Source organism: Oncorhynchus keta, unplaced genomic scaffold, assembly GCF_023373465.1.
Source record: "Oncorhynchus keta strain PuntledgeMale-10-30-2019 unplaced genomic scaffold, Oket_V2 Un_scaffold_14044_pilon_pilon, whole genome shotgun sequence".
Lineage (NCBI taxonomy): Eukaryota > Metazoa > Chordata > Actinopteri > Salmoniformes > Salmonidae > Oncorhynchus > Oncorhynchus keta.
The window spans coordinates 568,086-712,264 of NW_026290781.1; the positions used below are offsets into that span (position 1 = coordinate 568,086).

General features: G+C 44.6%; 3 protein-coding genes and 1 long non-coding RNA gene across 27 annotated transcripts; 2 read left to right on the plus strand and 2 right to left on the minus strand.

Moving 5' to 3' along the window:
* Positions 1–19,662: 19,662 nt before the first annotated feature.
* On the minus strand, positions 19,663–37,692 carry LOC118381587 (high mobility group protein B2-like). 7 transcript variants are annotated; one of them, XM_052513795.1, is made up of 6 exons: positions 37,568–37,692; positions 36,754–36,917; positions 34,023–34,174; positions 32,934–32,992; positions 30,769–30,884; positions 19,663–20,509 (listed from the first exon to the last, which is right to left on the minus strand). In XM_052513795.1, exons 2-6 carry the CDS (start codon positions 36,901–36,903, stop codon positions 20,345–20,347), a joined length of 642 nt encoding a protein of 213 aa, XP_052369755.1. In that variant the 5' UTR covers positions 36,904–36,917; positions 37,568–37,692; the 3' UTR covers positions 19,663–20,344. The 7 variants fall into 7 exon arrangements, with proteins under 7 accessions (XP_052369755.1, XP_052369760.1, XP_052369759.1 ...); XM_052513800.1 differs by lacking the exon at positions 19,663–20,509 and adding an exon at positions 21,132–21,197; XM_052513799.1 differs by lacking the exon at positions 19,663–20,509 and adding an exon at positions 22,524–22,589.
* On the plus strand, positions 21,935–29,316 carry LOC127927423 (uncharacterized). Of its 3 annotated transcripts, none has more exons than XR_008127326.1 (2): positions 21,935–22,013; positions 22,295–22,508. XR_008127326.1 is itself a non-coding variant. In XM_052513793.1 (2 exons), exon 2 carries the CDS (start codon positions 28,332–28,334, stop codon positions 29,247–29,249), a length of 918 nt encoding a protein of 305 aa, XP_052369753.1. In that variant the 5' UTR covers positions 21,947–22,013; positions 27,429–28,331; the 3' UTR covers positions 29,250–29,316. The 3 variants fall into 3 exon arrangements, 1 of the variants encoding a protein (XP_052369753.1); XM_052513793.1 differs by lacking the exon at positions 22,295–22,508 and adding an exon at positions 27,429–29,316 and having other exon boundaries at positions 21,947–22,013; XR_008127327.1 differs by lacking the exon at positions 22,295–22,508 and adding an exon at positions 26,154–26,288 and having other exon boundaries at positions 21,958–22,013.
* A 3,960-nt stretch (positions 37,693–41,652) lies between the features above and the next one.
* On the plus strand, positions 41,653–44,068 carry LOC127927425 (uncharacterized). Of its 15 annotated transcripts, XR_008127332.1 has the most exons (11): positions 41,653–42,369; positions 42,448–42,499; positions 42,552–42,629; positions 42,682–42,785; positions 42,838–42,993; positions 43,086–43,163; positions 43,216–43,267; positions 43,360–43,385; positions 43,438–43,515; positions 43,698–43,801; positions 43,880–44,068. It is a non-coding gene; the product is annotated as an uncharacterized LOC127927425 (long non-coding RNA). The 15 variants fall into 15 exon arrangements; XR_008127336.1 differs by lacking the exons at positions 42,682–42,785; positions 43,216–43,267; positions 43,438–43,515 and adding an exon at positions 43,542–43,567 and having other exon boundaries at positions 42,552–42,681; positions 42,864–42,993; positions 43,360–43,411; XR_008127329.1 differs by lacking the exons at positions 42,682–42,785; positions 43,216–43,267 and having other exon boundaries at positions 42,552–42,681; positions 42,864–42,993.
* On the minus strand, positions 43,981–99,019 carry LOC127927422 (uncharacterized). 2 transcript variants are annotated; one of them, XM_052513792.1, is made up of 5 exons: positions 98,716–99,019; positions 77,128–77,370; positions 66,629–66,871; positions 64,285–64,359; positions 43,981–44,273 (listed from the first exon to the last, which is right to left on the minus strand). In XM_052513792.1, exons 1-5 carry the CDS (start codon positions 98,888–98,890, stop codon positions 44,035–44,037), a joined length of 975 nt encoding a protein of 324 aa, XP_052369752.1. In that variant the 5' UTR covers positions 98,891–99,019; the 3' UTR covers positions 43,981–44,034. The 2 variants fall into 2 exon arrangements, with proteins under 2 accessions (XP_052369752.1, XP_052369751.1); XM_052513791.1 differs by lacking the exon at positions 77,128–77,370 and adding an exon at positions 85,290–85,532.
* Between the last annotated feature and the right edge of the window lie 45,160 nt (positions 99,020–144,179).

The window sequence follows — 144,179 nt, forward strand, 5'->3', positions numbered from 1 at the left end:
CTACATGATCTGTCATCTCTATACATGATCTATCATCTCTATACATCATCTACCATCTCTATACATCATCTACCATCTCTACCACATCTACCATCTCTATACATGATCTACCATCTCTATACATGATCTACCATCTCTATACATCATCTACCATCTCTATACATGATCTATCATCTCTATACATGATCTACCATCTCTATACATGATCTATCATCTCTACATTATCTGTCATCTCTATACATGATCTGCCATCTCTATACATGATCTATCATCTCTATACATGATCTACCATCTCTATACATGATCTATCATCTCTACATTATCTGTCATCTCTATACATGATCTATCATCTCTCTACATCATCTACCATCTCTATACATCATCTATCATCTCTACATTATCTGTCATCTCTATACATGATCTACCATCTCTATACATGATCTACCATCTCTACATCATCTACCATCTCTATACATGATCTACCATCTCTATACATCATCTACCATCTCTATACATGATCTATCATCTCTATACATGATCTACCATCTCTATACATGATCTATCATCTCTACATTATCTGTCATCTCTACATGATCTACCATCTCTATACATGATCTATCATCTCTATACATGATCTACCATCTCAATACATGATCTACCATCTCTATACATGATCTATCATCTCTACATTATCTGTCATCTCTATACATGATCTATCATCTCTATACATCATCTACCATCTCTATACATCATCTACCATCTCTACCACATCTACCATCTCTATACATGATCTACCATCTCTATACATGATCTACCATCTCTATACATCATCTACCATCTCTATACATGATCTACCATCTCTATACATCATCTACCATCTCTATACATGATCTATCATCTCTACATTATCTACCATCTCTATACATCATCTACCATCTCTATACATGATCTACCATCTCTACACATCATCTACCATCTCTATACATGATCTACCATCTCTCTACATGATCTACCATCTCTATACATGATCTATCATCTCTCTACATCATCTACCATCTCTATACATCATCTATCATCTCTACATTATCTGTCATCTCTATACATGATCTACCATCTCTATACATGATCTACCATCTCTACATCATCTACCATCTCTATACATGATCTACCATCTCTACATCATCTACCATCTCTATACATGATCTACCATCTCTATACATCATCTACCATCTCTATACATGATCTACCATCTCTATACATGATCTACCATCTCTATACATGATCTATCATCTCTATACATGATCTACCATCTCTATACATGATCTACCATCTCTATACATGCTCTACCATCTCTATACATGATCTATCATCTCTATACATGATCTACCATCTCTATACATGATCTACCATCTCTATACATGATCTACCATCTCTACATCATCTACCATCTCTATACATGATCTACCATCTCTATACATCATCTACCATCTCTATACATGATCTATCATCTCTCTACGTTATCTATCATCTCTACATGATATATCATCTCTCTACATGATATATAATCTCTCTACATCATCTATCATCTCTCTACATCATCTATCATCTCTACATTATCTGTCATCTCTATACATGATCTACCATCTCTACATGATCTACCATCTCTACATGATCTATCATCTCTCTACATCATCTACCATCTCTATACATCATCTATCATCTCTACATTATCTGTCATCTCTATACATGATCTACCATCTCTACATGATCTACCATCTCTACATGATCTGTCATCTCTATACATGATCTACCATCTCTATACATGATCTACCATCTCTACATGATCTACCATCTCTACATGATCTATCATCATCTCTACATCATCTACCATCTCTATACATCATCTACCATCTCTATACATGATCTGTCATCTCTATACATGATCTACCATCTCTATACATCATCTACCATCTCTATACATTATCTACCATCTCTACATGATCTAACATCTCTCTACATGATCTACCATGTCTCTACATGATCTATCATCTCTATACATGATCTACCATCTCTACATTATCTGTCATCTCTATACATGATCTACCATCTCTCTACATCATCTACCATCTCTATACATCATCTATCATCTCTACATTATCTGTCATCTCTATACATGATCTACCATCTCTACATGATCTACCATCTCTACATGATCTATCATCTCTCTACATCATCTATCATCTCTCTACATGATCTACCATCTCTACATGATCTGTCATCTCTATACATGATCTCATCTCATATACATGATCTACCATCATCTATCATCTCTCTACATGATCTACCATCTCTACATGATCTGTCATCTCTATACATGATCTATCATCTCTACATCATCTACCATCTCTATACATGATCTATCATCTCTACATGATCTGTCATCTCTATACATGATCTACCATCTCTACATGATCTACCATCTCTATACATGATCTATCATCATACTATCTGTCATCTCTATACATGATCTATCATCTCTATACATCATCTACCATCTCTATACATCATCTACCATCTCTACCACATCTACCATCTCTATACATGATCTACCATCTCTATACATGATCTACCATCTCTATACATCATCTACCATCTCTATACATGATCTACCATCTCTACATCATCTACCATCTCTATACATGATCTATCATCTCTACATTATCTACCATCTCTATACATCATCTACCATCTCTATACATGATCTACCATCTCTATACATGATCTATCATCTCTATACATGATCTATCATCTCTCTACATCATCTACCATCTCTATACATGATCTATCATCTCTCATTATCTGTCATCTCTATACATGATCTACCATCTCTATACATGATCTACCATCTCTATACATGATCTACCATCATGATCTACCATCTCTACATGATCTACCATCTATCATCTACCATCTCTATACATCATCTACCATCTCTATACATCATCTACCATCTCTATACATGATCTATCATCTCTATACATGATCTACCATCTCTATACATGATCTACCATCTCAATACATGATCTACCATCTCTATACATGATCTATCATCTCTACATTATCTGTCATCTCTATACATGATCTACCATCTCTATACATGATCTATCATCTCTATACATGATCTACCATCTCAATACATGATCTACCATCTCTATACATGATCTATCATCTCTACATTATCTGTCATCTCTATACATGATCTATCATCTCTATACATCATCTACCATCTCTATACATCATCTACCATCTCTACCACATCTACCATCTCTATACATGATCTACCATCTCTATACATGATCTACCATCTCTATACATCATCTACCATCTCTATACATGATCTACCATCTCTATACATCATCTACCATCTCTATACATGATCTATCATCTCTACATTATCTACCATCTCTATACATCATCTACCATCTCTATACATGATCTACCATCTCTACATCATCTACCATCTCTATACATGATCTACCATCTCTCTACATGATCTACCATCTCTATACATGATCTATCATCTCTCTACATCATCTACCATCTCTATACATCATCTATCATCTCTACATTATCTGTCATCTCTATACATGATCTACCATCTCTATACATGATCTACCATCTCTACATCATCTACCATCTCTATACATGATCTACCATCTCTACATCATCTACCATCTCTATACATGATCTACCATCTCTATACATAATCTACCATCTCTATACATGATCTACCATCTCTATACATGATCTACCATCTCTATACATGATCTATCATCTCTATACATGATCTACCATCTCTATACATGATCTACCATCTCTATACATGCTCTACCATCTCTATACATGATCTATCATCTCTATACATGATCTACCATCTCTATACATGATCTACCATCTCTATACATGATCTACCATCTCTACATCATCTACCATCTCTATACATGATCTACCATCTCTATACATCATCTACCATCTCTATACATGATCTATCATCTCTCTACGTTATCTATCATCTCTACATGATATATCATCTCTCTACATGATATATAATCTCTCTACATCATCTATCATCTCTCTACATCATCTATCATCTCTACATTATCTGTCATCTCTATACATGATCTACCATCTCTACATGATCTACCATCTCTACATGATCTATCATCTCTCTACATCATCTACCATCTCTATACATCATCTATCATCTCTACATTATCTGTCATCTCTATACATGATCTACCATCTCTACATGATCTACCATCTCTACATGATCTGTCATCTCTATACATGATCTACCATCTCTATACATGATCTACCATCTCTACATGATCTACCATCTCTACATGATCTATCATCTCTCTACATCATCTACCATCTCTATACATCATCTACCATCTCTACATGATCTGTCATCTCTATACATGATCTACCATCTCTATACATCATCTACCATCTCTATACATTATCTACCATCTCTACATGATCTAACATCTCTCTACATGATCTACCATGTCTCTACATGATCTATCATCTCTATACATGATCTACCATCTCTACATTATCTGTCATCTCTATACATGATCTACCATCTCTCTACATCATCTACCATCTCTATACATCATCTATCATCTCTACATTATCTGTCATCTCTATACATGATCTACCATCTCTACATGATCTACCATCTCTACATGATCTATCATCTCTCTACATCATCTATCATCTCTCTACATGATCTACCATCTCTACATGATCTGTCATCTCTATACATGATCTACCATCTCTACATGATCTACCATCTCTACATGATCTATCATCTCTCTACATCATCTATCATCTCTCTACATCATCTATCATCTCTCTACATGATCTACCATCTCTACATCATCTATCATCTCTACATGATCTATCATCTCTCTACATGATCTATCATCTCTCTACATGATCTACCATCTCTCTACATGATCTACCATCTCTACATCATCTACCATATCTACATGATCTATCATCTCTCTACATGATCTACATGATCTACCATCTCTACATGATCTACCATCTCTATACATGATCTACAATCTCTATACATGATCTACCATCTCTATACATGATCTACCATCTCTATACATCATCTATCATCTCTACATTATCTGTCATCTCTATACATGATCAATCATCTCTACATGATCTATCATCTCTATACATGATCTACCATCTCTACATCATCTACCATCTCTATACATGATCTACCATCTCTATACATGATCTACCATCTCTATACATCATCTACCATCTCTATACATCATCTACCATCTCTATACATGATCTACCATCTCTATACATCATCTACCATCTCTATACATCATCTACCATCTCTATACATTATCTACCATCTCTATACATGATCTACCATCTCTATACATGATCTATCATCTCTATACATGATCTACCATCTCTATACATCATCTATCATCTCTACATTATCTGTCATCTCTATACATGATCTACCATCTCTACATGATCTACCATCTCTACATGATCTATCATCTCTCTACATCATCTACCATCTCTATACATCATCTACCATCTCTACATGATCTGTCATCTCTATACATGATCTACCATCTCTACATGATCTGTCATCTCTATACATGATCTATCATCTCTATACATCATCTACCATCTCTATACATCATCTACCATCTCTATACATCATCTACCATCTCTACATGATCTACCATCTCTACATGATCTGTCATCTCTATACATGATCTATCATCTCTATACATCATCTACCATCTCTATACATCATCTACCATCTCTACCACATCTACCATCTCTATACATGATCTATCATCTCTCTACATGATCTATCATCTCTCTACATGATCTACCATCTCTACATGATCTACCATCTCTACATGATCTATCATCTCTCTACATGATCTACCATCTCTACATGATCTACCATCTCTACATGATCTACCATCTCTACATGATCTACCATCTCTATACATGATCTACCATCTCTATACATGATCTACCATCTCTATACATCATCTATCATCTCTACATTATCTGTCATCTCTATACATGATCAATCATCTCTACATGATCTATCATCTCTATACATGATCTACCATCTCTACATAATCTACCATCTCTATACATGATCTACAATCTCTATACATGATCTACCATCTCTATACATGATCTACCATCTCTATACATCATCTATCATCTCTACATTATCTGTCATCTCTATACATGATCAATCATCTCTACATGATCTATCATCTCTATACATGATCTACCATCTCTACATCATCTACCATCTCTACATGATCTACCATCTCTCTACATGATCTACCATCTCTACATCATCTACCATCTCTATACATGATCTACCATCTCTATACATGATCTACCATCTCTATACATGATCTACCATCTCTATACATCATCTACCATCTCTATACATGATCTACCATCTCTATACATCATCTACCATCTCTATACATCATCTACCATCTCTATACATTATCTACCATCTCTATACATGATCTACCATCTCTATACATCATCTACCATCTCTATACATGATCTACCATCTCTATACATCATCTACCATCTCTATACATCATCTACCATCTCTATACATCATCTACCATCTCTACATGATCTACCATCTCTACATGATCTGTCATCTCTATACATGATCTATCATCTCTATACATCATCTACCATCTCTATACATGATCTATCATCTCTATACATGATCTACCATCTCTATACATGATCTATCATCTCTATACATGATCTATCATCTCTACATAATCTATCATCTCGATACATGATCTATCATCTCTATACATGATCTACCATCTCTATACATGATCTATCATCTCTCTACATGATCTACCATCTCTACATGATCTATCATCTCTACATCATCTACCATCTCTATACATTTTTTATTTTATTTTAATTTTATTTCACCTTTATTTAACCAGGTAGGCTACTTGAGAACAAGTTCTCATTTGCAACTGCGACCTGGCCAAGATAAAGCAAAGCAGTGTGAACAGACAACACAGAGTTACACATGGAGTAAACAATTAACAAGTCAATAACACAGTAGAAAAAAGGGGAGTCTATATACAATGTGTGCAAAAGGTATGAGGAGGTAGGCGAATAATTACAATTTTGCAGATTAACACTGGAGTGATAAATGATCAGATGGTCATGTACAGGTAGAGATATTGGTGTGCAAAAGAGCAGAAAAGTAAAGAAATAAAAACAGTATGGGAATGAGGTAGGTAAATGGGTGGGCTATTTACCAATAGACTATGTACAGCTGCAGCGATCGGTTAGCTGCTCAGATAGCAGATGTTTGAAGTTGGTGAGGGAGATAAAAGTCTCCAACTTCAGCGATTTTTGCAGTTCGTTCCAGTCACAGGCAGCAGAGAACTGGAACAAAAGGCGGCTAAATGAGGTGTTGGCTTTAGGGATGATCAGTGAGATACACCTGCTGGAGCGCGTGCTACGGATGGGTGTTGCCATCGTGACCAGTGAACTGAGATAAGGCGGAGCTTTACCTAGCATGGACTTGTAGATGACCTGGAGCCAGTGGGTCTGGCGACGAATATGTAGCGAGGGCCAGCTGACTAGAGCATACAGGTCGCAGTGGTGGGTGGTGTAAGGTGCTTTAGTGACAAAACGGATGGCACTGTGATAGACTGCATCCAGTTTGCTGAGTAGAGTGTTGGAAGCCATTTTGTAGATAACATCGCCGAAGTCGAAGATCGGTAGGATAGTCAGTTTTACTAGGGTAAGCTTGGCGGCGTGAGTGAAGGAGGCTTTGTTGCGGAATAGAAAGCCGACTCTTGATTTGATTTTCGATTGGAGATGTTTGATATGAGTCTGGAAGGAGAGTTTGCAGTCAATTAACTTGCAGTTGTGTTCTGTCAATAAAGGTTTATGGAATAGAGAAGAGATCTACCATCTCTACATGATCTGTCATCTCTACATGATCTACCATCTCTATACAGTCATATCTGTCTAGATCACATCTCTCCTAAAGTCAACACTGACTAAAGTCTGTCTGTCTGTCTGTCTGTCTGTCTGTCTGTCTGTCTGTCTGTCTGTCTGTCTGTCTGTCTGTCTGTCCGTCCGTCCGTCCGTCCGTCCGTCCGTCCGTCCGTCCGTCCGTCGTCCGTCCGTCCGTCCGTCCGTCCGTCCGTCCGTCCGTCCGTCCGCCCGTCCGCCCGCACGCACGCACGCACACACACTCTCTCTCTGTGTCTGTCTGCACACACACACACGCCTCTCTGCACACACACACACTCTCTCTGCATGTCTACACACACACACGCACACTCTCTCGCTCTCTGTGTGTCTGCACACACACACACACACACACACACACACACACACACACACACACACACACACACACACACACACACACACACACACACACACACTCTCTCTTTCTCTCTGTCTGTCTGTACACACACACATGAACACACTCTATATATCCACTCTTTCTGTCTCTTCTCTATTCCATAAACCTTTATTGACAGAACAAAACTGCAAGTTAATTTACAAGTATATAGGATCTCTCTCTCTCTCTCTCTCTCTCTCTCTCTCTGCCGCTGTCTCTCTCTTCATCCCTCTATTTCTAGGTTAGAGGTGAGAGGTCGTCTCATGCCTCCCCTGACCCCTAGATGGGAGGAGTCTCTTCCTGTTGGCTTTGGTCTCACGTCCTCTTCCTGTTCCCTACTTCCTGTCTCCTTTGGGAGCTCTGACCCTCTCCTTCCTCTACTCCTCTATTTCATTCTCTCTCTCACTATCTACCTCTCTCTCTCTCCCTCTACCTCTCTTTCTCTCTACCTCTCACTTCACCCCTATCAGTCTATATCCTCCTCCTCTTCACCCCTATCAGTCTATATCCTCCTCCTCTTCACCCCTATCAGTCTATATCCTCCTCTTCACCCCTATCAGTCTATATCCTCCTCCTCTTCACCCCTATCAGTCTATATCCTCCTCCTCTTCACCCCTATCAGTCTATATCCTCCTCCTCTTCACCCCTATCAGTCTATATCCTCCTCCTCTTCACCCCTATCAGTCTATATCCTCCTCCTCTTCACCCCTATCAGTCTTTATCCTCCTCCTCTTCACCCCTATCAGTCTATATCCTCCTCTTCACCCCTATCAGTCTATATCCTCCTCCTCTTCACCCCTATCAGTCTATATCCTCCTCTTCACCCCTATCAGTCTATATCCTCCTCCTCTTCACCCCTATCAGTCTATATCCTCCTCCTCTTCACCCCTATCAGTCTATATCCTCCTCCTCTTCACCCCTATCAGTCTATATCCTCCTCCTCTTCACCCCTATCAGTCTATATCCTCCTCCTCTTCACCCCTATCAGTCTATATCCTCCTCCTCTTCACCCCTATCAGTCTATATCCTCCTCCTCTTCACCCCTATCAGTCTATATCCTCCTCCTCTTCACCCCTATCAGTCTATATCCTCCTCCTCTTCACCCCTATCAGTCTTTATCCTCCTCTTCACCCCTATCAGTCTTTATCCTCCTCTTCACCCCTATCAGTCTATATCCTCCTCCTCTTCACCCCTATCAGTCTTTATCCTCCTCCTCTTCACCCCTATCAGTCTATATCCTCCTCCTCACCCCTATCAGTCTATATCCTCCTCCTCCTCACCCCTATCAGTGTATATCCTCCTCCTCTTCACCCCTATCAGTCTATATCCTCCTCCTCTTCACCCCTATCAGTCTATATCCTCCTCCTCTTCACCCCTATCAGTCTTTATCCTCCTCTTCACCCCTATCAGTCTATATCCTCCTCCTCTTCACCCCTATCAGTCTATATCCTCCTCCTCTTCACCCCTATCAGTCTATATCCTCCTCTTCACCCCTATCAGTCTATATCCTCCTCCTCTTCACCCCTATCAGTCTATATCCTCCTCCTCTTCACCCCTATCAGTCTATATCCTCCTCCTCTTCACCCCTATCAGTCTATATCCTCCTCTTCACCCCTATCAGTCTATATCCTCCTCTTCACCCCTATCAGTCTATATCCTCCTCCTCTTCACCCCTATCAGTCTATATCCTCCTCTTCACCCCTATCAGTCTATATCCTCCTCTCTCTTACATGCTCTCCCTCTGTTTTATCAGCTGTTCCCTTCCAGGCTGTTAACTTAGAGAGACATAAGTTTGAGGGAGACAGACAGCGAGAGAGACCGAGAGAGAGAGGGAGAGGGAGATGAAGAGTTTGGACTATTTGAGCTTTAGAACTATTTGAGCTTTAGAACAAACCAGTTTGGGTTTGCTTGCTCTGAAAACAGATTATAGCTCAACGTAGGCGCCCAGGGTGTGTGTTTGTGTCTGAGCGTGCGTCTCAAGAGATTGAGAATGTGAAGGAGGAGATGAAAGAACCACGACCCTGCTGTGTGTTTCAGGGAAGCTTGGTGTGTTGCTGGTTACAGATTTATGCTCTCTGATTTCCACTGGAGCTCAAAACAACAGCCTCATTACTCGCTCTCTCCCGGTCTCTCTCCCCCTCTCTCTCCCTCTCTCTTTACCCCCCCCTCTCTCTCTCTTTACCCTCCTCTCTTTACCCTCCTCTCTCTTTCCCTCTCTCTCTCTCTCTCTCTCTCTCTCTCTCTCTCTCTCTCTCTCTCTCTCTCCCCTCTCTCTCCATGTCTCTCTCCCGGTCTCTCTCCCCCTCTCTCTCTCTCTCTCTTTACCCTCCCTCTCTCTCTCTCTCTCTCTCTCTCTCTCTCTCTCTCTCCCTCCCCCTCCCTCCCTCTCTCTCTCTCTCTCTCTCTCTCTCTCTCTCTCTCTCTCTCTCTCTCTCTCTCTCTCTCTCTCTCTCTCTCTCTCTCTCTCTCTCTCTTTCTCTACCTCCCCCTCCCTCCCTCCCTCCCTCCCTCCCTCCCTCCCTCCCTCCCTCCCTCCCTCCCCCTCCCTCCCTCCTCCTCTCTCTCTCTCTCTCTTTACCCTCCACTCTCTCTCTCTCTCTCTCTCTTTACCCTCCTCTCCCTCTCTCTCTCTCTCTCTCACTCTCTTTCTCCCTCTCTCTCTCTCTATTTATCTCTAAGTTGTTTTGTTCCCTCATTCTCTCGCCTCTTTGTCCCCTTTTCACTTCACACACTCACCTTAATAACACACACACACTCACCTTAATAACACACACACACTCACCTTAATAACACACACACACTCATCGTAATAACACACACACACTCACCTTAATAACACACACACACTCACCTTAATAACACACACACACTCACCTTAATAACACACACACACTCACCTTAATAACACACACACACTCACCGTAATAACACACACACACTCACCTTAATAACACACACACACTCACCTTAATAACACACACACACTCACCTTAATAACACACACACACTCATCTTAATAACACACACACACTCACCTTAATAACAGTATCTAAGGGAGAGAGCTGAGGTTGGATCGCCACCTAGTGTTCACTGGAGGGATTTCATCTATAGAGAGGGAGGAGGAAAGGGCTCTAGTGTTAGAGAGGGAGGAGGAAGGGCTCTAGTGTTATAGAGAGGGAGGAGATAAGGGCTCTAGTGTTAGAGAGAGGGAGGAGGTAAGGGCTGTAGTGTTATAGAGAGGGAGGAGGTAAGGGCTCTAGTGTTAGAGAGAGGGAGGAGATAAGGGCTCTAGTGTTAGAGAGAGAGGAGGTAAGGACTCTAGTGTTAGAGAGGGAGGAGGTAAGGGCTCTAGTGTTAGAGGGGGAGGGGGTAAGGACTCTAGTGTTAGAGAGGGAGGAGGTAAGGGCTCTAGTGTTAGAGAGGGAGGAGGTAAGGGCTCTAGTGTTAGAGATGGAGGAGGTAAGGGCTCTAGTGTTAGAGAGGGAGGAGGTAAGGGCAATAGTGTTATAGAAAGGGAGGAGGTAAGGGCTCTAGAGTTAGAGAGAGGGAGGAGGAAGGGCTCTAGTGTTAGAGAGAGGGAGGAGGAAGGGCTCTAGAGTTATAGAGAGGGAGGAGGTAAGGACTCTAGTGTTAGAGAGGGAGGAGGTAAGGGCAATAGTGTTATAGAAAGGGAGGAGGTAAGGGCTCTAGAGTTAGAGAGAGGGAGGAGGAAGGGCTCTAGTGTTAGAGAGAGGGAGGAGGAAGGGCTCTAGTGTTATAGAGAGGGAGGAGATAAGGGCTCTAGAGTTATAGAGAAGGAGGAGGTAAGGACTCTAGTGTTAGAGAGGGAGGAGGTAAGGGCTCTAGTGTTAGAGGGGAGGGGGTAAGGACTCTAGTGTTAGAGATGGAGGAGATAAGGGCTCTAGTGTTAGAGAGAGAGGAGGTAAGGACTCTAGTGTTAGAGAGGGAGGAGGTAAGGGCTCTAGTGTTAGAGGGGGAGGGGGTAAGGACTCTAGTGTTAGAGAGGGAGGAGGTAAGGGCTCTAGTGTTAGAGAGAGGGAGGAGGAAGGGCTCTAGTGTTAGAGAGAGGGAGGAGGAAGGGCTCTAGTGTTATAGAGAGGGAGGAGATAAGGGCTCTAGAGTTATAGAGAGGGAGGAGGTAAGGACTCTAGTGTTAGAGAGGGAGGAGGTAAGGGCTATAGTGTTATAGAGAGCGAGGAGGTAAGGGCTCTAGAGTTATAGAGAGGGAGGAGGTAAGGGCTCTAGTGTTAGAGAGGGAGGAGGTAAGGGCTCTAGTGTTAGAGAGAGGGAGGAGGTAAGGGCTCTAGTGTTAGAGAGGGAGGAGGTAAGGGCTCTAGTGTTATGGAGAGGGAGGAGGTAAGGGCTATAGTGTTAGATAGGGAGGAGGTAAGGGCTCTAGTGTTAGAGATGGAGGAGGTAAGGGCTCTAGTGTTAGAGAGAGGGAGGAGGAAGGGCTCTAGTGTTAGAGAGAGGGAGGAAGAAGGGCTCTAGTGTTATAGAGAGGGAGGAGATAAGGGCTCTAGATTTATAGAGAGGGAGGAGGTAAGGACTCTAGTGTTAGAGAGCGAGGAGGTAAGGGCTATAGTGTTATAGAGAGGGAGGAGGTAAGGGCTCTAGAGTTATAGAGAGGGAGGAGGTAAGGGCTCTAGTGTTAGAGAGGGAGGAGGTAAGGGCTCTAGAGTTATAGAGAGGGAGGAGGTAAGGGCTCTAGTGTTAGAGAGGGAGGAGGTAAGGGCTCTAGTGTTAGAGAGGGAGGAGGTAAGGGCTATAGTGTTAGATAGGGAGGAGGTAAGGGCTCTAGTGTTAGAGATGGAGGAGGTAAGGGCTCTAGTGTTAGAGAGAGGGAGGAGGAAGGGCTCTAGTGTTAGAGAGAGGGAGGAGTAAGGGCTCTAGTGTTATAGAGATGGAGGAGATAAGGGCTCTAGAGTTATAGAGAGGGAGGAGGTAAGGGCTCTAGTGTTAGAGAGGGAGGAGGTAAGGGCTCTAGAGTTATAGAGAGGGAGGAGGTAAGGGCTCTAGTGTTAGAGAGGGAGGAGGTAAGGGCTATAGTGTTAGATAGGGAGGAGGTAAGGACTCTAGTGTTAGAGAGGGAGGAGGTAAGGGCTCTGGTGTTATAGAGGGAGGAGGTAAGGACTCTAGTGTTAGAGAGGGGAGGAGGTAAGGGCTCTAGTGTTAGAGAGGGAGGAGGTAAGGACTCTAGTGTTAGAGAGGGAGGAGGTAAGGGCTCTAGTGTTAGAGAGGGAGGAGGTAAGGACTCTAGTGTTAGAGAGGGAGGAGGTAAGGGCTCTGGTGTTATAGAGGGAGGAGGTAAGGACTCTAGTGTTAGAGAGGGAGGAGGTAAGGACTCTAGTGTTAGATAGGGGAGGTAAGGACTCTAGTGTTAGAGAGGGAGGAGGTAAGGGCTCTGGTGTTATAGAGGGAGGAGGTAAGGACTCTAGTGTTAGTGAGAGAGAGGGAGGAGGTAAGGGCTCTAGTGTTAGAGAGAGGGAGGAGGTAAGGACTCTAGTGTTAGAGAGGGAGGAGGTAAGGGCTCTAGTGTTAGAGAGGGAGGAGGTAAGGACTCTAGTGTTAGAGAGGGGGAGGAGGTAAGGGCTCTGGTGTTATAGAGGGAGGAGGTAAGGACTCTAGTGTTAGAGAGGGAGGAGGTAAGGACTCTAGTGTTAGAGAGGGAGGAGGTAAGGGCTCTAGTGTTAGAGAGGGAGGAGGTAAGGACTCTAGTGTTAGAGAGGGAGGAGGTAAGGGCTCTAGTGTTAGAGAGGGAGGAGGTAAGGACTCTAGTGTTAGTGTTAGAGAGGGAGGAGGTAAGGGCTCTAGTGTTATAGAGAGGGAGGAGGTAAGGGCTCTAGTGTTAGAGAGAGGAGGTAAGGGCTCTAGTGTTACAGAGGGAAGGACTCTCGTGTTAGAGAGGGAGGAGGTAAGGGCTCTAGTGTTAGAGAGGGAGGAGGTAAGGGCTCTAGTGTTAGAGTGAGGGAGGAGGTAAGGGCTCTAGTGTTATAGAGAGGGAGGAGGTAAGGGCTCTAGTGTTAGAGGGAAAAGGAGGAGGTAAGGGCTCTAGTGTTAGAGAGGGAGGAGGTAAGGGCTCTAGTGTTATGGAGAGGGAGGAGATAAGGGCTCTAGTGTTAGAGAGGGAGGAGGTAAGGGCTCTAGTGTTACAGAGGGAGGAGGTAAGGGCTCTAGTGTTAGAGAGGGAGGTAAGGGCTCTAGTGTTAGAGAGGGAGGAGGTAAGGGCTCTAGTGTTAGAGAGGGAGGAGGTAAGGGCTCTAGTGTTAGAGAGGGAGGAGGTAAGGGCTCTAGTGTTAGAGAGGGAGGAGGTAAGGGCTCTAGTGTTAGAGAGGGAGGAGGTAAGGGCTCTAGTGTTAGAGAGGGAGGAGGTAAGGGCTCTAGTGTTAGAGAGGGAGGAGGTAAGGGCTCTAGTGTTAGAGAGGGAGGAGGTAAGGGCTCTAGTGTTAGAGAGGGAGGAGGTAAGGGCTCTAGTGTTAGAGATTGAGTCGACAGCTGCAGTGTAATTAACTGTGGGGGATTTAATCTACAGAGAGGGAGGAGCTATCAGATTGACAGTAATGAAGTAGTGAGATGTTTGTGGGCGGAGTTAACAGGATAATCCCCCCGATTCATCATGACGACCATAAACAATAACTAATAACTGCTAAAGGTTCACATCTCACCTTCCTGGTAAAATAAATGAATAGCTGATGTGAAAATATGATGGAAATATTATTCATATTCATTCATTTATTTATATTATTCAAATATTAAAATATGAAATAGTTGATATGAAGTATTTCCTGTTCAACTGAACTGTATGATATAAGGCTTGAAAGTTCTTATTTTTTTGTAAATATAAATATATAATCAAATTATAAAAAGATTAACTATAAGATTTCACCTTCCTTATAACTGTAAAATACATATTTTCTTTATATATTTAGAGTTAGAGAAAATGTGTCTATTTTCTGAAGGTCTCGTGACCAAAACGTCTGCCCCCGCCTCCTGTGTCCGTCTCAGAGCTCGAGCTTGGCTTCCTGGACTCGCCTTTCATCTCATATTCATCTTGTATCAGTCTACGACAAACAGAAAGTGATTTTTGTTTAAAATCAATGCTATATTTAAGATTACTGGCTATAAATCGATCTCTGAATGTGCTTCGGTGATGAAACCACCACTTTTCTGCTGAGCAACGACGTAAGGATTCCTGTGACGCAGGGTTCAGCAAAGAGATGATGGACAGTCAGGAGAGCGAATGAAATGGTAAGAGGGACATTCCAAGCTTCAAGTGGTGTCAGATTTCACATCCTGCTTTATACGGGCAGAAGAGACATCGTCCTATGTCCGTGAGGGGCTGCCGCTCAGTGCAAAACACGTATAAGAGAAAATGTCAGACCGAAACAGTACCAGAACCACGCAGGTTCCCAAATACGGGACTTTGGTTCTATCTAGATCTATACTGGTTCTATCTACACTAACATGAGGTGCTTTCTCTCTAGGTGGTCTAGATCTATACTGGTTCTATCTACACTAACATGAGGTGCTTTCTCTCTAGGTGGTCTAGATCTATTCCGGTTCTATCTACACTAACATGGGGTGGTTTCTCTCTAGGTGGTCTAGATCTATACTGGTTCTATCTACACTAACATGGGGTGGTTTCTCTCTAGGTGGTCTAGATCTATACTGGTTCTATCTACACTAACATGGGGTGGTTTCTCTCTAGGTGGTCTAGATCTATACTGGTTCTATCTACACTAACATGAGGTGGTTTCTCTCTAGGTGGTCTAGATCTATACTGGTTCTATCTACACTAACATGAGGTGGTTTCTCTCTAGGTGGTCTAGATCTATACTGGTTCTATCTACACTAACATGGGGTGGTTTCTCTCTAGGTGGTCTAGATCTATACTGGTTCTATCTACACTAACATGAGGTGGTTTCTCTCTATGTGGTCTAGATCTGACTCTGTTCTATCTACACTAACATAGGTGCCTCCAGGTGGTTGACTCTGGTTCTATCTACCCTAACATATAGCTTTCTCCACATCTGACTCTGTACCGGTACCCCCTATATAGCCTACACTAACATTGACTCTCTACCAGTACCCCCTGATCTATATGGTTCTCCTAACATTGACTCTGTACCAGTACCCCTGTATATAGCCTCCACATTGACTTCCAGTACCCCCTACCTAACATTGACTCTGTATTGGTACCCCTGTATATAGCCTCCACATTGACTCTGTACCGTAATACCCTGTATATAGCCTCCACATTGACTCTGTATTGGTACCCCCTGTTCTATCTACCTAACATTGACTCTGTGGTCTAGATCTATACCCTGGTTCTATATAGCCTCCACATTGACTCTGTGGTCTAGATCTACCCTGTTCTATATAGCCAAACATGAGGTGACTCTGTACCTAATACCCTGTATATAGCCTCCACATTGACTCTGTACCGTAATACCCTGTATATAGCCTAACATTGACTCTTTCCGTAATACCCTGATCTATAGAGCCTCCACATTGACTCTGTACCGTAATACCCTGTATATAGCCTCCACATTGACTCTGTACCGTAATACCCTGTATATAGCCTCCACATTGACTCTGTACTATACCCTGTATATAGCCTCCACATTGACTCTGTACCGTAATACCGTGTATATAGCCTCCACATTGACTCTGTACCGTAATACCCTGTATATAGCCTCCACATTGACTCTGTACCGTAATACCCTGTATATAGCCTCCACATTGACTCTGTACCGTAATACTATACTGTATATAGCCTCCACATTGACTCTGTACCGTAATACCCTGTATATAGGCTCCACATTGACTCTGTACCGTAATACCCTGTATATAGCCCTCCACATTGACTCTGTACCGTAATACCCTGTATATAGCCTCCACATTGACTCTGTACTAGATAATACCCTGTATATAGCCTCCACATTGACTCTGTACCGTAATACCCTGTATATAGCCTCCACATTGACTCTGTACCGTATCTACCCTGTATATAGCCTCCTACATTGACTCTGTACCGTAATACCCTGTATATAGCCTCCACATTGACTCTGTACCTCAGCCACACTCAAGGTACTAAACTGGATATCTACACTAACGCCATCGATAAAAGACAGTACTGTTCTATCCGTCTTCATCGGTTTCTCGCCAAGGCTTCTAGACTCTGTCAATCACCATATTCTTATCGGCAGACTCAACAGCCTCGGTTTTGGATGACTGCCTTGCCTGGTTCCAATCTTACTTTGCAGACAGAGTTCAGTGTGTCAAATCGGAGGGCATGCTGTCCGGTCCTCTGGCAGTCTCTATGGGGGTGCCACAGGGTTCAATTCTCGGGCCGACTCTTTTCTCTCTATATATCAATGATGTTGCTCTTGCTGCGGTCTAGATTCCCTGATCATCTACGCAGACGGTTTCACCATTCTATATACTGGTTTCGGCCCGTCATTGGACACTGTGCTATCAAATCTCCAAACGAGCTTCAATGCCATACAGCACTCCTTCCGTGGCCTCCAACTGCTCTTAAACTGGTAAAACCAAATGCATGCTTTTCAACTAGGTGGTCGCTGCCTGCACCCGCATGCCCGACTAGCATCACCACCCTGGATGGTTCCGACCTTGAATATGTGGACATCTATAAGTACCTAGGTGTCTGGCTAGACTGCAAACTCTCCTTCCAGACTCACATCAAACATCTCCAATCAAAAATCAAATCAAGAGTCGGCTTTCTATTCTACACAACAAAGCCTCCTTCACTCACGCTGCCAAGCTTACCCTAGTAAAACTGACTATCCTACCGATCCTGGTTTCTCTCGATGTCATCTACAAAATGGCTTCCAACACTCTACTCAGCAAACTGGATGCAGTCTATCACAGTGCCATCCGTTTTGTCACTAAAGCACCTTATACCACCCACCACTGCGACTTGTATGCTCTAGTCGGCTGGCCCTCACTACATATCCGTCGCCAGACCCACTGGCTCCAGGTCATCTACAAGTCCATGCTAGGTAAAGCTCCGCCTTATCTCAGTTCACTGGTCACGATGGCAACACCCATCCGTAGCACGCGCTCCAGCAGGTGTATCTCACTGATCATCCCTAAAGCCAACACCTCATTTGGCCGCCTTTCGTTCCAGTACTCTGCTGCCTGTGACTGGAACGGTTGCAAAAACGCTGAAGTTGGAGACTTTTATCTCTCCTCACCAACTTCAAACATCAGCTATCCGAGCAGCTAACCGATCGCTGCAGCTGTACATAGTCTATAGGTAAATAGCTCACCCTTTTTCACCTACCTCGTTCCCATACTGTTTTTATACTGTTTTTATTTATTTACTTTCCTGCTCTTTTGCACACCAATATCTCTACCTGTACATGACCATCTGATCATTTATCACTCCAGTGTTAATCTGCAAAATTGTATTATTCGCCTACCTCCTCATGCCTTTTGCACACATTGTATATAGACTGCCCATTTTTTCTACTGTGTTATTGACTTGCTAATTGTTTACTCCATGTGTAACTCTGTGTTGTCTGTTCACACTGCTTTGCTTTATCTTGGCCAGGTCGCAGTTGCAAATGAGAACTTGTTCTCAACTAGCCTACCTGGTTAAATAAAGGTGAAATAAAAAAAATAAAAAATACCCTGTATATAGCCTCCACATTGACTCTGTACCGTAATACCCTGTATATAGCCTCCACATTGACTCTGTACCGTAATACCCTGTATATAGCCTCCACATTGACTCTGTACCGTAATACCCTGTATATAGCCTCCACATTGACTCTGTACCGTAATACCCTGTATATAGGCTCCACATTGACTCTGTACCGTAATACCCTGTATATAGCCTCCACATTGACTCTGTACCGTAATACCCTGTATATAGGCTCCACATTGACTCTGTACCGTAATACCCTGTATATAGCCTCCACATTGACTCTGTACCGTAATACCCTGTATATAGGCTCCACATTGACTCTGTACCGTAATACCCTGTATATAGCCTCCACATTGACTCTGTACCGTAATACCCTGTATATAGGCTCCACATTGACTCTGTACCGTAATACCCTGTATATAGGCTCTTACTGCCGCCCTTTAATTATTTGCATCAGTGTTGGAACAGGATTAGATAAAACACACAAAAACATTTTCAGAATCATATTTTTTTTTATTATAAAAGTCAATTTCTACATATTGTTTCAGGACACATTTTTCCATTAAAAAAGAAAATTAAAAACCAAAAAATAAAGTGTATATTTTAAAAGAGTCTGTAGCGTCACACAGCTCTGTTACGACACGTGATAATATTGTAGAGCCTGAACACCACTAGGACCACACACAACCCTGGGAACAACAACAACCTTCTACAAACAGCAACACCGAATGAAGACACCCACAACATTCAGCTCCCAACAGAGGTCTGCTATTGGACGTGTTGGCCCACAGCAACTGTTTCCAGGGTTACAGATGTTTGCGATGACGACTATTCAGTTACACGGTGATATTATGAGTCCCCTTTAGGTCGTGTCTGGTCCAGTCCAGCTCTAACTAACCCTTGACCTAACTAACCTTTGACCTCTGGTCAGCCCTCAACCCTGCAGGGTCACTGACAGGCACACATAACTTTCAGCCAATCAGATTCCTCCTCTGGCCCGTTAGGATTCCGGTGGAACTGGGTTTGTTCGTTTTACCTCGCCGCGACCCTGGGAGGGCGGAGTTTCCACTTTAGGACCAATGGAATGGTCTCAAAATGCGCAAACTCCGCCCACTAGGCGAGCGCTAAATCGAACGCACCAATCCAACAGGCACGAACACTACGCTAACACTTTACTCATCATCGTCGTCATCCTCGTCTTCGTCGTCCTCCAGGTCGTCGTCATCATCATCGTCGCCACCGGCCATGGCGTGGGGCATCATATTGGACGAGCCACCGGGACCGGGTCGCATCGGCACCCGCTTAACGTTCGCACCAGAGCGGTATGCAGCCATATCCTACAGACAGAGAGATGGTGTTATACAGCCATATCCTACAGACAGAGAGATGGTGTTATACAGCCATATCCTACAGACAGAGAGATGGTGTTATACAGCCGTATCCTACAGACAGAGAGATGGTGTTATACAGCTGGAGCGGTATGCAGCCATATCCTACAGACAGAGAGCCTCCACATTGTGGTGTTATACAGCCATATCCTACAGACAGAGAGATGGGTTATACAGCTGGAGGGGTATGACTCTGCCGTATCCTACAGACAGAGAGGTGGTGTTATACAGCCATATCCTACAGACAGAGAGGTGGTGTTATGCAGCCATATCCTACAGACAGAGAGGTGGTGTTATGCAGCCATATCCTACAGACATTGAGAGAGATGGTGTTATGCAGCCATATCCACAGACTCTGGTGTTATACAGCCATATCCTACAGACAGAGAGATGGTGTTATACAGCCATATCCTACAGACAGAGAGATGACTCTGTTATACAGCTGGAGGTATATGCAGCCGTATCCTACAGACAGAGAGATGGTGTTATACAGCCATATCCTACAGACAGAGAGATGGTGTTATACAGCCATATCCTACAGACAGAGAGATGGTGTTATACAGCTGGAGGGGTATGCAGCCGTATCCTACAGACAGAGAGATGGTGTTATACAGCTGGAGGGGTATGCAGCCATATCCTACAGACAGAGAGATGGTATTATACAGCTGGAGGGTATGCAGCCGTATCCTACAGACAGAGAGATGGTGTTATACAGCTGGAGGGGTATGCAGCCGTATCCTACAGACAGAGAGATGGTGTTATACAGCCGTATCCTACAGACAGAGAGATGGGGTTATACAGCTGGAGGGGTATATAGCCGTATCCACAGACAGAGAGATGGTGTTATACAGCTGGAGGGGTATGCAGCCGTATCCTACAGACAGAGAGATGGTGTTATACAGCTGGAGGGGTATGCAGCCGTATCCTACAGACAGAGAGATGGTGTTATACAGCTGGAGGGGTATGCAGCCGTATCCTACAGACAGAGAGATGGTGTTATACAGCTGGAGGGGTATGCAGCCGTATCCTACAGACAGAGAGATGGTGTTATACAGCTGGAGGGTATGCAGCCGTATCCTACAGACAGAGAGATGGTGTTATACAGCTGGAGGGGTATGCAGCCATATCCTACAGACAGAGAGATGGTGTTATACAGCTGGAGGGTATCCTACAGACAGAGAGATGGTGTTATACAGCTGGAGGGGTATGCAGCCGTATCCTACAGACAGAGAGATGGTGTTATACAGCTGGAGGGGTATGCAGCCGTATCCTACAGACAGAGATGGGGTTATACAGCTGGAGGGTATGCAGCCGTATCCTACAGACAGAGAGATGGTGTTATACAGCCATATCCTACAGAAAGAGAGATGGTGTTATACAGCCATATCCTACAGAAAGAGAGATGGTGTTATACAGCTGGAGGGGTATGCAGCCATATCCTACAGACAGAGAGGTGGTGTTATACAGCCATATCCTACAGAAAGAGAGATGGTGTTATACAGCCATATCCTACAGAAAGAGAGATGGTGTTATACAGCTGGATACCGTATCCTACAGACAGGAGATGGTGTTATACAGCTGGAGGGGTATGCAGCCGTATCCTACAGAAAGAGAGATGGTGTTATACAGCTGGAGGGGTATGCAGCCATATCCTACAGACAGAGATGGTGTTATACAGCCGTATCCTACAGACAGAGAGGTGGTGTTATACAGCCGTATCCTACAGACAGAGAGATGGTGTTATACAGCTGGAGGGGTATGCAGCCATATCCTACAGACAGAGAGATGGTGTTATACAGCTGGAGGGGTATGCAGCCATATCCTACAGACAGAGAGATGGTGTTATACAGCCATATCCTACAGACAGAGAGATGGTGTTATACAGCCATATCCTACAGACAGAGAGATGGTGTTATACAGCCATATCCTACAGACAGAGAGATGGTGTTATACAGCTGGAGGGGTATGCAGCCGTATCCTACAGACAGAGAGATGGTGTTATACAGCTGGAGGGGTATGCAGCCATATCCTACAGACAGAGAGATGGTATTATACAGCTGGAGGGGTATGCAGCCGTATCCTACAGACAGAGAGATGGTGTTATACAGCTGGAGGGTATGCAGCCGTATCCTACAGACAGAGAGATGGTGTTATACAGCTGGAGGGGTATGCAGCCGTATCCTACAGACAGAGAGATGGTGTTATACAGCTGGAGGGGTATGCAGCCGTATCCTACAGACAGAGAGATGATGTTATACAGCTGGAGGGTTATACAGCCGTATCCTACAGACAGGGAGATGGTGTTATACAGCTGGAGGGGTATACAGCCTTATCCTACAGACAGAGAGATGGTGTTATACAGCTGGAGGGTATGCAGCCATATCCTACAGACAGAGAGATGATGTTATACAGCTGGAGGGGTATGCAGCCATATCCTACAGACAGAGAGATGGTGTTATACAGCTGGAGGGGTATGCAGCCGTATCCTACAGACAGAGAGATGATGTTATACAGCTGGAGGGGTATACTGCCGTATCCTACAGACAGGGAGATGGTGTTATACAGCTGGAGGGGTATACAGCCTTATCCTACAGACAGAGAGATGGTGTTATACAGCTGGAGGGGTATGCAGCCATATCCTACAGACAGAGAGATGGTGTTATACAGCTGGAGGGGTATGCAGCCGTATCCTACAGACAGAGAGATGGTGTTATACAGCTGGAGGTAATATACAGGTGTAAAAAAATAAAAATACAGCCGTATCCTACAGACAGAGAGATGGTGTTATACAGCTGGAGGGTAGCAGCCTTATCCTACAGACAGAGACTCTGTGTTATACAGCTGGAGGGGTATGCAGCCATATCCTACAGACAGGGAGATGGTGTTATACAGCTGGAGGGGTATGCAGCCGTATCCTACAGACAGAGAGATCTGTTATACAGCTGGAGGGGTATGCAGCCATATCCTACAGACAGAGAGATGGTGTTATACAGCTGGAGGGGTATGCAGCCATATCCTACAGACAGAGAGATGGTGTTATACAGCTGGAGGGTATGCAGCCGTATCCTACAGACAGAGAGATGGGGTTATACAGCTGGAGGGGTATAGCCGTATCCTACAGACAGAGAGATGGTGTTATACAGCTGGAGGGGTATGCAGCCGTATCCTCTGACCGGAGACACATTGACTCTGTATCCGTACAGACAGGAGATGGTGTATATACAGCTGGAGGGGTATGCAGCCGTATCCTACAGACAGAGAGATGGTGTTATACAGCTGGAGGGGTATGCAGCCGTATCCTACAGACAGAGAGATGGTGTTATACAGCTGGAGGGGTATGCAGCCGTATCCTACAGACAGAGAGATGGTGTTATACAGCTGGAGGGGTATTTGCAGCCGTATCCTACAGACAGAGAGATGGTGTTATACAGCTGGAGGGGTTTGCAGCCATATTTTTTTTACAGACAGAGAGATGGTGTTATACAGCTGGAGGGGTTGCAGCCATTTATCCATTAAACAGACAGAGAGATGGTAAATACAAAAGCTGGAGGGTATATTTTACAGACAGAGAGATGGTGTTATACAGCTGGAGGGGTATGCAGCTCTGTCCTACAGACAGAGAGATGGTGTTATACAGCTGGAGGGTATGCAGCCGTATCCTACAGACACACAATGGTGTTATACAGCAATGCAGCCTATCCTACAGACAGCAGAGATGGTGTTATACAGCTGGAAGTATGCAGCCATATCCTTCAGACAGAGAGATGGTCTGTGTTATACAGCTGGAGGGGTATGCAGCCGTATCCTACAGACAGAGAGATGGTGTTATACAGCTGGAGGGTATGCAGCCGTATCCTACAGACAGAGAGATATTTATACAGCTGGTGATATGCAGAGTCCCCAGACAGAGAGATGGTGTTATACAGCTGGAGGGGTATGCAGCCGTGATCCTACAGACAGAGAGATTGACAGCTGGTCAGCCGTAACCCTACAGACACTGAGAGATGGTGTTATACAGCCAGGGGTATGCATTCCTCCTACAGACAGAGAGATGGTGGACAGCTGGGGTATGCAGCCGTTTATCCTACAGACAGAGAGATGGTGTTATACAGCTGGAGGGGTATGCAGCCGTATCCTACAGACAGAGAGATGGTGTTATACAGCTGGAGGGGTAACAGCCGTATCCTACAGACAGGAGATGGTGTTATACAGCTGGAGGGGTATGCAGCCGTATCCTACAGACAGAGAGATGGTGTTATACAGCTGGAGGGTATGCAGCCGTATCCTACGACAGTCGTCCTCCAGGTACAGCTCATCATGCAGCCGTATCCTACAGACAGAGAGATGGTGTTATACAGCTGAGGGGTATGCAGCCACTACAGACAGGAGATATAACGCCGTATCCTACAGACAGAGATGGGTATGCAGCCATATCCTACAGACAGAGAGATGGTGTTATACAGCTGGAGGGGTATGCAGCCATATCCTACAGACAGAGAGATGGTGTTATACAGCCATATCCTACAGACAGAGAGATGGTGTTATACAGCCATATCCTACAGACAGAGAGATGGTGTTATACAGCTGGAGGGGTATACAGCCGTATCCTACAGACAGAGAGGTGGTGTTATACAGCTGGAGGGGTATGCAGCCGTATCCTACAGACAGAGAGATGGTGTTATACAGCCATATCCTACAGACAGAGAGATGGTGTTATACAGCCATATCCTACAGACAGAGAGATGGTGTTATACAGCCATATCCTACAGACAGAGAGATGGTGTTATACAGCTGGAGGGGTATACAGCCTTATCCTACAGACAGAGAGATGGTGTTATACAGCTGGAGGGGTATGCAGCCATATCCTACAGACAGAGAGATGATGTTATACAGCTGGAGGGGTATGCAGCCATATCCTACAGACAGAGAGATGGTGTTATACAGCTGGAGGGGTATGCAGCCATATCCTACAGACAGAGAGATGGTGTTATACAGCTGGAGGGGTATACAGCCTTATCCTACAGACAGAGAGATGGTGTTATACAGCTGGAGGGGTATGCAGCCATATCCTACAGACAGAGAGATGGTGTTATACAGCTGGAGGGGTATGCAGCCGTATCCTACAGACAGAGAGATGGTGTTATACAGCTGGAGGGGTATACAGCCGTATCCTACAGACAGAGAGATGGTGTTATACAGCTGGAGGGGTAAGCAGCCTTATCCTACAGACAGAGAGGTGGTGTTATACAGCTGGAGGGGTATGCAGCCATATCCTACAGACAGGGAGATGGTGTTATACAGCTGGAGGGGTATGCAGCCGTATCCTACAGACAGAGAGATGGGGTTATACAGCTGGAGGGGTATGCAGCCATATCCTACAGACAGAGAGATGGTGTTATACAGCTGGAGGGGTATGCAGCCATATCCTACAGACAGAGAGATGGTGTTATACAGCTGGAGGGGTATGCAGCCGTATCCTACAGACAGAGAGATGGGGTTATACAGCTGGAGGGGTATGCAGCCGTATCCTACAGACAGAGAGATGGTGTTATACAGCTGGAGGGGTATGCAGCCGTATCCTACAGACAGGGAGATGGTGTTATACAGCTGGAGGGGTATGCAGCCATATCCTACAGACAGAGAGATGGTGTTATACAGCTGGAGGGGTATGCAGCCGTATCCTACAGACAGAGAGATGGGGTTATACAGCTGGAGGGGTATGCAGCCGTATCCTACAGACAGAGAGATGGTGTTATACAGCTGGAGGGGTATGCAGCCGTATCCTACAGACAGGGAGATGGTGTTATACAGCTGGAGGGGTATGCAGCCGTATCCTACAGACAGAGAGATGGTGTTATACAGCTGGAGGGGTATGCAGCCGTATCCTACAGACAGAGAGATGGTGTTATACAGCTGGAGGGGTATGCAGCCGTATCCTACAGACAGAGAGATGGTGTTATACAGCTGGAGGGGTATGCAGCCGTATCCTACAGACAGAGAGATGGTGTTATACATCTGGAGGGGTATGCAGCCGTATCCTACAGACAGAGAGATGGGGTTATACAGCTGGAGGGGTATGCAGCCGTATCCTACAGACAGAGAGATGGTGTTATACAGCTGGAGGGGTATGCAGCCGTATCCTACAGACAGAGAGATGGTGTTATACAGCTGGAGGGGTATGCAGCCGTATCCTACAGACAGAGAGATGGTGTTATACAGCTGGAGGGGTATGCAGCCGTATCCTACAGACAGAGAGATGGTGTTATACAGCTGGAGGGGTATGCAGCCGTATCCTACAGACACAGAGATGGTGTTATACAGCTGGAGGGGTATGCAGCCATATCCTACAGACAGAGAGATGGTGTTATACAGCTGGAGGGGTATGCAGCCGTATCCTACAGACAGAGAGATGGTGTTATACAGCTGGAGGGGTATGCAGCCGTATCCTACAGACAGAGAGATGGTGTTATACAGCTGGAGGGGTATGCAGCCGTATCCTACAGACAGAGAGATGGTGTTATACAGCTGGAGGGGTATGCAGCCGTATCCTACAGACAGAGAGATGATGTTATACAGCTGGAGGGGTATGCAGCCGTATCCTACAGACAGAGAGATGGTGTTATACAGCTGGAGGGGTATGCAGCCGTATCCTACAGACAGAGAGATGGTATTATACAGCTGGAGGGGTATGCAGCCGTATCCTACAGACAGAGAGATGGTGTTATACAGCTGGAGGGGTATGCAGCCGTATCCTACAGACAGAGAGATGGGGTTATACAGCTGGAGGGGTATGCAGCCGTATCCTACAGACAGAGAGATGGTGTTATACAGCTGGAGGGGTATGCAGCCGTATCCTACAGACAGAGAGATGGTGTTATACAGCTGGAGGGGTATGCAGCCGTATCCTACAGACAGAGAGATGGTATTATACAGCTGGAGGGGTATGCAGCCATATCATCCTCCAGGAGAGCCTTAAAGGAGCAGCCGTATATTTTGAGACAGGCTTGATCAGAAAGTATTCAGACCTTTTGAACTTTTCCACATTTTGATACATTACAGCCTTATTCTAAAATGGATCAAAAAAATAAAAATGTCATCATCAATCTACACACAATACCCCATAATGATGTCATCATCAATCTACCCACAACACCCCATAATGATGTCATCATCAATCTACACACAATACCCCATAATGATGTCATCATCAATCTACACACAATACCCCATAATGATGTCATCATCAATCTACACACAATACCCCATAAGGATGTCATCATCAATCTACTCACAACACCCCATAATGATGTCATCATCAATCTACACACAATACCCCATAATGATGTCATCATCAATCTACACACAATACCCCATAATGATGTCATCATCAATCTACACACAATACCCCATAATGATGTCATCATCAATCTACACACAATACCCCATAATGATGTCAGCATCAATCTACACACAATACCCCATAATGATGTCATCATCAATCTACCCACAACACCCCATAATGATGTCATCATCAATCTACACACAATACCCCATAATGATGTCATCATCAATCTACACACAATACCCCATAATGATGTCATCATCAATCTACACACAATACCCCATAATGATGTCATCATCAATCTACACACAATACCCCATAATGATGTCATCATCAATCTACCCACAATACCCCATAATGATGTCATCATCAATCTACCCACAATACCCCATAATGATGTCATCATGAATCTACCCACAATACCCCCTAATGATGTCATCATCAATCTACACACAATACCCCATAATGATGTCATCATCAATCTACCCACAATACCCCATAATAATGTCATCATCAATCTACACACAATACCCCATAATGATGTCATCATCAATCTACCCACAATACCCCATAATGATGTCATCATCAATCTACACACAATACCCCATAATGATGTCATCATCAATCTACACACAACACCCCCTAATGATGTCATCATCAATCTACCCACAATACCCCATAATGATGTCATCATCAATCTACACACAACACCCCCTAATGATGTCATCATCAATCTCCCCACAATACCCCATAATGATGTCATCATCAATCTACCCACAATACCCCATAATGATGTCATCATCAATCTACACACAATACCCCATAATGATGTCATCATCAATCTACACACAATACCCCCTAATGATGTCATCATCAATCTACACACAATACCCCATAATGATGTCATCATCAATCTACACACAATACCCCATAATGATGTCATCATCAATCTACACACAATACCCCCTAATGATGTCATCATCAATCTACACACAATACCCCCTAATGATGTCATCAATCTACACACAATACCCCCTAATGATGTCATCATCAATCTACACACAATACCCCATAATGATGTCATCATCAATCTACACACAATACCCCCTAATGATGTCATCAATCTACACACAATACCCCATAATGATGTCATCATCAATCTACACACAATACCCCATAATGATGTCATCATCAATCTACACACAATACCCCCTAATGATGTCATCAATCTACACACAATACCCCATAATGACAAAAAGAAAACTGTTTTTTAGAAATGTTTTCAAATTCATGAAAAATAAAAAACACATACCTTATTTACATAAGTATTCAGACTCTTTGCTATGAGACTCAAAATGTAGCTCAGGTGCATCCTGTTTCCATTGATCATCCTTGTGATGTTTCTACAACTGGATTGGAGTCCACCTGTGGTAAATTAAATTGATTGGACATGATTTGGAAAGGCACACACCTGTCCATATAAGGTCCCACAGTTGACAGTGCATTTCAGAACAAAAACCAAGACATGAGGTCGAAGGAATTGTCTTTAGAGGTCCGAGACAGGATTGTGTTGAGGCACAGATCTGGAGACGGGTACCAAACAATGTCTGCAGCATTGAAAGAACAGTGGCCTCCATCATTCCTTAAATGGAAGATGTTTGGAACCACCAAGATTCTTCCTAGAGCTGGCCGCCCGGCCAAACTGAGCAATCAGGGGAGAAGGGCCTTGGTCAGGGAGGAGACCAGGAACCCGATGGTCACTCTGGCAGAGCTCCAGAGTTCCTCTGTGGAGATGGGAGAACCTTCCAGAAAGACAACCATCTCTGCACCATTCAGACCTTTATGAGTGTCCAGACGGAAGCCACTCCTCAGTAAAAGGCACATGACAGCCCGCTTAGAGTTTGCCAAAAGGCACCTAAAGACTCTCAGACCACGAGAAACAAGATTCTCTGGTCTGATGAAACCAGGATTGAACTCTTTGGCCTGAATGCCAAGCATCACGTCTGGAGGAAACCTGGCACCATCCCTACGGTGAAGCATGGTGGTGGCAGCATCATGCTGTGGGGATGATTTTAAGTGGCAGGGACTGGGAGACTAGTCAGGATCGATGGAAAGATGAACGGGGCAAAGTACAGAGAGATCCTTGATGAAAACCTGCTCCGGAGCGCTCAGGACCTCAGACTGGGGCAAAGGTTCACCTTCCAACAGGACAACGACCCTAAGCACACAGACAAGAAAACACAGGAGTGGCTTCTGAATGTCTCAAGTCTCTGAATGTCCTTGAGTGGTCCAGCCAGAGCCTGGACTTGAACCTGATCGAACATCTCTGGAGAGACCTGAAAATAGCTGTGCAGCGACGCTCCCCATCCAGGTGTGCCAAGCTGGTAGCATCAAACCCAAGAAGACTCGAGGCTGTAATCGCTGCCGAAGGTGCTTCAAAAAAGTACTGAGTAAAAGGTCTGAATACTTATGTAAATGTGACGTTTTCTCCAATAATAATAATAATAATAATAATTCTTTAAAAAACATTTTTTTTTTGCTTTGTCATTATTGTGTGTAGATTGATGAGGGGGAAAAACTATTTAATCCATTTTAGAATAAGGTTGTAACGTTACAAAATGTGGAATAAGTCAAGGGGTCTGAATACTTCCTGAATTCACCGTATATACTGATTTTCTAAGATACTAATGCAATTTTTTAAAAAGTGGTTCCTGTCATCGTGTAAAAATGGTGTTACGGACATTTTTGAACAAGCAAAATATATGTCCTACTACTCCAGAGGACAAGTGGCTAATGAAGCTAATGTGAAGCCGTGTTAAAGTCCAGTATCTGTGAGCGTGTTTGTTACCGTAGTAACGTAGAGTACCTTGTCGTATTTCTCCCTCAGTCGGAGAGCCTTCTCTTCAAACGGCTGTTTCTGGGTTGGAGTCTGTTGACCCCACATGATCCCCAGCTTCTTAGCTGTCTCTCCTATAGAACAGCCTGGAGACGATAATATATACATTATATATACTACCTCATATACATACATTATATATATATACTACCTCATATAGAACAGCCTGGAGAGGATAATATATACATTATATATATATACTACTACTACATCCTATAGAACAGCCTGGAGAGGATAATATATACATTATATATATATACACTACTACTACATCCTATAGAACAGCCTGGACAGGTAGCCTTCACAAGCTTTCCACAATAAGTTGGGTGAATTTTGGCCCATTCCTCCTGACAGAGCTGGTGTCACTGAGTCAGGTTTGTAGGCCTCCTTGCTCACACACGCTTTTTTCAGTTCTGCCAACAATTTTTCTATAAGATTGAGGTCAGGGCTTTGTGATGGCCACTCACAATACATTGATTTTGTTGTCCTTAAGCCATTTTTCCACAACTGGAAGTATGCTTGGGGTCATTGTCCATTTGGAAGACCCATTTGCGACCAAGTTTTAACTTCCTGACTGATGTCTTGAGATGTTGCTTCAATATAGTGACCCTGGGACCCTAGTGACCCTGGGAACTCCTGGTAGTAATACTGTCATCATTAGTGACCCTGGGAACTCCTGGTAGTAATACTGTCATCATTAGTGACCCTGGTAGTAATACTGTCATCATTAGTGACCCTGGGAACTCCTGGTAGTAATACTGTCATCATTAGTGACCCTGGTAGTAATACTGTCATCAGTAGTGACCCTGGGAACTCCTGGTAGTAATACTGTCATCATTAGTGACCCTGGTAGTAATACTGTCATCAGTAGTGACCCTGGGAACTCCTGGTAGTAATACTGTCATCATTAGTGACCCTGGTAGTAATACTGTCATCATTAGTGACCCTGGTAGTAATACTGTCATCATTAGTGACCCTGGTAGTAATACTGTCATCATTAGTGACCCTGGGAACTCCTGGTAGTAATACTGTCATCATTAGTGACCCTGGTAGTAATACTGTCATCATTAGTGACCCTGGGAACTCCTGGTAGTAATACTGTCATCATTAGTGACCCTGGGAACTCCTGGTAGTAATACTGTCATCATTAGTGACCCTGGGAACTCCTGGTAGTAATACTGTCATCATTAGTGACCCTGGGAACTCCTGGTAGTAATACTGTCATCATTAGTGACCCTGGGAACTCCTGGTAGTAATACTGTCATCATTAGTGACCCTGGGAACTCCTGGTAGTAATACTGTCATCATTAGTGACCCTGGGAACTCCTGGTAGTAATACTGTCATCATTAGTGACCCTGGTAGTAATACTGTCATCATTAGTGACCCTGGGAACTCCTGTTAGTAATACTGTCATCATTAGTGACCCTGGGAACTCCTGGTAGTAATACTGTCATCATTAGTGACCCTGGTAGTAATACTGTCATCATTAGTGACCCTGGGAACTCCTGGTAGTAATACTGTCATCATTAGTGACCCTGGGAACTCCTGGTAGTAATACTGTCATCATTAGTGACCCTGGGAACTCCTGGTAGTAATACTGTCATCATTAGTGACCCTGGGAACTCCTGGTAGTAATACTGTCATCATTAGTGACCCTGGGTACTCCTGGTAGTAATACTGTCATCATTAGTGACCCTGGGAACTCCTGGTAGTAATACTGTCATCATTAGTGACCCTGGGAACTCCTGGTAGTAATACTGTCATCATTAGTGACCCTGGGTACTCCTGGTAGTAATACTGTCATCATTAGTGACCCTGGGAACTCCTGGTAGTAATACTGTCATCATTAGTGACCCTGGGAACTCCTGGTAGTAATACTGTCATCATTAGTGACCCTGGGTACTCCTGGTAGTAATACTGTCATCAGTAGTGACCCTGGTAGTAATACTGTCATCATTAGTGACCCTGGGAACTCCTGGTAGTAATACTGTCATCATTAGTGACCCTGGGAACTCCTGGTAGTAATACTGTCATCAGTAGTGACCCTGGGAACTCCTGTTAGTAATACTGTCATCATTAGTGACCCTGGGAACTCCTGGTAGTAATACTGTCATCATCATCATCATTAGTGTACCTGGGAACTCCTGTTTGACCGTCGGACGGAACTCTGCTGAGAACACAAAAAAGGCAGACCTGGGGGAGGAAGAGGAAGGAGGGTTAGAGGGAAGCAGGTCATATGTGATGGAGGAGGGAAGCAGGTCATATGTGATGGAGGGTTAGAGGGAAGCAGGACATATGTGATGGAGGGAGGAGGGAAGCAGGTCATATGTGATGGACGGAGGAGGGTTAGATGGAAGCAGGTCATATGTGATGGAGGGTTAGGGAGGGAAGCAGGACATATGTGATGGAGGGAGGAAGGAAGCAGGTCATATGTGATGGAGGGAGGAAGGAAGCAGGTCATATGTGATGGAGGGTTAGAGGGAAGCAGGTCATATGTGATGGAGGGTTAGAGGAAGAAGGCACATATGTGATGGAGGGAGGAGGGAAGCAGGTCATATGTGATGGAGGGTTAGAGGGAAGCAGGTCATATGTGATGGAGGAAGGAAGCAGGTCATATGTGATGGAGGGTTAGAGGGAAGCAGGACATATGTGATGGAGGGAGGAGGGAAGCAGGTCATATGTGATGGACGGAGGAGGGTTAGATGGAAGCAGGTCATATGTGATGGACGGAGGAGGGTTAGATGGAAGCAGGTCATATGTGATGGACGGAGGAGGGTTAGATGGAAGCAGGTCATATGTGATGGACGGAGGAGGGTTAGATGGAAGCAGGTCATATGTGATGGAGGAGGGAAGCAGGTCATATGTGATGGAGGGAGGAGGGAAGCAGGTCATATGTGATGGAGGAGGGAAGCAGGTCATATGTGATGGAGGGTTAGAGGGAAGCAGGTCATATGTGATGGAGGGAGGAGGGAAGCAGGTCATATGTGATGGAGGGAGGAGGAAGCAGGTCATATGTGATGGAGGGAGGAGGGAAGCAGGTCATATGTGATGGAGGGAGGAGGGAAGCAGGTCATATGTGATGGACGGAGGAGGGTTAGATGGAAGCAGGTCATATGTGATGGACGGAGGAGGGTTAGATGGAAGCAGGTCATATGTGATGGACGGAGGAGGGTTAGAGGGAAGCAGGTCATATGTGATGGATATACAGTAGTGTGTGACTCACGGGGGTCGTTTGGGAGCGTTGGGGTCCTTCTTCCTCCTACCACTCTTGGCCATCCCCTTGGGGGGGACGTACCCCCTCATGTCCCTCTCATATCGCACCTTGTCGTTCTTCGCCATGTCCTCAAAACGACGCTTGTCAATCACAGTGGAAGCCTACAGTTATAAAACACACTACATTAATACATTTAACATTACATATTAATACTAATACAACATATATATAACTTCTCTATTACAGTTATAAAACACACTACATTATATATATATACTATTACACACAGTTATAAAACACACTACATTATATATATATACTATTACACACAAACACAGGTATAAAACACACTACATTATATATATATACTATTACACACAGTTATAAAACACACTACATTATATATATATACTATTACACACAGTTATAAAACACACTACATTATATATATATACTATTACACACAAACACAGGTATAACTATTATAACAGACACAGTGATATAACACCATTATAACAGACACAGTGATACAACACCATTATAACAGACACAGTGGTATAACACCATTATAACAGACACAGTGATATAACACCATTATAACAGACACAGTGATATAACACCATTATAACAGACACAGTGATATAACACCATTATAACAGACACGGTGATATAACAGACACAGTGATATAACACCATTATAACAGACACAGTGATATAACACCATTATAACAGACACAGTGATATAACACCGTTATAACAGACACAGTGATATAACACCATTATAACAGACACAGTGATATAACACCATTATAACAGACACAGCGGTATAACACCATTATAACAGACAGTGATATAACACCATTATAACAGACACAGTGATATAACACCATTATAACAGACACAGTGATATAACACCATTATAACAGACACAGTGATATAACACCATTATAACAGACACAGTGATATAACACCATTATAACAGACACAGTGGTATAACACCTTTATAACAGACACAGTGATATAACACCATTATAACAGACACAGTGATATAACACCATTATAACAGACACAGTGATATAACACCATTATAACAGACACAGTGATATAACAGACACAGTGATATAACACCATTATAACAGACACAGTGCTATAACACCATTATAACAGACAAAGTGGTATAACACCATTATAACAGACACAGTGCTATAACACCATTATAACAGACACAGCGGTATAACACCATTATAACAGACACAGTGATATAACACCATTATAACAGACACAGTGATATAACACCATTATAACAGACACAGTGATATAACACCATTATAACAGACACAGTGGTATAACACCATTATAACAGACACAGTGATATAACACCGTTATACCAGGCACTGTGGTATAACAGACACAGTGATATAACACCATTATAACAGACACAGTGGTATAACACCATTATAACAGACACAGTGATATAACACCATTATAACAGACACAGTGATATAACACCATTATAACAGACACAGTGATATAACACCATTATAACAGACACAGTGATATAACACCATTATAACAGACACAGTGATATAACACCATTATAACAGACACAGTGATATAACACCATTATAACAGACACAGTGATATAACAGACACAGTGATATAACACCATTATAACAGACACAGTGATATAACACCATTATAACAGACACAGTGATATAACACCGTTATAACAGACACAGTGATATAACACCATTATAACAGACACAGTGATATAACACCATTATAACAGACACAGCGGTATAACACCATTATAACAGACAGTGATATAACACCATTATAACAGACACAGTGATATAACACCATTATAACAGACACAGTGATATAACACCATTATAACAGACACAGTGATATAACACCATTATAACAGACACAGTGATATAACACCATTATAACAGACACAGTGGTATAACACCATTATAACAGACACAGTGATATAACACCATTATAACAGACACAGTGATATAACACCATTATAACAGACACAGTGATATAACACCATTATAACAGACACAGTGATATAACAGACACAGTGATATAACACCATTATAACAGACACAGTGCTATAACACCATTATAACAGACAAAGTGGTATAACACCATTATAACAGACACAGTGCTATAACACCATTATAACAGACACAGCGGTATAACACCATTATAACAGACACAGTGATATAACACCATTATAACAGACACAGTGATATAACACCATTATAACAGACACAGTGATATAACACCATTATAACAGACACAGTGGTATAACACCATTATAACAGACACAGTGATATAACACCGTTATACCAGGCACTGTGGTATAACAGACACAGTGATATAACACCATTATAACAGACACAGTGGTATAACACCATTATAACAGACACAGTGATATAACACCATTATAACAGACACAGTGATATAACACCATTATAACAGACACAGTGATATAACACCATTATAACAGACACAGTGATATAACACCATTATAACAGACACAGTGATATAACACCATTATAACAGACACAGTGGTATAACACCATTATAACAGACACAGTGATATAACACCATTATAACAGTCACCGTGGGGGTATAACACCCTGCGATGTGTGTATTAATATGTACCCTCCATCTCTCTGAACACCGTGGTGGTATAACACCCTGTGATGTGTGTATTAATATGTACCCTCCATCTCTCTGAACACTGCTTGGAGAACTCGGCGAAGTTGACCGACTGGTCGGGTTGTTTAATCTTCTGTTCCTCCCGGCAGGTCTGGACGAAGAAGGCGTAGGCTGACGTCTTGCCCTTGGGTTTATTAACGTCCCCTTTCACCATGGCGACACGAATGACTGATGAACCACGGGAGAAAAATAGACACGTTTATTAACTACTTTTATGCAAGAGCATCTAGCTAAAGTGGTTAACTAGCTCGGATCCACGTCAGATAACAGTGTAGACCCGTGTGCAGTAGACTGTATAGGGTTTGCAGTGAGGGTTAGCCCGGTTAGCTGCCACCTAGCATGCTAGCTCGTTGAGAACAATGGGCCCACCATTTGCTTCCCGCCTAACGCGCTGCTAACTCATCCCCATCCCCCAGCGCTAGCATTTATGCTAAAGAAGCTAACGCTGCTAGCTTTCGGCTAGTTAACGTTAGCTAGTGTGAAGAAGAAAAATAATAACGAGTAATCAAATTAGTCATCCTTAATAAAGCAAGTTTATTTTTTTTTACTTTAACTACATGTGAAATGTAGACGTAGCTACGTAACGTTTCGGTGGCTCGCTTTGTAGTTAGCTAACGTTAATATACAGTAACGTTACCGTACAGTAACGTTAACAGTTAACGGTACAGTAACTTAGCAGAAAAAAATACGAGTTAAACATGCAAGGGGAAACTAACGTTTTCTACAATTATTCAGGTACATTTTTCATTAAATGGCTTCATGTAGGGAAAACAAATAATTTGACTACTACTAAACGTGTAATATTTTCCGTGACTTACTTTAACCGGTCAGATAGAAATAATTCGTTTCACGTTGTTGTTGTTGTTGTCGACGCTGTGTGCTTTGCTACGGAGGCCAGTTGATAGAGGTTCAAACTGGATGGAGCTCAGACCCCGCCCCCAGCCCGCCCCCAGCCCGCCCCCGTTGGCTGATTACCGTCAGTAGAACGCTGGGGGCGGGGACCCGAGTGTTGAGATGTGCGGAAACTCGTCCCTGATTGGCCAGGGTGCGTTCGATTCAGCCTTGATTTGGTAGCAAAAGAGCCAACTCCGACTACTGCATGCCGTGCGGCAGATTTTCGCCCTAGTTGAACGCGGTGGGTACGCGGTAAATGGAATAATATTGCGATTCTGATGGTTTTTTTGCGCGGGTATGTGATAGTTTATTACTAGCTGATTGACAACGGTACTAACCATGTCTGTCCGATCAGATCTGAACATTGTCCACTACTTATCTTGTTGGTAATATGATGAAGCGATTCACAACAATGACAAGGACAAGAGCCTAGATATTGGAATCCTTTCTGGCTCACTTTAGCGAGAGGGGTGAAGCTGGTTTTAATGTCTATGGGGTGAAGTGGCAACTTACGTTGCCTCTGCTTTGGTTTTCTATACTGAACAAAGATATAAATGCAACATTTCATTTAACTAGGCAAGTCAGTTAAGAACTAATTCTTATTTACAATGACAGCCCAGGTGACACTGGGCCAATTGTGCACCGCCCTATGGGCCTGGATTCGAACCAGGGTGACTGTAGTGACTCCTCTACCACTGAGATGCAGTGCCTTAGACCACTGCGCCACTCGGGGCTGAAATCATTAAAGATCCCAGAAATTTTCATTCACACAAAAAACTTATTTCTCTCAGAATTTGTGCACCATTTGTCCTTTGACAAGATAATCCATCCACCTGACAGGTGTGGCGTATCAAGAAGCTGATTGGCGCAGTGGTCTAAGATACTGCATCTTAGTGGTCTAAGATACTGCATCTTAGTGGTCTAAGATACTGCATCTTAGTGGTCTAAGATACTGCATCTTAGTGGTCTAAGATACTGCATCTTAGTGGTCTAAGATACTGCATCTCAGTGGTCTAAGATACTGCATCTTAGTGGTCTAAGATACTGCATCTTAGTGGTCTAAGATACTGCATCTCAGTGGTCTAAGATACTGCATCTCAGTGGTCTAAGATACTGCATCTCAGTGGTCTAAGATACTGCATCTCAGTGGTCTAAGATACTGCATCTCAGTGCAAGAGGTGTCACTGCAGTATTTGGTCAAAATAGAATAAAATCATTACACAGGTGCACCTTGTGCCTGACGGTGGTGCTGTTACTAATGACTACATGTATTTACCTGGAGGGCCTGAGGGTGATGCTGTTACTAATGACTATCTGGAGGGCCTGAGGGTGGTGCTGTTACTAATGACTACCTGGAGGGCCTGAGGGTGGTGCTGTTACTAATGACTACCTGGAGGGCCTGAGGGTGGTGCTGTTACTAATGACTACATGTATTTACCTGGAGGGCCTGAGGGTGGTGCTGTTACTAATGACTACCTGGAGGGCCTGAGGGTGGTGCTGTTACTAATGACTACATGTATTTACCTGGAGGGCCTGAGGGTGGTGCTGTTACTAATGACTACCTGGAGGGCCTGAGGGTGGTTCTGTTACTAATGACTACATGTATTTACCTGGAGGGCCTGAGGGTGGTGCTGTTACTAATGACTACCTGGAGGGCCTGAGGGTGGTGCTGTTACTAATGACTACCTGGAGGGCCTGAGGGTGGTGCTGTTACTAATGACTACCTGGAGGGCCTGAGGGTGGTGCTGTTACTAATGACTACATGTATTTACCTGGAGGGCCTGAGGGTGGTGCTGTTACTAATGACTACCTGTATTTACCTGGAGGGCCTGAGGGTGGTGCTGTTACTAATGACTACATGTATTTACCTGGATGGCCTGAGGGTGGTGCTGTTACTAATGACTACCTGGAGGGCCTGAGGGTGGTGCTGTTACTAATGACTACCTGTATTTACCTGGAGGGCCTGAGGGTGGCGCTGTTACTAATGACTACATGTATTTACCTGGAGGGCCTGAGGGTGGTGCTGTTAGCCTTCTTCTCATGAGTAGTTGTGCAGGTGTGAGACCTATTCCATCCAGGGGTGTGTAAGAATCTCCATTGCTGTTTCAACAGGTTCTTCCCAGTCTGAACTGGGTCTATATAACAGACTGATGACCTGTCTCCATAGCTCTATATAACAGACTGATGATTGTCTCCACAGCTCTATATAACAGACTGATGACCTGTCTCCATAGCTCTATATAACAGACTGATGACCTGTCTCCATAGCTCTATATAACAGACTGATGACCTGTCTCCATAGCTCTATATAACAGACTGATGACCTGTCTCCATAGCTCTATATAACAGACTGATGATTGTCTCCATAGCTGATAGAAACAGAAGGAATATCCTCCCCAATGACTGTCCTGATGAGGAAGAGACGTCTCCATTGTCCCTGAACAGCTTGAAGTGTTCAGTCATAAGGACAGAGACACTTTGTTCCCACTAGTCACATGTTCAATAACGATGACATCACAACAAGACCTGTTACTGACAAGGCCACTAGTCACATGTTCAATAACGATGACATCACAACAAGACCTGTTACTGACAAGGCCACTAGTCACATGTTCAATAACGATGACATCATAACAAGACCTGTTACTGACAAGGCCACTAGTCACATGTTCAATAATGATGACATCATAACAAGACCTGTTAATGACAAGGCCACTAGTCACATGTTCAATAACGATGACATCATAACAAGACCTGTTAATGACAAGGCCACTAGTCACATGTTCAATAATGATGACATCACAACAAGACCTGTTAATGACAAGGCCACTAGTCACATGTTCAATAACGATGACATCATAACAAGACCTGTTAATGACAAGGCCACTAGTCACATGTTCAATAATGATGACATCATAACAAGACCTGTTAATGACAAGGCCACTAGTCACATGTTCAATAATGATGACATCACAACAAGACCTGTTAATGACAAGGCCACTAGTCACATGTTCAATAATGATGACATCACAACAAGACCTGTTAATGACAAGGCCACTAGTCACATGTTCAATAATGATGACATCATAACAAGACCTGTTAATGACAAGGCCACTAGTCACATGTTCAATAATGATGACATCATAACAAGACCTGTTAATGACAAGGCCACTAGTCACATGTTCAATAATGATGACATCATAACAAGACCTGTTAATGACAAGGCCACTAGTCACATGTTCAATAATGATGACATCATAACAAGACCTGTTAATGACAAGGTCACTAGTCACATGTTCAATAATGATGACATCATAACAAGACCGGTTACCTGGAGGACAATGTCTCTACCACAGGTTACCAAGGAAACAGTAACACTACCTATAATGTCTCTAACACAGGTTACCAAGGAAACAGTAACACTACCTATAATGTCTCTACCACAGGTTACCAAGGTAACAGTAACACTACCTATAATGTCTCTATCACAGGTTACCAAGGAAACAGTAACACTACCTATAATGTCTCTACCACAGGTTACCAAGGAAACAGTAACACTACCTATAATGTCTCTACCACAGGTTACCAAGGAAACAGTAACACTACCTATAATGTCTCTACCACAGGTTACCAAGGAAACAGTAACACTACCTATAATGTCTCTATCACAGGTTACCAAGGAAACAGTAACACTACCTATAATGTCTCTACCACAGGTCACCAAGGAAACAGTAACACTACCTATAATGTCTCTACCACAGGTTACCAAGGAAACAGTAACACTACCTATAATGTCTCTACCACAGGTTACCAAGGAAACAGTAACACTACCTATAATGTCTCTACCACAGGTTACCAAGGAAACAGTGACACTACCTATAATGTCTCTACCACAGGTTACCAAGGAAACAGTAACACTACCTATAATGTCTCTACCACAGGTTACCAAGGAAACAGTGACACTACCTAGTAACATTCAATAATGTTAAATATCACACTGGAGTCACGTTCTGACACAATGATGTCATAGTTTATTACAACAAGAAATCATCAATACATGGAAAATACCATTCAACTGTATATACATGATCAATATATAATATACAGTGGGGTCTGGAATTATAGACACCCTTGATAAAGATAATAATGACTGTATAAATGAATAATTTAAATACTGAGCTCTATCATCTGCTCAACAACATGTGTCAATTATATAATTTTATACTAATACGATTGATATGATTCAAATATTTAGTTTAACAAGTAGTATTTATTTTCTAAATGATTGACCCCCCTAAAGAGTCTAATAAAGTAGTCAGAAAGTCAGTATCTGGTTCTATATTCATAGTAATGACATCATCACACTCCTGAAGATTCAGGGCTGTCAATCATTTTTGACCCCTAACCTTTTACAACAAAAATACATTACAAAAACATATCTCTGAGCAATTATATTATTTTTTTCAATCAATTGTATTAGTTTAAAATATTATAATTTACCATTTATTTTTTGAGCATAGTCAGTATTCATTTATTATTGCTAATCTTTAACAAGGAAGTCAATAACTTCTGACCCCTCTGTATATAATCAAGGTGAAAACTAAACAAGTAGAGTAAAAATAAACACTTCACAAAGTCAAATAAAAAACTGGCACATTGACATGAAGCTACAATAGAAGCTGACAGGTTGAAGCTACAATAGAAGCTGACAGGTTGAAGCTGACAGGTTGTAGCTACAATAGAAGCTGACACGTTGAAGCTACAATAGAAGCTGACAGGTTGAAGCTACAATAGAAGCTGACAGGTTGAAGCTACAATAGAAGCTGACAGGTTGAAGCTACAATAGAAGCTGACAGGTTGAAGCTACAATAGAAGCTGACAGGTTGAAGCTACAATAGATGCTGACAGGTTGAAGCTACAATAGAAGCTGACAGGTTGAAGCTACAATAGAAGCTGACAGGTTGAAGCTACAATAGAAGCTGACAGGTTGAAGCTACAATAGAAGCTGACAGGTTGTAGCTACAATAGAAGCTGACAGGTTGAAGCTACAATAGATGCTGACAGGTTGAAGCTACAATAGAAGCTGACAGGTTGAAGCTACAATAGAAGCTGACAGGTTGAAGCTACAATAGAAGCTGACAGGTTGAAGCTACAATAGAAGCTGACAGGTTGTAGCTACAATAGAAGCTGACAGGTTGAAGCTACAATAGAAGCTGACAGGTTGAAGCTACAATAGAAGCTGACAGGTTGAAGCTACAATAGAAGCTGACAGGTTGAAGCTACAATAGAAGCTGACAGGTTGAAGCTACAATAGAAGCTGACAGGTTGAAGCTACAATAGAAGCTGACAGGTTGTAGCTACAATAGAAGGTGACAGGTTGAAGCTACAATAGAAGCTGACAGGTTGAAGCTGACAGGTTGTAGCTACAATAGAAGCTGACAGGTTGAAGCTACAATAGAAGCTGACAGGTTGAAGCTACAATAGAAGCTGACAGGTTGAAGCTACAATAGAAGCTGACAGGTTGAAGCTACGATAGAAGCTGACAGGTTGTAGCTACAATAGAAGCTGACAGGTTGAAGCTACAATAGAAGCTGACAGGTTGAAGCTACAATAGAAGCTGACAGGTTGAAGCTGACAGGTTGTAGCTACAATAGAAGCTGACAGGTTGAAGCTACAATAGAAGCTGACAGGGTGAAGCTACAATAGAAGCTGACAGGTTGACGCTACAATAGAAGCTGACAGGTTGAAGCTACGATAGAAGCTGACAGGTTGAAGCTACAATAGAAGCTGACAGGTTGAAGCTACAATAGAAGCTGACAGGTTGAAGCTACAATAGAAGCTGACAGGTTGAAGCTACAATAGAAGCTGACAGGTTGAGGCTACAATAGAAGCTGACAGGTTGAAGCTACAATAGAAGCTGACAGGTTGAGGCTACAATAGAAGCTGACAGGTTGAGGCTACAATAGAAGCTGACAGGTTGAAGCTAAAACAGAAGCTGACAGGTTGAAGCTACAATAGAAGCTGACAGGTTGAAGCTACGATAGAAGCTGACAGGTTGAAGCTACAATAGAAGCTGACAGGTTGAAGCTACAATAGAAGCTGACAGGTTGAAGCTACAATAGAAGCTGACAGGTTGACGCTACAATAGAAGCTGACAGGTTGAAGCTACGATAGAAGCTGACAGGTTGAAGCTACAATAGAAGCTGACAGGTTGAAGCTACAATAGAAGCTGACAGGTTGAAGCTACAATAGAAGCTGACAGGTTGAAGCTACAATAGAAGCTGACAGGTTGAAGCTACAATAGAAGCTCTTCTCCCCTCTCCAGCTCATCCATAGTTATAGTCTCTCTATAGTAACTCAGCTCTATAGTTATAGTCTCTCTATAGTAACCCTATAGCATAGAGTTATAGTCTGTAGTAACTCTTCCTCCCCTCTCCATCTCATCCAGATCATTCTGTAGTCCAGGACCCAGTAAAGTCTCCATCTCCATCTCAGGAACAGACTTCCCCCCTGAACCAGGAACAGACTTCCCCCCTGAACCAGGAACAGACTTCCCCACTGAACCAGGAACAGACTTTCTCCCTGGACCAGGTAAAGACTTAATCTCCATCTCAGGAACAGACTTCCTCCCTGGACCAGACAGAGAGAGAGATAGATATAATAAACTGACCAGACAGAGAGAGAGAGAGATATAATAAACTGACCAGACAGAGAGAGAGAGAGATAATAAACTGACCAGACAGAGAGAGAGAGATAATAAACTGACCAGACAGAGAGAGAGAGATAATAAACTGACCAGACAGAGAGAGAGAGATAATAAACTGACCAGAGAGAGAGAGATAATAAACTGACCAGACAGAGAGAGAGAGATAATAAACTGACCAGACAGAGAGAGAGAGATAATAAACTGACCAGACAGAGAGAGAGAGATAATAAACTGACCAGAGAGAGAGAGATAATAAACTGACCAGACAGAGAGAGAGAGATAATAAACTGACCAGACAGAGAGAGAGAGATAATAAACTGACCAGACAGAGAGAGAGAGATAATAAACTGACCAGACAGAGAGAGAGAGATAATAAACTGACCAGACAGAGAGAGAGAGATAATAAACTGACCAGACAGAGAGAGAGAGATAATAAACTGACCAGACAGAGAGAGAGAGAAAGATATATATAATAAACTGACCAGACAGAGAGAGAGAGATAATAAACTGACCAGACAGAGAGAGAGAGAGATATAATAAACTGACCAGACAGAGAGAGAGATTTATTTTTTTATTTTTTTATTTCACCTTTATTTAACCAGGTAGGCTAGTTGAGAACAAGTTCTCATTTACAACTGCGACCTGGCCAAGATAAAGCATAGCAGTGTGAACAGACAATACAGAGTTACACATGGAATAAACAATTAACAAGTCAATAACACAGTAGAAAAAAATGGGCAGTCTATATACAATGTGTGCAAAAGGCATGAGGAGGTAGGCGAATAATACAGTTTTGCAGATTAACACTGGAGTGATAAATGATCAGATGGTCATGTACAGGTAGAGATATTGGTGTGCAAAAGAGCAGAAAAATAAATAAATAAAAACAGTATAAAAAACAGTATGGGAATGAGGTAGGTGAAAATGGGTGGGCTATTTTCCTATAGACTATGTACAGCTGCAGCGATCGGTTAGCTGCTCAGATAGCAGATGTTTGAAGTTGGCGAGGGAGATAAAAGTCTCCAACTTCAGCGATTTTTGCAATTCGTTCCAGTCACAGGCAGCAGAGTACTGGAACGAAAGGTGACCAAATGAGGTGTTGGCTTTAGGGATGATGAGTGAGATACACCTGCTGGAGCGCGTGCTACGGATGGGTGTTGCCATCGTGACCAGTGAACTGAGATAAGGCGGAGCTTTACCTAGCATGGACTTGTAGATGACCTGGAGCCAGTGGGTCTGGCGACGAATATGTAGTGAGGGCCAGCCGACTAGAGCATACAAGTCGCAGTGGTGGGTGGTATAAGGTGCTTTAGTGACAAAACGGATGGCACTGTGATAGACTGCATCCAGTTTGCTGAGTAGAGTGTTGGAAGCCATTTTGTAGATGACATCGCCGAAGTCGAGGATCGGTAGGATAGTCAGTTTTACTAGGGTAAGCTTGGCAGCGTGAGTGAAGGAGGCTTTGTTGCGGAATAGAAAGCCGACTCTTGATTTGATTTTCGATTGGAGATGTTTGATGTGGGTCTGGAAGGAGAGTTTGCAGTCTAGCCAGACACCTAGGTACTTATAGATGTCCACATATTCAAGGTCGGAACCATCCAGGGTGGTGATGCTAGTCGGGCATGCGGGTGCAGGCAGCGATCGGTTGAAAAGCATGCATTTGGTTTTACTCGCGTTTAAGAGCAGTTGGAGGCCACGGAAGGAGTGCTGTATGGCATTGAAGCTCGTTTGGAGGTTAGATAGCACAGTGTCCAATGACGGGCCAAAAGTATATAGAATGGTGTCGTCTGCGTAGATGTGGATCAGGGAATCGCCCGCAGCAAGAGCAACATCATTGATATATACAGAGAAAAGAGTCGGCCCGAGAATTGAACCCTGTGGCACCCCCATAGAGACTGCCAGAGGACCGGACAGCATGCCCTCCGATTTGACACTGAACTCTGTCTGCAAAGTAATTGGTGAACCAGGCAAGGCAGTCATCCGAAAAACCGAGGCTGTTGAGTCTGCCGATAAGAATATGGTGATTGACAGAGTCGAAAGCCTTGGCGAGGTCGATGAAGACGGCTGCACAGTACTGGCTTTTATCGATGGCGGTTATGATATCGTTTAGTACCTTGAGTGTGGCTGAGGTGCACCCGTGACCGGCTCGGAAACCAGATTGCACAGCGGAGAAGGTACAGTGGGATTCGAGATGGTCAGTGACCTGTTTGTTGACTTGGCTTTCGAAGACCTTAGATAGGCAGGGCAGGATGGATATAGGTCTGTAACAGTTTGGGTCCAGGGTGTCTCCCCCTTTGAAGAGGGGGATGACTGCGGCAGCTTTCCAATCCTTGGGGATCTCAGACGATATGAAAGAGAGGTTGAACAGGCTGGTAATAGGGGTTGCGACAATGGCGGCAGATAGTTTCAGAAATAGCGGGTCCAGATTGTCAAGCCCAGCTGATTTGTACGGGTCCAGGTTTTGCAGCTCTTTCAGAACATCTGCTATCTGGATTTGGGTAAAGGAGAACCTGGAGAGGCTTGGGTGAGGAGCTACGGGGGGGGCGGAGCTGTTGGCCGAGGTTGGAGTAGCCAGGCGGAAGGCATGGCCAGCCGTTGAGAAGTGCTTATTGAAGTTTTCGATAATCATGGATTTATCGGTGGAGACCGTGTTTCCTAGCCTCAGTGCAGTGGGCAGCTGGGAGGAGGTGCTCTTGTTCTCCATGGACTTCACAGTGTCCCAGAACTTTTTGGAGTTGGAGCTACAGGATGCAAACTTCTGCCTGAAGAAGCTGGCCTTAGCTTTCCTGACTGACTGCGTGTATTGGTTCCTGACTTCCCTGAACAGTTGCATATCGCGGGGACTGTTCGATGCTATTGCAGTCCGCCACAGGATGTTTTTGTGCTGGTCGAGGGCAGTCAGGTCTGGAGTGAACCAAGGGCTGTATCTGTTCTTGGTTCTGCATTTTTGAACGGAGCATGCTTATCTAAAATGGTGAGGAAGTTACTTTTAAAGAATGACCATGCATCCTCAACTGACGGGATGAGGTCAATGTCCTTCCAGGATACCCGGGCCAGGTCGATTAGAAAGGCCTGCTCACAGAAGTGTTTTAGGGAGCGTTTGACAGTGATGAGGGGTGGTCGTTTGACTGCGGCTCCGTGGCGGATACAGGCGATGAGGCAGTGATCGCTGAGATCCTGGTTGAAGACAGCAGAGGTATATTTGGAGGGCCAGTTGGTCAGGATGACGTCTATGAGGGTGCCCTTGTTTACAGAGTTAGGGTTGTACCTGGTGGGCTCCTTGATGATTGCCGGGGTGTTAAGCATATCCCAGTTTAGGTTACCTAACAGAACGAACTCTGAAGCTAGATGGGGGGCGATCAATTCACAAATAGTGTCCAGGGCACAGCTGGGAGCTGAGGGGGGTCGGTAGCAGGCGGCAACAGTGAGAGACTTGTTTCTGGAGAGAGTAATTTTCAAAATTAGTAGTTCAAACTGTTTGGGTATGGACCTGGAAAGTATGACATTACTTTGCAGGCTATCTCTGCAGTAGACTGCGACTCCGCCCCCTTTGGCAGTTCTATCTTGACGGAAGATGTTATAGTTGGGTATGGAAATCTCTGAATTTTTGGTGGCCTTCCTGAGCCAGGATTCAGACACGGCAAGGACATCAGGGTTAGCAGAGTGTGCTAAAGCAGTGAGTAAAACAAACTTAGGGAGGAGGCTTCTGATGTTGACATGCATAAAACCAAGACTTTTTCGATCACAGAAGTCAACAAATGAGGGTACCTGGGGACATGCAGGGCCAGGGTTTACCTCCACATCACCCGCGGAACAGAGGAGGAGTAGTATGAGGGTACGGCTAAAGGCTATCAAAACTGGTCGCCTAGAGCGTTGGGGGCAGAGGATAACAGGAGCAGGTTTCTGGGCATGGTAGAATATATTCAGGGCATAATGCGCAGACAGGGGTATGGTGGGGTGCGGGTACAGCGGAGGTAAGCCCAGGCACTGGGTGATGATGAGAGAGGTTGTATCTCTGGACATGCTGGTTGTAATGGGTGATGTCACCGCATGTGTGGGGGGTGGGACAAGGGAGGTAACAGGGGTATGCAGAGTGGATCTAGGGGCTCCATTGTGAACTAAAACAATAACTAACCTGAACAACAGTATACAAGGCATATTGACATTTGAGAGAGACATACAGCGAGGCATACAGTAGTCACAGGTGTTGAATTGAGAAAGCTAGCTAAAAACAGTAGGTGAGGCTAATCAGCTAGCACAACAAACAGCAGGTAAAATGGCGTTGACTAGGCAACTGGGCCGACAGATAAAACAAACAAGCAGAATGGAGTACTGTGATTAATGGACAGTCCAGCGTGCGTCAGCTATGTAGCCAAGAGATCAGTGTCCAGGGGGCAGCGGTGGACCAGACAGAGAGAGAGAGAAAGATAGATATAATAAACTGACCAGACAGAGAGAGATATAATAAACTGACCAGACAGAGAGATATAATAAACTGACCAGACAGAGAGAGATATAATAAACTGACCAGACAGAGAGAGAGATATAATAAACTGACCAGACAGAGAGATATAATAAACTGACCAGACAGAGAGAGATATAATAAACTGACCAGACAGAGAGAGAGATATAATAAACTGACCAGACAGAGAGAGAGAGATATATAATAAACTGACCAGACAGAGAGATATAATAAACTGACCAGACAGAGAGAGAGAGAGATATAATAAACTGACCAGACAGAGAGAGATATAATAAACTGACCAGACAGAGAGATATAATAAACTGACCAGACAGAGAGAGAGAGAGATAATAAACTGACCAGACAGAGAGAGAGATATAATAAACTGACCAGACAGAGAGATATAATAAACTGACCAGACAGAGAGAGAGATAATAAACTGACCAGACAGAGAGAGAGAGAAAGATAGATATAATAAACTGACCAGACAGAGAGAGATATAATAAACTGACCAGACAGAGAGAGAGATATAATAAACTGACCAGACAGATAGATATAATAAACTGACCAGACAGAGAGAGAGATAATAAACTGACCAGACAGAGAGAGAGAGAAAGATAGATATAATAAACTGACCAGACAGAGAGAGATATAATAAACTGACCAGACAGAGAGAGAGAGATATAATAAACTGACCAGACAGAGAGAGAGATATAATAAACTGACCAGACAGAGAGAGAGAGATATAATAAACTGACAAGACAGAGAGAGAGAGAGAGATAATAAACTGACCAGACAGAGAGATATAATAAACTGACCAGACAGAGAGAGAGAGAGAGATAATAAACTGACCAGACAGAGAGATATAATAAACTGACCAGACAGAGAGAGAGATATAATAAACTGACCAGACAGAGAGAGAGAGATATAATAAACTGACCAGACAGAGAGAGAGATATAATAAACTGACCAGACAGAGAGAGAGAGATATAATAAACTGACCAGACAGAGAGAGATATATAATAAACTGACCAGACAGAGAGAGAGAGAGATATAATAAACTGACCAGACAGAGAGAGAGAGATATAATAAACTGACCAGACAGAGAGAGAGATATATAATAAACTGACCAGACAGAGAGAGAGATATATAATAAACTGACCAGACAGAGAGAGAGAGATATAATAAACTGACCAGACAGAGAGAGAGAGAGAGATAATAAACTGACCAGACAGAGAGATATAATAAACTGACCAGACAGAGAGAGAGAGATATAATAAACTGACCAGACAGAGAGGGAGAGAGATATAATAAACTGACCAGACAGAGAGAGAGAGAGATATAATAAACTGACCAGACAGAGATATATAATAAACTGACCAGACAGACAGAGAGATATAATAAACTGATCAGACAGAGAGAGAGAGATATAATAAACTGACCAGACAGAGAGAGAGAGAGATAATAAACTGACCAGACAGAGAGAGATATAATAAACTGATCAGACAGAGAGAGAGAGATATAATAAACTGACCAGACAGAGAGAGAGAGAGATAATAAACTGACCAGACAGAGAGAAAGATATAATAAACTGACCAGACAGAGAGATATAATAAACTGACCAGACAGAGAGAGATATAATAAACTGACCAGACAGAGAGAGAGAGAGATATAATAAACTGACCAGACAGAGAGAGAGAGAGATATAATAAACTGACCAGACAGAGAGAGAGAGAGATAATAAACTGACCAGACAGACAGAGAGATATAATAAACTGACCAGACAGAGAGATATAATAAACTGACCAGACAGAGAGATATAATAAACTGACCAGACAGAGAGAGAGAGAGATATAATAAACTGACCAGACAGAGAGAGAGAGAGAGATATAATAAACTGACCAGACATAGAGAGAGAGATATAATAAACTGACCAGACAGAGAGAGAGAGATAATAAACTGACCAGACAGACAGAGAGATATAATAAACTGACCAGACAGAGAGAGAGAGATATAATAAACTGACCAGACAGAGAGATATAATAAACTGACCAGACAGAGAGATATAATAAACTGACCAGACAGAGAGAGAGAGATATAATAAACTGACCAGACAGAGAGAGAGAGAGATATAATAAACTGACCAGACAGAGAGATATAATAAACTGACCAGACAGAGAGAGAGAGATATAATAAACTGACCAGACAGAGAGATATAATAAACTGACCAGACAGAGAGAGATAATAAACTGACCAGACAGAGAGAGAGAGAGAGAGATATAATAAACTGACCAGACAGAGAGAGAGAGATATAATAAACTGACCAGACAGAGAGAGAGATATAATAAACTGACCAGACAGAGAGATATAATAAACTGACCAGACAGAGAGAGAGAGATATAATAAACTGACCAGACAGAGAGGGAGAGAGATATAATAAACTGACCAGACAGAGAGAGAGAGAGATATAATAAACTGACCAGACAGAGATATATAATAAACTGACCAGACAGACAGAGAGATATAATAAACTGATCAGACAGAGAGAGAGATATAATAAACTGACCAGACAGAGAGAGAGAGATAATAAACTGACCAGACAGAGAGATATAATAAACTGATCAGACAGATATAATAAAGAGAGAGAGATATAATAAACTGACCAGACAGAGAGAGAGAGAGATAATAAACTGACCAGACAGAGAGAAAGATATAATAAACTGACCAGACAGAGAGATATAATAAACTGACCAGACAGAGAGAGATATAATAAACTGACCAGACAGAGAGAGAGAGAGATATAATAAACTGACCAGACAGAGAGAGAGAGATATAATAAACTGACCAGACAGAGAGAGAGATATAATAAACTGACCAGACAGACAGAGAGATATAATAAACTGACCAGACAGAGATATAATAAACTGACCAGACAGAGAGATATAATAAACTGACCAGACAGACTGACCAGAGAGATATAATAAACTGACCAGACAGAGAGAGAGATATAATAAACTGACCAGACAGAGAGAGAGAGAGAGATATAATAAACTGACCAGACATAGAGAGAGAGATATAATAAACTGACCAGACAGAGAGAGAGATAATAAACTGACCAGACAGACAGAGAGATATAATAAACTGACCAGACAGAGAGAGAGATATAATAAACTGACCAGACAGAGAGATATAATAAACTGACCAGACAGAGAGATATAATAAACTGACCAGACAGAGAGAGAGATATAATAAACTGACCAGACAGAGAGAGAGATATAATAAACTGACCAGACAGAGAGATATAATAAACTGACCAGACAGAGAGAGAGAGATATAATAAACTGACCAGACAGAGAGATATAATAAACTGACCAGACAGAGAGAGATAATAAACTGACCAGACAGAGAGAGAGAGAGAGATATAATAAACTGACCAGACAGAGAGAGAGAGATATAATAAACTGACCAGACAGAGAGAGAGAGATATAATAAACTGACCAGACAGAGAGATATAATAAACTGACCAGACAGAGAGAGAGAGATATAATAAACTGACCAGACAGAGAGATATAATAAACTGACCAGACAGAGAGAGAGATATAATAAACTGACCAGACAGAGAGATATAATAAACTGACCAGACAGAGAGAGATATAATAAACTGACCAGACAGAGAGAGAGAGATATAATAAACTGACCAGACAGAGAGAGAGATATAATAAACTGACCAGACAGAGAGAGATATAATAAACTGACCAGACAGAGAGAGATATAATAAACTGACCAGACAGAGAGAGAGAGATATAATAAACTGACCAGACAGAGAGAGAGATAATAAACTGACCAGACAGGGAGAGAGATAATAAACTGACCAGACAGAGAGAGAGATATAATAAACTGACCAGACAGAGAGAGAGATAATAAACTGACCAGACAGAGAGAGATAATAAACTGACCAGACAGAGAGAGATATAATAAACTGACCAGACAGAGAGAGAGAGATATAATAAACTGACCAGACAGAGAGATATAATAAACTGACCAGACAGAGAGAGATAATAAACTGACCAGACAGAGAGAGAGAGAGATATAATAAACTGACCAGACAGAGAGAGAGATATAATAAACTGACCAGACAGAGAGAGAGATATAATAAACTGACCAGACAGAGAGATATAATAAACTGACCAGACAGACAGAGAGATATAATAAACTGACCAGAGATATAATAAACTGACCAGACAGAGAGATATAATAAACTGACCAGACAGAGAGAGAGATATAATAAACTGACCAGACAGAGAGATATAATAAACTGACCAGACAGAGAGAGAGAGATATAATAAACTGACCAGACAGAGAGAGAGATATAATAAACTGACCAGACAGAGAGAGAGATATAATAAACTGACCAGACAGAGAGAGATATAATAAACTGACCAGACAGAGAGAGAGATATAATAAACTGACCAGACAGAGAGAGAGAGATATAATAAACTGACCAGACAGAGAGAGAGATAATAAACTGACCAGACAGAGAGATATAATAAACTGACCAGACAGAGAGAGAGATATAATAAACTGACCAGACAGAGAGAGAGATAATAAACTGACCAGACAGAGAGAGAGATAATAAACTGACCAGACAGAGAGAGAGAGATATAATAAACTGACCAGACAGAGAGAGATATAATAAACTGACCAGACAGAGAGAGAGATATAATAAACTGACCAGACAGAGAGATATAATAAACTGACCAGACAGAGAGAGAGATATAATAAACTGACCAGACAGAGAGAGAGATATAATAAACTGACCAGACAGACAGAGAGATATAATAAACTGACCAGACAGAGAGAGATATAATAAACTGACCAGACAGAGAGAGAGATATAATAAACTGACCAGACAGAGAGAGAGAGATATAATAAACTGACCAGACAGAGAGAGATATAATAAACTGACCAGACAGAGAGAGAGAGATATAATAAACTGACCAGACAGAGAGAGATATAATAAACTGACCAGACAGAGAGATATAATAAACTGACCAGACAGAGAGATATAATAAACTGACCAGACAGAGAGAGAGAGATATAATAAACTGACCAGACAGAGATATAATAAACTGACCAGACAGAGAGATATAATAAACTGACCAGACAGAGAGAGAGAGATATAATAAACTGACCAGACAGAGAGATATAATAAACTGACCAGACAGAGAGATATAATAAACTGACCAGACAGAGAGAGAGATATAATAAACTGACCAGACAGAGAGAGAGATATAATAAACTGACCAGACAGAGAGAGATATAATAAACTGACCAGACAGAGAGAGATAATAAACTGACCAGACAGAGAGAGAGAGATATAATAAACTGACCAGACAGACAGAGAGATATAATAAACTGACCAGACAGAGAGAGAGAGATATAATAAACTGACCAGACAGACAGAGAGATATAATAAACTGACCAGACAGAGAGAGAGATATAATAAACTGACCAGACAGAGAGAGAGATATAATAAACTGACCAGACAGAGAGATATAATAAACTGACCAGACAGAGAGAGAGATATAATAAACTGACCAGACAGAGAGAGATATAATAAACTGACCAGACAGAGAGAGATAATAAACTGACCAGACAGAGAGAGAGATATAATAAACTGACCAGACAGAGAGAGATATAATAAACTGACCAGACAGAGAGAGATATAATAAACTGACCAGACAGAGAGAGAGATATAATAAACTGACCAGACAGAGAGAAAGATATAATAAACTGACCAGACAGAGAGATATAATAAACTGACCAGACAGAGAGAGATATAATAAACTGACCAGACAGAGAGAGAGAGATATAATAAACTGACCAGACAGAGAGAGAGAGATATAATAAACTGACCAGACAGAGAGAGAGAGAGATAATAAACTGACCAGACAGACAGAGAGATATAATAAACTGACCAGACAGAGAGATATAATAAACTGACCAGACAGAGAGATATAATAAACTGACCAGACAGAGAGAGAGAGATATAATAAACTGACCAGACAGAGAGAGAGAGAGATATAATAAACTGACCAGACAGAGAGAGAGAGAGAGATATAATAAACTGACCAGACATAGAGAGAGAGATATAATAAACTGACCAGACAGAGAGAGAGATAATAAACTGACCAGACAGACAGAGAGATATAATAAACTGACCAGACAGAGAGAGAGAGATATAATAAACTGACCAGACAGAGAGATATAATAAACTGACCAGACAGAGAGATATAATAAACTGACCAGACAGAGAGAGAGAGATATAATAAACTGACCAGACAGAGAGAGAGAGAGATATAATAAACTGACCAGACAGAGAGATATAATAAACTGACCAGACAGAGAGAGAGAGATATAATAAACTGACCAGACAGAGATATAATAAACTGACCAGACAGAGAGATATAATAAACTGACCAGACAGAGAGAGATATAATAAACTGACCAGACAGAGAGAGAGAGATATAATAAACTGACCAGACAGAGAGAGAGAGATATAATAAACTGACCAGACAGAGAGATATAATAAACTGACCAGACAGAGAGAGAGAGATATAATAAACTGACCAGACAGAGAGATATAATAAACTGACCAGACAGAGAGAGAGATATAATAAACTGACCAGACAGAGAGATATAATAAACTGACCAGACAGAGAGAGATATAATAAACTGACCAGACAGAGAGAGAGAGATATAATAAACTGACCAGACAGAGAGAGAGATATAATAAACTGACCAGACAGAGAGAGATATAATAAACTGACCAGACAGAGAGAGAGATATAATAAACTGACCAGACAGAGAGAGAGAGATATAATAAACTGACCAGACAGAGAGAGAGATAATAAACTGACCAGACAGAGAGAGAGATAATAAACTGACCAGACAGAGAGAGAGAGATATAATAAACTGACCAGACAGAGAGAGAGATAATAAACTGACCAGACAGAGAGAGAGATAATAAACTGACCAGACAGAGAGAGAGAGAGATATAATAAACTGACCAGACAGAGAGATATAATAAACTGACCAGACAGAGAGAGAGAGAGATATAATAAACTGACCAGACAGAGAGATATAATAAACTGACCAGACAGAGAGAGAGATATAATAAACTGACCAGACAGAGAGAGAGATATAATAAACTGACCAGACAGACAGAGAGATATAATAAACTGACCAGACAGAGAGAGAGAGATATAATAAACTGACCAGACAGAGAGAGATATATAATAAACTGACCAGACAGAGAGAGAGAGATATAATAAACTGACCAGACAGAGAGATATAATAAACTGACCAGACAGAGAGAGAGAGAGATATAATAAACTGACCAGACAGAGAGAGATATAATAAACTGACCAGACAGAGAGAGAGAGAGATAATAAACTGACCAGACAGAGAGATATAATAAACTGACCAGACAGAGAGAGAGAGATATAATAAACTGACCAGACAGAGAGATATAATAAACTGACCAGACAGAGAGATATAATAAACGGACCAGACAGAGAGAGAGAGATATAATAAACTGACCAGACAGACAGAGAGATATAATAAACTGACCAGACAGAGAGATATAATAAACTGACCAGACAGAGAGAGAGATATAATAAACTGACCAGACAGAGAGAGAGATATAATAAACTGACCAGACAGAGAGATATAATAAACTGACCAGACAGAGAGAGATAATAAACTGACCAGACAGAGAGAGAGAGAGATATAATAAACTGACCAGACAGACAGAGAGATATAATAAACTGACCAGACAGAGAGATATAATAAACTGACCAGACAGAGAGAGAGATATAATAAACTGACCAGACAGAGAGAGAGATATAATAAACTGACCAGACAGAGAGATATAATAAACTGACCAGACAGAGAGAGATATAATAAACTGACCAGACAGAGAGAGATATAATAAACTGACCAGACAGAGAGAGAGAGATATAATAAACTGACCAGACAGAGAGAGAGATAATAAACTGACCAGACAGAGAGAGAGATAATAAACTGACCAGACAGAGAGAGAGAGATATAATAAACTGACCAGACAGAGAGAGAGATAATAAACTGACCAGACAGAGAGAGAGATAATAAACTGACCAGACAGAGAGAGAGAGATATAATAAACTGACCAGACAGAGAGAGAGAGAGATATAATAAACTGACCAGACAGAGAGATATAATAAACTGACCAGACAGAGAGAGAGAGATATAATAAACTGACCAGACAGAGAGATATAATAAACTGACCAGACAGAGAGAGATAATAAACTGACCAGACAGAGAGAGAGAGAGAGAGATATAATAAACTGACCAGACAGAGAGAGAGAGATATAATAAACTGACCAGACAGAGAGAGAGAGATATAATAAACTGACCAGACAGAGAGATATAATAAACTGACCAGACAGAGAGAGAGAGATATAATAAACTGACCAGACAGAGAGATATAATAAACTGACCAGACAGAGAGAGAGATATAATAAACTGACCAGACAGAGAGATATAATAAACTGACCAGACAGAGAGAGATATAATAAACTGACCAGACAGAGAGAGAGAGAGATAATAAACTGACCAGACAGAGAGAGAGATATAATAAACTGACCAGACAGAGAGATATAATAAACTGACCAGACAGAGAGAGAGATATAATAAACTGACCAGACAGAGAGAGAGAGATATAATAAACTGACCAGACAGAGAGAGAGATAATAAACTGACCAGACAGAGAGAGAGATAATAAACTGACCAGACAGAGAGAGAGATATAATAAACTGACCAGACAGAGAGAGATAATAAACTGACCAGACAGAGAGAGAGATAATAAACTGACCAGACAGAGAGAGAGAGATATAATAAACTGACCAGACAGAGAGATATAATAAACTGACCAGACAGAGAGAGAGAGAGAGAGAGATATAATAAACTGACCAGACAGAGAGATATAATAAACTGACCAGACAGAGAGAGAGATATAATAAACTGACCAGACAGAGAGAGAGATATAATAAACTGACCAGACAGACAGAGAGATATAATAAACTGACCAGACAGAGAGAGAGAGATATAATAAACTGACCAGACAGAGAGAGATATATAATAAACTGACCAGACAGAGAGAGAGAGATATAATAAACTGACCAGACAGAGAGATATAATAAACTGACCAGACAGAGAGAGAGAGATATAATAAACTGACCAGACAGAGAGAGATATAATAAACTGACCAGACAGAGAGAGAGATAATAAACTGACCAGACAGAGAGATATAATAAACTGACCAGACAGAGAGAGAGAGATATAATAAACTGACCAGACAGAGAGATATAATAAACTGACCAGACAGAGAGATATAATAAACTGACCAGACAGAGAGAGAGAGATATAATAAACTGACCAGACAGACAGAGAGATATAATAAACTGACCAGACAGAGAGATATAATAAACTGACCAGACAGAGAGAGAGATATAATAAACTGACCAGACAGAGAGAGAGATATAATAAACTGACCAGACAGAGAGATATAATAAACTGACCAGACAGAGAGAGATAATAAACTGACCAGACAGAGAGAGAGATATAATAAACTGACCAGACAGACAGAGAGATATAATAAACTGACCAGACAGAGAGAGAGAGACATAATAAACTGACCAGACAGACAGAGAGATATAATAAACTGACCAGACAGAGAGAGAGAGATATAATAAACTGACCAGACAGAGAGAGAGAGATATAATAAACTGACCAGACAGAGAGATATAATAAACTGACCAGACAGAGAGAGAGATATAATAAACTGACCAGACAGAGAGAGATATAATAAACTGACCAGACAGAGAGAGATAATAAACTGACCAGACAGAGAGAGAGAGAGATATAATAAACTGACCAGACAGAGAGAGATATAATAAACTGACCAGACAGAGAGAGATATAATAAACTGACCAGACAGAGAGAGAGATATAATAAACTGACCAGACAGAGAGAAAGATATAATAAACTGACCAGACAGAGAGATATAATAAACTGACCAGACAGAGAGAGATATAATAAACTGACCAGACAGAGAGAGAGAGATATAATAAACTGACCAGACAGAGAGAGAGAGAGATATAATAAACTGACCAGACAGAGAGAGAGAGAGATAATAAACTGACCAGACAGACAGAGAGATATAATAAACTGACCAGACAGAGAGATATAATAAACTGACCAGACAGAGAGATATAATAAACTGACCAGACAGAGAGAGAGAGATATAATAAACTGACCAGACAGAGAGAGAGAGATATAATAAACTGACCAGACAGAGAGAGAGAGAGAGATATAATAAACTGACCAGACATAGAGAGAGAGATATAATAAACTGACCAGACAGAGAGAGAGAGATAATAAACTGACCAGACAGACAGAGAGATATAATAAACTGACCAGACAGAGAGAGAGAGATATAATAAACTGACCAGACAGAGAGATATAATAAACTGACCAGACAGAGAGATATAATAAACTGACCAGACAGAGAGAGAGAGATATAATAAACTGACCAGACAGAGAGAGAGAGATATAATAAACTGACCAGACAGAGAGATATAATAAACTGACCAGACAGAGAGAGAGAGATATAATAAACTGACCAGACAGAGAGATATAATAAACTGACCAGACAGAGAGAGATAATAAACTGACCAGACAGAGAGAGAGAGAGAGAGATATAATAAACTGACCAGACAGAGAGAGAGAGATATAATAAACTGACCAGACAGAGAGAGAGATATAATAAACTGACCAGACAGAATATAAGAATAATAAACTGACCAGACAGAGAGAGAGATATAATAAACTGACCAGACAGAGAGATATAATAAACTGACCAGACAGAGAGAGAGATATAATAAACTGACCAGACAGAGAGATATAATAAACTGACCAGACAGAGAGAGATATAATAAACTGACCAGACAGAGAGAGAGAGATATAATAAACTGACCAGACAGAGAGAGAGATATAATAAACTGACCAGACAGAGAGAGATATAATAAACTGACCAGACAGAGAGAGAGATATAATAAACTGACCAGACAGAGAGAGAGAGATATAATAAACTGACCAGACAGAGAGAGAGATAATAAACTGACCAGACAGAGAGAGAGATAATAAACTGACCAGACAGAGAGAGAGAGATATAATAAACTGACCAGACAGAGAGAGAGATAATAAACTGACCAGACAGAGAGAGAGATAATAAACTGACCAGACAGAGAGAGAGAGATATAATAAACTGACCAGACAGAGAGATATAATAAACTGACCAGACACAGAGAGAGAGAGAGATATAATAAACTGACCAGACAGAGAGATATAATAAACTGACCAGACAGAGAGAGATATAATAAACTGACCAGACAGAGAGAGAGATATAATAAACTGACCAGACAGACAGAGAGATATAATAAACTGACCAGACAGAGAGATATAATAAACTGACCAGACAGAGAGAGATATATAATAAACTGACCAGACAGAGAGAGAGAGAGATATAATAAACTGACCAGACAGAGAGATATAATAAACTGACCAGACAGAGAGAGAGAGAGATATAATAAACTGACCAGACAGAGAGAGATATAATAAACTGACCAGACAGAGAGAGAGAGATAATAAACTGACCAGACAGAGAGATATAATAAACTGACCAGACAGAGAGAGAGAGATATAATAAACTGACCAGACAGAGAGAGATATAATAAACTGACCAGACAGAGAGATATAATAAACTGACCAGACAGAGAGAGAGAGATATAATAAACTGACCAGACAGACAGAGAGATATAATAAACTGACCAGACAGAGAGATATAATAAACTGACCAGACAGAGAGAGAGATATAATAAACTGACCAGACAGAGAGAGAGATATAATAAACTGACCAGACAGAGAGATATAATAAACTGACCAGACAGAGAGAGATAATAAACTGACCAGACAGAGAGAGAGAGATATAATAAACTGACCAGACAGACAGAGAGATATAATAAACTGACCAGACAGAGAGAGAGAGACATAATAAACTGACCAGACAGACAGAGAGATATAATAAACTGACCAGACAGAGAGAGAGAGATATAATAAACTGACCAGACAGAGAGAGAGATATAATAAACTGACCAGACAGAGAGATATAATAAACTGACCAGACAGAGAGAGATATAATAAACTGACCAGACAGAGAGAGATATAATAAACTGACCAGACAGAGAGAGATAATAAACTGACCAGACAGAGAGAGAGAGAGATATAATAAACTGACCAGACAGACAGAGAGATATAATAAACTGACCAGACAGAGAGAGAGAGACATAATAAACTGACCAGACAGAGAGAGAGATATAATAAACTGACCAGACAGAGAGAGAGAGATATAATAAACTGACCAGACAGAGAGAGAGATAATAAACTGACCAGACAGAGAGAGAGATAATAAACTGACCAGACAGAGAGAGAGAGATATAATAAACTGACCAGACAGAGAGAGAGATAATAAACTGACCAGACAGAGAGAGAGATAATAAACTGACCAGACAGAGAGAGAGATATAATAAACTGACCAGACAGAGAGATATAATAAACTGACCAGACAGAGAGAGAGAGATATAATAAACTGACCAGACAGAGAGATATAATAAACTGACCAGACAGAGAGAGATATAATAAACTGACCAGACAGAGAGAGATATAATAAACTGACCAGACAGACAGAGAGATATAATAAACTGACCAGACAGAGAGAGAGAGATATAATAAACTGACCAGACAGAGAGATATATAATAAACTGACCAGACAGAGAGAGAGAGAGATATAATAAACTGACCAGACAGAGAGATATAATAAACTGACCAGACAGAGAGAGAGAGAGATATAATAAACTGACCAGACAGAGAGATATAAAAAACTGACCAGACAGAGAGAGAGAGATAATAAACTGACCAGACAGAGAGATATAATAAACTGACCAGACAGAGAGAGAGAGATATAATAAACTGACCAGACAGAGAGATATAATAAACTGACCAGACAGAGAGATATAATAAACTGACCAGACAGAGAGAGAGAGATATAATAAACTGACCAGACAGACAGAGAGATATAATAAACTGACCAGACAGAGAGATATAATAAACTGACCAGACAGAGAGAGAGATATAATAAACTGACCAGACAGAGAGAGAGATATAATAAACTGACCAGACAGAGAGATATAATAAACTGACCAGACAGAGAGAGATAATAAACTGACCAGACAGAGAGAGAGAGAGAGATATAATAAACTGACCAGACAGACAGAGAGATATAATAAACTGACCAGACAGAGAGAGAGAGACATAATAAACTGACCAGACAGACAGAGAGATATAATAAACTGACCAGACAGAGAGAGAGAGATATAATAAACTGACCAGACAGAGAGAGAGAGATATAATAAACTGACCAGACAGAGAGATATAATAAACTGACCAGACAGAGAGAGAGATATAATAAACTGACCAGACAGAGAGAGATATAATAAACTGACCAGACAGAGAGAGATAATAAACTGACCAGACAGAGAGAGAGAGAGATATAATAAACTGACCAGACAGACAGAGAGATATAATAAACTGACCAGACAGAGAGAGAGAGACATAATAAACTGACCAGACAGACAGAGAGATATAATAAACTGACCAGACAGAGAGAGAGAGATATAATAAACTGACCAGACAGAGAGAGAGATAATAAACTGACCAGACAGAGAGAGAGATAATAAACTGACCAGACAGAGAGAGAGAGATATAATAAACTGACCAGACAGAGAGAGAGATAATAAACTGACCAGACAGAGAGAGAGATAATAAACTGACCAGACAGAGAGAGAGAGAGATATAATAAACTGACCAGACAGAGAGATATAATAAACTGACCAGACAGAGAGAGAGAGAGATATAATAAACTGACCAGACAGAGAGATATAATAAACTGACCAGACAGAGAGAGAGATATAATAAACTGACCAGACAGAGAGAGAGATATAATAAACTGACCAGACAGACAGAGAGATATAATAAACTGACCAGACAGAGAGAGAGAGATATAATAAACTGACCAGACAGAGAGAGATATATAATAAACTGACCAGACAGAGAGAGAGAGAGATATAATAAACTGACCAGACAGAGAGATATAATAAACTGACCAGACAGAGAGAGAGATATAATAAACTGACCAGAGAGAGATATAATAAACTGACCAGACAGAGAGAGAGATATAATAAACTGACCAGACAGAGAGAGAGAGAGATATAATAAACTGACCAGACAGAGAGAGATATAATAAACTGACCAGACAGAGAGAGAGAGAGATAATAAACTGACCAGACAGAGAGATATAATAAACTGACCAGACAGAGAGAGAGAGATATAATAAACTGACCAGACAGAGAGATATAATAAACTGACCAGACAGAGAGATATAATAAACTGACCAGACAGAGAGAGAGAGATATAATAAACTGACCAGACAGACAGAGAGATATAATAAACTGACCAGACAGAGAGATATAATAAACTGACCAGACAGAGAGAGAGATATAATAAACTGACCAGACAGAGAGAGAGATATAATAAACTGACCAGACAGAGAGATATAATAAACTGACCAGACAGAGAGAGATAATAAACTGACCAGACAGAGAGAGAGAGAGATATAATAAACTGACCAGACAGACAGAGAGATATAATAAACTGACCAGACAGAGAGAGAGAGACATAATAAACTGACCAGACAGACAGAGAGATATAATAAACTGACCAGACAGAGAGAGAGAGATATAATAAACTGACCAGACAGAGAGAGAGAGATATAATAAACTGACCAGACAGAGAGATATAATAAACTGACCAGACAGAGAGAGAGATATAATAAACTGACCAGACAGAGAGAGATATAATAAACTGACCAGACAGAGAGAGATAATAAACTGACCAGACAGAGAGAGAGAGAGATATAATAAACTGACCAGACAGACAGAGAGATATAATAAACTGACCAGACAGAGAGAGAGAGACATAATAAACTGACCAGACAGACAGAGAGATATAATAAACTGACCAGACAGAGAGAGAGAGATATAATAAACTGACCAGACAGAGAGAGAGAGATATAATAAACTGACCAGATAGAGAGAGATATAATAAACTGACCAGACAGAGAGATATAATAAACTGACCAGATAGAGAGAGATATAATAAACTGACCAGACAGAGAGATATAATAAACTGACCAGACAGAGAGAGATAATAAACTGACCAGTAAATGTAGAAACATTAGAATCATAAAGACTGATTACTTTGGGAAGGAGTCTGTGTTTCCTGTTGACCTCCTGGAGAGGTGGAGAGGGATTGGTTGGTCTCTTTAGCTTCCCCTGAGGACAAGAACAGATAGTCAGATATATGTATCTATCTATCATCCCCACTGTCAAACGGTGATGCCAGGAGGTTTAGCACAGTTCCAACTGGAGGCGGAAGAGAGAGCCCAAATTAGGCGAGAGACTCTCCAGTTGGAGATGTGTAAAATTGAGGCAAATAAAGAACAGAGGCAGATGACGTTTAAAATGCGCCAGATGGAACTGGAGGCAGAGAGGCTAGCCTCCGGTCCTACTGTCACTGTTAGCGAGTCGTCCTCACCTGCTGTGTCCTCAAACACGTTTGACATTAGTAGGCAGATTGCCTTAGTACCTTTGTTCAGAGAGTCGGAGGTTGACTCCTATTTTTGTGTATTTGAGCGTATAGCCGTAGCATTGAAATGACCTGAAGAGGTATGGTGCCTATTACTTCAGTGTAAATGAACTGGTAAAGCCCAACAGGTTATGTCAGCGCTACCTCTGGAGGACAGTTTGAATTATGAAGTGGTCAAAGCTACTGTTCTTCGTGCCTATGAGCTTGTGCCTGAGGCATACCGACAGAGATTTAGGTCTCATAGAAAGTCTTCTAGTAAGACTTATGTGGAATTTGCTAGAGACAAGGGAAATCTGTTTGATAAATGGCATGCTGCTAGTAAGGTAACTGATTTCAACTCTCTCCGTGAGTTAATCTTGTTGGAAGAGTTTAAAAATTGCATTATAGTTGTAGTTTACCTAAACGAACAGAAAGTATCCTCCCTGGCAGAAGCGTCTGTGTTGGCAGACGAGTTTGTGTTGACGCACAAGAGTGTGTTTTCGGCTCAAACCGAGAGTAGAGCCACTGAGTTTCCTACCTTTAGCCCTAGTCGGCCAGCAGTAGTATATCAAGCACGCCAGAAGAATGAGCGTCCCTGTTTCTATTGTCATAAAGTAGGACATATGATTAATGATTGTTTCCTGCTAAAACGCAAACAAGGGATGCCTCTTCGTGCTGCCTCAGGGTAACTGTAGTTTGAAAGTCTCAGTCGACCGCAGTTATGAACCATCATTTGAGGGGTTTGTGTCCCTAACGAATGACGAAGCGTCTCAGCGTCCGGTTAAAATCCTTAGAGATACTGGTGCGGCGCAGTCGTTTATATTGTCTGATGTGTTGCCCTTATCTGACGATACATACTGTGGTTCCAGTGTGTTAATGCAGGGTATTGAAATGGGTTTTGTCCCAGTGCATTTGCACTTTGTGAAAGTACACTCTGAGTTAATCAGTGGAATATTCAGAGTGGGGGTACGCCCTATGTTGCCAGTGAAAGGTGTGACCTTTATAATGGGTAACGATATTGCCGGAGGAAAGGTAGTACCCGTATTGGAAGTATTGGATAAAAGTGACCACTCTCTCTCTTACTGCTCAGGCACGACAAGAGGGTGACGTGATAGATTTGTCGAACACTGTTCTGTTCAAAGAGGTTGATCAAGAGGATGGATTGTGTGATACTATATGTAGTACTTGCTGCTCTGGATTTTGAACAACCGTTTAAACTTGAGGTGGATGTCAGAGGTGCTGGTGCTGTTCTACTGCAGCAGGACAAGAGTGGAGTGGATGTTATTTTTCACGTAAATTTAATAAATGTCAAACAAACTATGGTTCCAGTGCCCTACCAGTGATTGTATATACTGACCATAACCCCTTAGTTTTTCTCCACCGAATGTACAACCAGAACCAGCGCCTTATGCGCTGGGCGCTGATTGTACAGAATTATAATTTGGAGATCCGCCACAAAAAGGGTTCTGTGTTGGCAGATGCTTTGTCTCGTGTCATGATTGTTGTTTTGGCAAGGTTGACTTTGTTATTGTTGTTAGTATTCATTGTAATATTGTGGTCGCAATCCCCCCTAGGGTTGCTCTTAAAAGGGTTCTGATAATGTGTTGGCAGATGCTTTGTCTCGTGTGTAATGATGATGTGTGTTAAATACACTAGTTAGAACTGGGCGGACCACCCACTGTATTTTTGGTTAGTTAGCTGTTGTTAAAGTAGGCTAGTCTAGCTTAGGGGTGTTTTTGAATACTTATTGTTTCTTTCCTTGGGTCCAGCTCAGCCCCTTTTCCTGCTCCCCCCCATTACCGTGTGTTTTACAATAAACCCTGAGTTTGACGGTAGATTCAGTTGTCCTGGTTATTTCGTTCACACTTTTACTTGGTCACTATTATAATTTGCCTGAGTTATGTTACGGGTCTCATTACCATCCCCTAGGACTGTCGGAACAAAAGGGATTCGTAACAGAGGTAGAGAGTTTCTTACCCAGGTCGATGACGAGGTCAGGTTCCAGATCCAGTAGAATCCTGTAAAAGTCTAATTTCGCACTTCTTGAGTCTTCTGCTTCTTCTAGGGCCTGGTACAACTGTTCCATCTGGTCCTGTCTGGTCATCTCTTTGATACTGATGTCACGGTACAACTTCTCATAGAACAGCTCATGAAGGATGGGCATCACCTTGGTAACCCTCCGAATGAGTTGATCCTTATGGACGTCCACAAAACTGGCACCTGAAAAGAGATGTAGAGTTATATAGTGTAGAACAAGAGGACATTACTAGTCAGGTTTGATGTAGAGGACATTACTAGTCAGGTTTGATGTAGAGGACATTACTAGTCAGGTTTGATGTAGAGGACATTACTAGTCAGGTTTGATGTAGAGGACATTACTAGTCAGGTTTGATGTAGAGGACATTACTAGTCAGGTTTGATGTAGAGGACATTACTAGTCAGGTTTGATGTAGAGGACATTACTAGTCAGGTTTGATGTAGAGGACATTACTAGTCAGGTTTGATGTAGAGGACATTACTAGTCAGGTTTGATGTAGAGGACATTACTAGTCAGGTTTGATGTAGAGGACATTACTAGTCAGGTTTGATGTAGAGGACATTACTAGTCAGGTTTGATGTAGAGGACATTACTAGTCAGGTTTGATGTAGAGGACATTACTAGTCAGGTTTGATGTAGAGGACATTACTAGTCAGGTTTGATGTAGAGGACATTACTAGTCAGGTTTGATGTAGAGGACATTACTAGTCAGGTTTGATGTAGAGGACATTACTAGTCAGGTTTGATGTAGAGGACATTACTAGTCAGGTTTGATGTAGAGGACATTACTAGTCAGGTTTGATGTAGAGGACATTACTAGTCAGGTTTGATGTAGAGGACATTACTAGTCAGGTTTGATGTAGAGGACATTACTAGTCAGGTTAGATGTAGAGGACATTACTAGTCAGGTTAGATGTAGAGGACATTACTAGTCAGGTTAGATGTAGAGGACATTATTAGTCAGGTTAGATGTAGAGTTATATACTTATTTTCTTTATGTGAATCACAGGGATTTGGGACAGCCTTAACTGTTCATCCATAACCCATACCTGTTCATTTTAACTGACCAGGCTCTAGTCGGGAATGCTCTAGTCGGAGTGCTCTAGTCGGAGTGCTCTAGTCGGAGTGCTCTAGTCGGAGTGCTCTAGTCGGAGTGCTCTAGTCGGAGTGCTCTCGTCAGAATACAGGAAGGCTTTTTAAACTCAGCAAAAAAAGAATTGTCCCTTTCTCAGGACTTGTTCTTTGAAAGATAATTTGTAAAAACCAAATAACTTCACATATCTTCATTGTTTACATTTTTATCTTACTTTAACCTTTTATTTAACTAGGCAAGTCAGTTAAGAACAAATTCTTATTTTCAATGACAGCCTAGGAACAGTGGGTTAACTGCCTTGTTCAGGAGCAGAATGTCAGATGTTTCCCATGTCAACTCGGGGAATCTAACTTGCAACTTTTCGGTTACTAGTCCAACACTCTAACCACTAGGCTATGCTGTTTCCCATGCTTGTTCAACGAACCATAAACAATTAATGAACATGCACCTGTGGAACGGTCATTAAAACACTAAAAACTTACAGACAGTAGGCAATTAAGGCCACAGTTATGAAAACTTAGGACACAAAAGAGGCCTTTCTACTGACTCTGAAAAACATAAAAGATGCCCAGGGTCCCTGCTCATCTGCGTGAACGTGCCTTGGGCATGCTGCAAGGAGGCATGAGGACTGCAGATGTGGCCAGGGCAATAAATTGCAACGTCCGTACTGTGTGACGCTTAAGACAGCGCTACAGGGAGACAGGACGGACAGCTGATTGTCCTCGCAGTGGCAGACCACGTGTAACAACACCTGTACAGGATCGGTACATCCTAACATCACACCTACGGGACAGGTTTCAGGATGGCAACAACAACTGCCTGAGTTACACCAGGAATGCACAATCCCTCCATCAGTGCTCAGACTGTCCGCAATAGGCTGAGAGAGGCTGGACTGAGGACCTGTAGGCCTGTTGTAAGGCAGGTCCTCACCAGCCAGACATCACCGGCAACAACGTCGCCTATGAGCACAAACCCACCGTCGCTGGACCAGACAGGATTGGCAAAAAGTGCTCTTCACTGACGAGTCACGATTTTGTCTCATCAGGGTGATGGTCGGATTATCGCTTATTGTTGAAGGAATGAGCGTTACACAGAGGCCTGTACTCTGGAGCGGGATCGATGTGGATAGTCCGTCATGGTCTGGGGCGGTGTGTCACATCATCGGACTCAGCTTGTTGTCATTGCAGGCAGTCTCAATGCTGTGTGTTACAGGGAAGACATCCTCCTCCCTCATGTAGCACCCTTCCTGCCGGCTCATCCTGACATGACCCTCCAGCATGACAATGCCACCAGCCATACTGCTCGTTATGTACATGATTTCCTGCAAGACAGGAATGTCAGTGTTCTGCCATGGCCAGCGAAGAGCCCGGATCTCAATCCCATTGAGCATGTCTAGGACCTGTTGGATCGGAGGGTGAGGACTAGGGCCATTCCCCCAGAAATGTCCGGGAACTCGCAGGTGCCTTGGTGGAAGAGTGGGGTAACATCTCACAGCAAGAGCTGGCAAATCTGTTGCAGTCCATGAGGAGGAGATGCACTGCAGTACTTAATGCAGCTGGTGGCCACACCAGATACTGACTGTTACTTTTGATATTGACCCCCCTTTGTTCAGGGACACATTATTCCATTTCTGTTAGTCACATGTCTGTGGAACTTGTTCAGTTTATGTCTCAGTTGTTGAATCTTGTTATGTTTATACAAATATTTACACATGTCAACTTTGCTGAAAATAAAAGCAGTTGACAGTGAGGACATTTCTTTTTTTGCTGAGTTCATATACAGTGGGGAGAACAGGTATTTAATACACTGCTGATTTTGCAGGTTTTCCTACTTACAAAGCATGTAGATGTCTAATTTATGTCATGCAATAAAATGCTAATTAATTACTTAAAAATCATACAATGTGATCATCTGGATTTTTGTTTTAGATTCCGTCTCTCACAGTTGAAGTGTACCTATGATAAACATTACAGACCTCTACATGCTTTGTAAGTGGGAAAACCTGCAAAATCGGCAGAGTATTAAATATGTGTTCTCCCCACTGTATGTATATAAGGTATACAGCCAGTAGAGGACTGGTTACCCCTCAGTGCCTGGTTCCTCTCTACCCAGTACAGCCAGTAGAGGACTGGTCACCCCTCAGAGCCTGGTTCCTCTCTACTCAGTACAGCCAGTAGAGGACTGGCCACCCCTCAGAGCCTGGTTCCTCTCTACCCAGTACAGCCAGTAGAGGACTGGTCACCCCTCAGAGCCTGGTTCCTCTCTACCCAGTACAGCCAGTAGAGGACTGGTCACCCCTCAGAGCCTGGTTCCTCTCTACCCAGTACAGGACTGGCCACCCCTCAGAGCCTGGTTCCTCCCTACCCAGTACAGTCAGTAGAGGACTGGCCACCCCTCAGAGCCTGGTTCCTCTCTACCCAGTACAGCCAGTAGAGGACTGGTCACCTCTCAGAGCCTGGTTCCTCTGGTGTACCCAGTACAGCCAGTAGAGGACTGGTCACCCCTCAGAGCCTGGTTCCTCTCAACCCAGTTCAGCCAGTAGAGGACTGGTCACCCCTCAGAGCCTGGTTCCTCTGGTCTACCCAGTACAGCCATTAGAGGACTGGTCACCCCTCAGAGCCTGGTTCCTCTCAACCCAGTTCAGCCAGTAGAGGACTGGTCACCCCTCAGAGCCTGGTTCCTCTCTACCCAGTACAGCCAGTAGAGGACTGGTCACCCCTCAGAGCCTGGTTCCTCTCTACCCAGTACAGCCAGTAGAGGACTGGTCACCCCTCAGAGCCTGGTTCCTCTCTACCCAGTACAGCCAGTAGAGGACTGGTCACCCCTCAGAGCCTGGTTGCTCTCTACTGTTACGTTCCCCAGTTTATGTGTTGTAGTTTGTGTTTGTGCATGTGTTTATTTCAGGAAATGGCTTCCGGAAATCCCTCAAGCAGCTGATTGGTCGACTCCAGGGCTAATTGGAGAGCTGACCCCGCCCATTCCCTCAGACGCTATATAAAAGCCAGTGTTCTGTTCAGGAGGGAGATCTTTTTTGTAGAGATTTTCTGAGAGATTTTGCTAGAGGTTGATTTTGCTGAGAGTTGGTATATTTTGTGAGTTTGTTGCTTATTTGATGTCGTTTGTTAGTTTGTTTGAAAATGGTTTAATATTCTGTTTCATTTGTTCCCAGGGGAGAAGGGGACGGCACCTAGGGAGTGCTTAGGCAAGAGGCCCGCGGGCATACATATACCCGTAGCATATTCGCTGTCTAGGCACACTAGGTAAGACCTGGGCGGACCACCCCCTGTATTTTGGTTAGGGCACCAGGTGGTGCTAAATTAGGTAAGTAGTGGGTAGGCAGGTAAGATAGGAGAGGGGGGTTTGAGATTTACTTTCTTTGCTTTGGTTCCGTCCAGCCCCTTTTCCCCATATTACCGTGTAAAGGAATAAAGTCCTTGTAAACGGTACCACATTCTGCATGTTGTCATTCTTACTTGCACCTACAGTCCATACCTTTTTCTCTTCACGGAGAGTTTAGTTGTAGCAGGGTGTTGCGTTCCCTCTTCATAGAGGCGTGCGTAACGTAATGGGGGCTCATCCGGGATTTTTCCATTAAACCCACCGGACCCTGCTGCTCTGAGCTCTGTATGGTTAGTGATTGAGGTGTGATGGTAGGTTGTGAGTTTGGATGACTTGTTTAGTTAGTGTGTTCAGGAGACTGCATTGTATATAAGATGGCTGCATCAGCCATCTCCAAGTTTTTTGAAGCGCCCTCTATTGATTGTTTGGGTAGGTTTCATAAAGTAGACCTTGTAGCTATAGCTGACCATTATGGATTTGTTGTCCCTGAGAAAGTCCTAAAGGCTGAGCTTTTGGTACTAGTCAGGGAGGGTTTAGTGAGAGAACGGATTCTCTCATTGCAAGGAGAGGAGACTGGTAGACCTTCTGATGCCAAGTCAGAGGACAGGGCGGAGGAAGGGGTTCCTCGTACCCCCTTTACATTGCCCCGATTCGATCTTCTGCTTCGGGTAGTTCAGATGGGACTGCTAGGCTGAAGGTGAGGCTGGCTCGGTTAGAAATGGAGCAAAAAGATAAAGAGAGACGGATGATTTTGAACTTGAAATTAGGAAAATAGAAGCTGACAAGGAGGTGAGGATCCGACAACTGGAGCTAGATGCTGCCTCCAGTGTGACTCCACAAGCTGCTCATCATCAAGCCCACTTCGATGTGAGTAAAAACATAGCTTTAGTCCCTCCATTCCGAGAGTCGGAAGTTGATTATTATTTCTCTGCGTTTGAGCGTGTGGCCGCTGCGCTGCATTGGCCACTCAAGGTTTGGCCGCTCCTGATACAATGTAAATTGTCTGGGAAAGCTCAGGAAGTAGTAGCTGCTCTCTCCCTGGAAGACAGTTTACACTACGATATGGTTAAAACTACAGTGTTGCGGGCTTATGAGTTGGTGCCTGAAGCTTATAGACAGCGCTTCAGGAACCACAAGAAACCCTCTCACCGTACATTTGTTGAATTTGCTAGGGACAAAGAGTCTCTGTTTAGTCGCTGGTGTTCAGCCAGTAAAGCTAACACCTTTGCTGATATTTGGGAGTTGATGCTGTTGGAGGACTTTAAAAGCAACCTCCCAGATAGAATTGTAGTTCATTTAAATGAACAGAAAGTGGTGACATTGGCCCAAGCAGCAGTGTTGGCAGATGGGTACGCTTTGACACACAAGACTGTCTTTGGTGCACCTCGTTTTGAAGGCCGGACGATTACGTCATCAGTTCCTCGTTCAGGTCGCTTTACCGCTGACAACCCTAAGCCTTTTCATGAAATCCGTGAATGTTTTTACTGTCACCAAAAGGGTCACGTGATTGCGGACTGCCCAGTTTTGAAAAATAAACCGCAACAGTCCCAGTCACCGCCCCCAAAACTGAAAAGTTTGGGTTTAGTCAAGTCTTTGGCTCGTCCCTTGGATCGAGTTATTGATTCACCATTTGAGAAACCGGATCATGTCTATGCTCCATTTATCTCTGCCGGTTGTGTTTCCTTAACAGGAGAACAAGCTGATCAAAAGCCTATCCAAATCCTACGAGACACCGGGGCGGCGCAGTCAGTAATCGTTACTGATGCTTTACCCTGGTCTCCTGAAACGTATTGTGGCTCACATGTCATATTACAGGGGATAGAGACAAAAACAGTACCTGTACCATTACACTGGGTCCACTTAGTGTCAGACTTGGTATCAGGACGTTTCTGTGTTGGTGTAGTGTCTACACTGCCAGTAAAAGGAGTCACATTGCTACTAGGGAATGATATTGCTGGTGGTAATGTCACTCCTGTGTTAGAGGTAGTAGACAAGCCAGAAATCAGAACTACAGATGAGAAATTGGTTCAAGCATTTCCACATGTTTTTCCTGCTTGTGTGTTAACGAGGGCACAATCTCGCAAGCTAGGAGATGTGGTGGATTTGGCTAGTTCCATTTTTGAGAATGTTGAGGTAGAAGACATTGCCCCGAGCCTTCTGCAATGCCGACAGTTTTTACCCCCGTAAAAACTAAGGCAGGGGAAAACGAAATTGTGCCCCAGTTACATGACATTCTTTTGTCTGTCACCCCCGAGAAGGTGATTGAATGTCAAAAAGAAGACCAGTCTTTGCAAGTGTTTTGCTTCGGTAATTTCCATTGGGGAAGCTAAAACTAGAGACCACTTACTTTATGGAAGCAGGAGTTTTGATGCGTAAATGGGCATCTCATGACACCATTAATGACTGGAGTGAAGTGTGTCAAGTGGTTGTTCCTACACCAGGTGCTGTCACTCGCCCATGACCAGGCGTGGTCTGGACACTTGGGGATCACAAAGACTTATAACCGGGTCCTTCGTCATTTCTTCTGGCCAGGTTTGAAGGTTGACGTGGTCCAATTTTGTAAAACATGTCACATATGTCAACTCACTGGGAAAGTGAATCAAACAGTTCCTCGAGCGCCGCTCTGCCCGATTCCTGTGGTGGGGGAACCGTTTGAAAGAGTGATAATTGATTGTTGGTCCATTGCCGAAAACCAGGTCAGGTAACCAGTTCCTACTAACAATAATGTGCAGTGCTACTCGATACCCAGAGGCTATTCCTCTCCGTACTATAACGGCTAAGACTGTGGTGAAGGCACTGGTGAAGTTCTTCTCTACGTTTGGACTCCCTAAAGTAATCCAAACTGATCAGGGATCCAACTTCATGTCTAAACTGTTTTCAAATGTCTTAAAGACATTGTGTATTTCCCATCAGGTCTCCAGTCCGTATCATCCAGAGAGTCAAGGGGCTCTAGAACGCTGGCATCAGACACTGAAGGCAATGCTACGCAAGTATTGTATGGATACCAGTACTGATTGGGATGAGGGGGTGCCCTTTGTCCTATTTGCTATAAGGGAAACGATACAAGAGTCCTTAGGGTTCAGCCCTGCTGACCTTGTGTTTGGACACACCCCACGGGGTCCGCTGAAAGTTTTGAAGGAGCATATCTTATCTCCTACACCCAGTAGCGCCCCTAAAAATGTGTTGGATTATGACAGTAAGATGCGGGAGAGACTGCACGCCGCATGCGCGTTAGCCCAAAAGTCTCTCTCCTCGTCTCAAAAACGCATGAAGTTGCATTATGACAAAAAGGCTGTTGGCCGTTCATTTGCACCAGGGGATCAAGTTTTAGTTTTGTTGCCAATCCCTGGCTCATCTCTGTCAGCACGTTTTTCTGGACCATATCTGGTGGAAGAAAACTCAATGACACCAATTATGTGATAAAGACACCAGATCGAAGGCGTTCTTCCTGTGTGTGTCATGTTAACATGCTGAAAACATATTATGTGCGTGATTCTCCCGACAGCTCCTCAAGTAAGCCGGTCCAGCCCGCCGTCTCCAGTGTGGCTGCGGTGGTGCTGAAGCCTGGCTGGGACCTAGATGAGGATAAGGAGGACTGGTTGGAGTTACGCCATACGTTACAGCAAGGTGAACGCCTATGTAATTCAGAGATGCTGAAGAAGTTACCCTCTCAAATGGAACATTTGGATAGCGATCAAACTAAGGATCTTATCCTGTTGATAAACAGTTTTCTCAGTGTGTTTCAGGACAGTCCAAGTCGCACATCCATCTTGGAACATGACGTGGATGTGGGGAACGCTGTTCCTATACGTCAGCATCCGTACCGGGTTAATGCTAAGAAAAGGGAGGTAATGAAAAGTGAGGTAGCTTATTTATTACAGAATGACATGGCAAAACCCAGTAACAGCTCCTGGAGTTCCCGATGTATTCTTGTTCCTAAGCCAGATGGTACGTCCCGTTTATGTACGGACTATCGTCGCGTAAATGCAGTTACAAAGTCTGATTCTTTTCCTATACCTCGCTTAGATGACTGTATTGATAGAATTGGTTCTGCTGCTTACGTTAGTAAGTTCGATTTGTTAAAAGGTTATTGGCAGGTGCCTCTGACCTCTCGAGCTTCTGACATATCGGCTTTTGTTACGCCAGATAACTTCGTACAATACACTGTAATGCCCTTTGGCATGTGTAATGCACCTGCTACTTTTCAGCGGCTAGTTAACATTGTGTTTGAAGATGTGCCAAATTGTACTGCGTACCTTGACGATGTGGTGATTCATTCGTCTACTTGGTCTGATCATCTCTCCACTTTGAAAAGTGTGTTTCAGCGGTTGGAGAAGGCTTCTTTAACCCTCAATTTGGCCAAGTGTGAGTTTGGGAAGGCTACAGTGACTTACTTAGGGAAACAAGTGGGACAAGGTCAAGTGCGCCCAGTAACTGGCAAAGTGGAAGCAATTGTTGCTTTTCCTGCTCCCACTACTCGCCGCCAGTTGCGCAGATTCCTAGGGATGGTAGGGTACTATCGTACATTCTGTAAGAATTTCTCGATGGTAGTTGCTCCCCTTTCATCTCTGCTTAGTCCCAAGGTACCATTCAAGTGGTCCAAGGACTGTAACTACGCTTTTGAGTCCGCTAAAGCGCTACTTTGTAGTGCCCCAGTGCTTGCCGCCCCCAACTTTGACAAACCTTTTAAGTTGGAGGTAGATGATAGTATAGTGGGGGTGGGTGCGGTTCTCTTACAGGAAGATGAAGACTGAGTGGATCGGCCCGTCAGTTTCTTCTCCCGTAAGTTCAATTCGTGTCAGTCAAGGTACTCCACTATTGAACAAGAGACGCTGGCTTTATTGCTTGCCTTACAGTTCTTTGAGGTATATGTGGGCTCCAGTGCCTTGCCTGTTATGGTCTTCACAGACCATAATCCGTTGGTGTTCTTGAAACAAATGTACGACCAGAACCGCCGCCTTATGCGGTGGGCTCTGATTGTGCAAAGATAGATTGTACAAGGATATATTGTACAGATAGCTTATGTGAAGGGCTCGGTGAATATGGTTGCTGACGCTCTATCACGGGTTTACTAACTGGGGATACGTTGGCTTTTGTTATTGCAAAACTAGGTTTGCAATTTTGTGGTGGGCGTGTTACGTTCCCCAGTTTATGTGTTGTAGTTTGTGTTTGTGCATGTGTTTATTTCAGGAAATGGCTTCCGGAAATCCTCAAGCAGCTGATTGGTCGACTCCAGGGCTAATTGAGAGCTGACCCCGCCCATTCCCTCAGACGCTATATAAAAGCCAGTGTTCTGTTCAGGAGGGAGATCTTTTTGTAGAGATTTTCTGAGAGATTTTGCTAGAGGTTGATTTTGCTGAGAGTTGGTATATTTTGTGAGTTTGTTGCTTATTTGATGTCGTTTGTTAGTTTGTTTGAAAATGGTTTAATATTCTGTTTCATTTGTTCCCAGGGGGAGAAGGGGACGGCACCTAGGGAGTGCTTAGGCAAGAGGCCCGCGGGCATACATATACCCGTAGCATATTCGCTGTCTAGGCACACTAGGTAAGACCTGGGCGGACCACCCCCTGTATTTTGGTTAGGGCACCAGGTGGTGCTAAATTAGGTAAGTAGTGGGTAGGCAGGTAAGATAGGAGAGGGGGGGGGAGGTTTTGAGATTTACTTTCTTTGCTTTGGTTCCGTCCAGCCCCTTTTCCCCATATTACCGTGTAAAGGAATAAAGTCCTTGTAAACGGTACCACATTCTGCATGTTGTCATTCTTACTTGCACCTACAGTCCATACCTTTTTCTCTTCACGGAGAGTTTAGTTGTAGTAGGGTGTTGCGTTCCCTCTTCATAGAGGCGTGTGTAACATCTACCCAGTACAGCCAGGAGAGGACTGGTCACCCCTCAAAGCCTGGTTCCTCTCAACCCAGTTCAGCCAGAAGAGAGGTTCTTACCCAGGTGATAGACTAGATAAGGTTTATATTCCAGTGATATGTAACCAGAGGTAGAGAGGTTCTTACCCAGGTCAATGACAAGGTCAGGTTCCAGATCCAGTAGAATCCTGTAAAAGTCTAATTTCGCACTTCTTGAGTCTTCTGCTTCTTCTAGGGCCTGGTACAACTGTTCCATCTGGTCCTGGCTGGTCATATCTTTGATACTGATGTCACGGTACAACTTCTCATAGAACAGCTCATGAAGGATGGGCATCACCTTGGTAACCCTCCGAATGAGTTGATCCTTATGGATGTCCACAAATATGGCACCTGAAAAGAGATGTAGAGTTATATAGTGTAGAACAAGAGGACATTACTAGTCAGGTTAGATGTAGAGGACATTACTAGTCAGGTTAGATGTAGAGGACATTACTAGTCAGGTTAGATGTAGAGGACATTACTAGTCAGGTTAGATGTAGAGGACATTACTAGTCAGGTTAGATGTAGAGGACATTACTAGTCAGGTTAGATGTAGAGGACATTACTAGTCAGGTTAGATGTAGAGGACATTACTAGTCAGGTTAGATGTAGAGGACATTACTAGTCAGGTTAGATGTAGAGGACATTACTAGTCAGGTTAGATGTAGAGGACATTACTAGTCAGGTTAGATGTAGAGGACATTTACTAGTCAGGTTTGATGTAGAGGACATTTACTAGTCAGGTTTGATGTAGAGGACATTTACTAGTCAGGTTAGATGTAGAGGACATTTACTAGTCAGGTTAGATGTAGAGGACATTTACTAGTCAGGTTAGATGTAGAGGACATTTACTAGTCAGGTTAGATGTAGAGGACATTACTAGTCAGGTTAGATGTAGAGGACATTACTAGTCAGGTTAGATGTAGAGGACATTACTAGTCAGGTTAGATGTAGAGGACATTACTAGTCAGGTTAGATGTAGAGGACATTACTAGTCAGGTTAGATGTAGAGGACATTACTAGTCAGGTTAGATGTAGAGGACATTACTAGTCAGGTTAGATGTAGAGGACATTACTAGTCAGGTTAGATGTAGAGGACATTTACTAGTCAGGTTAGATGTAGAGGACATTTACTAGTCAGGTTAGATGTAGAGGACATTTACTAGTCAGGTTTGATGTAGAGGACATTACTAGTCAGGTTTGATGTAGAGAACATTACTAGTCAGGTTAGATGTAGAGGACATTACTAGTCAGGTTAGATGTAGAGTTATATACTTATTTTCTTTATGTGAATCACAGGGATTTGGGACAGCCTTAACTGTTCATCCATAACCCATACCTGTTCATGTTAACTGACCAGGCTCTAGTCGGGAATGCTCTAGTCGGGAATGCTCTAGTCAGAATCTAGTCGGAGTGCTCTAGTCGGAGTGCTCTCGTCAGAATACAGGAAGGCTTTTTAAACTCAGCAAAAAAAGAATTGTCCCTTTCTCAGGACTTGTTCTTTGAAAGATAATTTGTAAAAACCAAATAACTTCACATATCTTCATTGTTTACATTTTTATCTTACTTTAACCTTTTATTTAACTAGGCAAGTCAGTTAAGAACAAATTCTTATTTTCAATGACAGCCTAGGAACAGTGGGTTAACTGCCTTGTTCAGGAGCAGAATGTCAGATGTTTCCCATGTCAACTCGGGGAATCGAACTTGCAACTTTTCGGTTACTAGTCCAACACTCTAACCACTAGGCTATGCTGTTTCCCATGCTTGTTCAACGAACCATAAACAATTAATGAACATGCACCTGTGGAACGGTCATTAAAACACTAAAAACTTACAGACAGTAGGCAATTAAGGCCACAGTTATGAAAACTTAGGACACAAAAGAGGCCTTTCTACTGACTCTGAAAAACATAAAAGATGCCCAGGGTCCCTGCTCATCTGCGTGAACGTGCCTTGGGCATGCTGCAAGGAGGCATGAGGACTGCAGATGTGGCCAGGGCAATAAATTGCAACGTCCGTACTGTGAGACGCTTAAGACAGCGCTACAGAGAGACAGGACGGACAGCTGATTGTCCTCGCAGTGGCAGACCACGTGTAACACCTGTACAGGATCGGTACATCCGAACATCACACCTACGGGACAGGTTTCAGGATGGCAACAACAACTGCCTGAGTTACACCAGGAATGCACAATCCCTCCATCAGTGCTCAGACTGTCCGCAATAGGCTGAGAGAGGCTGGACTGAGGACCTGTAGGCCTGTTGTAAGGCAGGTCCTCACCAGCCAGACATCACCGGCAACAACGTTGCCTATGAGCACAAACCCACCGTCGCTGGACCAGACAGGATTGGCAAAAAGTGCTCTTCACTGACGAGTCACGATTTTGTCTCATCAGGGTGATGGTCGGATTATCGCTTATTGTTGAAGGAATGAGCGTTACACCGAGGCCTGTACTCTGGAGCGGGATCGATTTGGAGGTGGATGGTCTGTCATGGACTGGGGCGGTGTGTCACATCATCGGACTCAGCTTGTTGTCATTGCAGGCAGTCTCAATGCTGTGTGTTACAGGGAAGACATCCTCCTCCCTCATGTAGCACCCTTCCTGCCGGCTCATCCTGACATGACCCTCCAGCATGACAATGCCACCAGCCATACTGCTCGTTCTGTGCATGATTTCCTGCAAGACAGGAATGTCAGTGTTCTGCCATGGCCAACGAAGAGCCCGGATCTCAATCCCATTGAGCATGTCTGGGACCTGTTGGATCGGAGGGTGAGGACTAGGGCCATTCCCCCAGAAATGTCCGGGAACTCGCAGGTGCCTTGGTGGAAGAGTGGGGTAACATCTCACAGCAAGAGCTGGCAAATCTGTTGCAGTCCATGAGGAGGAGATGCACTGCAGTACTTAATGCAGCTGGTGGCCACACCAGATACTGACTGTTACTTTTGATATTGACCCCCCTTTGTTCAGGGACACATTATTCCATTTCAGTTAGTCACATGTCTGTGAAACTTGCTCAGTTTATGTCTCAGTTGTTGAATCTTGTTATGTTTATACAAATATTTACACATGTCAACTTTGCTGAAAATAAAAGCAGTTGACAGTGAGGACATTTCTTTTTTTGCTGAGTTCATATACAGTGGGGAGAACAGGTATTTAATACACTGCCGATTTTGCAGGTTTTCCTACTTACAAAGCACGTAGATGTCTAATTTATGTCATGCAATAAAATGCTAATTAATTACTTAAAAATCATACAATGTGATCATCTGGATTTTTGTTTTAGATTCCGTCTCTCACAGTTGAAGTGTACCTATGATAAACATTACAGACCTCTACATGCTTTGTAAGTGGGAAAACCTGCAAAATCGGCAGAGTATTAAATATGTGTTCTCCCCACTGTATGTATATAAGGTATACAGCCAGTAGAGGACTGGTTACCCCTCAGTGCCTGGTTCCTCTCTACCCAGTACAGCCAGTAGAGGACTGGTCACCCCTCAGAGCCTGGTTCCTCTCTACTCAGTACAGCCAGTAGAGGACTGGTCACCCCTCAGAGCCTGGTTCCTCTCTACCCAGTACAGCCAGTAGAGGACTGGTCACCCCTCAGAGCCTGGTTCCTCTCTACCCAGTACAGGACTGGCCACCCCTCAGAGCCTGGTTCCTCCCTACCCAGTACAGTCAGTAGAGGACTGGCCACCCCTCAGAGCCTGGTTCCTCTCTACCCAGTACAGGACTGGCCACCCCTCAGAGCCTGGTTCCTCCCTACCCAGTACAGCCAGTAGAGGACTGGCCACCCCTCAGAGCCTGGTTCCTCTCTACCCAGTACAGCCAGTAGAGGACTGGTCACCTCTCAGAGCCTGGTTCCTCTGGTGTACCCAGTACATTGATTCACCATTTGAGAAACCGGATCCTGTCTATGCTCCATTTATCTCTGCCGGTTGTGTTTCCTTAACAGGAGAACAAGCTGATCAAAAGCCTATCCAAATCCTACGAGACACCGGGGCGGCGCAATCAGTAATCGTTACTGATGCTTTACCCTGGTCTCCTGAAACGTATTGTGGCTCACATGTCATATTACAGGGGATAGAGACAAAAACAGTACCTGTACCATTACACTGGGTCCACTTAGTGTCAGACTTGGTATCAGGATGTTTCTGTGTTGGTGTAGTGTCTACACTGCCAGTAAAAGGAGTCACATTGCTACTAGGGAATGATATTGCTGGTGGTAATGTCACTCCTGTGTTAGAGGTAGTAGACAAGCCAGAAATCAGAACTACAGATGAGAAATTGGTTCAAGCATTTCCACATGTTTTTCCTGCTTGTGTGTTAACGAGGGCACAATCTCGCAAGCTAGGAGATGTGGTGGATTTGGCTAGTTCCATTTTTGAGAATGTTGAGGTAGAAGACAATGCCCCGAGCCTTCTGCAATGCCGACAGTTTTACCCCGTAAAAACTAAGGCAGGGGAAAACGAAATTGTGCCCCAGTTACATGACATTCTTTTGTCTGTCACCCCGAGAAGGTGATTGAATGTCAAAAGAAGACCAGTCTTTGCAAGTGTTTTGCTTCGGTAATTTCCATTGGGGAAGCTAAAACTAGAGACCACTTACTTTATGGAAGCAGGAGTTTTGATGCGTAAATGGGCATCTCATGACACCATTAATGACTGGAGTGAAGTGTGTCAAGTGGTTGTTCCTACACCAGGTGCTGTCACTCGCCCATGACCAGGCGTGGTCTGGACACTTGGGGATCACAAAGACTTATAACCGGGTCCTTCGTCATTTCTTCTGGCCAGGTTTGAAGGTTGACGTGGTCCAATTTTGTAAAACATGTCACATATGTCAACTCACTGGGAAAGTGAATCAAACAGTTCCTCGAGCGCCGCTCTGCCCGATTCCTGTGGTGGGGGAACCGTTTGAAAGAGTGATAATTGATTGTGTTGGTCCATTGCCGAAAACCAGGTCAGGTAACCAGTTCCTACTAACAATAATGTGCAGTGCTACTCGATACCCAGAGGCTATTCCTCTCCGTACTATAACGGCTAAGACTGTGGTGAAGGCACTGGTGAAGTTCTTCTCTACGTTTGGACTCCCTAAAGTAATCCAAACTGATCAGGGATCCAACTTCATGTCTAAACTGTTTTCAAATGTCTTAAAGACATTGTATTTCCCATCAGGTCTCCAGTCCGTATCATCCAGAGAGTCAAGGGGCTCTAGAACGCTGGCATCAGACACTGAAGGCAATGCTACGCAAGTATTGTATGAAAACCAGTACTGATTGGGATGAGGGGGTGCCCTTTGTCCTATTTGCTATAAGGGAAACGATACAAGAGTCCTTAGGGTTCAGCCCTGCTGACCTTGTGTTTGGACACACCCCACGGGGTCCGCTGAAAGTTTTGAAGGAGCATATCTTATCTCCTACACCCAGTAGCGCCCCTAAAAATGTGTTGGATTATGACAGTAAGATGCGAGAGACTGCACGCCGCATGTGCGTTAGCCCAAAAGTCTCTCTCCTCGTCTCAAAAACGCATGAAGTTGCATTATGACAAAAAGGCTGTTGGCCGTTCATTTGCACCAGGGGATCAAGTTTTAGTTTTGTTGCCAATCCCTGGCTCATCTCTGTCAGCACGTTTTTCTGGACCATATCTGGTGGAAGAAAACTCAATGACACCAATTATGTGATAAAGACACCAGATCGAAGGCGCTCTTCCCGTGTGTGTCATGTTAACATGCTGAAAACATATTATGTGCGTGATTCTCCCGACAGCTCCTCAAGTAAGCCGGTCCAGCCCGCCGTCTCCAGTGTGGCTGCGGTGGTGCTGAAGCCTGGCTGGGACCTAGATGAGGATAAGGAGGACTGGTTGGAGTTACGCCATACGTTACAGCAAGGTGAACGCCTATGTAATTCAGAGATGCTGAAGAAGTTACCCTCTCAAATGGAACATTTGGATAGCGATCAAACTAAGGATCTTATCCTGTTGATAAACAGTTTTCTCAGTGTGTTTCAGGACAGTCCAAGTCGCACATCCATCTTGGAACATGACGTGGATGTGGGGAACGCTGTTCCTATACGTCAGCATCCGTACCGGGTTAATGCTAAGAAAAGGGAGGTAATGAAAAGTGAGGTAGCTTATTTATTACAGAATGACATGGCAAAACCCAGTAACAGCTCCTGGAGTTCCCGATGTATTCTTGTTCCTAAGCCAGATGGTACGTCCCGTTTATGTACGGACTATCGTCGCGTAAATGCAGTTACAAAGTCTGATTCTTTTCCTATACCTCGCTTAGATGACTGTATTGATAGAATTGGTTCTGCTGCTTACGTTAGTAAGTTCGATTTGTTAAAAGGTTATTGGCAGGTGCCTCTGACCTCTCGAGCTTCTGACATATCGGCTTTTGTTACGCCAGATAACTTCGTACAATACACTGTAATGCCCTTTGGCATGTGTAATGCACCTGCTACTTTTCAGCGGCTAGTTAACATTGTGTTTGAAGATGTGCCAAATTGTACTGCGTACCTTGACGATGTGGTGATTCATTCGTCTACTTGGTCTGATCATCTCTCCACTTTGAAAAGTGTGTTTCAGCGGTTGGAGAAGGCTTCTTTAACCCTCAATTTGGCCAAGTGTGAGTTTGGGAAGGCTACAGTGACTTACTTAGGGAAACAAGTGGGACAAGGTCAAGTGCGCCCAGTAACTGGCAAAGTGGAAGCAATTGTTGCTTTTCCTGCTCCCACTACTCGCCGCCAGTTGCGCAGATTCCTAGGGATGGTAGGGTACTATCGTACATTCTGTAAGAATTTCTCGATGGTAGTTGCTCCCCTTTCATCTCTGCTTAGTCCCAAGGTACCATTCAAGTGGTCCAAGGACTGTAACTACGCTTTTGAGTCCGCTAAAGCGCTACTTTGTAGTGCCCCAGTGCTTGCCGCCCCCAACTTTGACAAACCTTTTAAGTTGGAGGTAGATGATAGTATAGTGGGGGTGGGTGCGGTTCTCTTACAGGAAGATGAAGACTGAGTGGATCGGCCCGTCAGTTTCTTCTCCCGTAAGTTCAATTCGTGTCAGTCAAGGTACTCCACTATTGAACAAGAGACGCTGGCTTTATTGCTTGCCTTACAGTTCTTTGAGGTATATGTGGGCTCCAGTGCCTTGCCTGTTATGGTCTTCACAGACCATAATCCGTTGGTGTTCTTGAAACAAATGTACGACCAGAACCGCCGCCTTATGCGGTGGGCTCTGATTGTGCAAAGATAGATTGTACAAGGATATATTGTACAGATAGCTTATGTGAAGGGCTCGGTGAATATGGTTGCTGACGCTCTATCACGGGTTTACTAACTGGGGATACGTTGGCTTTTGTTATTGCAAAACTAGGTTTGCAATTTTTGTGGTGGGCGTGTTACGTTCCCCAGTTTATGTGTTGTAGTTTGTGTTTGTGCATGTGTTTATTTCAGGAAATGGCTTCCGGAAATCCCTCAAGCAGCTGATTGGTCGACTCCAGGGCTAATTGGAGAGCTGACCCCGCCCATTCCCTCAGACGCTATATAAAAGCCAGTGTTCTGTTCAGGAGGGAGATCTTTTTTGTAGAGATTTTCTGAGAGATTTTGCTAGAGGTTGATTTTGCTGAGAGTTGGTATATTTTGTGAGTTTGTTGCTTATTTGATGTCGTTTGTTAGTTTGTTTGAAAATGGTTTAATATTCTGTTTCATTTGTTCCCAGGGGGAGAAGGGGACGGCACCTAGGGAGTGCTTAGGCAAGAGGCCCGCGGGCATACATATACCCGTAGCATATTCGCTGTCTAGGCACACTAGGTAAGACCTGGGCGGACCACCCCCTGTATTTTGGTTAGGGCACCAGGTGGTGCTAAATTAGGTAAGTAGTGGGTAGGCAGGTAAGATAGGAGAGGGGGGGGGGGGAGGTTTTGAGATTTACTTTCTTTGCTTTGGTTCCGTCCAGCCCCTTTTCCCCATATTACCGTGTAAAGGAATAAAGTCCTTGTAAACGGTACCACATTCTGCATGTTGTCATTCTTACTTGCACCTACAGTCCATACCTTTTTCTCTTCACGGAGAGTTTAGTTGTAGTAGGGTGTTGCGTTCCCTCTTCATAGAGGCGTGTGTAACATCTACCCAGTACAGCCAGGAGAGGACTGGTCACCCCTCAAAGCCTGGTTCCTCTCAACCCAGTTCAGCCAGAAGAGAGGTTCTTACCCAGGTGATAGACTAGATAAGGTTTATATTCCAGTGATATGTAACCAGAGGTAGAGAGGTTCTTACCCAGGTCAATGACAAGGTCAGGTTCCAGATCCAGTAGAATCCTGTAAAAGTCTAATTTCGCACTTCTTGAGTCTTCTGCTTCTTCTAGGGCCTGGTACAACTGTTCCATCTGGTCCTGGCTGGTCATATCTTTGATACTGATGTCACGGTACAACTTCTCATAGAACAGCTCATGAAGGATGGGCATCACCTTGGTAACCCTCCGAATGAGTTGATCCTTATGGATGTCCACAAATATGGCACCTGAAAAGAGATGTAGAGTTATATAGTGTAGAACAAGAGGACATTACTAGTCAGGTTAGATGTAGAGGACATTACTAGTCAGGTTAGATGTAGAGTTATATAGTGTAGAACAAGAGGACATTACTAGTCAGGTTAGATATAGAGTTATATAGTGTAGAACAAGAGGACATTACTAGTCAGGTTAGATATAGAGTTATATACTGTAAAACAAGAGGACATTACTAGTCAGGTTAGATGTAGAGGACATTACTAGTCAGGTTAGATATAGAGTTATATAGTGTAAAACAAGAGGACATTACTAGTCAGGTTAGATGTAGAGTTATATAGTGTAGAACAAGAGGACATTACTAGTCAGGTTAGATATAGAGTTATATAGTGTAGAACAAGAGGACATTACTAGTCAGGTTAGATGTAGAGGACATTACTAGTCAGGTTAGATGTAGAGGACATTACTAGTCAGGTTAGATGTAGAGGACATTACTAGTCAGGTTAGATGTAGAGGACATTACTAGTCAGGTTAGATGTAGAGGACATTACTAGTCAGGTTAGATGTAGAGGACATTACTAGTCAGGTTAGATGTAGAGTTATATACTGTAGAACAAGAGGACATTACTAGTCAGGTTAGATGTAGAGTTATATACTGTAGAACAAGAGGACATTACTAGTCAGGTTAGATGTAGAGGACATTACTAGTCAGGTTAGATATAGAGGACATTACTAGTCAGGTTAGATATAGAGTTATATACTGTAGAACAAGAGGACATTACTAGTCAGGTTAGATATAGAGTTATATAGTGTAGAACAAGAGGACATTACTAGTCAGGTTAGATATAGAGTTATATAGTGTAGAACAAGAGGACATTACTAGTCAGGTTAGATGTAGAGTTATATACTGTAAAACAAGAGGACATTACTAGTCAGGTTAGATGTAGAGTTATATAGTGTAGAACAAGAGGACATTACTAGTCAGGTTAGATATAGAGTTATATAGTGTAGAACAAGAGGACATTACTAGTCAGGTTAGATATAGAGTTATATACTGTAGAACAAGAGGACATTACTAGTCAGGTTAGATATAGAGTTATATAGTGTAGAACAAGAGGACATTACTAGTCAGGTTAGATATAGAGTTATATAGTGTAGAACAAGAGGACATTACTAGTCAGGTTAGATATAGAGTTATATAGTGTAGAACAAGAGGACATTACTAGTCAGGTTAGATATAGAGTTATATACTGTAGAACAAGAGGACATTACTAGTCAGGTTAGATATAGAGTTATATAGTGTAGAACAAGAGGACATTACTATTAGATATAGAGTTATATAGTGTAGAACAAGAGGACATTACTAGTCAGGTTAGATATAGAGTTATATAGTGTAGAACAAGAGGACATTACTAGTCAGGTTAGATATAGAGTTATATACTGTAGAACAAGAGGACATTACTACTCAGGTTAGATATAGAGTTATATAGTGTAGAACAAGAGGACATTACTACTCAGGTTAGATATAGAGTTATATAGTGTAGAACAAGAGGACATTACTAGTCAGGTTAGATATAGAGTTATATAGTGTAGAACAAGAGGACATTACTAGTCAGGTTAGATATAGAGTTATATAGTGTAGAACAAGAGGACATTACTAGTCAGGTTAGATATAGAGTTATATAGTTATATACTGTAGAACAAGAGGACATTACTAGTCAGGTTAGATATAGAGTTATATAGTGTAGAACAAGAGGACATTACTAGTCAGGTTAGATATAGAGTTATACTATAGTGTAGAACAAGAGGACATTACTAGTCAGGTTAGATATAGAGTTATATAGTGTAGAACAAGAGGACATTACTAGTCAGGTTAGATATAGAGTTATATAGTGTAGAACAAGAGGACATTACTAGTCAGGTTAGATATAGAGTTATATAGTGTAGAACAAGAGGACATTACTAGTCAGGTTAGATATAGAGTTATATAGTGTAGAACAAGAGGACATTACTAGTCAGGTTAGATATAGAGTTATATAGTGTAGAACAAGAGGACATTACTAGTCAGGTTAGATATAGAGTTATATAGTGTAGAACAAGAGGACATTACTAGTCAGGTTAGATGTAGAGTTATATACTGTAGAACAAGAGGACATTACTAGTCAGGTTGGATGTAGAGTTATATACTGTAGAACAAGAGGACATTACTAGTCAGGTTAGATGTAGAGTTATATACTTATTTTCTTTATGTGAATCACAGGGATTTGGGACAGCCTTAATTGTTCATCCATAACCAATACCTGTTCATGTTAACTGAACAGGCACTAGTCGGAATGCTCTAGTCGGAATGCTCTAGTCGGAATGCTCTAGTCGGAATGCTCTAGTCGGAATGCTCTAGTCGGAATGCTCTAGTCGGAATGCTCTAGTCGGAATGCTCTAGTCGGAATGCTCTCGTCGGAATACAGGAAGGCTTTATAAACTCAGCAAAAAAAGAATTGTCCCTTTCTCAGGACTTGTTCTTTCAAAGATAATTTGTAAAAACCAAATAACTTCACATATCTTCATGGTTTACATTTTTATCTTACTTTAACTAGGCAAGTCAGTTAAGAACAAATTCTTATTTTCAATGACAGCCTAGGAACAGTGGGTTAACTGCCTTGTTCAGGAGCAGAATGTCAGATATGTACTTTGTCATTTTGGGGAATCGAACTTGCAACTTTTCAGTTACTAGTCCAACACTCTAACCACTAGGCTACGCTGTTTCCCATGCTTGTTCAACGAACCATAAACAATTAATGAACATGCACCTGTGGAACGGTCATTAAAACACTAAAAACTTACAGACAGTAGGCAATTAAGGCCACAGTTATGAAAACTTAGGACACAAAAGAGGCCTTTCTACTGACTCTGAAAAACATCAAAAGAAAGATGCCCAGGGTCCCTGCTCATCTGCGTGAACATGCCTTAGGCAAGGAGGCATGAGGACTGCAGATGTGGCCAGGGCAATAAATTGCAACGTCCGTACTGTGAGACGCTTAAGACAGCGCTACAGGGAGACAGGATGGACAGCTGATTGTCCTCGCAGTGGCAGACCACGTGTAACAACACCTGTACAGGATCGGTACATCCGAACATCACACCTACGGGACAGGTTTCAGGATGGCAACAACAACTGCCTGAGTTACACCAGGAATGCACAATCCCTCCATCAGTGCTCAGACTGTCCGCAATAGGCTGAGAGAGGCTGGACTGAGGACCTGTAGGCCTGTTGTAAGGCAGGTCCTCACCAGCCAGACATCACCGGCAACAACGTTGCCTATGAGCACAAACCCACCGTCGCTGGACCAGACAGAATTGGCAAAAGTGCTCTTCACTGACGAGACACGATTTTGTCTCATCAGGGTGATGGTCGGATTATCGCTTATTGTTGAAGGAATGAGCGTTACACAGAGGCCTGTACTCTGGAGCGGGATCGATTTGGATGTGGATAGTCCGTCATGGTCTGGGGCGGTGTGTCACATCACCGGACTGAGCTTGTTGTCATTGCAGGCAGTCTCAATGCTGTGTGTTACAGGGAAGACATCCTCCTCCCTCATGTAGCACCCTTCCTGCCGGCTCATCCTGACATGACCCTCCAGCATGACAATGCCACCAGCCATACTGCTCGTTCTGTGCATGATTTCCTGCAAGACAGGAATGTTAGTGTTCTGCCATGGCCAGTGAAGAGCCCGGATCTCAATCCCATTGAGCATGTCTGGGACCTGTTGAATCGGAGGGTGAGGGCTAGGGCCATTCCCCCAGAAATGTCCGGGAACTCGCAGGTGCCTTGGTGGAAGAGTGGGGTAACATCTCACAGCAAGAGCTGGCAAATCTGTTGCAGTCCATGAGGAGGAGATGCACTGCAGTACTTAATGCAGCTGGTGGCCACACCAGATACTGACTGTTACTTTTGATATTGACCTCCCCCTTTGTTCAGGGACACATTATTCCATTTCAGTTAGTCACATGTCTGAAACTTGCTCAGTTTATGTCTCAGTTGTTGAATCTTGTTATGTTTATACAAATATTTACACATGTCAACTTTGCTGAAAATAAAAGCAGTTGACAGTGAGGACATTTATTTTTTTGCTGAGTTCATATACAGTGGGGAGAACAGGTATTTAATACACTGCCGATTTTGCAGGTATTCCTACTTACAAAGCATGTAGATGTCTGTAATTTATGTCATGCAATAAAATGCTAATTAATTACTTAAAAATCATACAATGTGATCATCTGGATTTTTGTTTTAGATTCCGTCTCTCACAGTTGAAGTGTACCTATGATAAACATTACAGACCTCTACATGCTTTGTAAGTGGGAAAACCTGCAAAATCGGCAGTGTATCAAATACCTGTTCTCCCCACTTTATTTATATAAGGTATACAGCCAGTAGAGGACTGGTCACCCCTCAGAGCCTGGTTCCTCTCTACCCAGTACAGCCAGTACAGGACTGGTCACCCCTCAGAGCCTGGTTCCTCTCTACCCAGTACAGTCAGTAGAGGACTGGTCACCCCTCAGAGCCTGGTTCCTCTGGTCTACCCAGTACAGCCAGTAGAGGACTGGTCACCCCTCAGAGCCTGGTTCCTCTCTACCCAGTACAGCCAGTAGAGGACTGGTCACCCCTCAGAGCCTGGTTCCTCTCTACCCAGTACAGCCAGTAGAGGACTGGTCACCCCTCAGAGCCTGGTTCCTCTCTACCCAGTACAGCCAGTAGAGGACTGGTCACCCCTCAGAGCCTGGTTCCTCTGGTCTACCCAGTACAGCCATTAGAGGACTGGTCACCCCTCAGAGCCTGGTTCCTCTCAACCCAGTTCAGCCAGTAGAGGACTGGTCACCCCTCAGAGCCTGGTTCCTCTCTACCCAGTACAGCCAGTAGAGGACTGGTCACCCCTCAGAGCCTGGTTCCTCTGGTCTACCCAGTACAGCCAGTAGAGGACTGGTCACCCCTCAGAGCCTGGTTCCTCTCTACCCAGTACAATCAGTAGAGGACTGGTCACCCCTCAGAGCCTGGTTCCTCTGGTCTACCCAGTACAGCCAGTAGAGGACTGGTCACCCCTCAGAGCCTGGTTCCTCTCTACCCAGTACAGCCAGTAGAGGACTGGTCACCCCTCAGAGCCTGGTTCCTCTCTACCCAGTACAGCCAGTAGAGGACTGGTCACCCCTCAGAGCCTGGTTCCTCTCTACCCAGTACAGCCAGTAGAGGACTGGTCACCCCTCAGAGCCTGGTTCCTCTCTACCCAGTACAGCCAGTAGAGGACTGGTCACCCCTCAGAGCCTGGTTCCTCTCAACCCAGTTCAGCCAGTAGAGGACTGGTCACCCCTCAGAGCCTGGTTCCTCTCTACCCAGTACAGCCAATAGAGGACTGGTCACCCCTCAGAGCCTGGTTCCTCTGGTCTACCCAGTACAGCCAGTAGAGGACTGGTCACCCCTCAGAGCCTGGTTCCTCTAGTCTACCCAGTACAGCCAGTAGAGGACTGGTCACCCCTCAGAGCCTGGTTCCTCTGGTCTACCCAGTACAGCCAGTAGAGGACTGGTCACCCCTCAGAGCCTGGTTCCTCTGGTCTACCCAGTACAGCCAGTAGAGGACTGGTCACCCCTCCAGAGCCTGGTTTCTCTGGTCTACCCAGTACAGCCATTAGAGGACTGGTCACCCCTCAGAGCCTGGTTCCTCTCTACCCAGTACAGCTAGTAGAGGACTGGTCACCCCTCAGAGCCTGGTTCCTCTCTACCCAGTACAGCCAGTAGAGGACTGGTCACCCCTCAGAGCCTGGTTCCTCTCTACCCAGTACAGCCAGTAGAGGACTGGTCACCCCTCAGAGCCTGGTTCCTCTCTACTCAGTACAGCCAGTAGAGGACTGGTCACCCCTCAGAGCCTGGTTCCTCTGGTCTACCCAGTACAGCCAGTAGAGGACTGGTCACCCCTCAGAGCCTGGTTCCTCTGGTCTACCCAGTACAGCCAGTAGAGGACTGGTCACCCCTCAGAGCCTGGTTCCTCTGGTCTACCCAGTACAGCCAGTAGAGGACTGGTCACCCCTCAGAGCCTGGTTCCTCTGGTCTACCCAGTACAGCCAGTAGAGGACTGGTCACCCCTCAGAGCCTGGTTCCTCTGGTCTACCCAGTACAGCCAGTAGAGGACTGGTCACCCCTCAGAGCCTGGTTCCTCTGGTCTACCCAGTACAGCCAGTAGAGGACTGGTCACCCCTCAGAGCCTGGTTCCTCTCTACCCAGTACAGCCAGTAGAGGACTGGTCACCCCTCAGAGCCTGGTTCCTCTCTACCCAGTACAGCTAGTAGAGGACTGGTCACCCCTCAGAGCCTGGTTCCTCTCTACCCAGTACAGCCAGTAGAGGACTGGTCACCCCTCAGAGCCTGGTTCCTCTCTACCCAGTACAGCCAGTAGAGGACTGGTCACCCCTCAGAGCCTGGTTCCTCTCTACTCAGTACAGCCAGTAGAGGACTGGTCACCCCTCAGAGCCTGGTTCCTCTGGTCTACCCAGTACAGCCAGTAGAGGACTGGTCACCCCTCAGAGCCTGGTTTCTCTGGTCTACCCAGTACAGCCATTAGAGGACTGGTCACCCCTCAGAGCCTGGTTCCTCTCTACCCAGTACAGCTAGTAGAGGACTGGTCACCCCTCAGAGCCTGGTTCCTCTCTACCCAGTACAGCCAGTAGAGGACTGGTCACCCCTCAGAGCCTGGTTCCTCTCTACCCAGTACAGCCAGTAGAGGACTGGTCACCCCTCAGAGCCTGGTTCCTCTCTACTCAGTACAGCCAGTAGAGGACTGGTCACCCCTCAGAGCCTGGTTCCTCTGGTCTACCCAGTACAGCCAGTAGAGGACTGGTCACCCCTCAGAGCCTGGTTCCTCTGGTCTACCCAGTACAGCCAGTAGAGGACTGGTCACCCCTCAGAGCCTGGTTCCTCTGGTCTACCCAGTACAGCCAGTAGAGGACTGGTCACCCCTCAGAGCCTGGTTCCTCTGGTCTACCCAGTACAGCCAGTAGAGGACTGGTCACCCCTCAGAGCCTGGTTCCTCTGGTCTACCCAGTACAGCCAGTAGAGGACTGGTCACCCCTCAGAGCCTGGTTCCTCTGGTCTACCCAGTACAGCCAGTAGAGGACTGGTCACCCCTCAGAGCCTGGTTCCTCTGGTCTACCCAGTACAGCCAGTAGAGGACTGGTCACCCCTCAGAGCCTGGTTCCTCTCTACCCAGTACAGCTAGTAGAGGACTGGTCACCCCTCAGAGCCTGGTTCCTCTCTACCCAGTACAGCCAGTAGAGGACTGGTCACCCCTCAGAGCCTGGTTCCTCTCTACCCAGTACAGCCAGTAGAGGACTGGTCACCCCTCAGAGCCTGGTTCCTCTCTACTCAGTACAGCCAGTAGAGGACTGGTCACCCTCAGAGCCTGGTTCCTCTGGTCTACCCAGTACAGCCAGTAGAGGACTGGTCACCCTCAGAGCCTGGTTCCTCTGGTCTACCCTGTACAGCCAGTAGAGGACTGGTCACCCTTCAGAGCCTGGTTTCTCTGGTCTACCCAGTACAGCCAGTAGAGGACTGGTCACCCCTCAGAGCCTGGTTCCTCTGGTCTACCCAGTACAGCCATTAGAGGACTGGTCACCCCTCAGAGCCTGGTTCCTCTCTACCCAGTACAGCCAGTAGAGGACTGGTCACCCCTCAGAGCCTGGTTCCTCTGGTCTACCCAGTACAGCCAGTAGAGGACTGGTCACCCCTCAGAGCCTGGTTCCTCTGGTCTACCCAGTACAGTCAGTAGAGGACTGGTCACCCCTCAGAGCCTGGTTCCTCTGGTCTACCCAGTACAGCCAGTAGAGGACTGGTCACCCCTCAGAGCCTGGTTCCTCTGGTCTACCCAGTACAGCCAGTAGAGGACTGGTCACCCCTCAGAGCCTGGTTCCTCTGGTCTACCCAGTACAGCCATTAGAGGACTGGTCACCCCTCAGAGCCTGGTTCCTCTGGTCTACCCAGTACAGCCATTAGAGGACTGGTCACCCCTCAGAGCCTGGTTCCTCTCTACCCAGTACAGCTAGTAGAGGACTGGTCACCCCTCAGAGCCTGGTTCCTCTCTACCCAGTACAGCCAGTAGAGGACTGGTCACCCCTCAGAGCCTGGTTCCTCTCAACCCAGTTCAGCCAGTAGAGGAATGGTCACCCCTCAGAGCCTGGTTCCTCTCTACCCAGTACAGCCAGTAGAGGACTGGTCACCCCTCAGAGCCTGGTTCCTCTGGTCTACCCAGTACAGCCAGTAGAGGACTGGTCACCCCTCAGAGCCTGGTTCCTCTGGTCTACCCAGTACAGCCAGTAGAGGACTGGTCACCCCTCAGAGCCTGGTTCCTCTGGTCTACCCAGTACAGCCAGTAGAGGACTGGTCACCCCTCAGAGCCTGGTTCCTCTCTACCCAGTACAGCCAGTAGAGGACTGGTCACCCCTCAGAGCCTGGTTCCTCTCTACCCAGTACAGCTAGTAGAGGACTGGTCACCCCTCAGAGCCTGGTTCCTCTCTACCCAGTACAGCCAGTAGAGGACTGGTCACCCCTCAGAGCCTGGTTCCTCTCTACCCAGTACAGCCAGTAGAGGACTGGTCACCCCTCAGAGCCTGGTTCCTCTCTACTCAGTACAGCCAGTAGAGGACTGGTCACCCCTCAGAGCCTGGTTCCTCTGGTCTACCCAGTACAGCCAGTAGAGGACTGGTCACCCCTCAGAGCCTGGTTCCTCTGGTCTACCCAGTACAGCCAGTAGAGGACTGGTCACCCCTCAGAGCCTGGTTCCTCTGGTCTACCCAGTACAGCCAGTAGAGGACTGGTCACCCCTCAGAGCCTGGTTCCTCTGGTCTACCCAGTACAGCCATTAGAGGACTGGTCACCCCTCAGAGCCTGGTTCCTCTCTACCCAGTACAGCCAGTAGAGGACTGGTCACCCCTCAGAGCCTGGTTCCTCTGGTCTACCCAGTACAGCCAGTAGAGGACTGGTCACCCCTCAGAGCCTGGTTCCTCTGGTCTACCCAGTACAGTCAGTAGAGGACTGGTCACCCCTCAGAGCCTGGTTCCTCTGGTCTACCCAGTACAGCCAGTAGAGGACTGGTCACCCTCAGAGCCTGGTTCCTCTGGTCTACCCAGTACAGCCAGTAGAGGACTGGTCACCCCTCAGAGCCTGGTTCCTCTGGTCTACCCAGTACAGCCATTAGAGGACTGGTAACCCCTCAGAGCCTGGTTCCTCTGGTCTACCCAGTACAGCCATTAGAGGACTGGTCACCCCTCAGAGCCTGGTTCCTCTCTACCCAGTACAGCTAGTAGAGGACTGGTCACCCCTCAGAGCCTGGTTCCTCTCTACCCAGTACAGCCAGTAGAGGACTGGTCACCCCTCAGAGCCTGGTTCCTCTCAACCCAGTTCAGCCAGTAGAGGAATGGTCACCCCTCAGAGCCTGGTTCCTCTCTACCCAGTACAGCCAGTAGAGGACTGGTCACCCCTCAGAGCCTGGTTCCTCTGGTCTACCCAGTACAGCCAGTAGAGGACTGGTCACCCCTCAGAGCCTGGTTCCTCTGGTCTACCCAGTACAGCCAGTAGAGGACTGGTCACCCCTCAGAGCCTGGTTCCTCTGGTCTACCCAGTACAGCCAGTAGAGGACTGGTCACCCCTCAGAGCCTGGTTCCTCTCTACTCAGTACAGCCAGTAGAGGACTGGTCACCCCTCAGAGCCTGGTTCCTCTGGTCTACCCAGTACAGCCAGTAGAGGACTGGTCACCCCTCAGAGCCTGGTTCCTCTGGTCTACCCAGTACAGCCAGTAGAGGACTGGTCACCCCTCAGAGCCTGGTTCCTCTGGTCTACCCAGTACAGCCAGTAGAGGACTGGTCACCCCTCAGAGCCTGGTTCCTCTGGTCTACCCAGTACAGCCAGTAGAGGACTGGTCACCCCTCAGAGCCTGGTTCCTCTCTACCCAGTACAGCCAGTAGAGGACTGGTCACCCCTCAGAGCCTGGTTCCTCTGGTCTACCCAGTACAGCCAGTAGAGGACTGGTCACCCCTCAGAGCCTGGTTCCTCTGGTCTACCCAGTACAGCCATTAGAGGACTGGTCACCCCTCAGAGCCTGGTTCCTCTCTACCCAGTACAGCCAGTAGAGGACTGGTCACCCCTCAGAGCCTGGTTCCTCTGGTCTACCCAGTACAGCCAGTAGAGGACTGGTCACCCCTCAGAGCCTGGTTCCTCTCTACCCAGTACAGCCAGTAGAGGACTGGTCACCCCTCAGAGCCTGGTTCCTCTCTACCCAGTACAGCCAGTAGAGGACTGGTCACCCCTCAGAGCCTGGTTCCTCTGGTCTACCCAGTACAGCCAGTAGAGGACTGGTCACCCCTCAGAGCCTGGTTTCTCTGGTCTACCCAGTACAGCCATTAGAGGACTGGTCACCCCTCAGAGCCTGGTTCCTCTGGTCTACCCAGTACAGCCATTAGAGGACTGGTCACCCCTCAGAGCCTGGTTCCTCTGGTCTACCCAGTACAGCTAGTAGAGGACTGGTCACCCCTCAGAGCCTGGTTCCTCTCTACCCAGTACAGCCAGTAGAGGACTGGTCACCCCTCAGAGCCTGGTTCCTCTCTACCCAGTACAGCCAGTAGAGGACTGGTCACCCCTCAGAGCCTGGTTCCTCTCTACCCAGTACAGCCAGTAGAGGACTGGTCACCCCTCAGAGCCTGGTTCCTCTCTACTCAGTACAGCCAGTAGAGGACTGGTCACCCCTCAGAGCCTGGTTCCTCTGGTCTACCCAGTACAGCCAGTAGAGGACTGGTCACCCCTCAGAGCCTGGTTCCTCTGGTCTACCCAGTACAGCCAGTAGAGGACTGGTCACCCCTCAGAGCCTGGTTCCTCTGGTCTACCCAGTACAGCCAGTAGAGGACTGGTCACCCCTCAGAGCCTGGTTCCTCTGGTCTACCCAGTACAGTCAGTAGAGGACTGGTCACCCCTCAGAGCCTGGTTCCTCTGGTCTACCCAGTACAGCCAGTAGAGGACTGGTCACCCCTCAGAGCCTGGTTCCTCTCTACCCAGTACAGCCAGTAGAGGACTGGTCACCCCTCAGAGCCTGGTTCCTCTGGTCTACCCAGTACAGCCAGTAGAGGACTGGTCACCCCTCAGAGCCTGGTTCCTCTGGTCTACCCAGTACAGCCAGTAGAGGACTGGTCACCCCTCAGAGCCTGGTTCCTCTCTACCAAGTACAGCCAGTAGAGGACTGGTCACCCCTCAGAGCCTGGTTCCTCTCTACCCAGTACAGCCAGTAGAGGACTGGTCACCCCTCAGAGCCTGGTTCCTCTGGTCTACCCAGTACAGCCAGTAGAGGACTGGTCACCCCTCAGAGCCTGGTTCCTCTGGTCTACCCAGTACAGCCAGTAGAGGACTGGTCACCCCTCAGAGCCTGGTTCCTCTCTACCCAGTACAGCCAGTAGAGGACTGGTCACCCCTCAGAGCCTGGTTCCTCTCTACCAAGTACAGCCAGTAGAGGACTGGTCACCCCTCAGAGCCTGGTTCCTCTGGTCTACCCAGTACAGTCAGTAGAGGACTGGTCACCCCTCAGAGCCTGGTTCCTCTCTACCCAGAACAGCCAGTAGAGGACTGGTCACCCCTCAGAGCCTGGTTCCTCTGGTCTACCCAGTACAGCCAGTAGAGGACTGGTCACCCCTCAGAGCCTGGTTCCTCTCTACCCAGTAGAGGACTGGTCACCCCTCAGAGCCTGGTTCCTCTCTACCCAGTAGAGGACTGGTCACCCCTCAGAGCCTGGTTCCTCTCTACCCAGTAGAGGACTGGTCACCCCTCAGAGCCTGGTTCCTCTCTACCCAGTAGAGGACTGGTCACCCCTCAGAGCCTGGTTCCTCTCTACCCAGTACAGCTAGTAGAGGACTGGTCACCCCTCAGAGCCTGGTTCCTCTCTACCCAGTACAGCTAGTAGAGGACTGGTCACCCCTCAGAGCCTGGTTCCTCTCTACCCAGTACAGCCAGTAGAGGACTGGTCACCCCTCAGAGCCTGGTTCCTCTGGTCTACCCAGTACAGCCAGTAGAGGACTGGTCACCCCTCTGAGCCTGGTTCCTCTCTACCCAGTACAGGTTCTTACCCAGGTGATAGACTAGATAAGGTTTATATTACAGTGATATGTAACCAGAGGTAGAGAGGTTCTTACCCAGGTGATAGACTAGATAAGGTTTATATTCCAGTGATATGTAACCAGAGGTAGAGAGGTTCTTACCCAGGTGATAGACTAGATAAGGTTTATATTCCAGTGATATGTAACCAGAGGTAGAGAGGTTCTTACCCAGGTGATAGACTAGATAAGGTTTATATTCCAGTGATATGTAACCAGAGGTAGAGAGGTTCTTACCCAGGTGATAGACTAGATAAGGTTTATATTCCAGTGATATGTAACCAGAGGTAGAGAGGTTCTTACCCAGGTGATAGACTAGATAAGGTTTATATTCCAGTGATATGTAACCAGAGGTAGAGAGGTTCTTACCCAGGTGATAGACTAGATAAGGTTTATATTCCAGTGATATGTAACCAGAGGTAGAGGTTCTTACCCAGGTGATGGACTAGATAAGGTTTATATTCCAGTGATATGTAACCAGAGGTAAAGAGGTTCTTACCCAGGTGATAGACTAGATAAGATTTATATTCCAGTGATATGTAACCAGAGGTAGATAGGTTCTTACCCAGGTGATAGACTAGATAAGGTTTATATTCCAGTGATATGTAACCAGAGGTAGAGAGGTTCTTACCCAGGTGATAGACTAGATAAGGTTTATATTCCAGTGATATGTAACCAGAGGTAGAGAGGTTCTTACCCAGGTGATAGACTAGATAAGGTTTATATTCCAGTGATATGTAACCAGAGGTAGAGAGTTTCTTACCCAGGTGATAGACTAGATAAGGTTTATATTCCAGTGATATGTAACCAGAGGTAGAGAGGTTCTTACCCAGGTGATATACTAGATAAGGTTAATATTCCAGTGATATGTAACCAGAGGTAGAGAGGTTCTTACCCAGGTGATAGACTAGATAAGGTTTATATTCCAGTGATATGTAACCAGAGGTAGAGAGGTTCTTACCCAGGTGATATACTAGATAAGGTTAATATTCCAGTGATATGTAACCAGAGGTAGAGAGGTTCTTACCCAGGTTGATGACAAGTTCAGATTCCAGATCCATTAGAATCCTGTAAAAGTCTGACTTCACCCTTCTTGGGTCTTCTGCTTCTTCTAGAGCCTCGTACAACAGTCTCATCTGGTCCTGGCTGGTCATCTCTTTGATACTGATGTTACAGTACTTCTTATAGAACAGCTCATACATGATGGGCTTCACCTTGGTAACCTTCTGAATGAGTTGATACTTATGGACGTCCACAAAACTGGCACCTGAAAAGAGATGTAGAGTTATATACTAGAGGACATTACTAGTCAGGTTAGATATAGAGGACATTACTAGTCAGGTTAGATGGAGAGTTATATACTGTAGAACAAGAGGACATTACTAGTCAGGTTAGATGTAGAGGACATTACTAGTCAGGTTAGATATAGAGGACATTACTAGTCAGGTTAGATGTAGAGTTATATACTGTAGAACAAGAGGACATTACTAGTCAGGTTAGATGTAGAGGACATTACTAGTCAGGTTAGATGTAGAGGACATTACTAGTCAGGTTAGATGTAGAGGACATTACTAGTCAGGTTAGATGTAGAGGACATTACTAGTCAGGTTAGATGTAGAGGACATTACTAGTCAGGTTAGATGTAGAGGACATTACTAGTCAGGTTAGATGTAGAGGACATTACTAGTCAGGTTAGATGTAGAGGACATTACTAGTCAGGTTAGATGTAGAGTTATATACTGTAGAACAAGAGGACATTACTAGTCGGGTTAGATGTAGAGGACATTACTAGTCAGGTTAGATATAGAGGACATTACTAGTCAGGTTAGATGTAGAGTTATATACTGTAGAACAAGAGGACATTACTACTCAGGTTAGATATAGAGGACATTACTAGTCAGGTTAGATGTAGAGTTATATACTGTAGAACAAGAGGACATTACTAGTCAGGTTAGATGTAGAGGACATTACTAGTCAGGTTAGATGTAGAGGACATTACTAGTCAGGTTAGATGTAGAGTTATATACTGTAGAACAAGAGGACATTACTAGTCAGGTTAGATGTAGAGTTATATACTGTAGACCAAGAGGACATTACTAGTCAGGTTAGATGTAGAGGACATTACTAGTCAGGTTAGATGTAGAGGACATTACTAGTCAGGTTAGATGTAGAGTTATATACTGTAGAACAAGAGGACATTACTAGTCAGGTTAGATGTAGAGTTATATACTGTAGAACAAGAGGACATTACTAGTCAGGTTAGATGTAGAGTTATATACTGTAGAACAAGAGGACATTACTAGTCAGGTTAGATGTAGAGTTATATACTGTAGAACAAGAGGATATTACTAGTCAGGTTAGATGTAGAGTTATATACTGTAGAACAAGAGGACATTACTAGTCAGGTTAGATGTAGAGGACATTACTAGTCAGGTTAGATGTAGAGTTATATAGTGTAGAACAAGAGGACATTACTAGTCAGGTTAGATGTAGAGGACATTACTAGTCAGGTTAGATGTAGAGTTATATACTGTAGAACAAGAGGACATTACTATTCAGGTTAGATGTAGAGTTATATACTGTAGAACAAGAGGACATTACTAGTCAGGTTAGATGTAGAGGACATTACTAGTCAGGTTAGATGTAGAGTTATATACTGTAGAACAAGAGCACATTACTAGTCAGGTTAGATGTAGAGTTATATATTGTAGAACAAGAGGACATTACTAGTCAGGTTAGATGTAGAGTTCTATACTGTAGAACAAGAGGACATTACTAGTCAGGTTAGATGTAGAGGACATTACTAGTTAGGTTAGATGTAGAGGACATTACTAGTCAGGTTAGATCTAGAGGACATTACTAGTCAGGTTAGATGTAGAGACATTACTAGTAGGTTAGATGTAGAGGACATTACTAGTCAGGTTAGATGTAGAGGACATTACTAGTCAGGTTAGATGTAGAGGACATTACTAGTCAGGTTAGATGTAGAGGACATTACTAGTCAGGTTAGATGTAGAGGACATTACTAGTCAGGTTAGATGTAGAGGACATTACTAGTCAGGTTAGATGTAGAGGACATTACTAGTCAGGTTAGATGTAGAGGACATTACTAGTCAGGTTAGATGTAGAGGACATTACTAGTCAGGTTAGATGTAGAGGACATTACTAGTCAGGTTAGATGTAGAGGACATTACTAGTCAGGTTGGATTAGACTGTAGAACAAGAGGACATTACTAGTCAGGTTAGATTACTGTAGAGGACATTACTAGTCAGGTTAGATGTAGAGGACATTACTAGTCAGGTTAGATGTAGAGGACATTACTAGTCAGGTTAGATGTAAGAGGACATTACTAGTCAGGTTAGATGTAGAGTTATATACTGTAGAACAAGAGGACATTACTAGTCAGGTTACCCATCAGTATTATAGTAATAAACCATGAGGTCTGTGACATTACCCATCAGTCAGGTTGTGATGTAGAGTTATCAGTACTGTAGAATAAAGAGGACATTACTATCAGTATTTAGATAAACCATGAGAGATTATAGTTGACCCATGGTATAGTAATAAACCATGAGATTAACAGTTGACCCATCAGTATTATAGTAATAAACATGAGGTCTGTGATTAACAGTTGACCCATCAGTATTCATAGTAATTGACCCAAGTCATTCACCCATGTATTATAGTAATAAACCCATGACCCATCAGTATTATATAATAAACCATGAGGTCTGTGATTAACAGTTGACCCATCAGTATTATAGTAATAAACCATGAGGTCTGTGATTAACAGTTGACCCATCAGTATTATAGTAATAAACCATGAGGTCTGTGATTAACAGTTGACCCATCAGTATTATAGTAATAAACCATGAGGTCTGTGATTAACAGTTGACCCATCAGTATTATAGTAATAAACCATGAGGTCTGTGATTAACAGTTGACCCATCAGTATTATAGTAATAAACCATGAGGTCTGTGATTAACAGTTGACCCATCAGTATTATAGTAATAAACCATGAGGTCTGTGATTAACAGTTGACCCATCAGTATTATAGTAATAAACCATGAGGTCTGTGATTAACAGTTGACCCATCAGTATTATAGTAATAAACCATGAGGTCTGTGATTAACAGTTGACCCATCAGTATTATAGTAATAAACCATGAGGTCTGTGATTAACAGTTGACCCATCAGTATTATAGTAATAAACCATGAGGTCTGACCCATCAGTATTATTAAAACAGTCTGTGACCCATCAGTATTATAGTAATAAACCATGAGGTCTGTGATTAACAGTTGACCCATCAGTATTATAGTAATAAACCATGAGGTCTGTGATTAACAGTTGACCCATCAGTATTCTAGTAATAAACCATGAGGTCTGTGATTAACAGTTGACCCATCAGTATTATAGTAATAAACCATGAGGTCTGTGATTAACAGTTGACCCATCAGTATTATAGTAATAAACCATGAGGTCTGTGATTAACAGTTGACCCATCAGTATTATAGTAATAAACCATGAGGTCTGTGATTAACAGTTGACCCATCAGTATTATAGTAATAAACCATGAGGTCTGTGATTAACAGTTGACCCATCAGTATTATAGTAATAAACCATGAGGTCTGTGATTAACAGTTGACCCATCAGTATTATAGTAATAAACCATGAGGTCTGTGATTAACAGTTGACCCATCAGTATTATAGTAATAAACCATGAGGTCTGTGATTAACAGTGACCCATGTATTATAGTAATAAACCCATCAGTATTATAGTAATAAACCATGAGGTCTGTGATTAACAGTTGACCCATCAGTATTATAGTAATAAACCATGAGGTCTGTGATTAACAGTTGACCCATCAGTATTATAGTAATAAACCATGAGGTCTGTGATTAACAGTTGACCCATCAGTATTATAGTAATAAACCATGAGGTCTGTGATTAACAGTTGACCCATCAGTATTATAGTAATAAACCATGAGGTCTGTGATTAACAGTTGACCCATCAGTATTATAGTAATAAACCATGAGGTCTGTGATTAACAGTTGACCCATCAGTATTATAGTAATAAACCATGAGGTCTGTGATTAACAGTTGACCCATCAGTATTATAGTAATAAACCATGAGGTCTGTGATTAACAGTTGACCCATCAGTATTATAGTAATAAACCATGAGGTCTGTGATTAACAGTTGACCCATCAGTATTATAGTAATAAACCATGAGGTCTGTGATTAACAGTTGACCCATCAGTATTATAGTAATAAACCATGAGGTCTGTGATTAACAGTTGACCCATCAGTATTATAGTAATAAACCATGAGGTCTGTGATTAACAGTTGACCCATCAGTATTATAGTAATAAACCCATCAGTGACCCATCAGTATAGTAATAAACCATGAGGTCTGTGATTAACAGTTGACCCATCAGTATTATAGTAATAAACCATGAGGTCTGTGATTAACAGTTGACCCATCAGTATTATAGTAATAAACCATGAGGTCTGTGATTAACAGTTGACCCATCAGTATTATAGTAATAAACCATGAGGTCTGTGATTAACAGTTGACCCATCAGTATTATAGTAATAAACCATGAGGTCTGTGATTAACAGTTGACCCATCAGTATTATAGTAATAAACCATGAGGTCTGTGATTAACAGTTGACCCATCAGTATTATAGTAATAAACCATGAGGTCTGTGATTAACAGTTGACCCATCAGTATTATAGTAATAAACCATGAGGTCTGTGATTAACAGTTGACCCATCAGTATTATAGTAATAAACCATGAGGTCTGTGATTAACAGTTGACCCATCAGTATTATAGTCTGTGATTAACAGTTGACCCATCAGTATTATAGTAATAAACCATGAGGTCTGTGATTAACAGTTGACCCATCAGTATTATAGTAATAAACCATGAGGTCTGTGATTAACAGTTGACCCATCAGTATTATAGTAATAAACCATGAGGTCTGTGATTAACAGTTGACCCATCAGTATTATAGTAATAAACCATGAGGTCTGTGATTAACAGTTGACCCATCAGTATTTAGTAATAAACCATGAGGTCTGTGATTAACAGTTGACCCATCAGTATTATAGTAATAAACCATGAGGTCTGTGATTAACAGTTGACCCATCAGTATTATAGTAATAAACCATGAGGTCTGTGATTAACAGTTGACCCATCAGTATTATAGTAATAAACCATGAGGTCTGTGATTAACAGTTGACCCATCAGTATTATAGTAATAAACCATGAGGTCTGTGATTAACAGTTGACCCATCAGTATTATAGTAATAAACCACGAGGTCTGTGATTAACAGTTGACCCATCAGTATTATAGTAATAAACCATGAGGTCTGTGATTAACAGTTGACCCATCAGTATTATAGTAATAAACCATGAGGTCTGTGATTAACAGTTGACCCATCAGTATTCTAGTAATAAACCATGAGGTCTGTGATTAACAGTTGACCCATCAGTATTATAGTAATAAACCATGAGGTCTGTGATTAACAGTTGACCCATCAGTATTATAGTAATAAACCATGAGGTCTGTGATTAACAGTTGACCCATCAGTATTATAGTAATAAACCATGAGGTCTGTGATTAACAGTTGACCCATCAGTATTATAGTAATAAACCATGAGGTCTGTGATTAACAGTTGACCCATCAGTATTATAGTAATAAACCATGAGGTCTGTGATTACCAGTTGACCCATCAGTATTCTAGTAATAATAAACCATAGAGGTCTGTGATTAACAGTTGACCCATCAGTATTATAGTAATAAACCATGAGGTCTGTGATTAACAGTTGACCCATCAGTATTATAGTAATAAACCATGAGGTCTGACCCATCAGTATTATTAAGGTCAGATTGACCCATCAGTATTATAGTAATAAACCATGAGGTCTGTGATTAACAGTTGACCCATCAGTATTATAGTAATAAACCATGTGATTAACAGTTGACCCATCAGTATTCTAGTAATAAACCATGAGGTCTGTGATTCATAAACAGTCTAACAAGAGCCCCCATCAGTATTATAGTAATAAACAAAAAAATAATTGAGTCTTTTAAAACACAAATTAATACACAGTATAACCATTAAAACCATGAGATCTGTGAGAAACAATTGACCCATCAGTGTTATAGAAGGTAACCTGGTATAAATGAATAGAGTCTAATGGACAGTATATGGGTCATTCCTAGTTATATCCTGATCTAATACAGGACTGGTCTGAAGGTAACCTGGTATAAATGAATAGAGTCTAATGGACAGTATATGGGTCATTCCTAGTTATATCCTGATCTAATACAGGACTGGTCTGAAGGTAACCTGGTATAAATGAATAGAGTCTAATGGACAGTATATGGGTCATTCCTAGTTATATCCTGATCTAATACAGGACTGGTCTGAAGGTAACCTGGTATAAATGAATAGAGTCTAATGGACAGTATATGGGTCATTCCTAGTTATATACTGATGTAATACAGGACTGGTCTGAATGTTTTTAAATGTATAAAAATATATTTAAAAAATGTAATTGTTTAATGATGAGACATCAAGGACCAGTCAGAGATCAAGGACCAGTCAGAGGTCATGGACCAGTCAGAGGTCAAGGACCAGTCAGAGATCAAGGACCAGTCAGAGGTCAAGGACCAGTCAGAGGTCAAGGACCAGTCAGACATCAAGGACCAGTCAGAGATCAAGGACCAGTCAGAGGTCAAGGACCAGTCAGAGATCAAGGACCAGTCAGACGTCAAGGACCAGTCAGGCGTCAAGGACCAGTCAGGCGTCAAGGACCAGTCAGACATCAAGGACCAGTCAGAGATCAAGGACCAGTCAGAGATCAAGGACCAGTCAGAGGTCAAGGACCAGTCAGACATCAAGGACCAGTCAGAGATCAAGGACCAGTCAGAGGTCAAGGACCAGTCAGAGATCAAGGACCAGTCAGAGATCAAGGACCAGTCAGAGATCAAGGACCAGTCAGAGATCAAGGACCAGTCAGAGATCAAGGACCAGTCAGACATCAAGGACCAGTCAGAGATCAAGGACCAGTCAGAGATCAAGGACCAGTCAGAGATCAAGGACCAGTCAGAGATCAAGGACCAGTCAGAGATCAAGGACCAGTCAGAGATCAAGGACCAGTCAGAGATCAAGGACCAGTCAGAGATCAAGGACCAGTCAGAGATCAAGGTTAAACTCACCTGTATGTTTTCTCCACTTGTAGACACCAACTGAAGCTGCAGGAACTACAACAGTTGCTGCTATTAGACCAACAATCAACCCTACTTGTGATTTAGGAAACACGTCATCTGAAACAGAGAAGTCATGTCAAACCATTACAACAACACTACATATATACTGTACAGGAAGTAAAGCATCATTTATAAATACTACTGAACACAGACCAATAAGGTCATCCCCTAGGAAACCATCCTCCACTAACTAGTCTAACTAGAGGTCTCAGGTATTTGGGTTAACCAATGAAGACCTCACCTGGGACATGAATCTCTGTCTCCTTCAGGTGGTTGATCTCTGTCTGTTGAACTCTACAGGTGAACCTGTTGGTGTCAGTCTGGTCCACGGTGACATGTCGTCTCAGAGTGTAGAGGTCCTCTGAGTCCCTGTGTCTCTCTGGAGGTCCATCAGCAGGCAGGATGGTTCCAGAACTGTCCAGCCACTCCATCTCAGGTTCAGGAAACCAGCCTCCAGACTCACACTTCAGGACCACCCCCCAGCCTTTTGTCCCATCAATAGAGATCACTGGCTGAGATACAGCACCTACAGATACAAGATAAAACAGAGATCACTGGCAGTATTGACAGAAAGATCGTCAGAAGTCATGAACAGAACCCTGCAGCGCTCCAGTATTAACAGAACCCTGCAGCACTCCAGTATTAACAGAACCCTGCAGCACTCCAGTATTAACAGAACCCTGCAGCACAACAGTATTAACAGAACCCTGCAGCACAACAGTATTAACAGAACCCTGCAGCGCTCCAGTATTAACAGAACCCTGCAGCACTCCAGTATTAACAGAACCCTGCAGCGCTCCAGTATTAACAGAACCCTGCAGCGCTCCAGTATTAACAGAACCCTGCAGCACTCCAGTATTAACAGAACCCTGCAGCACAACAGTATTAACAGAACCCTGCAGCGCTCCAGTATTAACAGAACCCTGCAGCGCTCCAGTATTAACAGAACCCTGCAGCACTCCAGTATTAACAGAACCCTGCAGCGCTCCAGTATTAACAGAACCCTGCAGCGCTCCAGTATTAACAGAACCCTGCAGCACTCCAGTATTAACAGAACCCTGCAGCACTCCAGTATTAACAGAACCCTGCAGCACTCCAGTATTAACAGAACCCTGCAGCGCTCCAGTATTAACAGAACCCTGCAGCGCTCCAGTATTAACAGAACCCTGCAGCACTCCAGTATTAACAGAACCCTGCAGCACTCCAGTATTAACAGAACCCTGCAGCACTCCAGTATTAACAGAACCCTGCAGCGCTCCAGTATTAACAGAACCCTGCAGCGCTCCAGTATTAACAGAACCCTGCAGCACTCCAGTATTAACAGAACCCTGCAGCGCTCCAGTATTAACAGAACCCTGCAGCGCTCCAGTATTAACAGAACCCTGCAGCGCTCCAGTATTAACAGAACCCTGCAGCACTCCAGTATTAACAGAACCCTGCAGCACTCCAGTATTAACAGAACCCTGCAGCACTCCAGTATTAACAGAACCCTGCAGCACTCCAGTATTAACAGAACCCTGCAGCACTCCAGTATTAACAGAACCCTGCAGCACTCCAGTATTACCATGTCATCAACCTGAATACATTGTGATGTAACAGTAGGAATATTGGGACACAGACAGTGAGTCAACAGTAGGAATATTGGGACACACACAGTGAGTCAACAGTAGGAATATTGGGACACAGACAGTGAGTCAACAGTAGGAATATTGGGACACAGACAGTGAGTCAACAGTAGGAATATTGGGACACAGACAGTGAGTCAACAGTAGGAATATTGGGACACAGACAGTGAGTCAACATTAGGAATATTGGGACACAGACAGTGAGTCAACAGTAGGTACTAGGAATATTGGGACATAGACAGTGAGTCAACAGTATGAATATTGGGACACAGACAGTGAGTCAACAGTAGGTAGTAGGAATATTGGGACATAGACAGTGAGTCAACAGTATGAATATTGGGACACAGTCAGTGAGTCAACAGTAGGAATATTAGGACAGACAGTGAGTCAACAGTAGGAATATTGGGACACAAACAGTGAGTCAACAGTAGGAATATTGGGACACAGACAGTGAGTCAACAGTAGGAATATTGGGACACAGACAGTGAGTCAACAGTAGGAATATTGGGACACAGACAGTGAGTCAACATTAGGAATATTGGGACACAGACAGTGAGTCAACAGTAGGAATATTGGGACACAGACAGTGAGTCAACAGTAGGAATATTGGGACACAGACAGTGAGTCAACAGTAGGAATATTGGGACACAGACAGTGAGTCAACAGTAGGAATATTGGGACACAGACAGTGAGTCAACATTAGGAATATTGGGACACAGACAGTGAGTCAACAGTAGGTACTAGGAATATTGGGACATAGACAGTGAGTCAACAGTATGAATATTGGGACACAGACAGTGAGTCAACAGTAGGTAGTAGGAATATTGGGACATAGACAGTGAGTCAACAGTATGAATATTGGGACACAGTCAGTGAGTCAACAGTAGGAATATTAGGACAGACAGTGAGTCAACAGTAGGAATATTGGGACACAGACAGTCAGTCAACAGTATGAATATTGGGACACAGACAGTGAGTCAACAGTAGGTAGTAGGAATATTGGGACATAGACAGTGAGTCAACAGTATGAATATTGGGACACAGACAGTGAGTCAACAGTAGGTAGTAGGAATATTGGGACATAGACAGTGAGTCAACAGTATGAATATTGGGACACAGTCAGTGAGTCAACAGTAGGAATATTGGGACACAGACAGTGAGTCAACAGTAGGAATATTGGGACACAGACAGTCAGTCAACAGTAGGAATATTGGGACATAGACAGTGAGTCAACAGTATGAATATTGGGACACAGTCAGTGAGTCAACAGTAGGAATATTGGGACACAGACAGTCAGTCAACAGCAGGTAGTAGGAATATTGGGACACAGACAGTGAGTCAACAGTAGGTAGTAGGAATATTGGGACACAGACAGTGAGTCAACAGTATGAATATTGGGACACAGTCAGTGAGTCAACAGTAGGAATATTGGGACACAGACAGTGAGTCAACAGTATGAATATTGGGACACAGTCAGTGAGTCAACAGTAGGAATATTGGGACACAGACAGTCAGTCAACAGCAGGTAGTAGGAATATTGGGACACAGACAGTGAGTCAACAGTAGGAATATTGGGACACAGACAGTGAGTCAACAGTAGGAATATTGGGACACAGACAGTGAGTCAACAGTAGGTAGTAGGAATATTGGGACACAGCCAATGAGTCAACAGTAGGTAGTAGGAATATTGGGACACAGACAGTGAGTCAACAGTAGGTAGTAGGAATATTGGGACACAGACAGGAGTCAACAGCAGGTAGTAGGAATATTGGGACACAGACAGTGAGTCAACAGTAGGTAGTAGGAATATTGGGACACAGACAGTGAGTCAACAGTAGGTAGTAGGAATATTGGGACACAGTCAGTGAGTCAACAGTAGGTCGTAGGAATATTGGGACACAGACAGTGAGTCAACAGTAGGAATATTGGGACACAGACAGTGAGTCAAAAGTAGAAATATTGGGACACAGACATTGAGTCAACAGTAGGAATATTGGGACACAGACAGTGAGTCAACAGTAGAAATATTGGGACACAGACATTGAGTCAACAGTGAGAATATTGGGACACAGACAGTGAGTCAACAGTAGGTAGTAGGAATATTGGGACAAAGACAGTGAGTCAACACTAGGTAGTAGGAATATTGGGACACAGACAGGGAGTCAACAGTAGGTAGTAGGAATATTGGGACACAGACAGGAGTCAACAGTAGGTAGTAGGAATATTGGGACACAGACAGTGAGTCAACAGTAGGTAGTAGGAATATTGGGACACAGACAGGAGTCAACAGCAGGTAGTAGGCATATTGGGACACAGTCAGTGAGTCAACAGTAGGTCGTAGGAATATTGGGACACAGACAGTGAGTCAACAGTAGGAATATTGGGACACAGACAGTGAGTCAACAGTAGGAATATTGGGACAGACAGTGAGTCAACAGTAGGAATATTGGGACAGACAGTGAGTCAACAGTAGGAATATTGGGACACAGACAGTGAGTCAACAGTAGGAATATTGGGACATAGACAGTGAGTCAACAGTAGGAATATTGGGACACAGACAGTGAGTCAACAGTAGGTAGTAGGAATATTGGGACACAGACAGTGAGTCAACAGTAGGTAGTAGGAATATTGGGACACAGTCAGTGAGTCAACAGTAGGAATATTGGGACAGACAGTGAGTCAACAGTAGGAATATTGGGACCTAGACAGTGAGTCAACATTATGAATATTGGGACACAGACAGTGAGTCAACAGTAGGTAGTAGGAATATTGGGACACAGACAGTGAGTCAACAGCAGGTAGTAGGAATATTGGGACACAGACAGTGAGTCAACAGTAGGTAGTAGGAATATTGGGACACAGACAGTGAGTCAACAGTAGGTAGTAGGATTATTGGGACACAGTCAGTGAGTCAACAGTAGGTCGTAGGAATATTGGGACACAGACAGTGAGTCAACAGTAGGAATATTGGGACACAGACAGTGAGTCAACAGTAGAAATATTGGGACACAGACAGTGAGTCAAAAGTAGGAATATTGGGACACAGACAGTGAGTCAACAGTAGGAATATTGGGACACAGACAGTGAGTCAACAGTAGGAATATTGGGACACAGACAGTGAGTCAACAGTAGGTAGTAGGAATATTGGGACACAGACAGTGAGTCAACAGTAGGTAGTAGGAATATTGGGACACAGTCAGTGAGTCAACAGTAGGTCGTAGGAATATTGGGACACAGACAGTGAGTCAACAGTAGGAATATTGGGACAGACAGTGAGTCAACAGTAGGAATATTGGGACAGACAGTGAGTCAACAGTAGGAATATTAGGACACAGACAGTGAGTCAACAGTAGGAATATTGGGACATAGACAGTGAGTCAACATTATGAATATTGGGACACAGACAGTGAGTCAACAGTAGGTAGTAGGAATATTGGGACAGACAGTGAGTCAACAGTAGGAATATTGGGACATAGACAGTGAGTCAACATTATGAATATTGGGACACAGACAGTGAGTCAACAGTAGGTAGTAGGAATATTGGGACACAGAAAGTGAGTCAACAGTAGGTAGTAGGAATATTGGGACACAGTCAGTGAGTCAACAGTAGGTCGTAGGAATATTGGGACAGGCAGTGAGTCAACAGTAGGAATATTGGGACACAGACAGTGAGTCAACAGCAGGTAGTAGGAATATTGGGACAGACAGTGAGTCAACAGTAGGAATATTGGGACACAGACAGTGAGTCAACAGCAGGTAGTAGGAATATTGGGACACAGACAGTGAGTCAACAGCAGGTGGTAGGAATATTGGGACAGACAGTGAGTCAACAGTAGGAATATTGGGACACAGACAGTGAGTCAACAGCAGGTAGTAGGAATATTGGGACAGACAGTGAGTCAACAGTAGGAATATTGGGACACAGACAGTGAGTCAACAGCAGGTAGTAGGAATATTGGGACACAGACAGTGAGTCAACAGCAGGTAGTAGGAATATTGGGACACAGACAGTGAGTCAACAGTAGGTAGTAGGAATATTGGGACACAGACAGTGAGTCAACAGTAGGTAGTAGGAATATTGGGACACAGACCGTGAGTCAACAGTAGGTAGTAGGAATATTGGGACACAGACAGTGAGTCAACAGCAGGTAGTAGGAATATAGGGACAGACAGTGAGTCAACAGTAGGTAGTAGGAATATTGGGACACAGACAGTGAGTCAACAGCAGGTAGTAGGAATATTGGGACACAGACAGTGAGTCAACAGCAGGTAGTAGGAATATTGGGACACAGACAGTGAGTCAACAGCAGGTAGTAGGAATATTGGGACACAGACAGTGAGTCAACAGTAGGAATATTGGGACACAGACAGTGAGTCAACAGCAGGTAGTAGGAATATTGGGACACAGCCAGTGAGTCAACAGTAGGAATATTGGGACACAGACAGTGAGTCAACAGTAGGTAGTAGGAATATTGGGACACAGACAGTGAGTCAACAGCAGGTAGTAGGAATATTGGGACAGACAGTGAGTCAACAGCAGGTAGTAGGAATATTGGGACACAGACAGTGAGTCAACAGCAGGTAGTAGGAATATTGGGACAAACAGTGAGTCAACAGCAGGTAGTAGGAATATTGGGACACAGACAGTGAGTCAACAGCAGGTAGTAGGAATATTGGGACACAGTCAGTGAGTCAACAGCAGGTAGTAGGAATATTAGGACACAGACAGGGAGTCAACAGTAGGAATATTAGGACACAGACAGTGAGTCAACAGTAGGAATATTGTGACACAGACAGTGAGTCAACAGCAGGTAGTAGGAATATTGGGACACAGACAGTGAGTCAACAGTAGGTAGTAGGAATATTGGGACACAGACAGTGAGTCAACAGTAGGAATATTAGGACACAGACAGTGAGTCAACAGCAGGTAGTAGGAATATTGGGACACACACAGTGAGTCAACAGTAGGAATATTAGGACACAGACAGTGAGTCAACAGTAGGAATATTGGGACACAGACACGGAGTCAACAGTAGGAATATTGGGACACAGACAGTGAGTCAACAGTAGGAATATTGGGACACAGACAGTGAGTCAACAGTAGGTATATTGGGACACAGACAGTGAGTCAACAGTAGGAATATTGGGACACAGACAGTGAGTCAACAGTAGGAATATTGGGACACACACAGTGAGTCAACAGTAGGAATATTGGGACACAGACAGGAGTCAACAGTAGGAATATTGGGACACAGACAGTGAGTCAACAGTAGGAATATTAGGACACAGACAGTGAGTCAACAGTAGGAATATTGGGACACAGACAGTGAGTCAACAGTAGGAATATTAGGACAGACAGTGAGTCAACAGTAGGTAGTAGGAATATTAGGACACAGACAGTGAGTCAACAGTAGGTAGTAGGAATATTGGGACATAGACAGTGAGTCAACAGTAGGAATATTGGGACGCAGACAGTGAGTCACCAGTAGGTAGTAGGAATATTGGGACACAGACAGTGAGTCAACAGTAGGAATATTGGGACGCAGACAGTGAGTCACCAGTAGGTAGTAGGAATATTGGGACACAGACAGTGAGTCAACAGCAGGTAGTAGGAATATTGGGACACAGACAGTGAGTCAACAGCAGGTAGTAGGAATATTGTGACACAGACAGTGAGTCAACAGTAGGTAGTAGGAATATTGGGACACAGACAGTGAGTCAACAGTAGGAATATTGGGACACAGACAGTGAGTCAACAGTAGGAATATTGGGACACAGACAGTGAGTCAACAGCAGGTAGTAGGAATATTGGGACACAGACAGTGAGTCAACAGTAGGAATATTGGGACACAGACAGTGAGTCAACAGTAGGAATATTGGGACACAGACAGTGAGTCAACAGTAGGTAGTAGGAATATTGGGACACAGACAGTGAGTCAACAGTAGGTAGTAGGAATATTGGGACACAGTCAGTGAGTCAACAGTAGGAATATTGGGACATAGACAGTGAGTCAACATTATGAATATTGGGACACAGACAGTGAGTCAACAGTAGGTAGTAGGAATATTGGGACACAGACAGTGAGTCAACAGCAGGTAGTAGGAATATTGGGACACAGACAGTGAGTCAACAGCAGGTAGTAGGAATATTGGGACACAGACAGTGAGTCAACAGTAGGTAGTAGGAATATTGGGACACAGTCAGTGAGTCAACAGTAGGTCGTGGGAATATTGGCACAGACAGTGAGTCAACAGTAGGAATATTGGGACACACACAGTGAGTCAACAGTAGGAATATTGGGACACAGACAGTGAGTCAACAGTAGGTCGTAGGAATATTGGGACACAGACAGTGAGTCAACAGTAGGAATATTGGGACAGACAGTGAGTCAACAGTAGGAATATTGGGACACAGACAGTGAGTCAACAGTAGGAATATTGGGACACAGACAGTGAGTCAACAGTAGGAATATTGGGACACAGACAGTGAGTCAACAGTAGGTAGTAGGAATATTGGGACACAGACAGTGAGTCAACAGTAGGTAGTAGGAATATTGGGACACAGTCAGTGAGTCAACAGTAGGAATATTGGGACAGACAGTGAGTCAACAGTAGGAATATTGGGACATAGACAGTGAGTCAACATTATGAATATTGGGACACAGACAGTGAGTCAACAGTAGGTAGTAGGAATATTGGGACACAGTCAGTGAGTCAACAGCAGGTAGTAGGAATATTGGGACACAGACAGTGAGTCAACAGTAGGTAGTAGGAATATTGGGACACAGTCAGTGAGTCAACAGTAGGTCGTGGGAATATTGGGACAGACAGTGAGTCAACAGTAGGAATATTGGGACACAGACAGTGAGTCAACAGCAGGTAGTAGGAATATTGGGACAGACAGTGAGTCAACAGTAGGAATATTGGGAAACAGACAGTGAGTCAACAGCAGGTAGTAGGAATATTGGGACAGACAGTGAGTCAACAGTAGGAATATTGGGACACAGACAGTGTGTCAACAGCAGGTAGTAGGAATATTGGGACACAGACAGTGAGTCAACAGCAGGTAGTTGGAATATTGGGACACAGACAGTGAGTCAACAGTAGGTAGTAGGAATATTGGGACACAGACAGTGAGTCAACAGTAGGTAGTAGGAATATTGGGACACAGACAGTGTGTCAACAGCAGGTAGTAGGAATATTGGGACACAGACAGTGAGTCAACAGCAGGTAGTTGGAATATTGGGACACAGACAGTGAGTCAACAGCAGGTAGTAGGAATATTGGGACAGACAGTGAGTCAACAGTAGGTAGTAGGAATATTGGGACACAGACAGTGAGTCAACAGCAGGTAGTAGGAATATTGGGACACAGACAGTGAGTCAACAGCAGGTAGTAGGAATATTGGGACACAGACAGTGAGTCAACAGCAGGTAGTAGGAATATTGGGACACAGACAGTGAGTCAACAGTGGGAATATTAGGACACAGACAGTGAGTCAACAGTAGGAATATTGGGACCCAGACAGTGAGTCAACAGTAGGAATATTAGGACAGACAGTGAGTCAACAGTAGGTAGTAGGAATTTTGGGACACAGACAGTGAGTCAACAGCAGGTAGTAGGAATATTGGGACACAGACAGTGAGTCAACAGTAGGAATATTGGGACACAGACAGTGAGTCAACAGCAGGTAGTAGGAATATTGGGACACAGACAGTGAGTCAACAGTAGGTAGTAGGAATATTGGAACACAGACAGTGAGTCAACAGCAGGTAGTAGGAATATTGGGACACAGACAGTGAGTCAACAGCAGGTAGTAGGAATATTGGGACACAGACAGTGAGTCAACAGCAGGTAGTAGGAATATTGGGACACAGACAGTGAGTCAACAGTAGGAATATTGGGACACAGACAGTGAGTCAACAGCAGGTAGTAGGAATATTGGGACACAGACAGTGAGTCAACAGTAGGAATATTGGGACACAGACAGTGAGTCAACAGCAGGTAGTAGGAATATTGGGACACAGACAGTGAGTCAACAGCAGGTAGTAGGAATATTGGGACAGACAGTGAGTCAACAGCAGGTAGTAGGAATATTGGGACACAGACAGTGAGTCAACAGCAGGTAGTAGGAATATTGGGACACAGTCAGTGAGTCAACAGCAGGTAGTAGGAATATTAGGACACAGACAGGAGTCAACAGTAGGAATATTAGGACACAGACAGTGAGTCAACAGTAGGAATATTGTGACACAGACAGTGAGTCAACAGCAGGTAGTAGGAATATTGGGACACAGACAGTGAGTCAACAGTAGGTAGTAGGAATATTGGGACACAGACAGTGAGTCAACAGTAGGAATATTAGGACACAGTCAGTGAGTCAACAGCAGGTAGTAGGAATATTGGGACACACACAGTGAGTCAACAGTAGGAATATTAGGACACAGACAGTGAGTCAACAGTAGGAATATTGGGACACAGACAGTGAGTCAACAGTAGGTATATTGGGACACAGACAGTGAGTCAACAGTAGGAATATTGGGACACAGACAGTGAGTCAACAGTAGGAATATTGGGACACAGACAGTGAGTCAACAGTAGGAATATTAGGACACAGACAGTGAGTCAACAGTAGGAATATTGGGACACAGACAGTGAGTCAACAGTAGGAATATTGGGACACAGACAGTGAGTCAACAGTAGGAATATTGGGACACAGACAGTGAGTCAACAGTAGGAATATTAGGACACAGACAGTGAGTCAACAGTAGGAATATTAGGACACAGACAGTGAGTCAACAGTAGGTAGTAGGAATATTGGGACACAGACAGTGAGTCAACAGTAGGAATATTAGGACACAGACAGTGAGTCAACAGTAGGTAGTAGGAATATTGGGACACAGACAGTGAGTCAACAGTAGGAATATTAGGACACAGACAGTGAGTCAACAGTAGGAATATTGGGACCCAGACAGTGAGTCAACAGTAGGAATATTAGGACAGACAGTGAGTCAACAGTAGGTAGTAGGAATTTTGGGACACAGACAGTGAGTCAACAGCAGGTAGTAGGAATATTGGGACACAGACAGTGAGTCAACAGTAGGAATATTGGGACACAGACAGTGAGTCAACAGCAGGTAGTAGGAATATTGGGACAGACAGTGAGTCAACAGTAGGTAGTAGGAATTTTGGGACACAGACAGTGAGTCAACAGTAGGAATATTGGGACACAGACAGTGAGTCAACAGTAGGAATATTGGGACACAGACAGTGAGTCAACAGTAGGAATATTGGGACACAGACAGTGAGTCAACAGTAGGAATATTGGGACACAGACAGTGAGTCAACAGTAGGAATATTGGGACACAGACAGTGAGTCAACAGTAGGAATATTGGGACACAGACAGTGAGTCAACAGTAGGTATATGGGACACAGACAGTGAGTCAACAGTAGGAATATTGGGACACAGACAGTGAGTCAACAGTAGGAATATTGGGACACAGACAGTGAGTCAACAGTAGGAATATTGGGACACAGACAGTGAGTCAACAGTAGGTAGTAGGAATATTGGGACACAGACAGTGAGTCAACAGCAGGTAGTAGGAATATTGGGACACAGACAGTGAGTCAACAGCAGGTAGTAGGAATATTGGGACACAGACAGTGAGTCAACAGCAGGTAGTAGGAATATTGGGACACAGACAGTGAGTCAACAGTAGGAATATTGGGACACAGACAGTGAGTCAACAGCAGGTAGTAGGAATATTGGGACACAGACAGTGAGTCAACAGTAGGAATATTGGGACACAGACAGTGAGTCAACAGCAGGTAGTAGGAATATTGGGACACAGACAGTGAGTCAACAGCAGGTAGTAGGAATATTGGGACAGACAGTGAGTCAACAGCAGGTAGTAGGAATATTGGGACACAGACAGTGAGTCAACAGCAGGTAGTAGGAATATTGGGACACAGACAGTGAGTCAACAGCAGGTAGTAGGAATATTAGGACACAGACAGTGAGTCAACAGTAGGAATATTGGGACACAGACAGTGAGTCAACAGTAGGAATATTGTGACACAGACAGTGAGTCAACATTAGGAATATTGGGACAGACAGTGAGTCAACAGCAGGTAGTAGGAATATTGGGACACAGACAGTGAGTCAACAGTAGGTAGTAGGAATATTGGGACACAGACAGTGAGTCAACAGTAGGAATATTAGGACACAGTCAGTGAGTCAACAGCAGGTAGTAGGAATATTGGGACACACACAGTGAGTCAACAGTAGGAATATTAGGACACAGACAGTGAGTCAACAGTAGGAATATTGTGACACAGACAGTGAGTCAACATTAGGAATATTGGGACAGGCAGTGAGTCAACAGCAGGTAGTAGGAATATTGGGACACAGACAGTGAGTCAACAGTAGGTAGTAGGAATATTGGGACACAGACAGTGAGTCAACAGTAGGAATATTAGGACACAGTCAGTGAGTCAACAGCAGGTAGTAGGAATATTGGGACACACACAGTGAGTCAACAGTAGGAATATTAGGACACAGACAGTGAGTCAACAGTAGGAATATTGGGACACAGACAGTGAGTCAACAGTAGGAATATTGGGACACAGACAGTGAGTCAACAGTAGGAATATTGGGACACAGACAGTGAGTCAACAGTAGGAATATTGGGACACAGACAGTGAGTCAACAGTAGGAATATTGGGACACAGACAGTGAGTCAACAGTAGGTATATTGGGACACAGACAGTGAGTCAACAGTAGGAATATTGGGACACAGACAGTGAGTCAACAGTAGGAATATTGGGACACAGACAGTGAGTCAACAGTAGGAATATTGGGACACAGACAGTGAGTCAACAGTAGGAATATTGGGACACAGACAGTGAGTCAACAGTAGGAATATTGGGACACAGACAGTGAGTCAACAGTAGGAATATTGGGACACAGACAGTGAGTCAACAGTAGGAATATTAGGACACAGACAGTGAGTCAACAGTAGGAATATTAGGACACAGACAGTGAGTCAACAGTAGGTAGTAGGAATATTGGGACACAGACAGTGAGTCAACAGTAGGAATATTAGGACACAGACAGTGAGTCAACAGTAGGTAGTAGGAATATTGGGACACAGACAGTGAGTCAACAGTGGGAATATTAGGACACAGACAGTGAGTCAACAGTAGGAATATTGGGACCCAGACAGTGAGTCAACAGTAGGAATATTAGGACAGACAGTGAGTCAACAGTAGGTAGTAGGAATTTTGGGACACAGACAGTGAGTCAACAGCAGGTAGTAGGAATATTGGGACACAGACAGTGAGTCAACAGTAGGAATATTGGGACACAGACAGTGAGTCAACAGCAGGTAGTAGGAATATTGGGACACAGACAGTGAGTCAACAGTAGGTAGTAGGAATATTGGAACACAGACAGTGAGTCAACAGCAGGTAGTAGGAATATTGGGACACAGACAGTGAGTCAACAGCAGGTAGTAGGAATATTGGGACACAGACAGTGAGTCAACAGCAGGTAGTAGGAATATTGGGACACAGACAGTGAGTCAACAGTAGGAATATTGGGACACAGACAGTGAGTCAACAGCAGGTAGTAGGAATATTGGGACACAGACAGTGAGTCAACAGTAGGAATATTGGGACACAGACAGTGAGTCAACAGCAGGTAGTAGGAATATTGGGACACAGACAGTGAGTCAACAGCAGGTAGTAGGAATATTGGGACAGACAGTGAGTCAACAGCAGGTAGTAGGAATATTGGGACACAGACAGTGAGTCAACAGCAGGTAGTAGGAATATTGGGACACAGTCAGTGAGTCAACAGCAGGTAGTAGGAATATTAGGACACAGACAGGAGTCAACAGTAGGAATATTAGGACACAGACAGTGAGTCAACAGTAGGAATATTGTGACACAGACAGTGAGTCAACAGCAGGTAGTAGGAATATTGGGACACAGACAGTGAGTCAACAGTAGGTAGTAGGAATATTGGGACACAGACAGTGAGTCAACAGTAGGAATATTAGGACACAGTCAGTGAGTCAACAGCAGGTAGTAGGAATATTGGGACACACACAGTGAGTCAACAGTAGGAATATTAGGACACAGACAGTGAGTCAACAGTAGGAATATTGGGACACAGACAGTGAGTCAACAGTAGGTATATTGGGACACAGACAGTGAGTCAACAGTAGGAATATTGGGACACAGACAGTGAGTCAACAGTAGGAATATTGGGACACAGACAGTGAGTCAACAGTAGGAATATTAGGACACAGACAGTGAGTCAACAGTAGGAATATTGGGACACAGACAGTGAGTCAACAGTAGGAATATTGGGACACAGACAGTGAGTCAACAGTAGGAATATTGGGACACAGACAGTGAGTCAACAGTAGGAATATTAGGACACAGACAGTGAGTCAACAGTAGGAATATTAGGACACAGACAGTGAGTCAACAGTAGGTAGTAGGAATATTGGGACACAGACAGTGAGTCAACAGTAGGAATATTGGGACACAGACAGTGAGTCAACAGTAGGTAGTAGGAATATTGGGACACAGACAGTGAGTCAACAGTAGGAATATTAGGACACAGACAGTGAGTCAACAGTAGGAATATTGGGACCCAGACAGTGAGTCAACAGTAGGAATATTAGGACAGACAGTGAGTCAACAGTAGGTAGTAGGAATTTTGGGACACAGACAGTGAGTCAACAGCAGGTAGTAGGAATATTGGGACACAGACAGTGAGTCAACAGTAGGAATATTGGGACACAGACAGTGAGTCAACAGCAGGTAGTAGGAATATTGGGACAGACAGTGAGTCAACAGTAGGTAGTAGGAATTTTGGGACACAGACAGTGAGTCAACAGCAGGTAGTAGGAATATTGGGACACAGACAGTGAGTCAACAGCAGGTAGTAGGAATATTGGGACACAGACAGTGAGTCAACAGTAGGAATATTGGGACACAGACAGTGAGTCAACAGTAGGAATATTGGGACACAGACAGTGAGTCAACAGTAGGAATATTGGGACACAGACAGTGAGTCAACAGTAGGAATATTGGGACACAGACAGTGAGTCAACAGTAGGTATATTGGGACACAGACAGTAAGTCAACAGTAGGAATATTGGGACACAGACAGTGAGTCAACAGTAGGAATATTGGGACACAGACAGTGAGTCAACAGTAGGAATATTGGGACACAGACAGTGAGTCAACAGTAGGAATATTGGGACACAGACAGTGAGTCAACAGTAGGAATATTGGGACACAGACAGTGAGTCAACAGTAGGAATATTGGGACACAGACAGTGAGTCAACAGTAGGAATATTGGGACACAGACAGTGAGTCAACAGTAGGAATATTGGGACACAGACAGTGAGTCAACAGTAGGTAGTAGGAATATTGGGACACAGACAGTGAGTCAACAGTAGGAATATTAGGACACAGACAGTGAGTCAACAGTAGGTAGTAGGAATATTGGGACACAGACAGTGAGTCAACAGTAGGAATATTAGGACACAGACAGTGAGTCAACAGTAGGAATATTGGGACACAGACAGTGAGTCAACAGTAGGAATATTAGGACAGACAGTGAGTCAACAGCAGGTAGTAGGAATATTGGGACACAGACAGTGAGTCAACAGCAGGTAGTAGGAATATTGGGACACAGACAGTGAGTCAACAGTAGGAATATTGGGACACAGACAGTGAGTCAACAGCAGGTAGTAGGAATATTGGGACACAGACAGTGAGTCAACAGCAGGTAGTAGGAATATTGGGACACAGACAGTGAGTCAACAGTAGGAATATTGGGACACAGACAGTGAGTCAACAGCAGGTAGTAGGAATATTGGGACACAGACAGTGAGTCAACAGTAGGTAGTAGGAATATTGGGACACAGACAGTGAGTCAACAGCAGGTAGTAGGAATATTGGGACACAGACAGTGAGTCAACAGCAGGTAGTAGGAATATTGGGACACAGACAGTGAGTCAACAGCAGGTAGTAGGAATATTGGGACACAGACAGTGAGTCAACAGTAGGAATATTGGGACACAGACAGTGAGTCAACAGCAGGTAGTAGGAATATTGGGACACAGACAGTGAGTCAACAGTAGGAATATTGGGACACAGACAGTGAGTCAACAGCAGTAGTAGGAATATTGGGACACAGACAGTGAGTCAACAGCAGGTAGTAGGAATATTGGGACAGACAGTGAGTCAACAGCAGGTAGTAGGAATATTGGGACACAGACAGTGAGTCAACAGCAGGTAGTAGGAATATTGGGACACAGTCAGTGAGTCAACAGCAGGTAGTAGGAATATTAGGACACAGACAGGGAGTCAACAGTAGGAATATTAGGACACAGACAGTGAGTCAACAGTAGGAATATTGTGACACAGACAGTGAGTCAACAGCAGGTAGTAGGAATATTGGGACACAGACAGTGAGTCAACAGTAGGTAGTAGGAATATTGGGACACAGACAGTGAGTCAACAGTAGGAATATTAGGACACAGTCAGTGAGTCAACAGCAGGTAGTAGGAATATTGGGACACACACAGTGAGTCAACAGTAGGAATATTAGGACACAGACAGTGAGTCAACAGTAGGAATATTGGGACACAGACAGTGAGTCAACAGTAGGTATATTGGGACACAGACAGTGAGTCAACAGTAGGAATATTGGGACACAGACAGTGAGTCAACAGTAGGAATATTGGGACACAGACAGTGAGTCAACAGTAGGAATATTAGGACACAGACAGTGAGTCAACAGTAGGAATATTGGGACACAGACAGTGAGTCAACAGTAGGAATATTGGGACACAGACAGTGAGTCAACAGTAGGAATATTGGGACACAGACAGTGAGTCAACAGTAGGAATATTAGGACACAGACAGTGAGTCAACAGTAGGAATATTAGGACACAGACAGTGAGTCAACAGTAGGTAGTAGGAATATTGGGACACAGACAGTGAGTCAACAGTAGGAATATTAGGACACAGACAGTGAGTCAACAGTAGGTAGTAGGAATATTGGGACACAGACAGTGAGTCAACAGTAGGAATATTGGGACCCAGACAGTGAGTCAACAGTAGGAATATTAGGACAGACAGTGAGTCAACAGTAGGTAGTAGGAATTTTGGGACACAGACAGTGAGTCAACAGCAGGTAGTAGGAATATTGGGACACAGACAGTGAGTCAACAGTAGGAATATTGGGACACAGACAGTGAGTCAACAGCAGGTAGTAGGAATATTGGGACAGACAGTGAGTCAACAGTAGGTAGTAGGAATTTTGGGACACAGACAGTGAGTCAACAGCAGGTAGTAGGAATATTGGGACACAGACAGTGAGTCAACAGCAGGTAGTAGGAATATTGGGACACAGACAGTGAGTCAACAGTAGGAATATTGGGACACAGACAGTGAGTCAACAGTAGGAATATTGGGACACAGACAGTGAGTCAACAGTAGGAATATTGGGACACAGACAGTGAGTCAACAGTAGGAATATTGGGACACAGACAGTGAGTCAACAGTAGGTAGTAGGAATATTGGGACACAGACAGTGAGTCAACAGTAGGAATATTAGGACACAGACAGTGAGTCAACAGTAGGAATATTGGGACCCAGACAGTGAGTCAACAGTAGGAATATTAGGACAGACAGTGAGTCAACAGTAGGTAGTAGGAATTTTGGGACACAGACAGTGAGTCAACAGCAGGTAGTAGGAATATTGGGACACAGACAGTGAGTCAACAGTAGGAATATTGGGACACAGACAGTGAGTCAACAGCAGGTAGTAGGAATATTGGGACACAGACAGTGAGTCAACAGTAGGTAGTAGGAATATTGGGACACAGACAGTGAGTCAACAGCAGGTAGTAGGAATATTGGGACACAGACAGTGAGTCAACAGCAGGTAGTAGGAATATTGGGACACAGACAGTGAGTCAACAGCAGGTAGTAGGAATATTGGGACACAGACAGTGAGTCAACAGTAGGAATATTGGGACACAGACAGTGAGTCAACAGCAGGTAGTAGGAATATTGGGACACAGACAGTGAGTCAACAGTAGGAATATTGGGACACAGACAGTGAGTCAACAGCAGGTAGTAGGAATATTGGGACACAGACAGTGAGTCAACAGCAGGTAGTAGGAATATTGGGACAGACAGTGAGTCAACAGCAGGTAGTAGGAATATTGGGACACAGACAGTGAGTCAACAGCAGGTAGTAGGAATATTGGGACACAGTCAGTGAGTCAACAGCAGGTAGTAGGAATATTAGGACACAGACAGGAGTCAACAGTAGGAATATTAGGACACAGACAGTGAGTCAACAGTAGGAATATTGTGACACAGACAGTGAGTCAACAGCAGGTAGTAGGAATATTGGGACACAGACAGTGAGTCAACAGTAGGTAGTAGGAATATTGGGACACAGACAGTGAGTCAACAGTAGGAATATTAGGACACAGTCAGTGAGTCAACAGCAGGTAGTAGGAATATTGGGACACACACAGTGAGTCAACAGTAGGAATATTAGGACACAGACAGTGAGTCAACAGTAGGAATATTGGGACACAGACAGTGAGTCAACAGTAGGTATATTGGGACACAGACAGTGAGTCAACAGTAGGAATATTGGGACACAGACAGTGAGTCAACAGTAGGAATATTGGGACACAGACAGTGAGTCAACAGTAGGAATATTAGGACACAGACAGTGAGTCAACAGTAGGAATATTGGGACACAGACAGTGAGTCAACAGTAGGAATATTGGGACACAGACAGTGAGTCAACAGTAGGAATATTGGGACACAGACAGTGAGTCAACAGTAGGAATATTAGGACACAGACAGTGAGTCAACAGTAGGAATATTAGGACACAGACAGTGAGTCAACAGTAGGTAGTAGGAATATTGGGACACAGACAGTGAGTCAACAGTAGGAATATTAGGACACAGACAGTGAGTCAACAGTAGGTAGTAGGAATATTGGGACACAGACAGTGAGTCAACAGTAGGAATATTGGGACCCAGACAGTGAGTCAACAGTAGGAATATTAGGACAGACAGTGAGTCAACAGTAGGTAGTAGGAATTTTGGGACACAGACAGTGAGTCAACAGCAGGTAGTAGGAATATTGGGACACAGACAGTGAGTCAACAGTAGGAATATTGGGACACAGACAGTGAGTCAACAGCAGGTAGTAGGAATATTGGGACAGACAGTGAGTCAACAGTAGGTAGTAGGAATTTTGGGACACAGACAGTGAGTCAACAGCAGGTAGTAGGAATATTGGGACACAGACAGTGAGTCAACAGCAGGTAGTAGGAATATTGGGACACAGACAGTGAGTCAACAGTAGGAATATTGGGACACAGACAGTGAGTCAACAGTAGGAATATTGGGACACAGACAGTGAGTCAACAGTAGGAATATTGGGACACAGACAGTGAGTCAACAGTAGGAATATTGGGACACAGACAGTGAGTCAACAGTAGGTATATTGGGACACAGACAGTAAGTCAACAGTAGGAATATTGGGACACAGACAGTGAGTCAACAGTAGGAATATTGGGACACAGACAGTGAGTCAACAGTAGGAATATTGGGACACAGACAGTGAGTCAACAGTAGGAATATTGGGACACAGACAGTGAGTCAACAGTAGGAATATTGGGACACAGACAGTGAGTCAACAGTAGGAATATTGGGACACAGACAGTGAGTCAACAGTAGGAATATTAGGACACAGACAGTGAGTCAACAGTAGGAATATTAGGACACAGACAGTGAGTCAACAGTAGGTAGTAGGAATATTGGGACACAGACAGTGAGTCAACAGTAGGAATATTAGGACACAGACAGTGAGTCAACAGTAGGTAGTAGGAATATTGGGACACAGACAGTGAGTCAACAGTAGGAATATTAGGACACAGACAGTGAGTCAACAGTAGGAATATTGGGACCCAGACAGTGAGTCAACAGTAGGAATATTAGGACAGACAGTGAGTCAACAGTAGGTAGTAGGAATATTGGGACACAGACAGTGAGTCAACAGCAGGTAGTAGGAATATTGGGACACAGACAGTGAGTCAACAGTAGGAATATTGGGACACAGACAGTGAGTCAACAGCAGGTAGTAGGAATATTGGGACACAGACAGTGAGTCAACAGCAGGTAGTAGGAATATTGGGACACAGACAGTGAGTCAACAGCAGGTAGTAGGAATATTGGGACACAGACAGTGAGTCAACAGTAGGAATATTGGGACACAGACAGTGAGTCAACAGCAGGTAGTAGGAATATTGGGACACAGACAGTGAGTCAACAGTAGGAATATTGGGACACAGACAGTGAGTCAACAGCAGGTAGTAGGAATATTGGGACACAGACAGTGAGTCAACAGCAGGTAGTAGGAATATTGGGACAGACAGTGAGTCAACAGCAGGTAGTAGGAATATTGGGACACAGACAGTGAGTCAACAGCAGGTAGTAGGAATATTGGGACACAGACAGTGAGTCAACAGCAGGTAGTAGGAATATTGGGACAGACAGTGAGTCAACAGCAGGTAGTAGGAATATTGGGACACAGACAGTGAGTCAACAGCAGGTAGTAGGAATATTGGGACACAGTCAGTGAGTCAACAGCAGGTAGTAGGAATATTAGGACACAGACAGGAGTCAACAGTAGGAATATTAGGACACAGACAGTGAGTCAACAGTAGGAATATTGTGACACAGACAGTGAGTCAACAGCAGGTAGTAGGAATATTGGGACACAGACAGTGAGTCAACAGTAGGTAGTAGGAATATTGGGACACAGACAGTGAGTCAACAGTAGGAATATTAGGACACAGTCAGTGAGTCAACAGCAGGTAGTAGGAATATTGGGACACACACAGTGAGTCAACAGTAGGAATATTAGGACACAGACAGTGAGTCAACAGTAGGAATATTGGGACACAGACAGTGAGTCAACAGTAGGTATATTGGGACACAGACAGTGAGTCAACAGTAGGAATATTGGGACACAGACAGTGAGTCAACAGTAGGAATATTGGGACACAGACAGTGAGTCAACAGTAGGAATATTAGGACACAGACAGTGAGTCAACAGTAGGAATATTGGGACACAGACAGTGAGTCAACAGTAGGAATATTGGGACACAGACAGTGAGTCAACAGTAGGAATATTGGGACACAGACAGTGAGTCAACAGTAGGAATATTAGGACACAGACAGTGAGTCAACAGTAGGAATATTAGGACACAGACAGTGAGTCAACAGTAGGTAGTAGGAATATTGGGACACAGACAGTGAGTCAACAGTAGGAATATTAGGACACAGACAGTGAGTCAACAGTAGGTAGTAGGAATATTGGGACACAGACAGTGAGTCAACAGTAGGAATATTGGGACCCAGACAGTGAGTCAACAGTAGGAATATTAGGACAGACAGTGAGTCAACAGTAGGTAGTAGGAATTTTGGGACACAGACAGTGAGTCAACAGCAGGTAGTAGGAATATTGGGACACAGACAGTGAGTCAACAGTAGGAATATTGGGACACAGACAGTGAGTCAACAGCAGGTAGTAGGAATATTGGGACAGACAGTGAGTCAACAGTAGGTAGTAGGAATTTTGGGACACAGACAGTGAGTCAACAGCAGGTAGTAGGAATATTGGGACACAGACAGTGAGTCAACAGCAGGTAGTAGGAATATTGGGACACAGACAGTGAGTCAACAGTAGGAATATTGGGACACAGACAGTGAGTCAACAGTAGGAATATTGGGACACAGACAGTGAGTCAACAGTAGGAATATTGGGACACAGACAGTGAGTCAACAGTAGGAATATTGGGACACAGACAGTGAGTCAACAGTAGGTAGTAGGAATATTGGGACACAGACAGTGAGTCAACAGTAGGAATATTAGGACACAGACAGTGAGTCAACAGTAGGAATATTGGGACCCAGACAGTGAGTCAACAGTAGGAATATTAGGACAGACAGTGAGTCAACAGTAGGTAGTAGGAATTTTGGGACACAGACAGTGAGTCAACAGCAGGTAGTAGGAATATTGGGACACAGACAGTGAGTCAACAGTAGGAATATTGGGACACAGACAGTGAGTCAACAGCAGGTAGTAGGAATATTGGGACACAGACAGTGAGTCAACAGTAGGTAGTAGGAATATTGGGACACAGACAGTGAGTCAACAGCAGGTAGTAGGAATATTGGGACACAGACAGTGAGTCAACAGCAGGTAGTAGGAATATTGGGACACAGACAGTGAGTCAACAGCAGGTAGTAGGAATATTGGGACACAGACAGTGAGTCAACAGTAGGAATATTGGGACACAGACAGTGAGTCAACAGCAGGTAGTAGGAATATTGGGACACAGACAGTGAGTCAACAGTAGGAATATTGGGACACAGACAGTGAGTCAACAGCAGGTAGTAGGAATATTGGGACACAGACAGTGAGTCAACAGCAGGTAGTAGGAATATTGGGACAGACAGTGAGTCAACAGCAGGTAGTAGGAATATTGGGACACAGACAGTGAGTCAACAGCAGGTAGTAGGAATATTGGGACACAGTCAGTGAGTCAACAGCAGGTAGTAGGAATATTAGGACACAGACAGGAGTCAACAGTAGGAATATTAGGACACAGACAGTGAGTCAACAGTAGGAATATTGTGACACAGACAGTGAGTCAACAGCAGGTAGTAGGAATATTGGGACACAGACAGTGAGTCAACAGTAGGTAGTAGGAATATTGGGACACAGACAGTGAGTCAACAGTAGGAATATTAGGACACAGTCAGTGAGTCAACAGCAGGTAGTAGGAATATTGGGACACACACAGTGAGTCAACAGTAGGAATATTAGGACACAGACAGTGAGTCAACAGTAGGAATATTGGGACACAGACAGTGAGTCAACAGTAGGTATATTGGGACACAGACAGTGAGTCAACAGTAGGAATATTGGGACACAGACAGTGAGTCAACAGTAGGAATATTGGGACACAGACAGTGAGTCAACAGTAGGAATATTAGGACACAGACAGTGAGTCAACAGTAGGAATATTGGGACACAGACAGTGAGTCAACAGTAGGAATATTGGGACACAGACAGTGAGTCAACAGTAGGAATATTGGGACACAGACAGTGAGTCAACAGTAGGAATATTAGGACACAGACAGTGAGTCAACAGTAGGAATATTAGGACACAGACAGTGAGTCAACAGTAGGTAGTAGGAATATTGGGACACAGACAGTGAGTCAACAGTAGGAATATTAGGACACAGACAGTGAGTCAACAGTAGGTAGTAGGAATATTGGGACACAGACAGTGAGTCAACAGTAGGAATATTGGGACCCAGACAGTGAGTCAACAGTAGGAATATTAGGACAGACAGTGAGTCAACAGTAGGTAGTAGGAATTTTGGGACACAGACAGTGAGTCAACAGCAGGTAGTAGGAATATTGGGACACAGACAGTGAGTCAACAGTAGGAATATTGGGACACAGACAGTGAGTCAACAGCAGGTAGTAGGAATATTGGGACAGACAGTGAGTCAACAGTAGGTAGTAGGAATTTTGGGACACAGACAGTGAGTCAACAGCAGGTAGTAGGAATATTGGGACACAGACAGTGAGTCAACAGCAGGTAGTAGGAATATTGGGACACAGACAGTGAGTCAACAGTAGGAATATTGGGACACAGACAGTGAGTCAACAGTAGGAATATTGGGACACAGACAGTGAGTCAACAGTAGGAATATTGGGACACAGACAGTGAGTCAACAGTAGGAATATTGGGACACAGACAGTGAGTCAACAGTAGGTATATTGGGACACAGACAGTAAGTCAACAGTAGGAATATTGGGACACAGACAGTGAGTCAACAGTAGGAATATTGGGACACAGACAGTGAGTCAACAGTAGGAATATTGGGACACAGACAGTGAGTCAACAGTAGGAATATTGGGACACAGACAGTGAGTCAACAGTAGGAATATTGGGACACAGACAGTGAGTCAACAGTAGGAATATTGGGACACAGACAGTGAGTCAACAGTAGGAATATTAGGACACAGACAGTGAGTCAACAGTAGGAATATTAGGACACAGACAGTGAGTCAACAGTAGGTAGTAGGAATATTGGGACACAGACAGTGAGTCAACAGTAGGAATATTAGGACACAGACAGTGAGTCAACAGTAGGAATATTGGGACCCAGACAGTGAGTCAACAGTAGGAATATTAGGACAGACAGTGAGTCAACAGTAGGTAGTAGGAATTTTGGGACACAGACAGTGAGTCAACAGCAGGTAGTAGGAATATTGGGACACAGACAGTGAGTCAACAGTAGGAATATTGGGACACAGACAGTGAGTCAACAGCAGGTAGTAGGAATATTGGGACACAGACAGTGAGTCAACAGTAGGTAGTAGGAATATTGGGACACAGACAGTGAGTCAACAGCAGGTAGTAGGAATATTGGGACACAGACAGTGAGTCAACAGCAGGTAGTAGGAATATTGGGACACAGACAGTGAGTCAACAGCAGGTAGTAGGAATATTGGGACACAGACAGTGAGTCAACAGTAGGAATATTGGGACACAGACAGTGAGTCAACAGCAGGTAGTAGGAATATTGGGACACAGACAGTGAGTCAACAGTAGGAATATTGGGACACAGACAGTGAGTCAACAGCAGGTAGTAGGAATATTGGGACACAGACAGTGAGTCAACAGCAGGTAGTAGGAATATTGGGACAGACAGTGAGTCAACAGCAGGTAGTAGGAATATTGGGACACAGACAGTGAGTCAACAGCAGGTAGTAGGAATATTGGGACACAGTCAGTGAGTCAACAGCAGGTAGTAGGAATATTAGGACACAGACAGGAGTCAACAGTAGGAATATTAGGACACAGACAGTGAGTCAACAGTAGGAATATTGTGACACAGACAGTGAGTCAACAGCAGGTAGTAGGAATATTGGGACACAGACAGTGAGTCAACAGTAGGTAGTAGGAATATTGGGACACAGACAGTGAGTCAACAGTAGGAATATTAGGACACAGTCAGTGAGTCAACAGCAGGTAGTAGGAATATTGGGACACACACAGTGAGTCAACAGTAGGAATATTAGGACACAGACAGTGAGTCAACAGTAGGAATATTGGGACACAGACAGTGAGTCAACAGTAGGTATATTGGGACACAGACAGTGAGTCAACAGTAGGAATATTGGGACACAGACAGTGAGTCAACAGTAGGAATATTGGGACACAGACAGTGAGTCAACAGTAGGAATATTAGGACACAGACAGTGAGTCAACAGTAGGAATATTGGGACACAGACAGTGAGTCAACAGTAGGAATATTGGGACACAGACAGTGAGTCAACAGTAGGAATATTGGGACACAGACAGTGAGTCAACAGTAGGAATATTAGGACACAGACAGTGAGTCAACAGTAGGAATATTAGGACACAGACAGTGAGTCAACAGTAGGAATATTGGGACCCAGACAGTGAGTCAACAGTAGGAATATTAGGACAGACAGTGAGTCAACAGTAGGTAGTAGGAATTTTGGGACACAGACAGTGAGTCAACAGCAGGTAGTAGGAATATTGGGACACAGACAGTGAGTCAACAGTAGGAATATTGGGACACAGACAGTGAGTCAACAGCAGGTAGTAGGAATATTGGGACAGACAGTGAGTCAACAGCAGGTAGTAGGAATATTGGGACACAGACAGTGAGTCAACAGTAGGAATATTGGGACACAGACAGTGAGTCAACAGCAGGTAGTAGGAATATTGGGACAGACAGTGAGTCAACAGCAGGTAGTAGGAATATTGGGACACAGACAGTGAGTCAACAGCAGGTAGTAGGAATTTTGGGACACAGACAGTGAGTCAACAGCAGGTAGTAGGAATATTGGGACACAGACAGTGAGTCACACAGCAGAGTAGTAGGAATATTGGGACACAGACAGTGAGTCAACAGTAGGAATATTAGGACACAGACAGTGAGTCAACAGCAGGTAGTAGGAATATTGGGACACAGACAGTGAGTCAACAGTAGGAATATTAGGACACAGACAGTGAGTCAACAGTAGGTAGTAGGAATATTAGGACACAGCAGCAGGTAGTAGGAATATTAGGACACAGCAGCAGGTAGTAGGAATATTAGGACACAACAGCAGGTAGTAGGAATATTGGGACACAGACAGTGAGTCAACAGTAGGAATATTGGGACACAGACAGTGAGTCAGACAGTAGGTAGTAGGTATATTGGGACACAGACAGTGAGTCAACAGTAGGTATATTGGGACACAGACAGTGAGTCAACAGTAGGTAGTAGGAATATTGGGACAGCAGTGTGACAGTGTGGGAGGTTTTGATGTGTGAGGAGTGTTTTGTAAAGGCTGTGTGCTGAGAAGCTGAATACATGATCTCTAACAGAGGAAGGAATGATGAGGGAGGAAGACCAGCTGAATACATGATGAGGGAGGAAGACCAGCTGAATACATGATCTCTAACAGCGGAAGGAATGATGAGGAGGAAGACCAGCTGAATACATGATGAGGAGGAAGACCAGCTGAATACATGATGAGGGAGGAAGACCAGCTGAATACATGATGAGGGAGGAAGACCAGCTGAATACATGATGAGGGAGGAAGACCAGCTGAATACATGATCTATAACAGAGGAAGGAATGATGAGGGAGGAAGACCAGCTGAATACATGATCTATAACAGAGGAAGGAATGATGAGGGAGGAAGACCAGCTGAATACATGATGAGGGAGGAAGACCAGCTGAATACATGATGAGGGAGGAAGACCAGCTGAATACATGATCTATAACAGAGGAAGGAATGATGAGGGAGGAAGACCAGCTGAATACATGATGAGGGAGGAAGACCAGCTGAATACATGATGAGGGAGGAAGACCAGCTGAATACATGATCTATAACAGAGGAAGGAATGATGAGGGAGAAAGACCAGCTGAATACATGATGAGGAGGAAGACAAGCTGAATACATGATCTATAACAGAGGAAGGACTGATGAGGGAGGAAGACCAGCTGAATACATGATGAGGAGGAAGACCAGCTGAATACATGATGAGGAGGAAGACCAGCTGAATACATGATCTATAACAGAGGAAGGACTGATGAGGAGGAAGACCAGCTGAATACATGATGAGGGAGGAAGACCAGCTGAATACATGATGAGGAGGAAGACCAGCTGAATACATGATGAGGAGGAAGACCAGCTGAATACATGATCTCTAACAGAGGAAGGAATGATGAGGGAGGAAGACCAGCTGAATACATGATGAGGGAGGAAGACCAGCTGAATACATGATGATTTCCTTAAAGGCCTGAGGGTGATAGTTTGTAGTGTGATTTCCTTAAGGGCCTGAGGGTGATAGTTTGTAGTGTGATTTCCTTTCCGGTCCATAGAGGTATTTAAGACCGTATTAAAATCTCCCACCAATAATAGATATATATAATATATTTTCAAAGAAGCTTGGATCATCATTATTCGGACCGTATTTAATAAGCAGTACATTACTGAGGCAGTGGATATCTATAGGGTAGTGTGAGTGTGAGGGCAATGTTTGTCTGTCCGTCTGTCCGTCTGTCTGTCCGTCCGTTCGTCTGTCTGTCTGCCCGTCTGTCTGTACGTCTGCCCGTCTGTCCGTCTGTCCGTCTGTTCGTCTGTCCGTCTGTCCGTCTGTCCGTCTGTCCGTCTGTCCGTCTGTTCGTCTGTTCGTCTGTCCGTCTGTCCGTCTGTTCGTCTGTTCCGTCTGTCCGTCTGTTCGTCTGTTCCGTCTGTCCGTCTGTCCGTCTGTCCGTCTGTTCGTCTGTCCGTCTGTTCGTCTGTCCGTCTGTCCTTCCTTCGTCTGTCCGTCTGTCCTTCCTTCGTCTGTCTGTCTGTTCGTCTGTTCGTCTGTCCGTCTGTTTGTCTGTCCGTCTGTTCGTCTGTCCGTCTGTTCGTCTGTCCGTCTGGGCAGAACAACAGATTTGTACCTTGTCAGCTCAGGGATTTGAACTTGCAACCTTCCGGTTACTAGTCCAACACTCTAACTACTAGGCTACCCTGCCGCCTCTACACTCTAACCACTAGGCTACCCTGCCGCCTCTACACTCTAACCACTAGGCCACCCTGCCGCCTCTACACTCTAACCACTAGGCTACCCTGCCGCCCCTCCACTCTAACCACTAGGCTACCCTGCCGCCCCTCCCTCTAACCACTAGGCTACCCTGCCGCCTCTACACTCTAACCACTAGGCCACCCTGCCGCCCCATCATGGGGGACCTTATGGTTACTAGTCCAATGCTCTAACCACTAGGCTACCCTGCCGCCCCATCATGGTGGACCTTATGGTTACTAGTCCAATTCCAACCATCAACCATTTTTCCACAAAACTTCATCTAAACTTGTTGACCTGTAAACAATAGATATTATATTCCTTCTCTTTTATCCAGGTAAATACTGATAGTCTCTTCTAATTACCTGCTTATAATTATACCTGGCTATACTTATATCACCACTTACCATAATGAGACACAACTTTCAATTCTATTTATCATAATATATGTTTGTAAACGTAGCATTAAAAAGTAACATGATGATTGAGTGTCTATATGGCTGTACCATGATCTTTGCCTTTCTACTAAGTAAACCTCCAATTGGTCCCTACTATTCCACCCGCTAAAAGCCCTCCTCATCCCAATGCCTGGCAGACCACCCTCGACCCCCGGATCCCATAGCCCTGAACAGACTGATCAATCCTGATCTGGGATCAATCCTTCGAAAAGAGCACAGCCATTTACACAACAGAAGTAGATCAACTGCCAAATGCATTACCCTCACCTCCATTTGTATTATATGTAGCCATCACAAAAAACACTGCTCAAAAAATAAAGGGAACACTTAAACAACACAATGTAACTCCAAGTCAATCACACTTCTGTGAAATCAAACTGTCCACTTAGGAAGCAACACTGATTGACAATAAATGTCACATGCTGTTGTGCAAATGGAATAGACAACAGGTGGAAATTATAGGCAATGAGCAAGACACCCCCAATAAAGGAGTGGTTCTGCAGGTGGTGACCACAGACCACTTCTCAGTTCCTATGCTTCCTGGCTGATGTTTTGGTCACTTTTGAATGCTGGCGGTGCTTTCACTCTAGTGGTAGCATGAGACAGAGTCTACAACCCACACAAGTGGCTCAGGTAGTGCAGCTCATCCAAGATGGAACATCAATGCAAGCTGTGGCAAGAAGGTTTGCTGTGTCTGTCAGCGTAGTGTCCAGAGCATGGAGGCGCTACCAGGAGACAGGCCAGTACATCAGGAGACGTGGAGGAGGCTGTAGGAGGGCAACAACCCAGCAGCAGGACCGCTACCTCCGCCTTTGTGCAAGGAGGAGCAGGAGGAGCACTGCCAGAGCCCTGCAAAATGACCTCCAGCAGGCCACAAATGTGCATGTGTCTGCTCAAACGGTCAGAAACAGACTCCATGAGGGTGGTATGAGGGCCCGACATCCACAGGTGGGGGTTGTGCTTACAGCCCAACACCGTGCAGGACGTTTGGCATTTGCCAGAGAACACCAAGATTGGCAAATTCACTACTGGCACCCTGTGCTCTTCACAGATGAAAGCAGGTTCACACTGAGCACATGTGACAGAGTCTGGAGACGCCGTGGAGAACGTTCTGCTGTCTGCAACATCCTCCAGCATGACCGGTTTGGCAGTGGGTCAGTCATGGTGTGGGGTGGCATTTCTGGTCAATAAAACTATTAGGAGTTTAGAAACATAAACCAAAACAGTTGAAAGGCTAATTTGTCAACGAACAGAATGTAACACTACGTCTGTTCCAGAAATAACGGAGGAAAAGGGTGGTGGAGTTTCACACTTTACTTTCACTTTCACTTACAGTACTTCTAGTTGAATATCATCTCGCGATATCTAGTTCCGTCTAGTGTTCTGATATGGACATGAACTTCATGTCATCTCGCGATATTTAGTTCCGTCTAGTGCTCTGATATGGACATTAACTTCATGTCATCTCGCGATATCTTGCTCCATCTTGTGTTCTGAAATTAAATAAACGTGAAAACAAGTAGGCTGTAGTTAATATTTCAACCTACAACTTGTAATGTGAAATTGTCCCAATAATCATCTAGTAACCAAAAAAGTGTTACACAAATCAAAATATATTTTAGATTTTAGATTCTTCAAAGCAGCCACCCTTTGCCCGAGTGGCGCAGCGGTCTAAGGTCTCCTCTGTACAGTTGATGTTTAGTTGTGTCTGTGTAACATATGTTAATCGTGCTCTCCTTGCGTTGTGTTTTGTCCAAATCCCTCAGCCAGTGGTCCCAGTTGAGCATAATTTATTTATATTGTTAAATAGGAAACAGCATGTTAGTTGTTGCAGGACTTAACGGTATTGATGGCTGTTGATGGTAAAATCTGTAGCATGAAGACAACTGTGTTAGCAGTGGCGTATGTGACCATTATGTCGGTGCATGCTAGCTAACACACTTATTTACAGCAATCATATGCCAAAGCACATCCCAGAAAGCCCCTCAATCCCTAACAGGTACCATATACCCACACATGTATAAATAAGCAATGTTGAACACATTGTAAAATATTAAAATATAAAACAGTATTCAGAACGTGACATTTGCATCACATTTTCATGCAGGGGAGACCTGACGTTCGCGATCTCTGCAAGCGGGGCCAATAACAAGACGCCTTACTGTCATTGGAATTGAACCAACCAATAAGAATGCTTGAACATTAAATACACCTTTCTTAAGAGGCAAGTGGAAACATAACCAACCTGTTACTTGAACTCTGTGAGGTGCAATCTGAGGTAATTGTCGATTTCTGAGGTTGGAAATTCTAATGAACTTATCCTCTGCAGCAGAAGTAACTCTGGGTCTTCCTTTCCTGTGACGGTCCTCATGTTTCATCATAGCGCTTGATGGTTTTTGCTACTGCACTTGAAGAAACTTTTAAAGTTCTTGAAATGTTCCATATTGACTGACCTTCATGTCTTAAAGTTTTGTAGTGTTCACGTTTATCGTCTTTATTAAACATGATGAACACTAACCACGCTGCGCTTTGGTTCTCTCCTTCGTCCACAGAAGAAAGCCGTTACAGAACCACCCACCAACCAAGGACCAAGCGGCGTGGTAACAGAACCACCCACCAACCAAGGACCAAGCGGCGTGGTAACAGGCAGCGATGTCAGGAACCCTGGAAATGGGAGGACGTTTTGAACGGCAAGGGTTGCTACACATGGGAGGAGATCCTGGCTGGAAGGGATCGCCTCCCATGGGAACTGCCAGAGTCTCCCGCCTGTCCAGGGCTGCCAGAGCCTCCCGCCTGTCCAGGGCTGCCAGAGTCTCCCGCCTGTCCAGGGCTGCCAGAGTCTCCCGCCTGTCCAGTGCTGCCAGAACCTCGCGCCTCCTTGCCAGAGTGGCCAGAGCCTCCCCCTCCTCTCCAGAGCTGCCAGAGCCTCCCCCGCCTGTCCAGAGCTGCCAGAGTCTCCCGCCTGTCCAGAGCTGCCAAAGTCTCCCTCCTGTCCAGAGCTGCCAGAGTCTCCCGCCTGTCCAGAGCTGCCAGAGTCTCCCGCCTGTCCTGAGCTGCCAGAGCCTCCCCTCCTCTCCAGAGCTGCCATAGCCTCGCCCTCCTCTCCAGAGCGGCCAGAGCCTCCCCCTACTCTCCAGAGCTGCCAGAGCCTCCCCGCCTGTCCAGAGCTACCAGATCCGCCCGCCTATCCAGAGCTGCCAGAGCCTCCCGCCTGTCCAGAGCCTCCCGCCTGTCCAGAGCTGCCAGAGTCTCCCGCCTGTCCAGGGCTGCCAGAGTCTCCCGCCTGTTCAGGGCTGCCAGAGTCTCCCGCCTGTCCAGGGCTGCCAGAGCCTCCCGCCTGTCCAGGGCTGCCAGAGTCTCCCGCCTGTCCAGGGCTGCGAGAGTCTCCCGCCTGTCCAGAGCTGCCAGAGTCTCCCGCCTGTCCACGGCTGCCAGAGTCTCCCGCCTGTCCAGAGCTGCCAGAGTCTCCCGCATGTCCAGGGCTGCCAGAGTCTCCCGCCTATCCAGAGCTGCCAGAGCCTCCCGCCTGTCCAGAGCTGCCAGAGCCTCCCCCGCCTGTCCAGAGCTGCCAGAGTCTCCCGCCTGTCCAGAGCTGCCAGAGTCTCCCGCATGTCCAGGGCTGCCAGAGGCTCCCGCCTATCCAGAGCTGCCAGAGCCTCCCCGCCTGTCCAGAGCTGCCAGAGTCTCCCGCCTGTCCAGAGCTGCCAGAGTCTCCCGCATGTCCAGGGCTGCCAGAGTCTCCCGCCTATCCAGAGCTGCCAGAGCCTCCCGCCTGTCCAGAGCTGCCAGAGCCTCCCCGCCTGTCCAGAGCTGCCAGAGTCTCCCGCCTGTCCAGAGCTGCCAAAGTCTCCCGCCTGTCCAGAGCTGCCAAAGTCTCCCGCCTGTCCAGAGCTGCCAAAGTCTCCTGCCTGTCCAGAGCTGCCAGAGTCTCCCGCCTGTCCAGGGCTGCCAGAGTCTCCCGCCTGTCCAGAGCTGCCAGAGCCTTCTGCCTGTCCAGAGCTGCCAGAGCTTCCCCCTCCACTCCACAGCTGCCGGAGCCTACCGCCTGTCCAGAGCTGCCAGAACCTCCCGCCTGTCCAGAGCTGCCAGAGCCTCCCGTCTGTCCTGCCAGAGCCTCCCCCTCCTTGCCAGAGCGGCCAGAGCCTCCCCGCCTGTCCAGAGCTGCCAGACTCTCCCGCCTGTCCAGAGCTGCCAAAGTCTCCAGTCTGTCCTGAGCTGCCAGAGCATCCCCTCCTCTCCAGAGCGGCCAGAGCCTCCCCTCCTCTCCAGAGCTTCCAGAGCCTCCCCGCCTGTCCAGAGCTGCCAGAGTCTCCCACCTGTCCAGAGCTGCCAAAGTCTCCCGCCTGTCCAGAGCTGCCAGAGCCTCCCCCGCCTGTCCAGAGCTGCCAGAGTCTCCCGCCTGTCCAGAGCTGCCAGAGTCTCCCGCATGTCCAGGGCTGCCAGAGTCTCCCGCCTATCCAGAGCTGCCAGAGCCTCCCGCCTGTCCAGAGCTGCCAGAGCCTCCCCGTCTGTCCAGAGCTGCCAGAGTCTCCCGCCTGTCCAGAGCTGCCAGAGTCTCCCGCATGTCCAGGGCTGCCAGAGGCTCCCGCCTATCCAGAGCTGCCAGAGCCTCCCCCGCCTGTCCAGAGCTGCCAGAGTCTCCCGCCTGTCCAGAGCTGCCAGAGTCTCCCGCATGTCCAGGGCTGCCAGAGTCTCCCGCCTATCCAGAGCTGCCAGAGCCTCCCGCCTGTCCAGAGCTGCCAGAGCCTCCCCGCCTGTCCAGAGCTGCCAGAGTCTCCCGCCTGTCCAGAGCTGCCAAAGTCTCCCGCCTGTCCAGAGCTGCCAAAGTCTCCCGCCTGTCCAGAGCTGCCAAAGTCTCCCGCCTGTCCAGAGCTGCCAGAGTCTCCCGCCTGTCCAGGGCTGCCAGAGTCTCCCGCCTGTCCAGAGCTGCCAGAGCCTTCTGCCTGTCCAGAGCTGCCAGAGCTTCCCCCTCCACTCCACAGCTGCCGGAGCCTACCGCCTGTCCAGAGCTGCCAGAACCTCCCGCCTGTCCAGAGCTGCCAGAGCCTCCCGTCTGTCCTGAGCTGCCAGAGCCTCCCCCTCCTTGCCAGAGCGGCCAGAGCCTCCCCGCCTGTCCAGAGCTGCCAGAGTCTCCCGCCTGTCCAGAGCTGCCAAAGTCTCCAGTCTGTCCTGAGCTGCCAGAGCATCCCCCTCCTCTCCAGAGCGGCCAGAGCCTCCCCTCCTCTCCAGAGCTTCCAGAGCCTCCCCCGCCTGTCCAGAGCTGCCAGAGTCTCCCACCTGTCCAGAGCTGCCAAAGTCTCCCGCCTGTCCAGAGCTGCCAGAGCCTCCCGCCTGTCCAGAGCTGCCAGAGTCTCCCGCCTGTCCAGAGCTGCCAGTCTCCCGCCTGTCCAGAGCTTCCAGAAGTCTCCCGCCTGTCCAGAGCTGCCAGAGTCTCCCGCCTGTCCAGAGCTGCCAGAGGCTCCCGCCTGTCCAGAGCTGCCAGAGTCTCCCGCCTGTCCAGAGCTGCCAGAGCCTCCCGCCTGTCCAGAGCTGCCAGAGTCTCCCGCCTGTCCAGAGCTGCCAGAGTCTCCCGCCTGTCCAGGGCTGCCAGAGCCTCCCGCCTGTCCAGAGCTGCCAGAGTCTCCCGCCTGTCCAGGGCTGCCAGAGCCTCCCGCCTGTTCAGAGCTGCCAAGCCTCCCGCCTGTCCAGAGCTGCCAAAGTCTCCCGCCTGTCCAGAGCTGCCAGAGCCTCCCGCCTGTCCAGAGCTGCCAGAGTCTCCCGCCTGTCCAGAGCTGCCAGAGTCTCCCGCATGTCCAGGGCTGCCAGAGTCTCCCGCCTATCCAGAGCTGCCAGAGCCTCCCGCCTGTCCAGAGCTGCCAGAGCCTCCCCCGCCTGTCCAGAGCTGCCAGAGTCTCCCGCCTGTCCAGAGCTGCCAGAGTCTCCCGCATGTCCAGGGCTGCCAGAGGCTCCCGCCTATCCAGAGCTGCCAGAGCCTCCCCGCCTGTCCAGAGCTGCCAGAGTCTCCCGCCTGTCCAGAGCTGCCAGAGTCTCCCGCATGTCCAGGGCTGCCAGAGTCTCCCGCCTATCCAGAGCTGCCAGAGCCTCCCGCCTGTCCAGAGCTGCCAGAGCCTCCCCGCCTGTCCAGAGCTGCCAGAGTCTCCCGCCTGTCCAGAGCTGCCAAAGTCTCCCGCCTGTCCAGAGCTGCCAAAGTCTCCCGCCTGTCCAGAGCTGCCAAAGTCTCCCGCCTGTCCAGAGCTGCCAGAGTCTCCCGCCTGTCCAGGGCTGCCAGAGTCTCCCGCCTGTCCAGAGCTGCCAGAGCCTTCTGCCTGTCCAGAGCTGCCAGAGCTTCCCCCTCCACTCCACAGCTGCCGGAGCCTACCGCCTGTCCAGAGCTGCCAGAACCTCCCGCCTGTCCAGAGCTGCCAGAGCCTCCCGTCTGTCCTGCCAGAGCCTCCCCCTCCTTGCCAGAGCGGCCAGAGCCTCCCCGCCTGTCCAGAGCTGCCAGAGTCTCCCGCCTGTCCAGAGCTGCCAAAGTCTCCAGTCTGTCCTGAGCTGCCAGAGCATCCCCTCCTCTCCAGAGCGGCCAGAGCCTCCCCCTCTCCAGAGCTTCCAGAGCCTCCCCCGCCTGTCCAGAGCTGCCAGAGTCTCCCACCTGTCCAGAGCTGCCAAAGTCTCCCGCCTGTCCAGAGCTGCCAGAGCCTCCCGCCTGTCCAGAGCTGCCAGAGTCTCCCGCCTGTCCAGAGCTGCCAGTCTCCCGCCTGTCCAGAGCTTCCAGAAGTCTCCCGCCTGTCCAGAGCTGCCAGAGCCTCCCGCCTGTCCAGAGCTGCCAGAGTCTCCCGCCTGTCCAGAGCTGCCAGAGTCTCCCGCATGTCCAGGGCTGCCAGAGTCTCCCGCCTATCCAGAGCTGCCAGAGCCTCCCGCCTGTCCAGAGCTGCCAGAGCCTCCCCCGCCTGTCCAGAGCTGCCAGAGTCTCCCACCTGTCCAGAGCTGCCAGAGTCTCCCGCATGTCCAGGGCTGCCAGAGGCTCCCGCCTATCCAGAGCTGCCAGAGCCTCCCCGCCTGTCCAGAGCTGCCAGAGTCTCCCGCCTGTCCAGAGCTGCCAGAGTCTCCCGCATGTCCAGGGCTGCCAGAGTCTCCCGCCTATCCAGAGCTGCCAGAGCCTCCCGCCTGTCCAGAGCTGCCAGAGCCTCCCCCGCCTGTCCAGAGCTGCCAGAGTCTCCCGCCTGTCCAGAGCTGCCAAAGTCTCCCGCCTGTCCAGAGCTGCCAAAGTCTCCCGCCTGTCCAGAGCTGCCAAAGTCTCCCGCCTGTCCAGAGCTGCCAGAGTCTCCCGCCTGTCCAGGGCTGCCAGAGTCTCCCGCCTGTCCAGAGCTGCCAGAGCCTTCTGCCTGTCCAGAGCTGCCAGAGCTTCCCCCTCCACTCCACAGCTGCCGGAGCCTACCGCCTGTCCAGAGCTGCCAGAACCTCCCGCCTGTCCAGAGCTGCCAGAGCCTCCCGTCTGTCCTGAGCTGCCAGAGCCTCCCCCTCCTTGCCAGAGCGGCCAGAGCCTCCCCCGCCTGTCCAGAGCTGCCAGAGTCTCCCGCCTGTCCAGAGCTGCCAAAGTCTCCAGTCTGTCCTGAGCTGCCAGAGCATCCCCTCCTCTCCAGAGCGGCCAGAGCCTCCCCCTCCTCTCCAGAGCTTCCAGAGCCTCCCCCGCCTGTCCAGAGCTGCCAGAGTCTCCCACCTGTCCAGAGCTGCCAAAGTCTCCCGCCTGTCCAGAGCTGCCAGAGCCTCCCGCCTGTCCAGAGCTGCCAGAGTCTCCCGCCTGTCCAGAGCTGCCAGTCTCCCGCCTGTCCAGAGCTTCCAGAAGTCTCCCGCCTGTCCAGAGCTGCCAGAGTCTCCCGCCTGTCCAGAGCTGCCAGAGGCTCCCGCCTGTCCAGAGCTGCCAGAGTCTCCCGCCTGTCCAGAGCTGCCAGAGCCTCCCGCCTGTCCAGAGCTGCCAGAGTCTCCCGCCTGTCCAGAGCTGCCAGAGTCTCCCGCCTGTCCAGGGCTGCCAGAGCCTCCCGCCTGTCCAGAGCTGCCAGAGTCTCCCGCCTGTCCAGGGCTGCCAGAGCCTCCCGCCTGTTCAGAGCTGCCAAGCCTCCCGCCTGTCCAGAGCTGCCAGAGCCTCCCGCCTGTCCAGAGCTGCCAGTCAGCCAGGAGCTTTCAGAGCTGTCAGTCAGTCCCGAGCTGCCCCTCAGTCCAGGGGGCCCTTAGAACTAATACAATGACAACAGGTCCCTAGCGGACCAACACAATATGACATGTGTTTCAAAGAGACAGAAAAGCAAGATATGGATGCATTTGTAAACTACTCTTAGTTTAGCCCTAACACCCCGAAACTGCCTCACTAATGGGTCTGAATTGTAATTCATGTATTTACGTGTTCAAGGTCTCTGTTCGGTACCTCTGATGGTCTGGTCTTTCGTCTTCAGGGTTGGAGCGAGCGGTCACATCCGCACTTCGCTCCGCAGGTAGTATAACTTTTTCATTACATTTCATTACATTTCATTATAGTACAACGGTTTGATTTGTCTAATCTTAGCAATTTCTTCTTAGCTAGCTACATAGCCGTCTTTGTATCAAAGTTAATTGCGTAATTATCGTATTTCGTCGTCCTAACGTAGTCTACACTGCTAGCTAGCCAGCTAGCAAACGTCCACCGTCTACCGAATAGCAGCACTGTAGAAACTATTACACTCAAGTGTAGTGTTAGCTAGCTACATAGCTGTCTTTGATGTCTTCGTATCCAAGATAATTGTGTAGTTTAGAGTGTGTAGTCTTAGAGTGATTATCTTAATTCACAGAGGTTAGCTAGCCAGCTATTTGTCGTCCTTAACGTAGGAGACACTGCTAGCTAGCCAACAGCTAGCCAACGTCTACCGAATAGAACTTCCGCACTCAACAACCCGGTCGCATTCCGCTTCGCTCCACAGGTAGTATCACATTTTCATTTCATTTCATTACAGTACAACGGTTTGATTTGTTTGATCGTAGCTAGCTACATAGCTAGCTACATAGCCGTCTTTGAATCAAAGATAATTGTGTAGTCTAGAGCGACTTTCTATGTTAGCTAGCCAGCTATTGTCGTTCTTTTAACGCAACGTAACGTAATCAACACTGCTAGCTAGCCAGCTAGCCCCGAATAGCAGCACTGTAGAAACTATTACACTCAACGGAACGACTTGATTAGTGTAGTGTCAACAACGTAAGCTTAACTTTCTGAACATTTGAGACGTGTAGTCCACTTGTCATTCAATCTCCTTTGCATTAGCGTAGCCTCTTCTGTAGCCTGTCAACTATGTGTCTGTCTATCCCTGTTCTCTCCTCTCTGCACAGACCATACAAACGCTCCACACCGCGTGGCCGCGGCCACCTAATCTGGTGGTCCCAGCGCGCACGACCCACGTGGAGTTCCAGGTCTCCGGTAGCCTCTGGAACTGCCGATCTGCGGCCAACAAGGCAGAGTTCATCTCAGCCTATGCCTCCCTCCAGTCCCTCGACTTCTTGGCACTGACGGAAACATGGATCACCACAGATAACACTGCTACTCCCACTGCTCTCTCTTCGTCCGCCCACGTGTTCTCGCACACCCCGAGAGCTTCTGGTCAGCGGGGTGGTGGCACCGGGATCCTCATCTCTCCCAAGTGGTCATTCTCTCTTTCTCACCTTACCCATCTGTCTATCGCCTCCTTTGAATTCCATGCTGTCACAGTTACCAGCCCTTTCAAGCTTAACATCCTTATCATTTATCCCTCCAGGTTCCCTCGGAGAGTTCATCAATGAGCTTGATGCCTTGATAAGCTCCTTTCCTGAGGACGGCTCACCTCTCACAGTTCTGGGCGACTTTAACCTCCCCACGTCTACCTTTGACT

Excerpts from the sequence above, each read along its gene's own strand:
- LOC127927423 (XM_052513793.1), top strand. The coding sequence starts at position 28,332 with ATGATGTCATCATCAATCTACACACAATACCCCATAATGATGTCATCA.
- LOC118381587 (XM_052513795.1), bottom strand. The coding sequence starts at position 36,903 with ATGGTGAAAGGGGACGTTAATAAACCCAAGGGCAAGACGTCAGCCTAC. Across the intron at positions 34,175-36,753 it reads AGTGTTCAGAGAGATGGAGG|GCTTCCACTGTGATTGACAA; the intron begins GTACATATTAAT and ends TTATAACTGTAG. Across the intron at positions 32,993-34,022 it reads AACGCTCCCAAACGACCCCC|GTCTGCCTTTTTTGTGTTCT; the intron begins GTGAGTCACACA and ends TTCCTCCCCCAG.
- LOC127927422 (XM_052513792.1), bottom strand. The coding sequence starts at position 98,890 with ATGTATGAGCTGTTCTATAAGAAGTACTGTAACATCAGTATCAAAGAG. Across the intron at positions 77,371-98,715 it reads TGAACTTGTCATCAACCTGG|GTGCCATATTTGTGGACATC; the intron begins GTAAGAACCTCT and ends ATCTCTTTTCAG. Across the intron at positions 64,360-66,628 it reads TGACCTCGTCATCGACCTGG|GGGAAGCTAAAGAGACCAAC; the intron begins GTAAGAAACTCT and ends TCTTGTCCTCAG.